This window comes from Halichoerus grypus, chromosome 8, assembly GCF_964656455.1.
Source record: "Halichoerus grypus chromosome 8, mHalGry1.hap1.1, whole genome shotgun sequence".
NCBI lineage: Eukaryota > Metazoa > Chordata > Mammalia > Carnivora > Phocidae > Halichoerus > Halichoerus grypus.
Window position 1 is genome coordinate 121,887,299 of NC_135719.1, and position 102,506 is coordinate 121,989,804.

A 102,506-nucleotide genomic window follows, 5' to 3' on the forward strand; every position below is an offset into this window, starting at 1 on the left:
AATATCCAAGGGAGAAGGAAAAAAAGGTGACCGGGGAGGACACGCCTCTTCCCTATACGGGCACAACTGGAAGTTGGCAACATCACTTCCACTCATGTTCTATTGGCCAGAACCTAGTCACATGACCACACCTACAGTGCAAGGTGGGATATGTGGCCCTCCTGGCTGGCCAAGAACAAAGGAAAGGGAAAACCAGGTGGTTAACCGATGGAGATCTCACTCAGGCAGGGCCATGTGTCTCCATCAGTTTGCAACCGTCTTAACAATTTACAAGAAAAAAGCCATCTCCAGAAACCTATAGACTCAATTTCTTGGAGCCCTAACTCACCCTCCCCTCCATAGGCTAGAAAATCTTATATAATCATCACTCCTCACAACCCCAGTACTGTTCTTCCTGCCCACAGGTCCGATCCCTGTGCTTTAATAAAACCAACCTTTTGCACTAAAGATGTCTCAAGAATTCTTTCTTGACCATTGGCTCTGAACCCCAACACCTCAAACCACATCAGGTTGACTTTGGGGCACTGTCACCTCTCACTTAGATCACAAAAATAACCTTTCTAATCCCCCTACCTTTAATATACTCTCCTCCCTTCAACCAAAGTGATTTTCTTTTTTTTTTTTTAAGATTTTATTTATTTATTTGACACAGAGAGAGAGAGAGCACAAGCAGGAGGAGAGGCAGAGGGAGAGGGAGAAGCAGACTCCCCGCTGAGCAGGGAAGCCAACACAGGACTCGATCCCAGGACCCTGGAATCATGACCTGAGCCAAAGGCAGACGCTTAACTGACTGAGCCACCCAGGCGTCCCCAAAGTGATTTTCTAAAACAAGTAACAATGACATCACTCCCCTGATTAAAACCTTTTAAGGACTTACCACTGGCCTTCCAAATTCCTTAATCAGGTAAAAGAATTCTTCATGCTCTGGGCCCTTCTCTATTCAGCTTCATCCCTCACCTGTCCTCTTAAACACTATTATATTACATTACTTTATTATATCACATTACTTACAGTTTCCCAAAGAGTTCTACAGTCTCTTTCAGCCTCCGGCTTTCACACATGTTTCACTCTGCCTCAACTCCTTTACTTCCTCCTCTTCTCCTCGCTAATTCTTATTCACATTTCAGGTCTCAGTTTAGACATTACTTCCTCCAAGAAGCCTGATTTTCCTTTGAGAAACAACTCCTCCACATTTGCTTCCCAGGAACCAATTTCCTTCCCCAACCTACAAACACAGTAACACCCTCCCTGGCAGAGATCTTTCCTATTCCCTAATCCCCGAACTCCTCTTATACTTTGTTCATAGCTTTATTAAAGCATTTATCATGCTGTAATCTACTTTTGCACTCCTTTCTCCCCTGCTAGTATGCAAGCTCCTTGAGGACACAGGCCGTGTCTGATTTCTGTGCTAGAAATTTGTTTGTCCTTCTCTGCTTTGCTGTGAGCCCCAAGAGGTTGGCCCATCCCAACTACCTCAATGGAATTCAGCCAATGGAGAGAAGAAAGGGAGATGAAAACGTTCCTTCACCAGCTGGATGAGTCCATCAACCAAAGGTCACACAACTCCTGCCAAGGGGCCCTATCCACAGGGCTCTCTCCTGGATTCTGGGAATTTTCTCTACTCTTTCCCTGCAGCCCAGGACAGATAACCTCTTCCTGATGTTACCAGCTCCAGGGTACTCCACTATCCCTTGTTTTCCGGTACTCTGACCTCACTGTTGAAAATAATCTCTTAACCTCTCTTCAAATTACCAGTTACCCAATTTAAGTTTGCCACAACCTGACTAATTTACTCTTTGAATCCCTGGCAAAGAGTCCATCGCATAAATGTTGAATGAATAAATGAATGAATTAAATGAGGAGAATGACTTAAGCCATTGGCTAGCTCAGCTTACTCCATTTCACCCCCATTTCACAAGGAGGGGGACAAATCCCTAGTTTAGAAGTTGGAACTAAAGTGAGGCAGTTTCCGGCTTGGCGAAATAAGGGGATTGTCGGGACTCCTTTGGGAGGAAGCGTGGTGGGAAATTGGAAGGGGCTGTTGGGCAGATGCCTGTTTATACAAGCAGTCCCCAAGCCCCTCCGCAGAGCTTCCAGAGGGCTGAGGAGGTCTCCCCCGTGACCACCCCCACAAGAGAAGTCTGTTTACTGCAATGATTCGGTCTCTGGTTGGGTGGGAAAGCTCTCAAATCTTCCTTATCTTTCTTTTGGTCTTGCCCCTAGAGAAGTGCTTAGAAAATTACTGGAAATACTGCCTCCTCTGTCCTCCCACTCAAATCCAGCAGCCTGAGACCTAAGCTCAAGAGGCATGGGAGGGGCAAGGCCAATAATCATCAAAGCTGGGTAGACTGCATTATTAAGCAGGGTGAGGTCAAGGCTACAGCCTGGGGGCAGGATCCCTGAGATGATTCATAAACCACACAACCCTGAGGTGTCCTCCCTGGGCCCAAGGCTGTTATAGCTGCAAGAGACCTCAGTGCTCATCACAACAGTAGAAGTGGGTTGCTAGAGAAAAGTGATTGCCCAAGATCACACAGTAAGTTTATGCAAAGGAAGTGCCAGAATCTAGGTCCCCCAGAGAACAAACCTACCAACTCACTGTAAATACAACACATTGCCTCCTTTTTTTTCTTTTTTAGTTTCACATTTTTATTTAAATTCCAGTTAGTTAACATACAGTGTAATATTCAGTTTCAGGTGTAGAATTTAGTGATTCATCACTTACATACAACACCCAGTGCTCATCACAAGTGCCCTCCTTAATTCCCTTCACCCATTTAACCCATCCCCTCTCCATGTCCCTCCAGCAACGCTCAGTTTGCTCTCTCGAGTTAAGAGTCTGTTTCTTGGTTTGCCTCTCTCTCTCTTGTTTTCCCCTATGTTCATTTGTTTTGTTTCTTAAATTCCACATGAGTGAAATCATATGGTATTTATCTTTCTCTGACAGACTTATTTCACTTAGCATAATACCCTCTAGCTCCATCCACTTCGTTGCAAATGGCAAGATATCATTCTTTTTTTGGCTGAGTAATAGTCCATGGTATACATACACCACATCTTCTTTATCCATTCATCAGTTGATGGTCATTTGGGCCCTTTTCATAATTTGGCTATTGTTGATAATGCTGCTATAAACATCGGGGTGTATGTGTCCCTTCAAATCAGTATTTTTGTATCCTTGGTAAATACCTAGTAGTGCAATTACTGGATCGTAGGGTAGTTTTATTTTTAAATTTTTGAGGAATCTCCATATGGTTTTCCAGAGTGGCTACACCAGTTTGCATTTCTACCAACAGTGTAAGAGGGTCCCTCTTTCTCTGCACCCTCGCCAACATCTGTTGTTTCCTGTGTTAATTTTAGCCATTCTGATTGGTGTGAGGTGATATCTCATTGTAGTTTTGATTTGTATTTCCCTGATGATGAGTGATGTTGAGCATCTTTTCATGTGTCTGTTAGCCATCTGCATGTCTTCTTTGGAAAAATGTCTATCTGTTCATGTCTTCTGCCCATTTTTTAACTGGATTATTTGTTTTTTGGGTGTTGAATTTGATAAATTCTTTATCTATTTTGGATACTAACCCTTTATCAGATAGGTCACTTGCAAATATCTTCTCCCATTCCATTAGGCAGCCTTTTAATTTTGTTGATTGTTTCCTTTGCTGTGCAGAAACTTTTTATCTTGATGAAGTCCCAATAGTTCATTTTTGCTTTTGTTTCCCTTGCCTTAGGAGACGAATCTAGTAAGAAGTTGCTACAGCCAATGTCAGAGAAGTTATTGCCTGTGTTCTCCTCTAGGATTTTGATGGTTTCCTGTCTCACATTTAGGTTTTTCATCCATTTTGAATTTTTTTTTTTTTAATTTATTTTTGTGTGTGGCATAAGAAAGTGGTCCAGTTTCAATCTCTTGCAGGTTGCTATCCAATTTTTCCAACACCATTTGTTGAACAGAGTGTCTTCTTTCCATTGGAAATTCTTCCCTGCTTTGTTGAAGATTAGTTGACCATATAGTTGTGGGTCCATCTCTGGGTTTTCTCTTCTGTTCCATTGATCTATGTGTCTGTTTTTATGTCAGTACCATACTGTCTTGATCACTACAGCTTTGTAATACACCTTGAAGTCAAGAATTGTGATGCCTCTAGCTTTGCTTTTCTTTTTCAAGATTGCTTTGGCTATTTGGGGTCTTTTGTGGTTCCATACAAATTTTTGGATTGTTTGTTCTAGCTCTGTGAAAAATGCTGGTTGTGTTTTGATAGAGATTGCGTTAAATGTGTAGGTTGCTTTGGGTAATATAGACATTAAAATTTTTATTTATTTATTCATTTGAGAGAGAGAGAGAGAGAGAGTGCGCATGAGCATGCATAACGGGGGGGAGGGAGAGAGGGAGAGGGTTAAGCAGACTCTCCACTGAGCAGGGAGCCCAACACAGGGCCGATCCCAGGACCCCAGACGCTTAACTGACTGAGCCACCTAGGCACCCCTAACATTTTAACAATGTTTGTTCTTTCAATCCATGAGCATGGAATGTTTTTCCATTTCTTTGTGTCTTCCTCAATTTCTTTCATAAGTGTTCTATAGTTTTCAGAGTACAGATCCTTTACCTCTTTGGTTAGGTTTATTCCTAGGTATCTTATGGTTTTTGGTGTAATTGTAAATGGGATCGGTTCTTTGATTTCTCTGTCTGCTGCTTCATAATTGGTGCATAGAAAATGCAACAGATTTCTGTATGTTGATTTTGTATCCTGCGCCTTCACTGAACTCGTGTAACAGTTCTAACAATTTTTTGGTGGAGTCTTTCAGGTTTTCTACATAGAGTACTGTGTTTTCTGCAAATAGTGAACATTTGACTTCTTCCTTGCTGATTTGGATGCCTTTTGTTTCTTTTTGTTTGATTGCTGAGGCTAGGACTTCCAGTACTGTGTTAAATAACAGCACCACATTGTCTCCTGAGGACAGGGGATGCTTCCAAAATGTCAGGCTTCAGCGGCAGGGACTGTGTGTCCGTCAGTGGAAGGTTCATACACACACACAAAAGAAGGGCAGACAGACAACAAGCGTCACTCACTGAGTGATTTGGAGAAGAGAATTAGCACTGGTGGGGCCGTGGCTACGTACCAGGCCCTGGGCACCATGTTGGCAAGGTTAAGAGTCCTGGCTTGTGGCTCAGACTTATGTGGACCTGAATCTTGTGTGGCCCTGGGGAGGTGACACAACTTCTCTAAGCCTCAGGTTCCTCTTCTGTAAAAGGACGATAAACAGAATACCTCACAGGACTGGGGAGAGGATTAGGTAAAATAATCCATGCATAATAGTAAGCACCGGAACATTTGAGAGCTGGTAGTGAATAAGACGCAATGTATGTTGGCTATTATTTTTATCTACAGCAGTTGTCTTATTTAACCACTCACACCTTCTTTTTAAGAGAGGGAGGACTATAGGCTCAGAGAGGTAGGTTACTTGCTCAGATTTATGTATTCATGCAGATTTGTTAAGCTCCTGCCAAGGACCAGACACTGTTCTAGACGCTGAGCATAATGCAGTGAACAAAGCTGCTGAAAATCCCTACCCTCATGGGGTTTCTGTTGTAGCTGGGGTAAGACAGACAATAAACAAAAGTCTAAGTGAAGCGCATGCTAGGCTAGGGAGTCATAAGTGCTATGGAGAAACAAAGCAAGGAAGAGACCGGGTAAGGGCATGGAGGATTGCAGTATTAGGGACTGGCCGTGGGAGGCCTCCACCTGATGACATTGACGGAAGCCTTGAAGAAGGCAAGGTATAGGCATGTAGGTCTCTGGGAGAAGAATTCCAGGGCAAGGGAAGTGCAAGCATAAAGGCCCTGAGGCAGGCACCAAGTATTGGAGGGACCACACTGGGTAGTGCTCAGAAGCGGAGAGGTACAGGGAGGTGCAGTAGGAGATGAAGTTAGAATCTAACGCTGTAAATCATGGTGCTGGAAGTTGGGATTTGAACCCGGAACTGATTTCTAAACCCATGCTCACACACACCCCCTGCCTTGCTGGGCCCCATCACAGGCTCCCTAGATGATTGGCTGGTACGATTGGGGGTGGGGAGGAGCAGGGTTGATTCTGTTCTTTCCAAAGAGGGCTTTGCGTGGCTCAAAGTCAGACACCAGAAGGGGGTGAAGAATTCCATTTCCAAATAATATCTCTATCTTCAGAACAAAAATCAGAATATAAGTTTTAATAAATACATGAACTTAATAAAGAAGGTAGGACAGAATATTTGGGATCAGGGCACCCAAGACATCCAGGAACATGGTCACTTTATTTTTTTTTTTTTTTAAAGATTTTATTTTTATTTATTTGACAGAGAGAGACAGCGAGAGAGGGAACACAAGCAGGGGGAGTGGGAGAGGGAGAAGCAGGCTTCCCGCAGAGCAGGCAGCCCGATGCGGGGCTCGATCCCAGGACCCTGGGATCATGACCTGAGCCGAAGGCAGACGCTTAACGACTGAGCCACCCAGGCGCCCCTAACATGGTCACTTTAAACAAAAAGCACAAATGTTCTTTAATCCCAAAGAGCCTCAGCTATTTTACCTTTATCCATCTCTAATAAAGAGCACTGGAGAAACTCCTCCTGCACTGGCCTGGGGAATGGAAAACTGGGACTCCTTTAAAGCCTCCATCTGCTGCAGTAGCAGCAGGGTCCAAATGGACAGAGTGTGGGAGAGGAGGCCAGGGGAGGCCGGCCAGGTCCTGACTTCCGGTCACTCTCAGGAGTGCCTTCCTCTTCCATCCTATAGGAAGAGGACCTCCATCTGCCCTCCTCCCCTGCCTGAGGGACTTGCTAGAAAGGATCAGAGAAAACCTCTAGAAAGGGCTGGCTCCCACTCCGGGTAATTGCCAGGTAAGCCCGCAGGGTCTTCGTGACCTGAGGGGCCTGTGCTGGCCCAGCTGAATGAAGGAAACTGCTCACCTTGGGGAGGGGCAGGAACTCTTGTGGGCCCTCATGGCCCACCGGGAAGGTGGAAGGTGGCCTTCGCCAAGGTGCAGTGGTCCCCCGCAACTCGAAAAGTGACTCTTTTCTACCATTTCACAAAGCATTTCAGTTACCTGGCTAGTCCATTCCTCTTCTTTCTCTGTCAGACCTCTGCAGACGAGTCACCAGGCTTCAGGCACCACGACGGGGAAAACAGGACGCGTGTCAGAGGGTGGGAGTTCATGGCCAAGGAGAAGAGACTGCTCTATAGTCAAAGCGGGCCTCGGGGCTACCCCGGAGAGGACCCTGTGCAGGTCCTGTCCTGCTCATTTCCTGATAGCATGCACCAGCTGAGCAACCTTGAGCAGGTCAGTTCACCACGGTGGCCTTCAGATTTCTCATTTATCAAGTGAGAAGCTAAAGGCTAAGTTCACATTCAGCTCTAAAATTCTGTGATTTTAAGCAGAAGAAGCGAAGGCATGGGGCATTTGTAATGAGTGGGCTGGCTCGTTGATTGAGCTGAGATGATCCACCTTTGTTTCAGATCCAGAAACCCCTTCAGCTGAGCATCATTGCCGCAGGCCAGACTGAGACCTAGATGGGAAGGTTCACACCCGTAGCAGAACGAAATACAAAAATATTAAAAGGGCTGGTCCTTTTTACTTGGAGCTTGGAAGCCCCGAGGGAAAGCAGCAAATAGGGCTAAGGACACACACACACACACACACACACACACACACACACACTCAGCCTCTGCATTTTAATATCAGAAGGTCACTCTCATAAGCTGCATCAACAACTTGGTATCCCAGTTGGTGCCAACTAAGCTCTCTCGCTTAATTACATGCCTAGAGCACTACAATTTAAAATCCTGGCAACCACGTGCTATGCAACTAAAAACAAACGAACAAACAGGCTCCTAATATTTTGTTAGAATTTGTCCCTGCCCTTCTCCCACCTCCCTGGTAACACTAATGCTTGTCACCAAACAGTCCCCTGTTCCCTAATGCCTGTCCGTCACTCCAACTTCTGCCAAGAAGCCCTCGGTCAGGTGCCATTCACACCAACAGTTTTGCTCGCTTGCAACCTGAGCTTCCGGGTCCCTGTGCTACTATTTTTCCCAAAGGAGAAACACAAGGTTCCTGGGCTGCTTTTGGGATGCGAAGTGGATTTTGCATCATCAGTGGCTTTGAAAGTTGAAAGTGAGGCTTCAGATTCCGGTCTCGATTACTTTTCATTTACAAATCAGCTCTGCTTCTTCTGCCTTTCCAGGTTTATGAGCAGAAATTGGTGCCTAAGAGACATAGCAGCCAGAAAACAGGGGACAGGGAACCCTGAACCCACTGCACTCACTTTCGTACATCATCCCAACCAAAAGTTAGCCCCAACTACACATACTTCCTTTTTTAAGATTTTCTTTATTTATTTGAGAGAGAGAATGCACTCACGCATGAGTGAGGGGTGGGGAGGGGCAGAGGGAGAGGGGGAAGCAGGCTCCCCACTGAGCAGGGAGTCCTATGTGGGGCTCCATCCCAAGACCCTGGGATCATGACCTGAGCCGAAGGCAGACGCTTAACCGACTGAGCCACCCAGGCGCCCCCCATGACACATTCTTATGAGAGCTGCAAGCAGCTATATGGTCAGGGTTGAATTTGTCCCCCTTTGCAAATGCTTACCACTTTGCCCAGAGCAAAGGAGGCACCACAGGGATGCTCAGGGTTGGGATCTCCACATCACATCCGTCAGCAAGACCTGGGTGTTCCACTTCAGAGATGGTGAATATTTGTCTCCCTCTTTACTTCCAGGGTCATCACCCCAGTCCAGGCCACCATCTCTTCCTGGGTGTCAGGCGGACAAGTCCACTGGCCTCCTTTGACAGTCGTGACCTTTCTCGTCCTCCAGGCAATCCATTCCCCACTCCACAGCCTGAATGATCTTTCCGAAATTCAAAGTGGATTATGTCACCCATGATTGAAGACATTGGTTTCTTTCAACTTAGAATAAAATCCAAGCTCTTTACTACGGTGTGGAAGTCCCCCAATGCAATCCTCTCTTGATGGGCTCCTCATCTTTCAGGTCTCAGCCTAAATCAATGGTTCTCAACCGGGAGTAATTTGGGCCCCCAGGGGACTTTTGACAATGTCTAGAGACTTTTTTGGTTGTCGTAAATGGGGATGGAAGGTGCTACAAGCATCCAGCGCACAGAGGCCAGGCGTGCTGCTAGACATTCTACAACGTGTAGGACGGTCACTGCAACAAGGAGCTGTCTGGCCCCAAATGTCAAGAGTGTGCAGGGTGAGAAATCTTGGCTTAAATTCACTTCTGTAGAGAGGCCTTCTTTGACCATCTATATCTGAAGGGGTTCCCATCCCCTTGTCCTTCACATCGCTAACCATAATCTGTAAATATGTTCTTGTTGTTTACATACTCGTCATGTGCTCCACCAGGTTGGAGACGAAGCATGTCTTGTTCAGCTTTGTTGCCTCAGCACTGACCACGTAGTAGGTGCTCAATAAATATATGTGGGAAGAAGGGCAGGAAGGAAAGGAAGATGGGAAGGAGAAAGGGCAATCAAGTTTAAATAGCACCCCATTGGAGCACCTAGGTGGCTCAGACGGTTAAGTGTCCGACTCTTGGTTTTGGCTCAGGTCATGATATCAGGGTCATGAGATCAAGCCCCACATCGGGCCCCACGCTCAGCTTGGAGTCAGCTTGAAATCCTCACTCTCCTTCTCCCTCTGCCCCTCCCCTTCTCACGTGCTCTCTCTTTAAATAAATAAATAAAATCTTAAAAAAAAAATAGCACCCCACCCACTCTTTCTGAGCCGTATAATGCCCACCCCCATCTTCACAAGGAAAATCGACCGTTCAGCTTGGCGGATTGTGCTGATTGGTTTTACTAGAGAACAAGCTGAGTGGACTTTGAAACATTTTTAAAAGTCTGTGGTGGTAGCTGCAAGACAGTTGTTTTTTGTTTTTTTTTTTTTGACAGAGAGACAGACAGCGAGAGAGGAAACACAAGCAGGGGGAGTGGCAGAGGGAGAAGCAGGCTTCCTGATGAGCAGAGAGCCTGTTGCGGGGCTCGAACCCAGGACCCCGGGATCATGACCTGAGCCGAAGGCAGCCGCTTAGTAACTGAGCCACCCAGGTGCCCCTGACTTGTTCTTTCAAAACAAATCCACCTGAAGGTAGGAACCATGTCTCTTTCAGCTTCCACAGTAGACCCAGCACTCAGAGGAAGCAGGTTCGGACCCATGTAGAAATGAGTCAATGAACGAATGAATGAATGAATGGTCAGAGGATACATGTAAACTCCCAGCCTAGTGGGGAAGGAGAGTTGATACCACATTACACCCACTTCTCTAGTAGCTGATACACCCATTCAGAAAGCCAGCCCCCAGTTTAGGCTCTAGCTTCTTTTGGTGACCCTTAAAAGAGCATTACCATTAAAAACTTCACCTCTGGAAGAGATTTCTATCCTTTGCCAGCTATTTCACACTGCCCTTGAAAGAAAAATAAATTTGGCTTCAAGTTTTCCCAACGCCCATTTATAGTTCCTCACACAACGCCCAGACGTTTATACGATTTTGTCACCAGGGGCCAGTTAAGTCCCTCAGAGGTGACCTTCTCTCCACCCTCACCCCAACCACGTTCTCCTCCACTATGGGAAGAAGCGGTTGGCTGTGAGGTTCCACAGAGCACTCCTTGCTGGAATGAATCTGCCTAAATTTCACTCTTAAACCCCAGAGATTAATGTTATCTTATTAGCAACACAAAATGGAAAAGACTGAGCTCGCTCAGTTTAATCTGCTTAGTTTCCCGGGGCTGCAGGGAGCTTCTCCAAGGAATGTGCTTGGCTTTTGTTAGGGGATGTAAAAAAAAAAAAAAAAATCCAGTGTATTATTTGGCATAAATCTGCCTATCTAATTTAGATTGTGAAAACCCACTGATTAAGTCCTGGGCCTGTCACTTTTTTTCCTACAGAGTCTACAAATATCATTGCTATTAGGACATCTCACACTATGAAACTCACTACTGCAAATCCCACTTTAATGCCCTCCCTCCCTTCCTTTCTTTTTCTCCCTCCCTTCCTCTCTCCCGCTCTCTGTGCCTCCCACCTTCTCTTTGTTCTCATTAGCGCCATCTGGTGGGGGTTCAAGTCCTCTGGTAATTTTAGACCCCAAAGAGTGCCTGCATATGTATGTGCATTACACCTACAATATTTATCTATCTTATTTGAAAGTAAAACCAAGAAAAAAGTTTTAATTTGTTGATTCATTTAAAAATGAAAATAATTATCTTATTAAAAGTTTCACATAAATAACATATTTTAATGAAAAATAACCATATTTTCCGAAACAAAAAAATTCGATGAACAGAGTGTTGATATTCACATTTTTGCACATCTCTTTAATGTCTGGCTTAATAAAAGACAGCCAAACTCTATATCTGCTTTTGCATTAAATCTGTTGCCATATCTTGTTTTGGTTGAAACATATGAAGAAAATCTGGCCTCAGACAGATATGTAGTTGGAAAAAGAAGGAGTGTTTTAATAGCTTTTTCAGATAATTGTGGGCATTCTTTTTTGATACTATGTCAACACTCAACAAGTTATGGGTTTTTTTAAAGGTTATTTGGAATGTAGAATGTGAAATCAGATCCATGAATTTTGTACAATGCTATATTAAAATCCATGGGTCTAGGGGCGCCTGGGTGGCTCAGTTGGCTAAGGGTCTGCCTCAGCTCAGGTCATGATCCCGGGGTCCTGGGATCAATGTCCTGCTCAGCGGGGAGTCTGCTTCTCCCTCTCCCTTGGCAGTTCCCCCCGCTTGTGCTCTCTCTCTCTCTCCTTCTCTCTCTGTCAAATAAATAAATAAAATCTTTAAAAAAAATAAAATCTTAAAAAAATAAATAAAATCCATTGGTCTATCTTGGACTTTGAATAGATTTTTTGATGCATGATTTTATAACTTCATTGTCATATGGAAACTATCGGTTTATGAGTTATGGAGAACTTCCAAATGTTGACACATTTCATTATAGAACATCAAAAAAAATCACACTCATTAATATTGCTACTGATCTCATCAGAAAAGGCTCTAAGTGTGGGGAAGCTGTCAAGCTCATGACAGACTCCAGTTTTCCAAAATCATAATTTTCACTTGGAAGCTTGAATTTTGTCATTGGGAACAAATAACGTCGGCTGTTTTCCTTGAAGTAACAGTCCCACTTCCTTCATTTTTAGGAAAATATCTGCCAAGTAGTCAAGCCCAAATACCCATAGTTTGCTTGACGATCAGCGTTTCGAGTAAAAACAGTGCTCTATGAACAAATAGTAGCTCGTTCAGCTGGCGACTCAACCCCACGTGCTTTCCCTCGAGACAACCCTGGGATTTCCATCTGCCGCAGAAGGGCTTTCTGTGAACTTTACATTTCCTCACATAGGATGTTAAAAAGATGGACTCACGAATCAAGATGTAAATAAATTAATAATATTTCCTGTTCTATCAGGGACATTGTTCAGTGAAACGTGTTTCCCTTGTTGTGAGCGCGTGGCGGGAAGGCTATAGCTGGCGTCACTGCCGTGACAGGGGCGAAGGTGCCCGGAGTTCATGCACCACGGTTTTGCACCCCTGGTGCAGATATCAACACAGCGAAGGGGTAAATAACAGTTTAATATCATTGGGAAAATGGTTTTGACCTCGCAGACCCCCAGGTGTCTATGGACCACGCTTTGAAGACCGTTGCTCTACCTGCCAGAGGAGAGAGGGAGGGGCTGTTATTGGCTGTCATTAATATCATTTGTGGAGAGATGGGGTCAAGAGAAAGACCCCCTGTGCCCCAAACCCTTCACCCCATATGCTATTCTCCACAGCCCGCACCCTTTTCTGATTCTCCACAGAAAGTCTCCTTCGAGACACACTGTCCCCCTCACTCCAGGGCAGACTAGACAGCACGGGGGATCCCGGCCAGAAGCACCCACTCCTCCTCTCACCTGTGCTGCAATCTACCTGTGCTGCTTCTGGCCCGGTGAGCACCTAAGCCCAACACTTACAATAAAGAAAAGGCTACGAGAACAAAGTGTCCTGTGAGGGGAGGAATGCAAGCTAAGCAGTCTGACAGAGGATGAAAAGCCCCTTCACAGGGGCTGCTCGATGAACCAGACAGGAAACAACAAATGTTGGTGAGGACGTGGAGAAAGGTGAACCCGCTTACACTGCTGGTGGGAATGCAACCTGGTGCAGCCACTCTGGAAAACAGTATGGAGGCTCCTCAGGATGTTAAAAATAGAGCTACCCTATGACCCAGCAATTGCACTCCTGGGTATTTACCCCAAAGATACAGATGTAGTGAAAAGAAGGGGCACTTTGCACCCCAGTGTTCACAGCAGCAATGTCCACAATAGCCAAACTGTGGGAGGAGCGGAGATGTCCTTCAACAGACGAATGGATAAAGAGGATGTGGTCCATATATACAATGGAATATTACTCAGCCATCAGAAAGGATGAATACCCACCATTTGCATCGACGTGGATGGAACTGGAGGGGATTATGCTAAGTGAAGTAAGTCAAGCAGAGAAAGACAATTATCATATGGTTTCACTCATATATGTAACATAAGAAATAGTGCAGAGGACAATAGGGGAAGGGTGGGGAAAACCGAATGGGAAGAACTCAGAGAGGGAGACAAACCATGAGAGACTCTTGACTCCAGGACACAAACTGAGGGTTATGGAAGGGAGGGGGGTGGGGGATGGGGCAACTGGGGGATGGGCATTAAGGAGGGCACATGATACGATGAGTGCTGATGAATCATTGAACACTACATCTGAAACTAATGATGTATTATATGTTGGCTAATTGAATTTAAATTAAAAACAAACAAGGGCTGCTCAAATAATCCTTGGGATCCCTGCTACCATCATCACCACCCAGGGACCCTTTCAGTCTTACTCCTCTTTCAGGCCTCAGCTTAGACAATGGCTTCCCACCTCTCCCCCATCCCCCACCCCCAGCCCCATGTGTACTCCCCCATTGCCCTTCTTGTGGCCTCACCTGATTTTCCCCACTACATGGTAAATTCCTAAAAGGCAGCAGCCCTTTTCTGTCTCTTTCGTTCACTCTCAGGAAGTTTCAAGCACAGAGGGGATGTGTTTATGCACTCTTTTTTTAAGTGGATGCCCTCAGATGGGACAGGCCTCTCCATCCACCGCCGCCCTCTACCGCATCCTACCATCTCAAGAATGCGTCCCTCATTGACCTGCCTGGGCCCGAACGGAAATGGAATTTGCTGGTCACACTGAATCACAGCCCTGAGTAGGCCCTCGGTCAGTATGTGTCAGAAGGATGATTCTTCTCTTTTCAGGCTGGGTAAAGCACAGAACAAGATGGGAGTCAGTGTCTCTTTAACTGGCTGCCGCTCACTGCCCATGGCCCCCAGGCCTGCCTTTGTCACAGGAGTCCTGTTGTGCTTGGTAACCTGCTTCAGTACATCCCAGCATCTTCTGTCTCTCCAGGGAATGTGTGGCCTTCCAGAGGGCAGGGTCCCATCTCTCTTCCTTTCTTCTCTTTCCCTCCTTCTCTGGCCTATTGCTCCCTGGTGTCCTCCCACCCCAAATCCAACCACTTAATTTGCCAACCACTTAATCAGGTTACATTCAGCTTAGACACCTGGGGAGGTAGCAGAGCATCTGCTCAGAAAGAAGACAATGCTCTCTCCAGCAGGAGGCCTCAGTTCCTGGAAGATCAAATCTTATGGGAAACAAGGAGGGGTACAGTCTTAGGGTGAGGAAGAGCTGGGGGCAGGAAAATTGTGCTAGGAGTTTGGGAAGGTAGGCTGGGACCAGATCGTGAAAGGCCCTCAAGGCCGTGCTAAAGAATGCGGGTCTCTTCCTGCAGACATTGGGGTGTAACGTGACCAGACCTGTGTTCCATGAGCATATTTCCTAGGGCTGATCTTCTGTCCCAACCCTCCCCTTTTCCCTTGAACACAAAGGAGCCTCCTGTGTCTGCCTTTGAGACTGTGCAAGAGGCTCTCCTGATTGGGTGGCCGCCGTGTGGCCGGTGTCGGAGAGGAGGAGTGAGGCTGAGCAGCAGACACCCCCGACCCCACCCACCTAAGCCAAAACACGTTCTCCAACCTGAGCTGGTCGGACTAGATTGGGTGGGGACTGCAGGGATCAGAGGATTAGCACACTGGTCCCAGCCTTGAATGAAGCACATTCCACGGTCAAGTCAATAGGGTGTGGTTGTACCCAACCCCAGCCCAGCTCCTTGCATGGAGGGCTGTGTACGTGTGTTGCAAATGTTAAGAGCACACTGTGTGCCCGCCCAAGAAATGGCACTCCTAACCAGCTATGCCCTCTAGGAGACCTCCGTGGTACTTCCTTCCAGAACTTTCTCTGTTCATGTGTCCTCACTAGGTTCTGCTTGCGTTCTGCAAGTGACACCTTTTCAGCACCATCTCTCAATTGGGAGGAAGAAATAAGGAGAGGGGTCAGGGGAGATTCCCTTAGGACCTGGAAGCTTGTCCTGGTCCTGGCCCTGGTCTGGAGTCACCTTGCTGTATTGCTCAGGTCAGGGAGCAGCCCTGAAGCAAGTGGCCTAGGCTTCTGGAACATCTGCAGGAGAACCTGGTATCATGGGAAAATACCCCAAACTACGGAATTCATCATTCTTTTGCTGAATGTAGAAGTAACATATATTCATCGTAAGGAAAAGTCTTAAAAATTCCAAAGGAAGGAACCCTTTTATTTTTTAAAGATTTATTTATTTAAGAGAGAGAAAAAGAGAGAGCAGGGCGAGGAGCAGAGGAGAGGGAGACAAGCAGATTTCCCACTGAGCAGGGAGCCCGATGTGGGGCTCGATCTCATGACCCTGAGATCATGACCTGAGCCAAAATCAAGAGTCGGAAGCTTAACCACCTGAACCACCCAGGCGCCCCACAAGTGATACGAGTGTAGACGCTAGACTCGGAAAAATCCCAGCCCCACTATTTGATAGTTGTGCGGCCTTGGGCGTGTTACTTAACTCTAATCCTCATTTGCCTCAATATATAATGGAGATAAAATGGGGTCTACTCTTAAAGACGTTGAGATGTTGTAAATAAGATAACGTAGGTCAAGTCTTAACACAATACTTGGTATATTGTACCTAGTGTTTATTAATAAATGCTATTTCTGGGCCCATGTTATGGAATTAATGCCACATGGCCAGACTGCTTTCCAGAAACATGGAGCAATTTACATGCCTTGTACACAGCATACGGTACCTTTCATGGTATCTTCTCCAGCAAAGAGTTCGGTCATTTTTTCATCTTTGCCCAATCTCCTTCCAAAGATTATGTGGGCCCTGGGCAAACCCACCCTGAAGTTCAGCCAAAGGTCATCTTTCTTCTCAGCCTCAGCATCCAGCACTGAACCCCACCTCGGTCACCCCTCCTGGGTTGTAGAGGATGGAGCTAAGCCGTAAGGCATGATACGAGGTCACAGCATTAAAGCGAGGGGGTGTTAGTATCGAAGTTTCAGAAACTGTCTTCCACATGCCGCTGAATGGTGGAATAGGGGACTGAGGCAGCGAAGAGAAGCCCCCATGAGGCTTCCCGTCTACTCTCACCCTCATCCCCACCCGTGTAATCCTGGAAGGGAAAGCACAAAGGCTGCTTGATGATCAGCTTGCTCCAGAAGAGGCCCAGAGAGGTGAAGTGGCTTGCCCAAGGACGCACAACTGGCAAGTGCCTTTGAGAATATCAAGACGACAAGGAACCCAAGATTTTCCTCACAGCCGGCACATCTTGTCTACAAGTGTGCAACTCCATGTGTGTTCGTCCTCTTAGCCCCATTTACCACTTCACCAGGAACATCAGGGTGGAGGATGATAGGGGTGGGAGACGGCACATGCTTGCCGGGGGCCCTGAAAGCCCAAATCCGTGGCCCTTGCAAAAGTCGGTTGTGAGAAGAGACTGAATCATCTGGGTGGTGCTGTTCAGCGCCATGTACCAGTAGGGCCCCTGTGGTCCAGCTGCGGGCTCCAGGGCCTTCAGGGAGCCTCCTCACCCTCCTCCTCCTTCCTGCTCCATAGCCATAGATTTTATTTTTCCCTACATACGGAAATCCCCAGAAAGAGCCAGTTACTTGGACATTTTGTTTGATTAAAAAGAGGGGAAAGGATAAGGTTACAAAGCACACGGCAAACCAGAAGTCATTGTTGTAACAGTTTTATTCAAGTCTGTGTGTGCTCTGGTGGTGGGACCAGGCTGAATCAGCATTACACTGTAATACGATAAGAGGTTTAGCCATTGAACCAAGCCTGCTTGGCATCCCTAGTTAACAATTTACAGTACCTTGAAAAAAAAAAAAAAGCCAAAGAAAAGAACCTGGTAAGTTTCCTTCAGGACTTTTCTATTTTTAAATATTGTTGACAAATTACAATAACTTAAATCCCAAAGCAAAATGGGAATTCAAGGACACAGGCTCAGGACATATGGACAAGACACTGGAGCCTAGGGATGAAAACTAGTAGCTAATTCCAGAGAAACAAAACAAACACAAATGTGAACTTTCACTTTACCTAGACTCAAAGGCTCTAACGGGGAGGAAAATCCCAAAGAAAGCATTTCTGCAAACCAAGTAAAACCCACCTCCAACCTTTTTCCTTTATCCTCCAGAAGATAGTTTAAATCTGTGTGCAAGCATGTGAGTGTGTGAGTGTGTGTGTGTGTGTGTGTGTGTTTAGGATGGACAGTGAGGAAAATCAGAGGAGAAAGCTGATGAGTTCATCACCTCCCTTCTTTGCTACAACTGGGGACGGAGGGCATGTAACTCATCACAACGGCTCTTCTCTAGTCTAGCTGCGGCGGTGAGCGAGAGACTCAGGGGAAGGCTACGGGCGGGGGATGCAGGCAGCCACAGGCAGAAGGAATCAGGAAGAGCAGTCCTCCTGGCTCCAGATTAAGGAAGGAGCCCAACCTTCAGAACAACAAATGCTAGGGCGAGGCCACGGTGCTTCCAGGGCCCAAGACGGGAAATGAATAAAGGAGGGGGGGTGCTGTTGGTATCTCATCAGGACCAATGGAAAATAGTCAACAGTCTGAGAAGCTGATGAGAGGCTCACCTGGCTGCACAGCCAACCAGAAGCCCAGAGCTGGGTCAGGTTAATGAGGCACCTAAATCCCGTTACTTAGCCTTCATTAGCCAGGACTCCAGTCTCTGCGTCCTGCCTTCAAACGCCAGTGCCTGAGATGGCGAGTGCCCAGGTGGCAAGGCCAGGGAGGTGCTAGGGACTCCCAGAAGCAGCAGTGTGTTCTCCTTTCTAATGTGGATTTTCACTAATTTGGATTCCTGATCTGAGAAAGCAAGGATTCGTCTGAAAGAAGAGAGCATTTGGGAATGTGTTCCTAGTAACAAATGTAGCTTGACAAGGAGTCATCCTCAGGCCTGTAGCCACGGAGAGAGGCAGGTGGCTTAGTAGGTTGAACCATAGGAAATTGCCAATATTCAACTGGTTTTGACATACAACCACACACACACACACACGCACGCACACGCATGCACACACACGCACGCATGCACGCACACAATTTTCTCCACAAAGGGAAGCGATCTAGCAAGGTGAGGCTCATCATGCTGGACCTTGGGTTCCAGGATCATACATTTCGAAATTAAAGGGCTTCGTGCTTCAGGTAGGGAAGAAGGTAGCATCCCCCTCAGTTCGTGGTTGGACTCAGAGGTCCAGAGAGGGGAAGAAACATTTGCAACTTCACCCAACTAGTATGGAGGCAGCTCAGGTTACCACTAGCCTGCCACTCCTGCCACCACAGTCCCTTAGGATCACAGCATGCTGCGGGCTGCTCTCACCTCTGACCCGGGGCCACAGTCTCTGGCAGAGCTTTCGGGAAAAGCCTCGCACTACAGCAAGGGCAACATCTGCTTTGTCCCCCAAATCCTTCAAGAGGCAGTGGAGTGTTTCTCACCTGCCTGAAGGGGGGCCCTCACATACCTGAGTCAAAAGCACAGGCTTAATTAAACACACGAGGAAAAGGTCGAGGCTCCCTGAAGCATACCATTCACAGCCATCCGGCCTTCAGAGTCTGCTGCTCCGTGCTTTTGTTAAAAGCAAGCTTGAAGAGCTAGCAGTGCTTAGGAGGTGTCTCCCTCTTTGTGGGGGGACGGAGGGGGGAGGGGGTCTCCACTGTGGGGACTGAGGAGTAAGAGCGTTGACAACAAGCCACACCTAGGTGCCCTTGGGGTGTCTTGTTGTGTCCCTGAGCAACCGTGGTCTGAGGGAAAAGGGGCCTTGTAAAGAGCCTCACACTAAGACATGTGTCTCGAGGGTCAGCGGACCTTCTCACAAAGATTCTTCCAGGAATTGGCCTGATTCCAGTCTCTAAACAAAGCCGACTCTGGGAATGACTCCTAAAAAATCCGAGGCCCCCAACTGTCATTCCGATGCTGCCTCCAGCCTCCCCGTCTCCTAGTTCCTCCTTCCTAAGACACTAATGGTGAGGGCCAGCCTGACAAGTGGGCAGAGTAGAAAGGATGCTTATAAACACCAGGAGCTACATAAATGCAGAAGAACATGTGCCTGACCATGGCCCCCATGCTAAGCCAACTCCAAATCACTACTCTTCCAGAAACCAAAGGAAGGAACAGTAGGCAAGTCCCTTAGAGGCAAAAGTGGTGAGAACCACACTGTTAATGTCAGCAGTCCATCCTAATGGCCTGCAGGGAGCTGCGTGCTCTGCTGACCTGCTAGGATACATGTCCTCATTGCCCTTGACAGGGAAGCAGGTAAGGAAATTTGAGAGGAGCTAAAAACCAAGCCTGAGGCCAGAGACCAAAGCAGAAAGTGGGAGAGAGCCACCTTGTTAGGGGCTCAAGAGCTCAGTGCCTGACTCAGCAGCCAGCCCAAGCAGCTTTTCAATTTCTCTTCCTTTGAATTTCTTCCTCTTTAAGCATTTCCTCTTCTCTACCAGCAAGTATATCAGGACAATGATGCAATTTTGTAAAGTCAGGAGGAAAGGTTAGCATTGTTCTGAGTTGACCCATGTAAAATATCATCATCACCACCTTCATCATTACCACCAGACCCTTGGGATACTAAAGGATGTGAAGTGAAGAACATCTACCAAAGCCTCTTAGAAATAACATACTGGGAAAATAGGGACACCCACTCAGCCCCTGGCAGTGGCCTGGATCCCCAAGGGGGTAAATCGAGGATAATCCTGTTTAGAATCCGTGGAAGGATCCAAGGAGGAAGAGCAGAGAGCAGTATCTGCTTTCTATCACCATCTTCCAGTAGTGAGCACCTGCCAAGAGCAGAGGGAAAGTGTTCCTGAGGAAAGAGAAGGAAAGAGAACAGGAGATGCTGGTTAATGCCACTGCAGGGGATCCCAGCTTCAAGGCCTGCTCCTGACCATGACCACAGACACCAGGGAGCCGAAGTGGACACAAAGCAACTCAAACCCATTACTATACAGGATCCTTATCAAACCAAGCCTCGCCCCACAGAGACAGAGAGTGTGGCGGGCAGGGGCCCATCAGAGACAGGGTTTGGAGGAGCTGAGAAAGAACCCCTCCATCTTTGTGCAAGCTCACCGAAGCAACTTCAGCCTAACCCTGCTTATGCCTCTTGCATGTGCAATTCTACCCTCAGCAGACCCAGGCTTCCCTTGTCTTCCCTCTGGATGGGGGAGTAAGAAACGGGTTCCACCTCTCACTCAATGCCAAGTGGCCACCATTCAGCCTACACTGCAACAGTTACACGACCACTTCCAAAAAAGATGGCTCAGCCTCAAAAAAACAACAAAAAGTAGAAAACAGTCAATTGCCTCACAGCACAGAGCACTGTCCAGAGCCAGCAGGGTTTGGATTTTGCTGTATGCTGCACCCCACCGAAGGGCCATTCAGTGGAGCCAAGCGTTCATAGATGCATTCGTGACTTAGGAACTGGGGCTATGGAGAGTCCAGGGAAGGGCACAGAAGAGACCATCTGCAGCCCTCTCCCCATCAAGAATGAAGGGGAGTCACTTGGTTGGCTGGAACTGTGGCTAAGATTCACATTTTTCCCCTTCTGGCCAAGGAGTCAGGGGATGGAGGCAAAAATCCTCTCTTACAGTCTTCCCTGCACAAAGCAAAGGAGAGATGAGACACAACAGCAAAGCCCTGGGAGGCAACACACTGAGAGTGCCTCCCACCCAAGATGAGGTGGCGCCCTTGAACCAAAGTGCCAGGGAGCTCATAAAACAAGGAGCAATTTGAAAACCAAGGTCACCCCTTTTTTCATTCCCAGGTTGGGACTTTATCAGTTACAGAGAGAGACGGAGCAGTGACCAAACGCATTACCTGAGCCAGCTCTGTCGCTCCCCACATTCTGGCCTCCAGGCAGCAAAGGCAGGGAGCCTGCGGGCTGTCCTGCACCATCTCCAGGGAACTACTCCATGATAGAGGTCAGTGAAGCAACATCTGGAGAGTCTGGAGGGGAGAGGAGCATGACCAAAGGCTCTGCTCCCCATCAGGTTTATGTGTGTGTCCCGCACCAAGAAAACTGTTCACACTCAATACAGGAGGCCTCAGGGTAAGTGGAAAAGTGAAGGTACACAGGAGAAAGCTCCAGAAACAACTCAACATTCAAGTTAAGGAAACAAATTCCAGAAAAGTCGGGGTTGGCCTCTGCTCTCCTTCTGACCCAGCTCAGGGTCCAGAGCCCAGCATCAGGGGCCACCTATGCATAGAGACAAGAGGCCGTGGTCAGTCTGCAGAGCCCGGGGCTCGAAGCTTGCGTCACATTGGGGGCTCACTAAGCACCTTACAAACATCATGGCCTCACCGTATCCGTTTGCGGAAGGTACCACTAAGGCTCCGTTTTCCTTCAAGGGCATCCCAGAATGGATGGCCTGGCTGAGAAGAAATCCTCCCAGTTCCAGCTCCAGCTCCCAGTGTCCAGGAGCCCCTAGCCTACCCCCCACCGATATGCTCTTTTGGAGCAGTGCAAAGTCTCTACCAGCCAAACTCATAACCCAAAGTCCACTGATCCCAGGGATGGGAGGAAAGATCAAGGGAAGGGCGTGACACATAAAGATCAGACAACAAAATGGACCAGCGCAGGAACTTTGTCTCTGGTTCCAGGACTGGCACCGGGGAGTGCGCCTCCCAAGAAACGATCCCTGGGATGAGCATGTTTGTGGCAGACACAGGTCTGGCCGCGTCCAGACCCCAGGTGGGAGCTGGATGCCATCAACAGGTGCTGGTTTCTGCCCTTATTTGCATGTTTCCAAAAGGAACAAGGACAGACTCTGTGACCCTCTTGGCTGCCACTCGACTCTGGGTTTCCTGACTCCTTCTCCTCCCCTCACAGTTCTCACTGAGGCAGGTCCCTTCACCCCTGTGAGGCTCAACTAAATCAGGGGGCACCTGGAAGCGCGGGCAGGTCACTGCCAGGTCCATCAACTCCTGTGCCCCACACTGGGGCACCGTGCCTTCGGTCCCCCAGCTGGCACATAAGGGCTAAGGACGCAGAAAAACTCCTATCTCACTCCAACTGAGATTGTGATTCATGGGTGTTGGGGAAGAACATAGAAGAAGAAGAAAATCACTCACAGAACCTCCAATACTGGTGTTTGGGAAGGCGGACGGCAGGGCTAACAAAAGGACTCCAGGACAGGCTCCGGGCTTACCCAGGGGGCCAAGGAGAGGGGGCAGCAGACAGATTTGGCTGAGTGACCCTGTGGGGTCACCCTAAAGGCGAGGAAGAGTGTGGAGGCTGGGGGACATGCACGCACCCCTCCCTCCCCTACACAGCCAGAGCTGATGGCCACAGCCCCTTCCGGTGGACGTGGGCAGAAAGGCCCTGCAGGGCAGGGGACCCTCTGAAGTGGCCCCGCTTCCACCCTTCCATCTTCAAAGTGCATTATCAGTGCAAGAAGTAGGGCTGGATTTCAGGGGGTCCAACTCTGAGAAAGGGCTGTGCCAGCCAGCTCCCCCGATCTCCTCCTGCTTCCCCCTTGGCCACCCCCCAACCCTTTCCATGCTAAGACCAGAACTCTTGCTGAATCTCATAAGGGGCAGGCCTGTGTGTGTTCAGTTCAGCTCTGCACAGTGGCACAGTGCTGTCCTGACTCTGGCCCTCCGCGTCCAGGTCCAGAAGCGTCCGCTCGGCGGGGGGCAGCGGCCCCGCCTGGAACGGGAGCAAGGCGGGCAGTCCAGGCCGCTCCTCCACAGTGCTGCTGCTGCTAGCAAGGCAGGAGTCCAGGTTGCTGGGCGTCTCCGTGCTGGAGCTGTTGGCTGGGGAGGCGCTGCGGGCGTGGCTGGGGGACACGAACCACCAAGGGTCCAGCCGTTGCCGGTTGGCAGAAGGACGTGGCCGAGGCAAAAACTCCAGGGTCTTGGGTCTCTCCAGGGTGGAGTCCTGCTGTGTGTTCCAGCGCCTTGGGGTTGGGGGAAAGACCACATTGGGGTCAGGGAGACGGGGGAATTCACCTGGGTCTCGGCTGGGGCTGGGGGTTTTCAACATTCCTGGTCAAAGAGACAGAGGGAGAAGCATCAGATGACAGCACCACATTTCTGGGCCAGGTATACTCCGCTCCCCACCCCCCCAGCTGCCACATCCCTAGTCACCAGGACTAACCCGACTAACAAATGTTTAACGAGCACCTACTGTGTGCCGTGCAGTGTGCTGGGAGGCACTGGGGACACAGTAGTGACCCAGAAGGCCATGATCACTGTATCTGATAATAAAAATAATCACGGGACATACGGAGGTCATATCTGTAATGAAGAAGCTTAAGGCCACCCTGTGTTGACAAATAAAGCTTTAGTGTAACACAGCCACACCAATTACTCGCTCTCCCACTGGGGCAGCAGTGCTGAGTAGTTACAACAGAGACCATGGGACCCACAAAGCCTAAAATATTTACTATCTGGCCCTTTACTAAGAAAGTTCGCCGACCCCTGAGACTCAAGGAAGGGTCTGCTTATTCCCAGTTCATTCAGTGAATTAACATGGGAGGCAGGAACAAATCTAGGCATCAGAATTCCAAAGATGAGTCATAAGGTCTGATTCCCAAAGGGGACACACATCTGAGTTCAACAACAAAAAAATCTAAAGAGGGGAGGGGCAAGCTGAAGGGGAAAATACAACTGTCGTTTACACTCAAAGATCACTGAACTCTCAGTTGCCATCTGGTCATCTTCTACTGGGTGAGAGGGGTTTCCGAGTAAGACGTAGGTCTCTAGGGAGCAGGGGATGGTGGTGGGAACAACCTGGGTTACCTACAGCCAGGTGGCTGGGTGTCAGACAGAGAAGGCAGGCATATGCCAGGCTCAGCAATTTACCTGCATCCCTCTCCACGTCCGGGGAGTCAGCAATGAGTAAGGGACGAGTGATGCGGGGCAGGATGCACAGGAGGAAGCTGGCCTGTGAGTATGCCAGGCACGAGCCCAGCCACGTGGCACCGAACACCCCTCCTAGTGCAGTGCGGCACTCCTTCCGGGAACGTCGGTCTCCACTTCCGGGAACAAGCGGGCTAGGCCCCTGCCCTCCCCTCCCCATACCCTGCAGGCACGGCGCTGTGCACTCCAAGACCCAGAGCCCGAATTTCCCACAGGAGCCCTGGGCCTGATCCTTCCTAGAAGCTGTCTCCCCCGACGGAGGCATCTCCCCCCAGAGAGAACGTAGCCAGCCTGGCCACCTCTCCAACCCCAGGGCAGCATGTCCCGGTGGGCTGAGCCAAAGGAGGGATGGTATCCACTCCAGTACTGCACTCCAGGGGGAGGCACAAAGGCAGGAAAGAGAAAAGAGGAGGAGGGCAGGACTCACCTGCTCCAGGGCTGGGGCTCAACCCATTGCTGGAGGGGCTCCTGCTGGCTAGGAGAGCCGCTGGCTTGAGGGCCCCATCAGAAGGAGTCCGCCGGTGGCCACTGGGCTGCGGGGGGGCCGTGAGGGTGACGTGGGTAGGAGTCAGGGATTGGTTAGGGTCTCGTTTGAAGCGCTCCACTCGGACGTTGACCAGGGGGTTGTGGGTGCAAGGGCTCAGGGTTGGGGCCTCGACCGGACTGACGGGCATCTCGTACACCACGATCTCATCGCTGTCAGAACGCAGCAGGGAGCGGGTGGAGTTGCACTCGGAGATGGAGGAGAGAGAAAGCAGCGTTAGGGAGGCAGAGGGGTCTCCTAGCAACAGCATGGGCTCCTCCTTCTTGAAGAGCTTCCGGGATGGGGGGCTGGTGCTCCGACGAGGACGGCTGGCCCTCTGGAAAAGACTCTCACGCCTCTTCTTCTCCTCCCGGGCTGGGGGCTCAGGCTCCTCCGGGGGAAGCAGCTGGTACTTGCCAGCTTCCAGCAGGTCGAACCCCAGGCCGGTGGCCGCTAGAACAGCCCCACAGCCGAGCAGAGCCACCTCACAACGGCGGTGGTGGCCGCCGCCCCGCTTGAGGCTGTTGGTGGGAGTCAGCTGAGGGGTACTGGTGGCTGAGTTGACTGGGGTGGGCTCCTCGTGGACTCCATCACTGCAGGGGCCCTCTCCATCCTCTCCACGAGGGAATGGGATACAGAGGTAGGACTGGTTGGGTGAATGCTGCAGACGACTCTCCCCACTCCTTGGGCCTTCGCTGTCCTCATCCTCTGTGAAGAAGAGAGGAAAGGAGGGGAAACAGGAAATGGGAATGAAGCAGCAAGAGTAAGAATCTCGTCCTTCTTCCCAGCCCCGGGCCTCCTGGCGGAGCGTCAGGAATTCAAAGTTAAGAGTCTCAGGGTGGGATAAGGAACCAGGCATTGAACCCACAGAGCTTTAGTCCTCCACACTCAACTGTGACCAACACGAGGAAATCACTCTCCATTCCAGAGCCTCTTTTCCTGTTTTCAGAAAAGGAAATCTGCTACTTTTCTACTTCTTTCATTGGGACCCTCAACACAAGAGGTACAGTGTGAATTTCCTAGAATAGTGGGTAGAACAGAAACATTCCTAACTTTTTTGCACCTTAAAAGTGGAAGGGGCCTTGAATTTCTAGGATGGCCTAGAGACCCCTCTAAGAGCAATGGATTGGAATCCCCTCCACAGGTGAAGGTGCATCTACTCTATAAACTAACCTACTATGACCTTGGAAATCTTCAGAGAGAAGAGGACTTACTATCTGACAGAGAGCCTGGAGGAGACCTTACCCATTCAGCAAGCACAGGCAAATGGAAAGCTTCCTTGGAGAAAGGAAGAAACCATCTCCTGTTTTGCAGACTCCCCACATTCAGATACAAAGGAAAGTGACCCAGCAAAGGAAAATGCCTGATTCAAGGCCTCACCCTCTGCACTGCCCTAAGGAGACTATATCTGGCTCCCTGGGATAGGAGGCCAAGGGCAGGCCCCATGGCAGTAGTAGGAAGAAATTGTGATTTGGGAAGGTTCGATGAAATGGGAGTAGAGCAAGCGAAGAAGGAACTGGGTGGGGGCCTGGGAGTTGGGTAAAAGAGGAGACGACACCCATGAAGTGGCACTAGGGGTCCTCAAACCGTCCCAGAAGCTTGGCCAAAATTTCCCTGAGGAAACAGGGACAGTCAGGACAAAGGCAATGCTCACCCATCTCCATAAGGCTGGTGAACCCTGGCAGGGCTGGGCTACTCCTCGGGCCCTTCCCCAGATTGGGGGCACTGGACGACCACTGTTTGTATCCATCTACCAGGGACTTGAGGCTAAATGGGAGGAAACGAGGAAACTGTGAGAACTGGTTACTTCCCTTACTCCACTCTCACCTCCACGGGCCTGTGCAAAAGTCTCTCCCTGTGAGCTTAATTCCACCAAAGCCCAAGAGCCTTGGGGTACAGGCAACAAACATAACTGAGTCCCCTCGCATCACAAACAGAAGTGCACATGCTCTAGGAAAAGAAAAGCAGGACCATGAACCCACCCCTTCACATGCTGTTATGGAGCTGGGGAAAGATCTAGCAGGCAGGCGGCAAGAGGACAGGAAGAATGAGGGCTGCCCAGCACTGGCCCAGGTCTTGCCCGAGCCCATCTTCCACGAGAGGCCATCACTCCGGGACACTGTCTACAGCACAGTGCTGACATCAGGCGACACTGCGATGCCAGCAAGCCCCGGGCAGATGAGCTAGCAGACATGGACGGGCCAGGCTACTCCACTCAGACCGCTTCCTCCACTCCTGCCAAGCTTATGGCATGCTTAGGCAACTTTCAAAGCTAGCCACTTTTTTTTTTTTTTTGCCAGCCACTTTTTAAAAACAAAAACCAGCCAACAAAGCTGCACCAACCCAGTGCACTTTGGGACAGACCTACGTGGGGAGTACATAATACTGTACTCGAGCCCCTGGTTTGTCTGGGAACGGAGAGGAAAAGGGCAAGAGCTTGCTTTCAAATCCCTGTGATGAGCTCAGACTCACAAGCCAGTAACTCTGAGGATCCTGACGGGGTACCCCACCAACCCCCTCATATGATGGGGGAGTCAGAGGCCCAGCAGCACTGGTCTTTTCTCTAACGGACAATAAAGAGGGAAGACTGAGGAAATCTGTGGGTTATCGTTGCCTTGGAAATACCAGGATTATAATCAGAAGTGGCTCTCATTTCAGGGCCAGAAAAAGCTATTCAAATAAAGCCCACTCTTCCCAGTCCATCCTAAGGGAGAGAGAAGGACCAATGGTTTCCCCTCATTTCAGATCTCTGTTTCAAGTGCTATCAGAAATACCAGCGAATTCAAGTACATTCCAGCCACCCGTGGTTTCCACCAAAATACACAGCCAGAGATAAGCATGCTACTAAACCCACAGCCTGGGACTTCTAACTGATAATCTTCTAACATCACCTCCAGCTCTGGGTTCAAGGGAATCCAGATTAGCAAAGTCAAAGCCAGTGCTGAAGATGAAAGGATAAATAGCCTTGTGTCATCACCCTATAACTAGGGATGCCAGGAGAATCCCCACAACAGGAGTGGTCAGGGAAGGGAGAAAAGGGAAAGTCAGACCAACACAGGAAGCTCCCAGCGTGCACGAGGGTACCGCTTTAAAGAAAAAAAGTCAGCACAGCCTTGGCAATAATGACGCTCGATTCTACGGGGTGTGCCGTGAGAACGAGGAAATGGAAGGGGGACTATTATGAACACATCTGACGGAAGGGTGACGATTAGACTCACCCCAGGTGGAAATGTGGAGATTCTGATGGGGTACTTAAACCATTAGCTTTCTCACGTCTCTGAGGGGATCTTCAACGAATAAAGAAAATCAGTAGTAGGCGACAGTGGGTACATCCAACTCAGCCTCTCCCACATGGGAGCCCTTAAGGCTGGACTCCAGCCATGTGGCCAGCTGCCTTCCTCCTGCCCGGTCAGCACAACCCACACCGTGCAGGAATCTTAACGAGGTGGCCGCGCCTGAGCTGCCACAGGCCCAGGACCTCCCAATCTGTGGGACAAAGGTCCCCAAGCCATCACAGCGTAATTGCAGAGACCACGTGAATCCACAGACACCCAAGCTGTCTACGAGCAAGTACATGTTTCCTATAAGATAAATACTATTTTTTAAAAGGATGGAGATGCAAATTCACTTAACATCACTGAATTCAATATAGCTTTTTATTGTTACATATTTTTTTCCGTTAATAGGGACTAAAACTAGAAATACTGTCACACAGAGATTCTCAAAAATTTCTGCCATTAAAGAGGTCTTTACTCGAGAATGAATGGAATATACTTTATTTCTTGAATAGGAATTGAGAATCATAAAAAAGTCGTATTTTGAACTGTTTCAACAGTTTTGAGCACAAATCTATGCAAGGGGGAAGAAAATGCCAAAATTAATATTTTGGAATGTGAAGTAAAGTTAATTTACTAGCAAGACAAAAAAATATCTATAAATGAAACAGAACTAGAGAAACTACTGGGACCCACAGCCAACCTGGTAAATCCTATCAGGAATCACACGAATGTCAGAAATACCAAGGGGTTCAGGGTGACTGAGCTTCTCAGACCCACCTCAACCCTACTCGACCCCAGGGCTCAAGGGAAATCAAACTGAGGAGCTCTTGCCCCTACAGAACCTACTACAGCAGAGCAATTTACCATTCCTCGAAGACTCATAGAGGACTCAGTCACGGAACTCTCATGGAGCTTAGGCAGTTGGCCCTACATACCTAAATCTTCCCTTCCTTCTCCTTCTCCTTCTCTTTCTCCTTCTCCTTCCTTCCTTCCTTTGTCTTTCTCTCTCTTCCTTTCTTCCTCTTCCCCTTTCTTCCTTCTCCCTATTCCAAGGCATCTAAGTGATTTCTAAAGCCTGGCTTCAAAGAGTCAATCCTTTATGCACCAAATTGGTATTTTCACCTTTAGCTCAGATCTGACATGAGAAAACAGATTTGGGACCTGAAATCTTAGGACTCAAAGGAATACCAGAGCCAGGTCCAGGTCCAGGCACAAGCTCAGGAAAGTCACTGAAAAGGGAGAAGGGGGTTGCTGCTTCTTCTCACACTTAGAAAAGTCAAGAAAGGGGATTCTAGATTCTAACACCAAGAATAAGAACTGCAAACTACTACACTTGTTCCTCAGGTGTGAAACAGAAATTGCATGAGAAGCGCAGAAGAACCATCACGGCAGATATTTACATAGGCTCACTACAAGCCAGCTAATCTTGCCAGCACTTCCCAAAGAGGAACTTATTTAATCCTTGCATCAACCCCACGAGGGGGGTGCTGGCATAACCCCCGTTTTACAGACGAGAAAACATAAGGCCACACGGCGAGGCAGGCTGGGGTCAGCGGTGACGCTCGCCACTGCTTAACTCACTATGAGGGACTGGCCGCCGAAGAACTGGGACTTGAGAGAATTTAACTTGGAAGCCACAGGAAGAACACAAGCACATCCCAGGCACAAAGCTGGGTCTTATGCTTTGCCCATAGGGCATGCTCACACCTGTCAGGGTGGCTATGAGGTGAGGCCTAAAAGAAGTTCTAGTGGGCCCGTGATGTCATGAGCACAGGGTGTTATAGAAGACTGATGCATCACTGAACTCTACCCTCTGAAACTGTTAATTAATTAGATTTAAATAAATAAATAATAAAAAAAGAAGTTCTGGTGGCCTCGGAGTTAACATCTGAGTGCACTGACTACCAGGGCTGGATTATTCCATCCACCCCTGCGTCGGGATAAGCCTCCAAGTCGAGAGAGTCCTGTAAGCCCTGCTCTTCCTTCTCTTGGCTCTGAGCGGATGATCGAAGGGGAAGAGCCAGACAGAAGTAGAACATCTGGTAGAACTCTTCACGTTCGGTTACTGCTTGGTCTACTTGCTGCTCTGAGTCAGACGCCTCCAGGGGTCAGCAAACTACACCCGGAGGGCCAACTCGTGTCCACCGCCTGTTTATAAAGTTTTACTGAGTAAACACAGGCACGCGCCTTCATTTATGTATGGCCCGTGGCCTGCTGCTTTGGTACTGAAACACAGGAGCGGAGGGACTGCCAAAGAGATTGTAGGACCCTCAGAGCCTAAAATATTTACTGTCTGACCCTTTACACAAAAAGTATGCTGAGCCCCGTCCTAGGGGAGGTTCCAGGGAGCGAGGAGATTGGAAAACCGTTGCAAAGAGTGAGAGGCTTGTAATTTCTCAGAAAGCAATGGGACACACAACAGAGAAAAAGTATTTCACATCATAGCTTTAAAAGGGAATACCCATCTTTAAGCAGAAAGAATCTCCCGCATTCTGGCTCTTACCCTTCATCTCCCGAGGCGAGCTCCTTCTGACCAAGCGTACTTGGCCCCCACGTCCGTCCTTTCTTCTTCGGGGCCCTCTTCTCCTCCTCCTCCCCTTCCTCTTTCGGGATGACTGAGCTCCGGCCCCAGGTTTTGCTGTTTTCACCTGGTGTCACTGTGAATAACAAAAGTTGGATGGGACCTGGAAAAAAGATAGACAGGGTCCCCCCAAAACTAGCCTCTACCTCACCAGACAGACACAGACACACACACACATATATGGAGTCGCAGGGAAGAAGTCACAGCTCCTCGAAAACTCTGTGCCCAAGTGGAGCCTTCAAGTCCTTAGGCACCAATCACTGAGCACTCTCAAAGTACCATGGAAAAACATCCCAGATTCTCCTAATTTGCGTCCAACGCAAAGCTGGAGCTCAGGCCAGCCAGACATCAGAGTTCCAAACAGATCTGACTTAAGGAACTTGTTTTGTTGGGTGGAACTGGACTGGGAGTGGGTAGGGAAGGAGGTAGGTAGGAGAGAAAAAAAGATAAGGGGGTAAGGAAGACTTGGAAGTGCAGAAAAGAATTTTGGTAAGAAAGGAAGACAATGAGGAGCTCAAGACTATGGAGCAGGAAGTCAGGAGTAGGAGGAGAAGGGGAAGGAACAGGCCTAGAGAAATACAATAGATAAGAGGAGGAACGTTCTTCTGACATTGCTACCTTATAGCAAAAGGTGAAACCCAAATGCTTCAGAGACTAGGCTTACATCATAAGTGACCGGATGGTTTCAGACACCAAAAAACAGGAGCTGAGGGGACTGAGGCAAAATACAGAGCATATGGAAGCCGCCATTGCTTCTAGTCAACTGTGGGCACATGAAAAATGGGAATCCACAGATATGAATGGATTTTCCAAGGACAGCCAGCTAGGGTTTGTTTTTTGTTTTTGTTTTTAAGTGAAATCTCTAAGTTAGGGAAACGACTCCATTCATACACACACACGTGTGTGTAAATTCTTTTTAATAAACACTGTGGTAAAAATAAAATTGGTCCAAACTTGGCCTATCACAAAGTATTTGGCAAGTTCCCTTAGGACCTACACTTTGAAAACACCCTTCCCTGGGAAGCATGAACAAAAGAAAAACAACGATGCCCCAAATATGGCAGAGCACACACAAGGTCCCCAGGCCAGGGTACCAACCAACCCAGGCCAGGTACCAGGCTATCTACATCACACACCAGTTTCCGAATTGCTTTGTGGTTCATGAAAGATCCCATTAATACCCACAAACCCCTCTGCTGGTCTCTAAGAGGAAAAGCAGGGGAGCAGTAGTATAAAGCTAATGGAGAGAGACAAGAAGGAGGGCTAAGGGTTTGCGTACATATGTGCATGTATATACACATTGCCGAGGAGAGATGGCAGAAGTTATGGATGGAGCAAGCCTGGGCCAGTCGGTGGCTGGACAGAGCAGGGGACAGATGCCCCTGGTGTGTTCTGGCCCCAACTAATTTGGGAAACAGTCTCACACTGGATGGCTCGAAGGCGAGGAATGATGGTGGGGCTCGCAGGAGGACTGGAGCGGCTGTTGATGAGACTCTTCCTTTTATCCATGGTGGGGGAGGCCTGAACCGTGAACTTGTGCTGGAAATCTGCTTGGGGAAAGACAGACATGTGTGTGCATTAGAATTTTCCCATAACCCAGGTCCTGTGAGAAAAGTGGTATGTCCTGGCAGGTTTGAGGGACAGGCCCTTGTTTCCTAAGAAGTGACTTGTTCGCCTGGGAAATCTTCTTTTTCAGAATCATCTCTTTCTCCGCAAAGATGGCAGGACAGCAAGATGAACGTATGAGGAGAAGGAAAATTCACTCTCCAAGTCAACCTCATCTACAGTGTACATAGGTGTAGTAATCACAGATTTACACTAGTTTTCTTAAGATCAGGAGACTTGCTGATTATTCTAGGAAATCTGACTTACAATTCTGTTTCTTACAATCTATTAGGACAGGCCCCCTTTTCTCAGGGACCAAAGCAGGGAGACGGATGCTTCTCACCAAGGGCAGGCAGAGCAGAGTAATAAGGACTAATCCTTGGTGGGAACCTAGGGAAGTGAGTGCATGGGGCTAATGGTCCAAACTGTGATGTTTTCCAAAGACAGGCACAGCACAGCATAAAGAAGGTAAACCTTATAGCCCTGGATTTCTAAGCCCCAGTGTCCTCATCTATCAAGAGGTGTAATAAACAGCTGAGTGTCTGCCCGTAGGTCCCCTGACTAGACGTGATCTCCCTGAAGGAGGGAGCTACTGTTTCCTTCTGAGCTTCCCCAGCTCACAGCAGCTTGACACCACATGCGACATGCTCAAGTGGGGCTCACAGACTCTGTGTTACCTGGCCAGAAAAATGTGCAACAAGGACACTGGTAAACATGTCCCACAAATTCATCCACTGAATTTCACTGAATGAATTCCCTTGTCTGTGCTGAAGCCATCATCCCGGTGCTTAAAATCCTCCGCTACTGCCCCTATGACACTATTTTCCCTTGGTGTCCTTACCCCCCTAACTGAGTTTGCTTCCCAGGACCTTATAGGCTTAGAATACAATAAACACACACTTGAGCACTCACCTCCCCATAAAGATTCTAATTCATAGTTTCCTATTACTTTGCATTTTCCCAAGGCTGAATATCCTACAAATGTACCTTTATTCACCCAACATGCTTCTGAAAGGTTGTATGCAAATCAAATTCCTACCCGTGAATCCTAATCTCAACTGTATGCAGAAACTAGTTATTTAGAGAAACCCTGAGATGAGCTATTCTGCAGAGCCCTGAGTTCTCCATGTGAGCCACCATGCTGCTAGCAGTCTGGACCATGCCTGCCTGTCAGGTTCGCCCGTCACCGGTTTGTCTTCCTGCCCGGTCTGTGTTTAGTCACACTCAACAACTCCCCCGGAGCAGGGTAGCTTGGCCGTGGGCCAGTCTTCCCCCCTGAATGGAACAGCCCACTTCGACCCTGCCCTGTTCGGAGACCCAGAGCCTCCTGCCTCCCAGCCCGTCCCCGGCTCCCCCAGGTCCCTGGCCACACAGCCTGCCACCCTGCCCCCCCACCTCCCAGCAGGTCCCCGGCCACTGACCGGAAGGGAGGCTGATGCGGTTCCCATCCTTGAGCTTCAGCCGGCTCTTCCTGAACTTGCCCTTGCGTTTCTTCACCCGGGGCTTCTCCTGGCACAGCTGGTGGATGATGATGTTGAGCTCCCGCTCCAGGATGTCGATCTCCCGCTCGGCCAGCTCCTGCTCGCGGCGCCGCAGCAGCTCCTCCTGGGTCTTCTGCTGGAGCGCGGCCCGCGTCAGCTCCTCCTCCCAGGTGCGGAGCTCCTGCAGGGGCAGAAGTATGGCAGCGAAGAGCGGGTGCTCAGCGCAGGCGGGGAGGCCGAGGGCCCCTGAGGGCCAACGCCTCCAAACCCTCAGTCCCAGGTGGAAGTGCTGGTAAAGGAATCCCTGACCACCCTGGAGGCTGGATGCCGGAGAGGGGCAGGCTCAGCCCAGCCACACTGAGGACATAGCTATGGCAGCCCTGGAGACAGGGGCTGAGAGCTCCTAGTTGCTCCTTGATTATGGATTATGACTGCCTGTGACTGGAAAAAAATAGGGGTTTGGGCAGAAAATACCATCATGTACTTAAATTTTACAGACTTGGTTGTATTTTCATTTTTTCCCACTTTATAAAGGATGCTTTTTAAACCAGAGTCAACTTGATGCGACCCAGCTTAAAATGTGCCCACTATAAATGAATCGCCCTCAATCACCTAACATTCAAATAAAAATGTATTTCCTGAGCGATTGTTCAAAAGCTGCTGAGGCATGTCTTCTAAACCTCTATTCAGTTGGTGAGTGAATCCACAAAAGCATGTGGTTTGAACTCTCATCTTGAAGGACAACCATGTGCTCTGGAAGGTTCGTGACAGCACAGCAAAGAGAAGAGAAAACATTTCCCGAAGTCTCTGCCAGGCGCTGCTGTAGGACCGCTGCTGTATTAGACGAGCAGAACCTCTTCCCTGCCTCCCCTTTTCCCTTCCGCATGAATTTATATATGTACATCGGCACGGAGCTCCTGAGGTGAGGCGGGGGAGGAGGGAGGTATACGGAATCAGGAAACAGGAGAGCAAACAGGAAAGAGAACTGAATATGTGCGTACAGTTGTCAAATCTGGAATCTGAACTATTAGCGCTGCTTACCCAGGATGTAAGACTGACGTGTGGTGGGATGAAGCGCTAAAACTTAAAAGTGGGGAATTTCTTCAATAAAGCAGCCAGAGCAACACTTCTGCGGCCGAAACTTAGAATTTCTCCATGGAATGCTCCACTGTAAGAAGTCATTCTGGACTAAAACAAAATATTGTAGAAAGGGAGCCGAGAGCTAGGAAAAAGTATGTGAGCACATATTGGGGAAGCTGAGCAATGGGTAGAGAACAGAGACAAGAGGGGAATGAATATTCTGATGTTAGGAACTTTTCATTCAACTTGCCCTCCATTCTCAAGAGAGTATCAAAATTGATAATAAAAATAAATTGGTAATAAAAATGATAGAAAGGGGGGGAAGTGAGAAAAGGACTAGCACCTTGAAAATTGTCTTTGGGGGCGCCTGGGTGGCTCAGCTGGTTAAGCGTCTGACTCTTGGTTTCAGCTTGGGTCATGATCTCAGGTTTATGAGATGGAGCCCCACATCAGGCTTTGTGCCGTGGAGCCTGCTTGCGATTCTCTCTCTCCCTTTCCCTCTGCCACCCCACCCTGTCTCTCCCTCTTAAAAAAAAAAGAAAAAGAAAATTGTCTTGTACATGATGGGTGCTCAGTGTCAATGAATGAATGAATGAGAAAGAAGGAAGGGAAGACAGAATTCAATTTTATAAATGCAATCCTTTACGGGAACCCAGATTCATCCTAAGTGTCTGAGAGATGAGCCTGAACTTTTGAACTTCTCCTTCTTCGATGAAATAAGCCCCAAACAGATTCACTGTTGTATGCCCCCCACCCCCACCCCCAAAGCCTTGGCTCTCCTTGTCCCACTACTTTGTCTTCACCATCAGGAGAAGAAAAACATGGAAGATTCAGAAAAATCATTCTTGGCTGGTTGATTTTGCTGCTAGATGGGAAAGTTAAAAAGTTCAAGCTAATTTCAGCCTTCCTAAGTCTTCTTCTCCTACCTGCTCTTATCTAGGGGATGGTTTGTGTTATAGCCCCTTCCTTTGAGGGAACTTAGACCCCAGTCCAGAGACAAATCCATCGTCACTATACCTGGAAGTGGTAAATTGAGACAAGCCGAGAATGAGCTGAATCATATGGGAAACCAAGACATTTATGGAGTACGCGCCGATGGCACCATGTATCGGCAGGACTCTCAGACACGGTGAGTCTCTTCCTTCTTGTGAAACACCATTTAGGGATCAGCCGCCTAGTATGCAGATCATATCACCTGCACACAATGATTTAAGAGGCATCTCCCCAGAGAGAAAGCTCATTATCCATCCCTCACCCTCACTTCCCCAACTAGGAGTCTTATAATGGACAGACATCATAGCACAATGGTTAAGAGCAAGGATTCTGGAACACACTGCCTGAATCATGGCCTGAGGCGAGTTACCAGGGGCCTTATACATAACATGGAGCTAACCGCACTGACATCACAGTTGTTTACATAAGACAATTATTATCTTATGTAAGATTACATAAGAATTCATATAAATCACTTTATAACAGAGCATGGCACATAGTACATGCTCTATAAATGTTAGCTGTTATGAGAATGGGTTTGGCTTCTCCTAGTAACCATCCACAACAAAATCCAACTTTCATTTTTCTTACTGGTGGGTACCCTTGTAATTTCATCAATCAAAAGAAAGAAAACCAAGCATCAAGTGATTCAACAATCTAAAGGGCCAGCAACTCTAGGTTTCTTCTAGTTGGAATAGCATTAGTAACAGGAGTACCCTCTTCTTCTTTTTTTTTTTTTTTAAGATTTTATTTATTTACTCATTTGAGAGAGAGAGAGCATGAGCAGGGGGAGGGGCAGAGGGAGAGGGACAAGCAGACTCCCTCCTGAACGGGGAGCCCACCATGGGGCTCGATCCCAGGATCCTGAAATCATGACCTGAGCCAAAGTCAGATGCTTAACTGACTGAGCCACCCAGGCACCCAAGAAACACCCTCTTTCAATCATTCTGCCCAATGGTCAGTGCTGGTCCCGTCCCCCCACCCAGGTCCTAAAAGATTTGTCATAAGCTCACTCCATTCCCCTGAGGAACACTCATTGACTTGCCAAATAGTACCAGGTTTAGGATTGCTATGTGGCATAAAAAGAGGTTTATCTCTTCAAATCAGCTCCAGAAAGGATTTTTAAGTCATTTGTTTAGGCAAACAATACTGGAGAGAAGATGGTGTTAAAATCAGAAGACCCAGGTTGAAAATTCTGTTTCCCTGCGTACAAGCTGTGTGACAAGTCACTGACCCTTCGCCCTGAGATGAGAAAGATAGTAACACCTGCCCTACATGCTGGGGCAGGGGGCACGAGACTCCTGGATAAAAAGGATGAAAGGTTCTTTCCATCATTACATCTTTCAGGGGAAAGAACTGGGAAGCCATGAAGATGTACACAAGTTCAGCTACTGTTATCATGTTGCTTCCCAAATGCCCCGAGTGGGCAATGAGGAGGGAAAAAAGAAATTAACCAAGAGACACATGGACCTTGCTTGTGCCCCTAGCTGCAGCCCTTGGAGCCAGCCTAGCCCCTGCAGTAGAAGCAACGTAAGTGCTCATGATCAGCTTCCCCTCGGTGGACACGGACTGCTCATCAGACACCAACGGCTCAGAGAGGAGCCACGTAAGGAAGGGCCACCAAAACGAAAGGCAGATCTCTAGTAAGCTAAGAATATTTGAACTCCTCAGTCAGTTCGGGCTTGAGCCTTCACAAAAACATGCAAAATACCATATAATTTCAGAACCATACAGTATTTTTAGCCCATCTGCTGTTTCTGATTCTGATACCAAAGACAGTGGCAGGATGTGCTGATAACTGTCCTCAGTGTTGAAGAATCTCTATCTTAAGTTAGCCCCCACTCTGGAAGTCCACTATGGAACCAAGAAACGTTTCTAGAACCCTCTCATATTTTCTGCTGATACCTGCCCAGTGGTGCTCTTCCTCTGGTTTGGACAATGAAGTAGATATTCTGTGTGGAGAACTTTGGACTCATGACACCCCTACTTGTTCCTGCCAAATCCCAGAAAGAAAGAAAACGTCTCTACCACATCAGGTCACACCTGAGGCCTGAAGAACTCTCTCCATGTAAAGTCGGGAAGAAAAAGCTGCTCTGTTTACCTCAAACTAAGCAGGAAGGTGGTTGTGTCAGAATCTGTCCAGAGGCCCCAGTGGGGAAGGCCCACTGATTCAACTCACGCCTTTTTCTTGTTTTATTTACCTTTTCTTTGGCCCTGAGTTGGTCAAACATCTCCTGAATCTCATGTTTCCAGTCATCCTGCAGGCAGTGGAAGGAGTCCTTGGGCATCTCAAAGAAGCCAGACTCCTCTATGGTAGTTAGCTGGTCCAGGATATTTGTGAAAGATGGTCGTGAATGAGGGTCAGGATTCCAGCAGTCTGCATGGAACACGGGAGTAGAGAGAAAGCATGAATGGACAGAGACAAGCATAAGACAGAATATTATGTGACCTCATTTACCAGAAAAGTGCCTCTCATTTTTCCTTCCAGAAACAGAAACACGGGGATTTTGGCAACTACACGTAGGGCTAGGGAAGTAAAGCAAGTTGCCCAAGCTCACGATCATACAGAGTGAGTGTGGAAATAGAATGCAGCAGTTCTACCCCCATCCGACTCTGCTTGCTGATTTAGCATCAGAAAAGCAAGTCCGAAGAGTTTGCTGGCATGAGGCTCAACAGCCAGGATTTATTATGTTCCTACACGAGTCCAGTCCTGAGAGTGGGTAACTAGACTTCGGACCTCAATTTCCCACAAATAAATGAGCCAGCCTTCCCCACCTCAATGGGATGAGGATAAGGCAAAGATAAAAAGGACTGGACTGGGTGTCGGGAAAAGTGAACTCTACCTATTCTCAGCTCCCGCACTAGCTAATGGAGTGCACTTTGCCTCTCTCAGCTTTGGATTTCTCACTCAGGGAATTACAGGGTTTGACCAGATGACTTCTAGAGTTCCTTTCTTCTCGGATGTTCTTCGTTTCTAGATGTAATACACTCAGAGGTCCTGAAAATAAAAGCTGCTATGTCTTCTCATTTTGTATTAAACAATAAAATACTGAAGTGCTGGACAGTGGGTTTTAGTTACTAAGTTGAGCTCTACAGTCCCTCGAGATGGACAGAAGGAGCACCTGTGCCATCCACGTAGCAGGTGCCGACATCATCTGAAAGTAGCTCTTCCACCCACCCACGGGATTCCTCCTTGACTGACTTGTACTTCATCTCCTCTCTCTGTAACTGACTCAGCAGAATCGTCTGACATCTACCCAAGTGCTGCTCAGAAGGCAAACCCTCCAGTTTTGTTCCAGTCAGGGGTCACTTACCTTCCATGAGTTTGGCAAAAGGTTCTGGGCACGTAGAAGGAATGGGAAGGGCGAGCTTGTTCATGGCCACTCCATAAGCCACGGCTAAGCCATCGATTCCTCGGAAGGGCACCTCACCAGTCAGGAGCTCCCAAAGCAGCACCCCATAGCTGAGGAGAGGAAGAAGACAGAAGCAGTCTCGGATTGCGACAGATGCAATCTCACCGACAGGGCTCGCGAGGCCTTTCCGAGCTAGCCATGCTCTTGCTGGCATGGAGGGAGACTAACACAGCAGACGCACCCATGGGGCATTGACAGGACACCAGGAGGCCTATCCGCTAAAAGCAAAAGCTCTGGAGTCAGGCACACTTAGTTTCAAAGTCTTGTTCCTCAAATTCCTCATCTACAGAGTGCGAATAACAACTCCGGGCTCACCAGGATGCCGTGAGTCTCACCGAGCTACTCTAAGGGTTTAAATCAGCGCCCACCAGCCATAGCTCTTCTGTTGTTGTTATTGCTAATGTAATACTCTAGAAGAAGAGGCCGCCTCCCAAGAATACATTTTTTTCCTGTTTTAAGAAAACTTCAGCTTTCATCACAGATACATTTTTTCAGCTTTAGAAAAGCAGAGAGCTGACTACTTACAACAAATGGATTTTGCTCTTGTAACAGGTTTCTTTAAATGCCCACTAGGTTGGATAGATTCCCACCCCTGATCGGTTAACAGAGACCTGTGTGTAATTCAAAGGGGAAAGTCACACAAGGGGCGGCCTACATGGGAAGAGCAGAGCAGTGGGTCAGCTGTGAGGACCTCAGTTTCCTCCCAACCTTTCAAATCCACATGAAGAATTTCCTTTCACATGTCCTGTGAGTCAGAGAACAGGGAGAACAAAGCTTAGAATAATTATTCTATGAATTCACAATCAGAACAAGGCAAAATCATGTAGTGTTCAATCCTTCCAGGAACAACAATCCTCCCAGGACAAGCAACCATAAGGCCACGAACAGTTCGAAGACTGGCTCTCCTTATATTTTCAACACAAACCTCAAATTTTTAAAAAATACTCATCAGTAGTTTACAACCAATAAAGTCATGTTATTTTAAAACAACACATGGCTCAGTTGGTAGAGCAGGTGACTCTTGATGTTGGGCACAGAGATTACTTCATTAAAAAAAAAAAAGTAAGCCCAATATCTATTTCTTCATGGTACTTTGTATGCACAAGGTGCTAAGACATTTATAACATCATCTTGAATCCCTACCATGAACCTGCAAGATAAATATCACCATTCTGCAGATGATGAAAGCAAGTTTCAGAAAGTTTAGGGCATACATGGAATAAGTCATGGTGGACCCTGGACCAAATCTCAGTTCCTTCTCTCTAGGATCCCCTTCCACCATTTCTCTGCTTAGTAAACTCTAATCGTCTTTCAAGATCAAATTCAAGTGCACCACCATGTACTCATTCATTTTACACATCTATAAAGATTTACCATGCATCAAGCTCAATGTCAGACACTGGGATGCAGGATACAGATCTTGTCCACAAAGACACTAATGTGAGGAACAGAAAAGACGTCAATTAGGACACAGAGATGAGTCACAAGAGAGATACCATGAGTGTACAAAGAGACCCAGATGGGCTCCTGGCCAGACCAGGATGGCGGCAGGAGACAGCTAAACCTTGACTGCTAGGTAAAGGAAGACAGAGATCCAGAGACAGGGGTCAGCATGTACAAGGCATGCCTTGCCCTCAAAGAATCCCAAGTGGCCTGGCATGGCTCCAAAGAAGAGCAACAGGCCAACCAATGCACCAGGGCATCCCAGAAGATCCCTACAGATGGCCCCCCAGAGTGGCCTGGCCAGTCTCCTCGGACAATGGCTTTCTCTTGGTGAGCCCTCCAAATACCATCACTTTCTTTACGTATCTCAACAACCAAAAAAAAAAAAGCCTGGTAGACAGTTGCAGGTCTTGTCTTGACAGGGAGCTGGATTTTAGTCTGAGGCTGATGGCAACCATGCTGGACACTTTAGGAAGCCTTCCTGACACTCCCAGGTGTTCCTTAACCCTTGCCTGGGTTGCCCTGTATTGTGGTCATGTTTGCCAGCCCACAGGCTCTTCAAGGGCAGGGATAGTAGTTTAATCTTTGCATGCTCAGAGCCTTGTACACAGGAGGCCCTCATATAGTAAATGAGTTGGTGGGTGGGTGTGGGAAAACGTGCATGGTCAGACGGTCCTGCAGGCTGCATTGCGTGCCCTAGAGTAAGCCCTGAACACCAAGAATTGCACTGTTATTCTTCCTGCCAAACCTTTACCGTGACTCGTCCAGACAGTGGTGGTGCTGGGCAGCCGCTACCAAGTGACTTCTAAGAACTCTCAGCACTGCTGACGAGATTCCTAGCTTACAGTGACTCTCATCTTCAGTTGTCTGCTCCTGGCATTCCTGCCAACCTCCACTCTGGACAATAAAAACCCAAGGTCCCAAAGAACCCCTCTCTTCTATCTAGGCGAAGACGATGGGTGTCTGAGCCCTAACTACCTGGAAAGACAGTAGAGTGTTTCAAATATCTAAACATGTGTCCTGTTTGTGTCCTTGCATCAGCTCTGCCCATGGTTTCCATGGAGATGTCTCAGGCCACCTGGAAGAGGGAGGAGCCGGGGCCCCACCCCTCTCAGTTTCCAGGAAGGCAGCTCTGCTCTCACCTGGCTTCTTTCTTTGTTCATCTGCATTTCGTTCCGTTTGAAAGGCCCCACAACTAAGAGGAGCCGGTCGAATGCTACTCAAGAAAGATTCAGACAGACTTGAATCAAATGTCTGCTTTACCGCTCACGGCGGGCGGTGTGGCCCTGGGAAAGGAAGCTCCTCGGTTTTCCTCACCTGTGCAACAAAGAGCACTTCTACCTCACAGAATAACGGCAAGGGATAAATAACAAGGCTACCACTTCTCCAGAAGCTTCCACATACAGCTAGTGAACGCTTTGTGTTTCCCCTTGGGAAGGGCCCGAAACAAGAAAGCCTCTGGTGGGATTCGGGGAAAGCCCGCCGTGTCGGCTGAGAGTCTTGCCGAGGGACACCAGCATTCAGGCAAGTAGCCTTTCTGGGAATGAGTGGGCCAGTTAGGTTTCCTCTGCCAACGTTCCTCTTTATTTCTGTAACCGAAGGTGGTAATGTAAGTGAAGCCTTGGCGGTCCTTTGGCAGGAATACAGTCCAAGAAAGGAACTAAAGAATTACACGTTGGATGGGTCTGAGCCCCAGGGAGAGGTGGGGAGAACCAGTCCACGTGATTTACCTCAGGTTTGACTTACTCTGATGCCCTCCCAGGATGGAGAGAAGGTCAAGAGGCCCTTCCAAGACCGGGTACAAGCAACCTGGAAGTACCAGCTCAGCTGAGACTCTGCCTCAGCCCCTCCCCCAGCAGACAGTCCCCAGCTCCCATAGTGCTGTCAGTGATTTCCCAGGAGTCCTTGCAACCTCGCCCCAAACCCTGCGGAATGCACCCTGGGTCAGTAATTAACCACCTCCAGGGCTATGGAAATCCTTCCCACTGTGTGGTGGGTCACAGGTCAGTGAGGGGTGTTCTATGTCTGCAGAGTGAGGAAAAGCATCAGAGTGGATAGCGGCCCGACCAAAGGCACAGCAAACCCACACCTGAGCTGGACTGGGACAATTTTTCTTTTCTTTTTTTTTTTTTTTTAAATTTTATTTATTTATTTGAGAGAGAGAATGAGACAGAGAGAGAGCACGAGACGGGGGAGGATCAGAGGGAGAAGCAGACTCCCTGCTGAGCAGGGAGTCCGATGTGGGACTCGATCCCAGGACTCCAGGATCATGACCTGAGCCGAAGGCAGTCGCTTAACCAACTGAGCCACCCAGGCGCCCTGGGACAATTTTTCTTATTAACCTACCTTGTCTCTAAGACACACACTGAAAGGAGAAGGTGTCCCTCGAATGGGCTTCTGCACTTGGTAATCAGCTGTGACCCCACATTCCAGAAACCACACTGTTGAGTAATCTTTGGCAAAGGCGCACCTGGGTGGTGCAGCTGGTTAGGCATCCAACTCCTGATTTTGGCTCCTGAGCCGGAGCTCCAAGTTGGGCTCCGTGCTCAGCATGGAGTCTGCCTAAGACTCTCCCTCGCCCTCTCCCTCTCTCTAAAATAAATAAATCTTTAAAAAAATATCTTTGGCAAAGATGGTGAAGTACCACATGAGAAAGCACTCTGTAAATTGTACAGTAACATAAAACTATTCTTGTTGTTAACTAGACCTCATTCAAAATGATGATCTATTTATTAATATATATAATATATACATGAATATATTGACACAATAAATAGATGTTGATATGGTAATATGCTCAGGCTAAATTATATTCCAAAAGCAGCTTACAAAACAGAATGATCCCATTTTAAAGAATGGGTAGATGAGCATGTGAACAGAAATAAATGCACCAAAATATTAATAGAGGTTATCTTCAGAAGTGAGTAATCGGTGATTTCTTTTTCCCTTTTTTTTCCATCTATATTTTCTAATTTTTTTCTATGGTGAACATATTTTACTTCTGTAATTTTAAAAACTTAAAATGCCTCCACTTCATCCCACACACACCAGGCGAGAAGTCATTGCAGGACACCACTAACCACTGCGCTCCCTACACGGCACAACCAGAGGGAAAGGTTTCGTCAACTACTCTTCCTGAGGCGGTCTAAATCCAAGCAGATTAGGAAACGTATGAAGTTGAGGATCTGGGCCATTACCATCATATCCTCCATTCGCAGCATGTGGAAGAGGCCCAGAGAACCACCCTCGAAAAGCAGTAAGACAAACTCAGCTGGCCAGCAGAGGCCGAGCGGCCCCAGACCCCAAGGAGTTCCAGGAGGGGTGGGGGATGGACACAGGCTCAGCCTAGTACCTGGCCCAGAGTTAGTATTCAACAAACAATTCCTGAATGAGTAAATGAATTATAAGTCAATTCAGGAATGAGCTTTGTCCAACTTCCTAGGCATGCTTGGGCCCTCTCTGGCACATCCTGCTGGGCCCCAGGCATAGTGGGCCAATCATCCTGGAAGAGGCTGCCCAAAGTGCAGGAACAAGAGTATACCAATGGCAATAGGACTATAAGCACAAAGTTCCAAGAGACATATCTAGTTCTTTTTTTTTTTTTTAAGATTTTATTTATTTATTTGACAGAGAAAGAGAGAGCACAAGCAGGGGAGCAGCAGAAGGAGAGGGAGAAGCTCCCCATTGAGCCTGGAGCCCAATCCCAGGGCCCTGGGATGATGACCTGAGCCGAAGGCAGACGCTTAAACGACTGAGTCACCCAGGCGCCCCAAGACATGTCTAGTTCCACTCACAGCTTTACCTCTACCACCTGGCTGAACTTAGGCAAGTGACTTAAACCATAGCAGCCTCTGTCACCTCATCTGTAAAACAGAAATAATATCCTCTACTTTGGGGGATTCTTGTGAGGAACAAATGAGATAAAAAAAAAAGAGGCACAGCATTTAGCACAGAGCCTAGCTCATAAGCATTTGTGTAGGTGGTAAATACTGTTACCAGTGTATGCATATTGTACATATAGCAACGGGCACAAGATTTCCTCTGGTAGGGGCGCCTGGGTGGCTCAGTCGTTAAGCGTCTGCCTTCGGCTCAGATCATGATCCCAGGGTCCTGGGATCGAGTCCCGCATCGGGCTCCCTGCTCTGCGGAAGCCTGCTTCTCCCTCTCCCACTCCCCCTGCTTGTGTTCCTGCTCTCGCTATGTCTCTCTCTGTCAAAAAAATAAATAAATCTTTAAAAAATAAAAAAAAAAAAAAAAAAAGATTTCCTCTGGTAAAGGTACAAGATCATTTGGAGCCACTTAGGTAAGTAGGCTCAAGGAAGGTGGGATTAAAGGCCCATCTAATGGGCTCCAATACATTGCTGCTTGCAGGAAATGCTGCAGCATGGAAGCTGAGTGTGGCAAGTGGCTGAATGTCCCCCAAATCCAGTCTCCCCTTCTTCCATAATAAGAGTTTTAGCTGGACACAGTTAACCAGCTACAGCCTACATTGCCTCCCTCCTTTGGAGCCAGGCGTGCCCACATAACCCAAGAGGACACAATGGGGTGTGTACAGAAGAGATGTGCACAACTTCTGGGTTGTCTCCAAATTAAAGACAAGCTGCTTGCAATGAATAAGCTCTTTCTCTGTTTCTGCAGAATATAATGCTGAAGTAACAGTCACTCAGATGTAACCATTCAGACAAGAATAATGCACTGAGGGGCCCGGAAAGAACCTGGGTTTCTTTTTCTTTTTTTTAAGAGAGAGAGAGAGAGAGTGAGCACAAGCAGGGGAGGGGGAGAGGGAGAGAGAGAATCTCAAGCAGGCTCCATGCTCAGTGCAGAGCCTGACGCAGGGCTCAACCTCACAATCCTGAGATCAAGACCTGAGCCAAAACCAAGCGTTGGATGCTTAACAGACTGAATCACCCAGGTGCGCCAAGAACCTGGGTTTCTAAATGATCTCATGGGGCACAGCTAACCCACAGCCTGGACTCTTTAAAAAAGAAACACACTTCTACCTTATTTAAGCCACTGCCTATGTAGGTCTCTTTGTTTAACAGGATTAGTTTAATTAATATATTAACTATTCTCATTAGCCTATAGTCAAGTAATGAAAGCATTAAATTGAAGCCTATGAAATTGCTGTTTTTGTAGGTCGAAAATACTGGAATATCCCTACACAGTTCAACCTAATGAAATCTGGTCAGATATTTTAAGGAAAGAAAACTCTTTTCTTCATAATAGCTACTTCACCCTGTAATTAATGTGTGGGAAAATAAGATGCAATATACAGAAGCTATAAAACATCACTAAGAGAAATTGAAAAAGGCCTACATAAATAGTAAGATAGCCCATGTTCATGGATTGGAAGACTTAATGTTGTTAAGAAAGCAATACTCCCCAAAATGATCTACAGGTTTAATACAATCCCTATCAAAATCTCAGCTGCCTATTTTGGAGAAATTGACAAAATGCTCCTAAAATTCATTTGGAAATGCAAGGCACCCAGAACGGCCAAAATAATCTTGAAGAATAACAACAAAGTTGGAGGACTCATACATCCTAATTTCAAAACTTACTACAAAGCTACAGTAATTAAAACAGAATGGTACTGGCATAAGGATAGATACATAAACCAATGGAGTATAACTGAGTCCAGAAATAAACCCTTGCATTTATGGTACATTACTTTTTGACAAGGGTGACCATTTAATTAGATGAATAGACTTTTCAACAAATACAGGAGTCCCCGCTTATCCATGGGAGATACATTTCAAAACCCTCAGTGGATGCCTGAAGCTGCAGGTAGCACAGAACCCTATATATGTTTTTTCCTATACATACATACCTATGATAAAGTTTAATTTGTAAATTAAGCATAGTAAGAAATGAACAATAATAGTAAGATGGAATTATAATAATATACTCTAATAAAAGTTATATAAATATGCTCTCTCTCTCTCAAAATCTTATTATTCTATATACACCCTTCTTCTTGTGATGATGTGAGATGATTAAAAAGCCTATGTGATGAGATGAAGTGAGATGAATGATGTAGGCGCTGTGACACAGCATTAGGTATTCTGATGATAGGTCTGACCTTCTAGACCATGGTTGACCATGGGTAAATGAAACCATAAAAAAGCAAAACCACTGATAAGGAGGGACTACTGTAGTCACAAGCAAAAGAATGAAGTTAAACCCCTTACCTCACACCACATACAAAAATTAACTCAAAAAAGGACACAGACCTAAATGTAAAAGCTAAGTTTTATAACTCTTAGAAGGTAACAGGTATAAATATTCATAACCTAGGGCATGGTTTCTTAAATATGACACCAAAAGCACAAGCAACCAGAGAAAAAAACAGATAAATTGGACTGCATCAAAATTAAAAATGTTGTGTTTCAAAGAACACCATCAAGAAAGTAAAGAGACCCCACAAAGGGAGAAAGTATTTGTAGATCATGTATCTGATAAGGGACTTGTATTAAGGATATATAAAGAACCCTTTCAACTTAAAAATAAGAAGACAAATAACTCAATTTTAAAATTGGTAAAGGATTTCAGTAAACCTTTATATCTGGAGACCTGTATATCTCCAGAAAAGATATACAAATGGCCAATAAGCCATGAAAAGACGTTCAACATCAGTAGTCATTAGGGAAATAAAACCAAAACTACAATGAGATACCACTTCATATCTAACAGCATAGCAGTAATTAAAAAGACATATAATAAGTGTTGAGAGGATGCACAGAAATTGGAACCCTCCTACATTGCTAATGAAAATGGAAAATGACATACCTGTGATAAAAAATAGTTTGGTGGTTCCTCAAAAAGTTAAACACAGAATTACCATATGGCTTGGCAAATCCACTCCTAGGTATATACTCAAGAGAACTGAAAATATGTTGACACAAAAGCTTGTACAAAAATGTCCACAACAGCATTATTCACAACTGCCAAAAAGTGGAAACACTTCCAATGTCCAGCAACTTATGAATGGATAAACAAATTTCCATACAATGGAATATTATTCTGCTACAAACAGGAACAAAGTTCTGACTCATGCTACAACATGGATGAACCCTGAAAACATGAGAAAAGAAGCCAGTCACAAAGACCACATATTGTATGATTCCATGTATATGAAATGTCTATAATAGGCAAACCCATGGAGACAGAAAGTAAATTAGTAGTTGCTGGGGGTAGGGAGAGGCAGGATTCAGGAATGACTACTAATAGGCCCTGGGTTTCTTTTTGGTGCAATAATAATATTCTGGAAATAGACAGCAGGTGTAGTGGTTGGAACGGTGGTCCTAAAATAATATATCCACGTCCTAATATGCAAAATCCTTATGTGGAACAGAATCTCCCCTAAAGTCTCTGGAGGGAGTGTAGCCCTGTAAATACTGGTTTCAGACTTCTGGCCTCCAGACTACAAATGTCTATTCTTTAAAGCCACCTGGTAATTTGTTATAGCAGACCTAGCAATTAAACAATGGTGATTGGTACAAATTTGGTAAACTTACTAAAAAGCACCCTCTTATACATTTTAAACGGTGAACTCTGTAATATGTGTGTAAGATCCCAATAAAACTGTTATTTAAAATACACACACTCGGGGTGCCTGGGTGGCTCAGTTGGTTAAACATCCGACTCTTGATTTTGGCTCAGGTCATGATCTCAGGGTCGTGAGACTGAGCCCCACATCGGGCTCAGCACAGAGTCTGCTTGGGATTCTTTCCCCTTTCCTCTCTCTCCCCCTCTGCCCCCTACTCGTGCACGCTTTCTCTCTCTCTCAAATAAAATCTTTAAAAAAATATATACACACTCATCATATACACACACAAGCTCACTTTACAACTCATCAGGAAGAAACAAATTCATGGACCAAGTACAATGATAACCTATAGTCTTTTCCTTTGGTATTACCATGGTGATGTTACTATCTCACAGCCATGAGGATGCATACTCTGTAGAAGCTCATCCTCCCATCAGCAAAGACAAGATATAGATAGATAGATAGATAGATAATAGATAGATAGATAGATAGATAGATAGATAGATAGATAGATAGATACAAGAGATATTTATATATATATTTATTTATTTTTTGGGTACAAGATTTTTAGATCCATGTCCTTATGACCTATTGGCTGATATTTACTAGCAGGGTGGCTGGTCGAATCTGTGACTCTGAGGTTCTGGGTACCTGCTTGAGACCCATCTTTTCCCATTTCTATATCACTGTTCAACAGATAGAGCCCTGACTAAAAGGTTAACCAGACAACTAAAAAGGCTAATTTCCAACCCACCAAAATAAAAGAGATCGCACAAAGAATACTCATCAGCTGAAGAGCTTACAGTGCGGACAGGTCCAGCAGTAACAGCCACAGTTGCTAAGGCAGCTAGGATGACCCTGGAGAAGGTTCCGAGGAATGACCGGGTGCCCTCACCACCCTACCGTCAGAGATGTGAGTGCACACTGCCCCTGAGATCTACTGGTCTTTCCTATGGAGCAATCACCAACACACAGAGGTGGTACCTGCCACAGCACTAAAGGGACTTTGGGTAGGTGAAAGCATTAGAAACAGTCCCATGCCAACCTGGGAATTACTGTAGATTGCTTTGAATGGGTCACTTAGACCTACTTGGGGTGCCTGGGAGTCTACACATCTTCAATTCTCCAAGTCCTGAAACGTGTGTGCAGCCAAAACAGACCTGGGAAGCACTGACCCTGAGCCTCTGGACCTTACCTCCACACGTCACTGCCTTTGGAAAACATGGAGGCACGAATGACTTCGGGTGCCATCCAAGCATATGTCCCTGCTGCGCTCATCTTTGTGGTTCGATGCCATTCTCGAGCCAGGCCAAAATCAGTGATCTTCAGAATCTTGTTGCTCAGGTCTCCGTTCTCCACCTTCTGGAGGATCAATACTGGGCAAGGAAAGGACATAGAAGAAACCAGAAAGTCTGCATTAATCATAGGAAAACCAGCAAATACAGAGCCCTCCTGCCAGACTCTTGTCCTCTCCTTCAGGCTCCCTGCGCAGCTACCATGGACTGATGGTAGGAACCATCATTTTTGGTAAGATGCACCTACGATACATCCATTTTTGTGCCAAGTCTTTTATAGGCATTATCTTTATTTAACTCATAACAACCTTAGGAGGTAGGTATCACTGCCACATCCTTTTTACAAGATGAGGAAACTGAGATACAGCACCAACTAATAAGCTAGGACTGCAACGCAGGCAGCCGGACTCAAGAGCCCTCTCTCTTAAGCCTCAAGGCTTACAGCCCATTCATACCCTATGGAAGGAGCCATGAGGTCACAGCTGACCCCCTCTTTGAGGAGAGCCTACTTGGGCTTCCTGTCTGCCCGGGCACCCCTGGGCCATAACCACTCTCAGACCACAAGGAATGGTGGTGCATGGTGGATTTCCAAGGTTTCAGACTGTGCCTGGACAGTTTCCATGAACCTCTCCAAGTTACTTCACTTAAGCCTATAAGAAAACATGTCTTTTGGGCATAGAGATTTTCCTTTGAGCTGGGAACTCAACCCCAGGCATCGAGAACTGGCTGACAAGCTGGGGAAGTCAGAGCGTACACACACGTTCACACCCACGAATCTCTGTGGATATGACCCAGGAAGAAAGAACTAGTGCCCCAAACCAGTTATACTCTGGGCCTGTCTAACACCAAAGCACCACCATGTGGAGCCATCTTGGCTCTCCTAGGACGGTAGCTGAGGTGGCCACCTCCCCTACAGGACGGTTCCAGGGATATGTGTCCCCTTGCAGGAGCCAATCTTCCTAAAAAGAGCAAAAACGCTCATTGTCTAAAGTGCTGTAGGCTAAGCCAAGGAACTCTGAGCGGGCGGTGGAGGCATGCAAGCCAGATCTCCATTTCCACAAGTAGGATGGTTCTGAAGACGCCATGCAAGCACAACCTCCTGTGGGCTGGACACTGAACCGCCCAGAACTCAGAGCTCTATACTCAGGATTTCAGAGGAGAAAGGAGTCTCTCCCCATCCCTGCTATTCAAGTCCAAATGGGGAGGGTGGGGAAAGGAATCCACTGAAGACAGAATAACAACTAAAAAAAAGGTTGACTCAGTTCCTCCAGCCATTCTGTCTAGGTAAACAAGGAAAAAATGAGTTCTGAGCCCTACGTGGGCCGGGTTACACCCTTCCTGGGTTGATTCTCCACTGACTCCCACTGAGGGGCTCTTAAGATGGCTTTACCTTTACCTCTCCGAGAGGCCTTTGAAATTTAAGATTCTCTGGAGAGCTCAAATTCTTTAAATATCTAAAGAAAGGGATCTGTGATGGTGGTACTCTGGGCACCAAGGAGGGGCTCGGGGGTGCCTTTGAGGGCAAGGACCTTAGGCAGGTCCCTCATGTCACACACTGTACTTTCCTCTTTCTGCCCCCAGCCTGCAAACGTCCACTGAATTGCTACATATTAGAAAGATGTGGACCAAACATGTCTGTGTCCTACGTGCTTCTCAGAAAATCAGCAGTGAAGAGGGATTACAAGGAGCTATAGAGCTGGAAACACAAAGAAAACAGTGCCAGCCCCTCCCTAGATCTAATGGACTCGGTGTTCCTCCTCCACACCCTCTCTGACTCCCCTGACACACCCCTCCCCATTCTGACCTGAATGGATCCAAGCCTCTAAAGGCTTGGGCAAATTAAAAAACAAAACAACAACAACAACAAAACCCAACTTTCTCCATCTCATTGAATAACAAAAATCTTCCCAGATTCTTCTGTGTCCCTCTCCCCATCTCTGCCAGCAGAGATAACAGACAAATATGCTGGGCCAGTGGCACTAAAGAAACTCACCATTCCCTGTAGAGAGGCAGCCACCAGCCGCTGACCATTTCTAAGCCGCCCTTAAACCAAAGATTCAGAGTGAGCCCATCCGATTACACAGCCAGTAGGGTTTGGTCTTGTTACCCCACCCCCCCCAACTCCAGGTGCTGGGACGGGCTGAGTGGGAGGAGGGTAACAGTTTCATGATACATACGGAACCAGCTGAGCTTCCACAGATGCTATGCTGGAAGGGGGAGCAAAGAAGTTTTGGTTCTGTTACAGGAAATGGATTTTTAGAAAACGAATGGCATGGTGAAGATGATATTTTAAATACATTAGTCTGTCAGATGGCTCAAGAGGGATGGCAGAATGACAGAGATGGGGCAAGAATCAGCCCAGGAAAGATCTGCCTAAATATGAATGCCTTTAGATAGTACAGGTCCAGCCCAGTTCCACCTAGACCCACCACTCCCTGCTGCCTTAAATCCAGTGGACTTCAAACAAGTTTCCCCATATGTTGGACCCCTGAAGCCATCAGAGTTAGAAATCCCTGGCCTTGGGGTCCTGACCTCAGCAAAGAGAAGAGGCTGTGATCAGAAGCCAGCTAGTAATCCTGGCTACATCTCTTGATTTCTATCTAGTTCCAAAACATCTTTTATCACCCCCAAAAGGAAATCCATACTCATCAGCAATCACTCCCCATTCTCCCTCCACCCGGCCCCTAACAGCCACCAATGTGCTATCTCTATGGATTTACCTGTTGCAGATATTTTATACAAATGGAATCGTGCAGTAGTGACACATCTGGTTATTTCACGTAGCATAATATTCTCAAGTTTCCTCTATATAATAGCTTGTACCCACACGGCACTCCTTTCTATGGTTGAATAATATTCCTTTGTATGTATATACCACAATTTGTTTATCCATCTGTCCACGATAGACATTTGAGCTGTTGCCACCTTTTGCTTATTGTGAGGTACTGTTGTTATGCACATACAGGTACATCTACTTGTTTCCGGACCTGTTTTCAGTCCTTTGGGATATGTACCTAGGAGTGGAATTACTAGGTTTTTCTGGTAATTCTATGTTTGCTGTTTTCCACAGCAGCTGCACCATTTTACATCCCTATCAGCAATGTATGAGGGTTCCAATTTCTCCACATCCTCACCACACTTATTTTCCTTTTTATTTACTTTTTAAAAATTATAGCCATCCTAGTGGATGTTGAGTCGTGTATCACTGTGGTTCTAACTTGCATTTCCCTAACGACTAATGATGCTGAGCATCTTCCCATGTGCTTGTTTGCCATTTGTATATCTTCTTTCAAGAAATGTCTTTTTGTTTTGAGTAATAAGACTTCTTTCTATATATTCTGGGCACTAAACCCTTATCAAATATATGATTTGCAAGTATTTTTCCCCTTTCTGTATGCTGTCTTTTCGCTTACCTGACAATGTTCTTGGATGCACAAAAGCTTTTAACTTAGATGAAGTCTACTTTATCTGTTTTTTTATTTTGTTGGTCATGCTTTTGATGTTACATCAAGGATTCCATTGCCAAATCCAAGTTCATGAAGATTCACCTCTATGTTTTAAGAGGTTCACGGGATCAGCTCTAATATTTAGGTCATTGATCCATTCTTAGTTTATTTTTGTGTATCACATAATGGTGTTCAACCTCATGTGTTGGCATGTGACTATCCAATTGTCCCGTTTGTTAAAGAAAAAGGTTTTACTTGTAAAAACAGAATGGAGTAGCTCCCTCCCAGTACACTTTCCCTGGGGAGAGAAGGGTTCTAATCACAGCAGCTTACTCTTCTGTACCATGGCAGTTAGACCCTTCTGAGCTCCTACCACCGACAAACAGCCAGCGCAAAAACAAATCATTATGCTTTACTTCTTAGAAAATTTAAGAATGTTTTATCAAAATCTAATGAAGTCCATCCAAGTGTATTGTGTAAAGCTCACCTCTCACGGGTAGGGCAGTGGAGCAAGTCTAGGCTAAGTCAGTGGGGGGCTAGCCAGGTACGGGAAACAGGGAGGAAAAGGTGCATCTGAACTAAAAGCCTTAGTGACTAACCCAATAGAGAGGCTTGATGGAGAAGGGAGAGGTTCCCAGACTTTCAGACGTGGGTGACAAGTAGAATGGTGGCACCCCTGATTGAAGTTGAAAGGCAAAGCCCTTTGAGGAAGCCAAGTTCAATTTGGGACATAATGGGTATACGGCGACAGTAACAAGGGTCAGGATGGATCAGAAAAAAAACCAAAAAGCAGACAATTTAGATCCTAGCCTTGACACTCTACATGTGACCCTGGACAAGTTTTATACACTCTGCATTTCTACTCTCACTTCTATAAAACGGGAATAAAGATTAAAGACGATGTAGGGGCACCTGGGTGGCTCAGTCGTTAAAGCGTCTGCCTCCGGCTCAGGTCAGGATCCCAGGGTCCTGGGATCGAGCCCCGTGTTGGGCTCCCTGCTCGGCAGGAAGCTGCTTCTCCCTCCCCCACTCCCCCTGCTTGTGTTCCCTCTCTCGCTGTGTCTCTCTCTGTCAAATAAATAAATAAAAATCTAAATAAATAAATAAAGACGACGTAGTAAAAAAAAATTTTTTTTTAAATAAGAAACTTCCTTCTCCTATATAAAAAAAATTTTTTTTTAAATTAAAAAAAATAAACTTCCTTCTCCTCCTATATTAAATAAATAAATAAATAAATAAAGGTGATGTAGTAACGAAGCACCTAGCAGAATGCCTGACACCTAAACAGGGACTCGGGACACTACAGCTATTATTGTTACTCTGATGATTAAGCGTCTCATACATAAGTGTAAGCCATGGGACTCAGCGTCCAAGGTACTGAGGACACTGTGGGAAGCCTGGGAGTCCCTGACGGACGATAACCATGCAATAATTTTTTGCTGTAGAATAAATGGAATGGTTGATAAATTAATAATGCTAGCTACCCATTACTGATCCCTGGCTATGTAGTGGCATGATGCTCTTTGTATAATGTATGTAAAGAGCTTCACATACAATGCCTTAATCCTTAAATCAACCCTCTGAAGTAGGTGCAAATATTTTCCCTATGTTACCCATGCTGAATCAGACACAGAACTGTTAAAGTCAGTTGCCCACAGTTAGAGAGGAACGGAGATGGGCTCCAAAGCCAGATCTCTCTTCATGTGCTGTGCCATCCAGAGGACAGAAAGGAATCCTATTGTCTTTCAGGCTTATTTCAATTTCTGTCAGATCCCTACACAGTCACTGGTTAACTAGTCTTCACTGCTCCCCCTTTTCCCGAATTATTCCTTCAGCACCCAAAACCTCTATCATACAATTTAACACTATATACTTCTTTTAAATCATTCCCAAGTGCTGCATGCATGCGTGTCTCATCATCTCCTCCGGAAGGTGATGGACAGGACTCCTCGAGGGCAAAAACCCCATTCTCTTTCTTCTGGAACCCACACTGTTCTCCCTCCAGGAACCAGCACAGAACCAGACTCTCTGAAAGAACTGACCCCTCACTGGTCACTTATTTCACTGAAGAAGTATCTTGTGCATCTTCTCAGACTACCCACTTTCCCACCCTATGGGTGCCGGGGGAGGGGGGGCATCCCCCTAGTGCGATCCATCCCTGAGGCACGAAGGGGAGCCAGCGTGTACCAGGCAAGATATTGAGACTGTAGAGAGAGAAACACCACAGCCAGGGTTCACTGGTGACTCACACCCAGCTGCTGCCAGGTCGGGTGGGGGAACGCAGGGAAGATAAGCTAGTGATTCTGCCCTTAAGGGCCTTCTGTACATATTGTATGGGAAGATACAAGACAAAATTGAATATTAGGTCAAGACAAAGTGTACATCAATAGGGGCCTACGTTTTGCTACAATCAGGAAGATAACCAGTTTTCCAAACCTCCATAACCCACAGACATTATTCATGATTATATCCAGATCAGGATACCACCTATACACCATTTACTTAATATTTTTCTTTACGTTGACGTTTTAAAAATTACTAAAAGAAATTTTATATTACAAATAAAAAACACAAATATTCTAATATCAGTTAACCTGTACAAAAAAATAAAATGAAAACAAAAATAACTGTTACTAAGTTTCAGTAGATCCTGTCACAGGTCAAACTCCGAGCCTAAGGCCTTCTGTCTGTTAGAAAGAAACATTTAGAGCGCCTGGGTGGCTCAGTCATTAGGTGTCTGCCTTCGGCTCAGGTCATGATCCCAGGGTCCTGGGATCAAGTCTCACATCGGGCTCCTTGCTCAGCGGGGAGTCTGGTTCTCCTTCTCCCTCTGTCCCTGTTTGTGTCCCCTCTCTCGCTGTGTCTCTGTCAAATAAATAAATAAAATCTTCAAAAAAAAAAAATTTAGAAGTGTTGAGAGGAATAAAGGCAAATTGCGACAAAATGAATGTCGAACCTCCATGAATATAGAGAGGTGGAGTGACTTTTCTACGGGATTCAGTGGTATTTCATACAGACCACCTAAAAGGCCAGCTCCTGTTATCAGAGGGAGAAATGAGGCAGGCGGGGATGGCCACAGAGGGCTCAGTGTCTGACCTAATATCATTTAGCTGGAGGCCAGGCTCTCAAAACTTGGCATAACTGAGGAGACACTCCCATATGTCGTAATGGTAAATTTAGCTTTGGCTGGATGATTTATCATTTTGAGATTTCTTATTTATTATTCATCTCCATTAGCACAAGGGGCTCTGATTTGCTAAATGTTTACCTTGGCGCCAAGACTCCTGTCCCCAGACCTTCATTTAGTTCGAATGAATCAGCACCAGCTGTCCCAGATTAAGCAACTGGTCTACCTCTCTTCTGAGGGTCATGTTCTGCTTGGTTTAGTCTTTTTTTCCCCCCAATTTATTGTCAAATGTATATACACATAGAAGAATGTATGTATGGTTTAAAGAAAAGGAGATGAAAACTCCTGTGACTCCATCCAGTCCCTTAGAAGCTATGTGTGTCCCTCCCTGTCATATCCCTGTCCTGACTCCTGTCATTCATTCCTTTCCTTCTTTTTATAATTTTACCACCTATGTATACATCCCTAAATAAGATATTGTTTAGTTTGGAAAGAGTGAGGGGCAAGTACAAATGGAGCTGGGCATACTAGTTTTCTAGGGCGCTATAACATGACTACCACAAATGTGGTGGCTGACAACAGAAACTTATGCTCTCTCCATTCTGGAGGCTAGACTTCTAGTCCAAAGTCAAGATGTGGGCAGGGCTCTGCTCCCTTCAAAGGCTCTCAGGAAGGAAGAATCCTTCCCTGCCTCTTCTAGTTGCTGGTGGCTGCCAGCAATTCTTGGTGCTTCTTGGCTCAGGGCAGCATTAACTCCAACGTCTTCATCTGGCTGTGTGCCCTGTGTGTGTCTGTCTCCACGTCTTCCCATGGCCTGCTCATCTCTGTGTCTGTATCCAAACTTCCCTCTTCTTATACAGAAACCAGTCATTGGATTAGAGCCAGTCTTCATCTAGCGCGGCCTCATCTTGACTTGATTACATCTACGAAGACTCGATTTCCAAATAAGGTCACATACACAGGCGTGAGCTCCTCTGTATTTCCTTGCTCTGAATTGACCTTGGCCTACCTCTGGTTCTCGGGTTGGGCAAAACAAACACTCGTCTATCCGGTAAGCGGGGCAAGGAGGAGTGCGCAGGAGCTTCATCAGCACATGAGCAAGCTGGCCAAGTACAGATAAGAATCTGGACCAGGCTCCCCCAGGCCGTGAGTCCTCGGGTTAAATCAATGTAACACCACCAGCAGTTGAGTTGGTGATGACAGCCCTGAGTCACACTGCCGGATGTCAACTGCCCAACCTCTAGGTCTGGTGCTCAGCCGTGCTCCTGGAGTCCCTCTTCGCAGTCTGAGGAGCTTTTCCCTCATCCCTCTCCTGTGTTAATCCCTGTGTCCTGCACCCCACTTTCTCTGCTGGCTTCTTCTGTTGCTTTGGTGGTGTGCATTCTCCAGTAGCTCGTTAGAAAGGAATGCATGGAAGGTTCTTTTTTGTTGTTGTTGGGAAATTGCCTATTTTCCATCCCTATACTTGGTATAAAAATGATTAGAGATTTCCCTCCATAATTTTGAAGACACTATGCATCATTTTCTTCCTTCCGACACTGCTGTTAAGAAGCCTCAAGCCATTTTGCTTCCTGATGCTCTGTAAGTGATGTGTCTTTTCCTTTGGGAAATTTCTACTCTCTTCTTAGTCCCCTGTGGTCTGAAATCTTAGAGGGATGTGGCTTGAGGTGGGAACTTAGTGAGTACTTTGAAATCTGCACGCTCATGTCTTTCAGTAACAGAGAATTTTCTTGAAGTATTATACTGTTAATTTCCTCGCCTATATTTCTGTTGTCCCTCTCTAAAACCTCTGTTATCTGGATATCGGACTTTCTAGACTGGTCCTCCAATTTTCTGATCTTTTCTTCTCTACTTTTCCCATCTGTTTTTTTTCTTTTTGCTCTTCTTTTGGAGATGTCATCACTTTACCTTTGAACCCTGCTATTGTGCTTTTCATTTCCCTATCATGGTTTTAATTGCTAAGGGAGCTCTTTCCTTCTCTGAAAAAAATTTTTTTTTTTTTGGAGTGGCATGTATTTCTGTAACAGCTGTTTTTGTAATACAGGCACAGTATCTTTTCTTCTACCTGAGTGTATCACTGATGGTTCTTTTTTACTTCTTTGTTTTCTCCTAGCGTAGTTTGCTTTAGCTGCTTTTCCTGTTTGTGCTTTGGCCTCTAATGCTCTTTTGCTCAGAGTCATAGCAATCTGTTGTATGTTCATGATTGAGAACCAAATTGTGCTTTGGTTTTAAAAAGAAGTCCTTATACTTTAAAGTACCTACTGAAACATTTACCAAAAATGTGAAATGATGCTACACATTTCCTTCAAAATAATCAAGGCTGGGGAATGAGTGGGATGACAGAAGAAAGATTTCCCCGAGTTGGGCAGTGTTGGAATTGGTGAGTACACGGGCGCTTGTCAGGATTCTCCTTGCTTGTAAGTTTTCCATAGTAAGTAGGCAGGGAAAGGCATGAGGAACCCAAAGCGGACTAGAACCTCCCAGCACATAGGAGGAATCTGTCAACTTTGAGCTTCACAGTGGGAGGATCCGGGTCAGCCTAGGCAAGAATAGCTCGAGGTCACTTCTCTTGAGCTGGTCAGGTGCTCTCAGGGAGCAGTACTCTCCCGAATGGCTAGGAAAGGGAAGTCCTGGCCGCCAGTGTGCTGGGAAGCCAGTCACGAGGGGGGCCGAGGTAGTCTCGGAATGCAGGCGTCAGCCTGTAAACACTTACTTCATCCCTCCTTTTCTTTATAAAGTACTAAAGTACCCATACCCTCCACTGTGCCTGGTGTCCCCGTCCAGAAACCGTTTACCCCTTCCAAAAGGAGAGGGAGGTCAGGTGGCTTCACGGACTGGAGAAGAAAGATCCACGGGACTCCACTGCACGTCGTACCACTGCTACCCAATCTTCTTTACTTGAGGACCCCACTTCGCCCCAGCTCCAGGTGCCTGGTGCTGCCACTTGCTAGACTTTTTAGGCATCCGTGATATAAACTGATGGATGGGTTCTTTGCTTTCCTCACTGTCAGCTTAAAATGATCTTTTTCAAATGTCCTAAATCAGCTAGTTACCGTTCACCCACCTGTCTTCCAGCTTCCCAAACTCGGTTGCCGTGGCCTCCTCTCCCTCTGGCCTTGTGAGCTCCTGCAGTTTCAGCCGGGTTTTGAGAGCGAGCACCAGCAGACGCAGTCCACGTACATGTTCAGTCTGCCATCCTAGCCCAGGATCCTGCCGCAGTTTGTGTTTGTTTTCTCGGTGTAGGGAGAAGGAAACTGGTAGGTCTGTAGCGAAGGGCACCCTGCAAGGGACCTTTCCCTGGCTTAGCTCTCTCTCTCCAGTTACGCAAAACCTGTGCTCCTGCTCGTTCCTGCCAAAGCTCAGTTCAACCACCAGATCTACGCCAAGGCATCCCCTCCCTCCCACCACAGCGAGGACAATCTCTGAGCAAGAGCTGAAGGCCTAGAATGTCTGGGTTCTGGCTCCACCACCGTGCAATCGGCACCAGGCCCCCATCCCCTTACTTCTGACCTTCTCTGAGTCTGGAGTCCCCTAAAAGCAGTGTCAGGCCTTCCTGGGGCCAGCCAAGCTCCATCACCCGTCCCAGCTGAATAACAGCTAAACCCAAGGGCAAAGAGGAGTCAGGCAAGATGACTCCACCCCAGAGAAAAGCCCCATTCACTAGACACAGCCCGGCCTTAGGGCACCTGAGTCAGCACTAGAGACATTTGCTCCCTGCAGCCCGTTGTCTCCAGTGGAGGAAGGAAGAAGATCTCAGGCTCCAGCCCCACCCAGCGGCCCAGAGTGCCAACAGGTCGGTGGCTCACACACAGCAGCCTTCCCGTCGTGCTGACGCGGCAAGAGCCACCTGCAAGGGCTTGCCTCGTGGACCACTACTGCGCAGTGGGAGCATGACCAGCAAGCATCTCCTGGCCTCTCCTGGCCCCTGGCCCTCAGCCCACTCTGTCCCTCCAGGCAGGGCCAAGAGAGGCCAGACTTGCTTACCAAGGCAAATGATTCACCGCCTAGACTCCCCGCCTCTCGGCCTCAGCAGGTGCAGTGCAGGCTGGAGATGGCCAGGAGACAGCCGCCAAGGCCCCAGCCGGTTCAGCAGAGTTCCACCGAGTTCCCCTGGCACAGCCGGTGAGCTGTGCTTCCCGGCGACGCTCAGCACGGGCAGCCCGAAGGCCCCAGCAGAAGAGCGACAGAAAGGTGAGAGAACTGGGTGGATTTAGGATCCACCCTCTCTGGGTTCAGAAGAGGAAAGCAAAGGAAACCACTGGATGTGTGAAAGCGCTCTGGGTGCAGCCAAAGAACACTCAGCACAGTGACCCTGTCCTGTGACCCAGAGCTAGAGCCCAGCCCGACCACGATGGCCTCCCTTTCAACGCCTCTAACCCGAGGAGGCATAAAGGTGCTCGGGAAGTACTTTTCTTGATGGAGTCAACAAATGAATACAAATCATCCCCAAAGGTTTCTGACTGAATCCTTTTAGACAGTGCTCCCCAGACTGTTTGAGGGCTGACGACATCAGAATCACCGAAGAAGCTACAGCAGTGATTCCCAACCTCTTGAAATAGATCCTTTCAGCTTTAAAGCAAATGCTACCACAATGGTCGATGTACTTTTAGAGTTAAGAAGAAAACACTCATCAGAGCTAATGTTTACGGGGGCTTCAGTGTGTGCTGTGTACCGGGCTAAGTGATTTGCATCCGTAATCAGAATTCTCCCAGTAAGTCAGGGAGGCACTTTCAGATGTGGGGACTGAAATTCAGAGAGGCTGGTCCACAGGTGGTAAGAGGCAGAGCCAGGACATAACCCAGGTTTGAATGAAATTACAGCCAGGCCCCAACCACCCCGCCATTAAAATACCCACTGAGAAAAGCACTTTTAATCCAATTTGTATTTTATCAACACAACAGTGCCTACATTTGAAAAACAGACATACGAATATTTATACTCTTCTGCAAACACACTTAGATTCAAAAAGACCTTACAGCAGCCCCATCCCCAGAGGTCTGCAGCCACCACTGGGAACCAGTGATGTCAATGATATGACCGGAAGGCCTCTAGGCAGAAAGCAGAAGGCTACCGCCCTTGACGAAAAGATCCACCTGTTGGCCACCATCTCACATCCAAGCAGGTGTCTCAAAGCCCCCGACTCCAGAGGAGTGGATGAGAGAGAAATCTCCAAGGAAGGGTTAAAACAGAAGGACAGAGTCAGCAGCGTTCCATGAGAAAGAGAAAACAAATTGAAAACACAGCAGAAAAGAATTGCTACATTAGCAATCCTGGCAACATATCATGGAAGGACTAACAAGGGATTAATGATAGGAAAAGGGCCTGAAAGCTGTGACCCAGACTGCTAGTCGCCCTTCCGTGGTTATCCTCCCCTCATCCCATAGTAACAGAACCCTAAAGTGCATGATGGGCACCTGGCCACATGTAACATTAACTATGTTTCCCATCCTCCCTGTTCCAAAGCACAACCAGGTAGCTCGGACGTATCAAGTGGCTGCCTTCTGTAACCTGTCTTTTAGAGTTCCCAGCTCACAGCCTTTGGTCCTTCTTCATCCCTCCCTACACTGTGCTGCCTGGAACATAGATGTGATAGCTGCAGATCTAGCTACCACCTTGGACCTTGAGGGTAAGATCCTGCCCCAAAGTTGGCAGAGCTGTGAATGGGAAGGAGCCTAGGGCTTGTGGAATGGAGATGCCATGCTAACCATGGGCTGTCTACTGCCAGACTTTGACATACAAGAAAGAAAGACTTCTTATTTCAGCCATTATTACTTTGGGTATCTTTTTTTCTCGTTAGCTAACCTAATCTAACAGATAACAAAGCTCAATTCCACTATTACAACATCTCTCAGAGCAAAAAGACATTAAAATTGAAAATCTAAACCAAAAAGCAACATTCCAGTCAATAAAATCTCCATACGATACAGCCAAAGATTTGGACAGCCTCTCTAAGCTTCCATAAAATGAATCAACTTGACACATTTCAGCTGCATGTTTTTTAAGGAGTATGTCATGTTCTATAATAAGTGTTGACTTAAATCTGTTGTGTTTTTTTTTTAAAGAGCCCCCTGTAAAGAGAGCCCATATGCACTGTGCTAAGTACATGGTGTTCAAATATAAATTAAACTAGCACCTCCCTTCAAGAAGATCACTAGCCAGGAGGAAGACTCAGGGAGTAAGAAAGGATAGAGCAGGAGACCTTTGTTTTTTATTGTACACCTTGTGATATCATTTGGCTTTTTAATAGATACTATACATGCACTTTAAAAAACATATATAAAAAAGATGTAGCAGGCAATTTAATAATATATATGGCTATATTTTAATAAAACATTAGTACACAGAAATACATAGTTTGATCAGATTTCTTTTTTTTTTTCAGACTTCTTTTTCTTAAGAATATGCTGTCTATCACATAGAAAAATTACCCAGAGGATATATATATTTAAATGCTAACCGTGGTTATCTCTGAGCACTGGGATTTGGGGTGATTAAGTTTCTCTTACACTCATCTAGACTGTCAAAATCGTCTACATCAAATAGGTGTTTTTTGGTTAATATTTTAAAAACTAAGTCATTAATAAAATACATAATAGCAGTGGCTACGATTTCTTGCATTCTTCCGGCGTCCCAGGCACCGTACTGGGAATGTCACCCGTGACAGCTCCTATAGCTGTCACAGAAACCCTGCAAGCTGGGGCTCACGGGTGACTCCCCCACATGTGGGAAGAGACACAGGCAGGATCTGGTCCTGCTCTGGCTTCTGTGCCCACATTGCACCACACCATGCTGCCTCCCCACTCAGGGCTCAAACATCTGGTCATCACGTCTCTACAGTGCTGCTCTCTCCAATGTCACGGCGTACAATCTGCATCTTCATTTTATGTGTTTGGGGCAGTCTCATCTCATAAATTAACTGGGCAGGAACCTCACCTAATCCTGTGTCCTGTACGGAGGAAGAGCCGCTGAGTGGTTTCCTTATAGCACTGTCAAGTTGATGGGGCGTCTTAGTGTCAGGGAGGGGGCGTGGAGCGACACGTGCATTCAGAACAGGAGAGAACTGGCAGAGAAGCCACCGAAGTAGGAGTCCAGTCTAATCCTACCTGTAAGTAAACTGCCCTTCTCACTAGAACCCTGGGGTCTCAGACGCAAGCCAGACCCCCTGAGTAGTGTTCTACATCCTTCTAGGGAAGAGAACCGGGTTTTTATATTTAAATGAGAGTGCTTTAGAAGTCAAGACCGTCTATCTGGGAAGCTTGCAGACACCCAAACCAGGGCAGCTTCAGCAAGGAGTGGTGGCAAAAGCCTGCTGGTGGGCAACATCTCACCAGGCCTAAATTAGGGCAAATGTGTGCTAAACACCATGGCTAGACAGTACATTAGCTTGGGGGTAGGGAGGAAGGTGTTGACGGGCGAGACAAGTAACCCTCCTTCACCAGGTCTGAAACCATTTTGGAAGTGGGGAGTTTTGCTTGGAGTCATGCAGGCTGGACCCTGCAAGCCCAGTACAGCACTGGTCACCTTCCAGTCACGTGCCCCCGAGGGTACAGCAGAGAAGTCAGTGGGGGAGAGCGGACTCCGTGTTAAAGGTTCAAACGTACAAGGGTAAGAACTACTAAAGCAGAGGAATCCCAGGACCTTAAGTCCCGCTCTCTCCACTGGACCTTCACCCTCAAAACAGGTGTGCATTTGCTGCTGAGCAGTACCAGGAAGGTCCAAAGCAGCTGTTCAGTGGAGCCCGACACAGAATGTTCTTAATCCAGGATCTCTGCTTTGACTTACAGAATCTTCTCCCACTGGCCCTTCATGAAACACCCTTGACTGACCATCTCCAATTTCCCATCTGTCACCAGAGCCCTGTTGCTTGGTCCAGTGCCTATGTCCTACCCCTTTCACCGTGGAATCTTCCGTTCCTGTCCCCACCCATACCGCATCACCATCCTCATCTCTTTTTCCTTTTCTAAAGTGTGCGTCTTACCAGGCTAGTATAAAGGGCCTCCAGAGAGGGGGAAGAAAGGTCGAGGTTCATAGATCAGAAATGCAAAGAACAAGGGTCAACTCCAAAAGCTCTGTACCTCAGCTCCCCTGTTCACCAAGAGCCACAGTCAACCAATGGGAAAAACACTGTTCACTGCTCATTCACCCCAGGAAGGACCATCCCAAAATGGAGGGAAGGGTTATTTTAAAGACGGAGATTCTCCTTGCTCCATCACAGCCCAAGGGCCAGAAAGTCTGCCCTATAAGACTAGCCTGGTGCTATTCAAAGCGGTCAGGATACTGGGTGGAGTTCTGAGGAACAAGGGTCAGCCCTTCACAGGAGGAGGGTCCCAGCAGGTCAACTCTTACGATGCTGGGCTTGGCCCACAGACCACGAGGCCCCACCCTGCCTGACGGTAGCACCCACCTTCCTCTCTGGAAAGAAGGCACCACACCATAGGTGGAAAGAGGTTAGCTAAAGCCTCTAAAATACAACTGATGTTATATAATATCCAGGATCAGAACTGTCACCAGGAGAGACTCCAGGCTGTTACTCAAGAGAGCAAGACTCCTCCCTGTTAACATTCCTGCCTGAGAATCTACAGACTTTGGCCACTTAAGGACACCAACTGCTTTGGTTACTGGAAAAGGGCAGCAGTGCCCTACACAGGTGAAAGGGAGAAGGAGAGGGAGAGATGAAGAGATGCTCCTATAGGGGGAAACAGGATGGAACTTCCCTCATTCTCACATCCCCGCTCTGGTGGTAAGTCTACCCTCCTAACGTCATCACTGCCAGTACTCATGGAGCACGAACAACACACCAGGCACTGTGCTAAGCATTTTAGACGTACTATCCCAACCAAAAACCTCACGCAATGGGTACTGCTTCATCGCTGGCTACCGATGAAGACACTATGGCCAAGTGAAGCAAGGCTGTTCCTCAGAGTTACAGAGCCAGTAAGTGGCAAAGCTGGGACGATTAGCTTCCACGCCCATGCTCTTTTTTTTTTTTTTTTAAAGATTTATTGATTTATTTGAGAGAGGGAGAAGGAGGGAGAGCACACGAGCAGCGGAGGGGCAGAGGGAGAGGGAGAGAGATCCTCAAGCAGACTCCGCGCTGAGCACAGAGCCTGACGTGGAGCTTGATCCCAGGACCCTGAGATCATGACTGAAGCTGAAATCAAGAGCTGGACGCTTAACCAACTGAGCCACCCAGGCGCCCCTCACTCCCATGGTCTTAATGACGATCTTATTCTACCCCCCCATGCCCATCCTGCTTAAGCATCTACTGTGGAGAATTACGGAAACAAGAGATATGGAGAGGAAGAAACTCCTTGGAAGGGAGTCACAGAACACACAGCTGCTGTCTGAGCTGTAAGGAAAGGACAGGGTTTGGTGCAAGGGGAAGAATCAGAAGGCCATTCTCAGTTGGAGGGAATAATGTGGTTTCAGGCCAAAGGGGAAAAACCCTGACACATCTAAGAAAGAGGAAATAGTCCCTTGTAGCTGAAGCAGAACCTTCACGAAAGGAAAAGGGAGAAGACGGTGCAGGAGTGAAGGGCTGGGGCCGGACGGGAGGACTGCAGGCCATGTGGAGAAGCTTGGACTCCACCCTGGAGTGACAGGCAGCTTCGAAGCAGGAAGTGGTGTGTTTGCAGTGAGACAGGCAGCAAGGACGCGACAGTAACCTTTACAATTACCCAGGGGTGGAGGTTGGGGGGGGCTGGTGGTGAAGAACGAACCACGGTACTGGGGATGGGGATGATGGGCCAACAAGATGGAGCAATTAATCACATGAACAGGGAGCACGAGCGAGTCCTAGGAAATCTCTCTGGCTTCACATCACCCATTCACTCCGGCTGGGCACCTGCATGGCATCAATCTTACGGGAAGGCATGAGCATTCAGGGAGTAGAGGGGCTTTTAGAGGTTCCATTCCCCCTACCTCTGTGACAACATACACCCACCCACTCCTGGCTTGCAGTACGAACCGAAGCTTCCCGTCCCCTTCCAGCGATCCGTAACCACCTGGAACGTTTCCAGGTATAGCCACCAACTCGCACAGGACCAGCTGCCACTGTCTGGACCACAGGCAGGTCCACGTCCCGACGAGCTGAGACCAGACACCAGGTGCCAAAGCTCAGTCCTGCACTCGCGTGGGACAGCGGGCAAGCCCCGGATCCCAGTGCACTGTGCTGCACCACGTCAGCCAAGGGCACGCAGCAGAGAGCTCAGGGAATGACGCACACGGCTAAGGAGGAGGCCAGAGAGGACAGCACTGAGAGACGGGCTTCCCGGGGCTGGTTACCGTGCTGCTCTGGAGAGCCGGTCCTCAGGCACCTGGGCCGCAAGCGCGGTGTTCAGACAGGCTAGTTAACGGGACCGTGGTACTGGTGCCTCGGTTCAAACGTGCAGAGTGTCCAGGGTTCCAGGCCACTCCCAACTCCGGCTGGCTTTCCGTGAATACGTGCCACGGGGACCAAGGGAAAAGATGTATATGCGTAAACCGGCACTCAGGAAACCACTCAAAGCACCAGCCTTCTTCATGCTGGGCCCACATCTGTGCCTGCGACACGATTCAACAGCATGAGGGTTGGATTTCTGCTGCTCTTGCTGGCCTGGAGGATGGAGGGGACGTGACAGGGAACTCATATTTATAGACTAACAGTGGCTGGTCTCAAGAGACAGAGCACAATTCATCAGCCTGTTTCAAGCTATTTTTCAATGACCCCTTTAACCAGCCCCGGCTTTCCATGGGATGCAGGACCCCCTTCCCACCTCTCTCCTGCTGCTGAGGAAAGGTTTTCCTAGAGCCAGGCTTCTTGTGATTAAAACAGACAGATCGGTGCCTTCTTTCATGCCAAACTTCCCAGCGTGTGTTTGCAGGACACCTTCCTCTCTCCAACATTCTAAAATAGGACTGTTTCAACTTGGGCACCTACAGCAATTGCCATCTTGTGCAAAGGAAGCTCAGACAACATAGCTGGGACACTCGCCCCGAGCTGGTCCAGACACAGATGTCACCACCAGGAAACCGAAAGGCAGACGCACGCGTCTGTGCTGCCGCTTTCCTCACCAAAGAGCCTCTCCACAAACGCCCGCCTGTCCTGACCAGTCCCACCGTGGGGTCTCACACTGCCTAGAAGGGCTGCCAGGGGTCTGTCGTGCCTCAGAAACACCCGGCTACACACTGGATAAAAAGAATCCAAAAAGAGGTAGCACGTCAGACCTTTGATGATTTTTGTCAACAAAAAAGCCATTCTTCTTTCTTCGCAGGTGGGCTTGGGGTGCTGCTTTTGCCCGGGCTCTCCACGACCCCGTGGCCCCACGCTCTGCCACCAGAGTTCCCTTGGCAGGCAGGGCAGGTTTTCAAAACGGCACACCGCCTCCCAGCTGATATGCTTTTCTCCGACGTGACGTGGACACTCCTCCTGCCGAAAGGCGGGTCTCTGTCCCCTCTGCATCTCAGCGGGCCTGAGACTCACGGGAACGACTAGAATGCAGTGTAAGTGACATTGCGTGACTTCCAAGCCAGAGCAGAAAAGATGATGCAGCTTCTGCCTTGTTCATTGCAACATCTGTGCTTGAAGCCTTGAGCCGCCACATAAGAAGGCCAAGAGCCCTGAGCCAGCCACACTTGGAGGGGCTACACATGGGCACCACCGTCAGCAGCCCTAGCCTTCGAGTCCTCCCAGCCCAGGCACCAGACACATGTGTGAACGAGCCTTTCTGATGCTGCCTGCGTCCATCTGCAGCCTCACCCAGAGCCTCCAAATTGTCCCAGCTGAGGCTGCAGACACGGAGAAGCAGGAACAAGCCATTCCTGCTGAGCCCTTTCCAAATTCCCAGCCTGGTTTCCAGGAGCATAATGAAATGGTTCTTGTTTGGGATGGTTTGTTCTGAAGCAACAGTAATGGAAACAGTTGGTGGCACACTTGCGAGTCTATTCTCATATCCACTGCTAGCAGGGAAGCAGCTGCTCTTGGAAACAGTATTCCTACAAAAAGAAAAGCTCCCTTTTATTGAGCATTTACTTTGTACCTGGCATTATGCGAAGGGCTTACGTGCATTTCATTTCATGCTCATTACAATGCTATGAGTAAATACTAGGATTATCCTCATTTTACAGAAGAGGAAATGGGCCCAGAGGTTGAGGACCTTGCCCAAAGCCAGATCTGCCTGACTCACAGCCTATAACACTATACCACGCTCTGCTCCCCAGCTCTGCTCCCCAGCCACTTAAAGACAAGAGCTGTTTCTATATGGAAGACTCAACTAGTTGGGGGCATGGCTTTCCTGTTCAACAGTCCCAGCGTGGGAAATTCCTAAAGAACCCGGGCGACAGGGGCACGTGGGTGGCCTAGTTGGTGAAGCACCTGCCTTCGGCTCAGGTCATGATCTCAGGGTCCTGGGATCGAGCCCCGCGTTGGGCTCCCTGCTCAGCAGGAAGCTGGCTTCTTCCTCTCCCTCTGCCCCTCCCCCTGCTTGTGCGCGCTCTTTCTCTCAAATAAATAAAATCTTAAAAAAAAGAACCCGGGCAACAGAGGCACAGCACTGATAAACACTTAGCCATGGCTGAACAGGGGGCAGCCCCCTCCCCTGGAAAGTCACTACTGTGGCCCACCACCCTATTACCAACTCCCCCTGAACCCCACTCCTTCTTTAAGACCTAACTCCTCCATCACGCTGCCAGAAAATTCTGCCTTCTCTGGACACCATCTCATGCACCCTTGGCACACAATTCCATGCGGCATCATCCTGTTCTGGTTGTTTGGGCGTGTTTACGTAGCAGGGCTCCGGAGGATGGAAAGAATGTGGTGGAAGTGATGCCTACGTTACGTATATACTAAAGTGATGTGTTGTATTTCCTACAGCATCTACGTAATCACGGGCACGTCAGTTTCTCATGAGGACCTGTTGGTTGAGAATCATCACCCACACACAATGTAAACACCCGAGGCTCTCTGTAGCCTGCGCTTCACCCAGGACATCACAGAGGAGAAAAGATTTTAGGGTGGAGGAAGAAGCAGCACAATCCACCACAGAAAACCATCGCCATCACCTTGCAGGCAAGGAAGCCCAACCACAAAGGATCAAAACAATGGGAGTTACCATGTTGAACCACAAGTCCTTAATAGTCCTGGAAAGCTTAGAAACACACATTAAAGTTTCCTATGAGTCACTCCCCAACCTCTCATCTAAGAGTAGGGAGAGGCCAAGCTCAGGGGACGCCTCAGGCTAAGACTAGCTTTGTTCTGACTCTCGGTCTTCCTGTGGATGCTACGGCTTGCCTTTCTGAGTAGCCTCCTTCTACCTCCATGCCCCCTGGGATGGGTGAGACGAGGTTTGTGCCTGTACCTTCCTGGCCTACCTCCAAAAATGACTCTACAAATCCTACCCACCATGTGACGGAGTTGAGGATCTTACTGAGGTCGGGCAAACTCAAAACCACACAGATTCTCAAGGTGGTATATCTCGGCTTCCAGAGGGGAGCCGGTCTGTGGCTGCTTCCTTCCCTGCTACCTGGAAAGGTATGATGAGGGAGCAGAGGGCAAACAGAGGACAAAGCACAAGCTGACACCCCACAACCACCCCCACCCCAGCCGCGGGATCTGTGTCACATTCCTCAGGCACTCCTGGCCGCCCTAAAACTAAGGGAAAAACAAAGGGTTAACTGATACAGATCACAGTCCCGCGAGACAGGAGTCTCCATCCAGTGTACCAGTGTCTTAGTGATTTACAGGGAAAAAGCATTCTTATCAATAGCCTAACTTTCAAAGACCCATAACTCCATTTCCTGGAGCCTTAACATCACCCTCCCCTCTGTGAGTGATGTGGGAAACAGAGGCAAAAGGGAAAGTAAACAAAATTAAATTTCTTTATGACCTGCAGCCCACAGGCAGAGTATGAGATTCCTCCAGGAAGCTCCCAACTGTCTTAATGTTAGTACCTTACTAGAAGGAAAAACACCTGAACTTGGCAATAGCCAGGCCTCCAGTATCCTACAAATCTTCCTTAGCACATCAAAGTCCTTTTGGACACTTCCCTTTTTCCTTACCTCCCCCAACTCCCAAGTATATAACCAGCCATTCCTCACAACCCCAGTGCAGCAGCTCTTTCTGCCCCCGGGGTTCTGTCCCCATGCTTTAAGATCACTCTTTTTGCACCAAAGACATCTCAAGAATTCTTTCTTGGCTGTTGGCTCCAGACCTCACCAACATCCCAAAACTACATCAGGTAGGCATAATGACCCAGAAACTGCTGGGAAAATGCTCAAATGCCTTCATCCCTGCCCTTAGGAAACCTCCCAGTGAGGAAAGATCTTAGAATATGTCCCTTTTCCTGAGCAGGCACATTCTTACTCTTCCTACAAGGTCATTATTAGTGACCTTCCCATTCCCAGCCTCTCCTCCAATATACTACATATCAAATCAAGCACCAAAAAAACTTATGAGGAGCCTAAAATTGGCCAGATTCATGGCCCATATGACCTAGAACCTTGCATATAAAGCCAGCCTTACATGTAATGATCACAGGGTAGAATGTGTCCAATGGGGGGGGGGGGGGGAGTGGCAGGATCTGAAAGTAAATCAAAATTAGTTGGACTCTCTACTTATTTTGCCAAGCACCAGAGGGTTCACAGGCCCCCCAAAAACACTTCTACAAACCCCCCATTTCTCTCCCATTCATTGCCCTCACAAAAAGAAACCCATGAATTTCCTGCTGAAAATGCCTTTCTAAAAAACACTTCTGTTAGGATGAATTTGCACAATTCCTGTCCTGTCCCCTCTGCTTTCCTCCCATCATAACACCTCAAAGATACTGGTGGCAACAAAGTCAAAATTCTCTTCGTAAGGCAGAAGGGAACAGCTGGGAAGCTTCACTCGTAATAGTTTGGGGGCTGTTCCATAAGCAATCAATTCAGCTCAGAGCATTAAGGGATGAAGGATAGAAAGTCAAATGTCTCTGTCACGACATTAATCTAAAAATAGAAGTGGGCATCCCTAGCGTGTCTAGCTGTCCTCCATGGGGGAATGCAACTGCCACGCTGGTCCGACCCAGTCCATCCAGTTACAAACTCGGCTGCAGAGGCAACAGCTCTGGAGGGCCTGCTCACCCCCAAGAGGACAGGAGGCTAAAAGCCATGGCATCCAAATAAACCACAGGGGGCTCGGATATTAACAAGTGTGTCCAAACCCTTTTTGAACATTTACATTACCTTTCTGGTTAACAATTTTAAAATTCCAAGGAGCACCTGGGTGGCTCCGTCGGTTGGGCGTCCGACTCTTGGTTTCTGCTAGGGTCATGATCTCGGGGTCGTGGGATCGAGCCGCATGCCAGGCTCCACACACGGCGCAGAGTCTGCTTGGGATTCTCTCTCTCCTCTCCCTCTGCCCCTCCCCCTACTCACGCGCACTTGCTCTCTCTCTCTAAAATAAAACTTTAAAAAATTTTTTTAATTCCATAAATACGCATCTGTGAATTTATCTGAAACCTGTCTATATTTCCCTTGTTTAAACAAAAGCAAAACCACAATATCAACATAAGCAAAAACAAGAGTCAAATAATGTGGAAACTTCTGTTACAGCCCAACTTTTAGACAGCTGTATATATGCATAGTTTTGGTTCACAAGGAACACTAACAAGAGGTAAGGCTGAGGCTACAGAATGATGGCTAAGATTCATATTGTGCTTCTGCAGGGGTCCTGGGGAAAGAAGAAATGAGATAGTAGCCCTCAGCTCCAGTGCATTTGAGGACCATCAGGCCTAGGAATACCAGGCCCCTGGGTTGAAAGAGTGAAGGATCCCCTCCCTGCAATTCCAGATGTGGGGATGATCTGCGATGATCTGCCCCACAAAGGTCCCAAGACCAGGTTTAAAGCCAGGGCTAGCTCCGGCACACCCAGACCCTGATGAGTCATAAGGTCCATCCTACAGAACAAGTTGCTAGAATAGGGTCTCCTACTACAATCTGTTCCTAAAGAACAGAGAAGAAAGACCACCGCACGAGTGCTAGAGAGCCTGGACTTGAGTTCAGGCCCCACTATTCTCTAGCTATGTGTTCTTGGGCAATGCATTAAACCTCTCTGAGCCTCAGCTTTCTCTACTGTAAAATGTGGCTACCACCACCTCTGCCTGGAATGCCTTAGATACTGTTCCAAATACAATTCTATAGCACCAAACGCAAAATATGATTATTCCTCATCCCATCTCTAGGAATCCTGGGGGGGAAAAGTGGAAGGCCATTTATTGCTGTCACCATGAGTAATAAGCTAAGGAAAAAAATCAGATAATGTCACTAATAATCTTAAATCATCTTATTTTGGAAACATTTAAGTTGATTTTTCATTACCATCTATGGGACTTGATGGGCCACCCTTCTTTGTCACCAGCTGCCATGCACTTGGGAAAGACAAGCTAATTTATGGTTAATTTTATGAGTTTGAGAGAGAGAGGAGAACTGACAATGACAGAGAGACTGTTACTGATCCACCACGGGATTCCTATCCCGAAGCACAGAGAGCAAGGAGCTGACTACTTAAGAAATAAAAATGTTTTCCAATCTGATTAAAAAAATGTGGGGCACCTGGATGGCTCAGTCGTTGAGCATCTGCCTTCGGCTCAGGTCATGGTCCCAGGGTGCTGGGATCAAGCCCCACGTCGGGCTCCCTGCTCAGCGGGAAGCCTGCTTCTCCCTCTCCCACTCCCCCTGCTTGTGTTCCCTTTCTCACTGTGTCTCTCTCTGTCAAATAAATAAATAAAATCTTAAAAAAAAAAAATGGGCAGAGGACCTCCTTTTCCAAGGAAGACAAACAAATACGCAACAGACACATGAAAAGATGCTCAACAACACTCATCATCAGGGAGATGCAAATCAAAACCACAATGAGATATTACTTCACATCTGCTAGGATAGCGATTACCAAAAAGTAGGAGATAACGTGTTAGTGAGGATGTAAAAGGGAATCTTTGTGCACTGTTGGTACAATTTTAAATTGCTGTAGCCACTATGAAGAACAGTATGGAGGTTCCTCAAAAAATTAAAAGTAGAATTACCATATGATTCAGCAATCCTACTTCTGGATATATATCCAAGCGAAATGAAATCACTATCTCCAAGAGACATCTGCACCACCATGTTCACTGCAGCCTTTATTCACAATAACCAAGATTTAGTAACAATCCAAGTGCCCATCTATGGACGAATGGATAAAGAAGATGTGTCGTATATACACATACAATGGAGTATCAGTCATAAAAAAGAAGGAAATCCTGCCATTTATGACAACATGGATGGACCTTGAGGGCATTATGTGAAGTGAAATAAGCCAGACAGAGAAAGATATATACTGTGTGATCTCACTTACATATGGAATCTAAAAAAGGCAAACTCACAGAAACAAAGCAGAATGGTGGTTGCTAGGGGTTGAAGGGTAGGGGAAATGGAGAGATGTTAGCCAAAGGGTACAAACTTCCCGTTAAAAAATGAGTAAGTTCTGGGGGTCTAACATACAATACGGTGACTAACTATAGTGAACCATACTGTACTGGGGTGCCTGGCTGGCTGCGACTTTTGATCTTGCGGTTGTGAGTTCAAGCCCCATGTTGGGTGCAGAGATTACTTAAAAATAAAATCTTAAGAGTGCCTGGGTGGCTCAGTCGGTTAAGCGTCTGCCTTCGGCTCCGGTCATGATCCCAGAGTCCTGGGATCGAGCCCCGCATCTGGCTCCCTGCTCGAGCCTGCTTCTCCCTCTGTCCCTCACCCTGCTTCTCATGCTCTCTCTAATAAATAAATAAAATAAAAAAAAATAATAATTAAAATAAAATAAAATCTTTAAAAAAAACACAACAATACTGTATTATATACTTGAAAACTGCTAAGAAGAGTAAATCTTAAATGTTCTCGCCACACCAAAAAATGGTTAATTATGTGAGGTGATGGATATGTTAACTAAGCCTGTGTGGTAACCATTTTGCAATATATATGTATATCAAATCATCACATTGTAAACCTTAAACTTACACAATGTTACATGTCAATTATATCTCAATACAGCTGAGGGAGAGGGGGCGGTGGGGAGCCTTTACTGTTTTTTCTTCCTGAAAACTAAAACACCTGGCAGAGCCTGAACACTGGTCTCTTCTATATATAACCCAGTGAAGAAATGAGTTTGTGTTCGTGGGCAGGAAAGATGCAGGCTTGGCTGCTCAGCCGTGACCTCTGGGGCAAAAGCAAGGCATCTCTGACCCCTCGGTTGGTGTGGAGATCCTCATTCTGCTGTCGTCCACAATACTTGGGACCTAGCTGGAAAACATAGCAGAGTAACAGGCCCCACTGTCAGGGGCTGGGAGTGCCTGAAAGAAAGGACACTGACACGAGATCCAGGCATCCCAACAGCCTGACTTTAGGCAAATTACTCAGCACCTCATGGTCATGGCTCTAAGGTCCCTAAGCTCTGATCTTATCAATAAACACAAAAGGAGTTATGAATGACTGGAAACTGAAGACTCACTGTTTCCCCCAACTACAATCTTCTCCTCCTCCTTCTTGGATTCTGAAGGTCACCAGAATGCAGAAACAAACAAAAATAAAATGTATCCAGATGGCCTGTACTCTAGGACTGAAGTGGCAGACGATGAGGTACACAGACAGGAATAGGCAAATCACGTGAAAAGAAAAAGCAGTCGCATCTGCACTATGGAATCTGGGGTAACTTTTTCTTTTTTCAATAATACTTTTTCCTGTCACATTGCCTTATCAGACACATCAGGTTGCAAATAGTCACAGGGATCTGCAGAGAAAGGTCTGAGTTACAAGATCAGTCAGTGCAAGGGCCCCGTGGCCCCACCGGTATGGTTAAGGTCCCATGGTAGAGAGATGGCTAGAGAGTCAGAGCCTTCATAGCTGGCAAAATTCCAGAGGCAAACATTAGGCTGCTGACTATCTGAGGTCCAAGGAACACCTTCCAGCTTGTTCAGTAGAGGAGTTTGAGTCCATCTAGAAAGGGACTAGGGATAGAAAATGCAAGATTTCAGGGCGTCTGGGTGGCTCAGTGGGTTAAGCATCTGACTCTTGAGTTCAGCTCAGGTCATGATCTCAGCGTCGTGAAATCAAGCCCTGCTTCGGGTTCCGCACTGAGTGTGGAACCTGCTTAAGATTCTCTCTCTCCCTCTCTCTCTGCCCCTTCCCCCCACTCTAAAAAAAGAAGAAGAAGAAGAAGAAGAAGAAGAAGAAAAAGAAAAAGAAGAAGAAAAGAAAAGGCAAGATTGCATAGCAACAAGGAATTGCTGCCACACACTGGGAATGATATATGCAAAGTCCTATATTGTGCGTAATTTGTGGGAGAGGGGGGTAGGGAGCAGCAGAAGATGGAAGAAAGAAAAACACTACCTCTGTTGTCCAGAATTCTGGGAGTCCTGTGTTTTTACAGAAAAAAAAATATCAAAGGAGACAAAAAAAAAAAAAAAAAAAAAAACCAACCCACATCTTAATTTCATTTGATTCTAAGAAGTAAACTTAGGGTTTAGGGGAGGAAGGAGATTAACTTTCCTCTGTATTTCAATGTTGAACTATTCTTACCTTATGGACATATCCCATTTTGAATTTTAAATATCTATAGTGCAATTGGAGAGAACAGGACTAAAACACTGAGAATACAAGTACAAGACAATTTATACTCGAAAGTACAAGATCACAAATTGTGGATCTAAAGACTGAGGGAATAAATGCAGCCTCTGGAATTACAATAATTATGATCAATATACAGAGCACTTACCATGTGCCAGATGGTGCTAAAAGCTTTATCTAGATTATTTCACTGAATCCTCACCTCTACCCTATAAAATGAGATGGGTAGAATTATAATTATTCCCATTTAACATTAACAAAAACGAAAGCACAAAGAGTTTATCGTTTGCGCAAGGTCCCAGCTAGCAAGTAATAGAGCCAAGACACAACCCACATCTCACCCAGAGCTCACATGGGCTCATCTCCAATGAAAGAGAGGGTTCACATCCTAAATGTGGGCTCTAAAGGAGAATTTGGGCATTGTTCAGCTAACGTCTTGGGTTGGGGGCAGAGGGTTAATGCATGGGCACAGACAGAGTTCTGGAATCTGTGATGACCAAACCCACCAACATGTCCTGAGTACCTACTAAGTGCTGTGCACAGCCAGATCTGGAATAAAGCTGCTGCACAGAGATGGAAAAGGGGCATGGCTCCATCCTCCTGCCAAAGGAAGACCACAAAACTCAACATAAAATCTCTTTGGCCCACCCTGAATATTCCAGTCTTAGAAAAGACTGTGCAATAAGAAAGCTAAGTTGGGGAGGGGGGGCACCTGGGTGGCTCAGTCGGTTAAGCATCTGCCTTCAGCTCAGGTCATGATCCCAGGGTCCTGGGATCAAGTTCCATGTAGGATTCTCGGCTCAGTGGGGAGTCGGCTTCTCCCTTTCACTCTCCCTCTGTCTCTCTCTCTCAAATAAATAAATAAAATCTTAAAAAAAAAAAAAAAGAATGCTAAGTTGATTTGGGGAAGCTGGGGGGGGGGGTGGAGTGAAAAAGGCATTCCCTTTGACCTTGGCCGTAGATTGGTGCAGCGGGGAAAAGAGAAATATACTGCCTTCCTCCTGAGGCAAAAGCATTTTAATTATCAGCTGAGAGGCCAGCAGTCATAAAACTGGCCAGCTGTCCCATTCAATCAGGCCAAAGGCCGTAACAAAACAAGGCAGCATTTCTCAGGGGGCCAAGCACTGTGAGTTAATGCAGGTCCAAAGAGAGCGAGAGACACTGACCTTTTCCACAAGAAGCCCAGACATAGCTGGATGGGGCTGGGAGGTATCGATCTCCTTCTGTGGCTTCGGCTGAAATAAATCTGCCCGCGTCTGTGGGAGCGGTAAAGCTACCCCCGGCCGACTTGGGAAAGGGAAGCTCAGGGCTGCCTAAAATCCTCATGCTACTTCAAAAAGGGAAACCCAACGATATCCTGTGTACACCTAAAATACCAAGGAATAGAAAGAAGTTTCTTCTACCCCTTGGAAAGAGGAAAGAAGTGCAGCCCCATTCGTGAATGTGGTTCCCGTGTGACACGTGGCACGCACTGTCTCATACCATCTTCAAACAACACAGCTCTTCTGTATTGCCCACGTTTTACAGATGAGGATCCTGGGAACTCCCAGAGGCTAGCCACATGCTCAATGTCAGGGCTCAAGAAGTAGCTTTAATCCAAGTCTCTCTGACTCCCAAGCTAGTTGTCCTTCCATTAGACCCCCAAAGCCAAGCTTAAGGGGAAATGCTTTCTTCTCAGATCAAACCCTCCATGCTTCCTACAGAGAGCACAAATCCAGGGATGAGCAATCCTCAGCTTTATTATATCTCATTTCTAGACCTCACTGTCACGTTCCGGCAGCTGCACAAGCACAGAGTCTTCCTGCAGCTCTGCTGGGGAGGGGGGCAGAGGCACACAAACACCTAAGTGGTCTTGAGCCCCACCTGAAAAAGCCTTATGTTGATTCAGAGAAGTGGGTGGGAAGGCAAAAGCAAAGCTCCGAGACACCGGGATGCCCCTCAGTCAGCCCCAAGGACAGAAGCGGCATCTGACTAACTGCATCCTGCCTCCAGGATGAAGGCTGACCTTCGTTAATTGTGAATCTCCCTCATGATTCATGTGACCGGAGCATCGTCTCTCCGGAGGCCATCTGTCATGCCCTGGGCAGCAAAGGGGGAGGGGTGCACCTGGGAGTTCCTGTCAACTGTTTTCTCCCTAAACCACTTGGAGAATATTCCCCTCATCAGGAGCTTCGGCCCCTGCAACCAGAAGCCAGAAAGCGGGGAACCTGGGCACGTGGTGGCCTGACGCACAGACAGACCACGCAGTCGCCGCTTTCTCCCAAACACACTCATGCGCATTTGAAGGTCAGTCCTGGAAGGGACCTCGAAGACCATCTCATCCAAACCTTTCACTTCACGCACGAGGAATCTGAGGATCAGAGAACTCAAGATGTGCCCAAGGCAACCCGGCCCGTCAGTGCCAAGGGTGGTACGTGGGCCAGTACTCCTTCTACGCCACCAATTCTCCTCTTACCCAGATGCCCAATTTAAGAAGTTCTCTATAACAGTGTTAACTCATAACCTTCTCAGAGTCTTGGATTAGTCAAAGTAGCAACCCTGTCCCCCAAAATGAACCCGCACACATTCTGCATAGATTTCAAGGGGTTCAAGGGTGCTATGTTAACAGCCCTTCCCTAATAAGAGGAACAGTATGGCTCTCCATGGAGCTGATGAGGAATGGAAGGGATTCCAAGGTAAAGAGACGGGCGACCTGGAGAAGAAGCTACATTTTTTTCTTGACACAACAAGACCACTCACATCATCACCTTGTGTCTCACTTTCTTTTTTTTTTTTTTTTATTTTTTTTTTAAAGATTTTTATTTATTTATTTGAGAGAGAGAATGAGAGACAGAGGGCACGAGAGGGAAGAGGGCAGAGGGAGAAGCAGACCCCCTGCTGAGCAGGGAGCCCGATGTGGGACTCGATCCCGGGACTCCAGGATCATGACCTGAGCCGAAGGCAGTCGCTTAACCAACTGAGCCACCCAGGCGCCCCACCTTGTGTCTCACTTTCTTGAACCACAAGTAGCCCTGAGCTACGTCACAGGAATGAAGTAAAAAACCAAGTCAGGAATTGAAATGTTTCCAAGAGACAAGGAGGAAAGGAGAGACAGGCAGGCTCTTGTCTCCTTAGAGATACTGAAGCACAGATCTTGACCCTGAACAATGACAGTGTCATAGACCGGCTGAAAAAGGTGGACATCACTACTTAGTTGTTGCCAGGTTTGCCTGGGAGAGATGTGGGAAAGAAAAGACATCATGATTTGACCTTCAAGGCAACAGTGGCTCAAATCAGAGGAAACAGATAAAGGGGAAGACACTAAGGAATCATCTGGAATCAGAGCCCACACATCTTTAAAAGCCCTTCTTGGGGGCGCCTGCCTGGCTCAGTCGTTAAGCGTCTGCCTTCAGCTCAAGTCATGGTCCCAGGGTCCTGGGATCAAGCCCCACATCGGGCTCCCTGCTCGGCGGGGAGCTTGCTTCTCCCTCTCCCACTCCCCCCTGCTTGTGTTCCCTCTCTCTCGCTGTGTCTCTCTCTGTCAAATAAATAAACAAAATCTTAAAAAAAAAAAAAAAAAAAAAAAAGCCCTTCTTGCCCTGAACCTGCCCCCTCACTGAGCCTGTTTTCCCCAAGATAATGGCTCAGGGTCCAGAATACCTACACCAAGATCCTCCATCTTCTGCTCCAACTGCAACACAGGGTTTATAGGTGCCTAAATGTTGCCCAGGGCCCCAAGCCACCTCCTACACCACTGAGTATGCTGCAGAGAAGCCCCCAGAGCCACCACAGATGAAGGAAGGCACTCCAGAGCAAGCTTGGGGTAAGGATGGCAAATCTGCCACAAAGAGACCAATTTCCCTCCTGATCCTCCTCAGGCCCGGCAAGCCCAGGAAAAGACCCTGGGAACGTCAAGGGCATCACCTACCTCCTGGGGGGCCATGCTCTCACTGGGCATTTGAGTCTGCTGGTCTCCCTGCCTGGACCGTCCTGGCCCTACCTACCCTCACTGCTTTGTCTCATTAACTCCTATGCTCCCTCAGGAAATTCTCAGGCACCAACTCCTTCCCTCCACAGCATGCACCATAGTCCTGACTTAGGTCATTCCCTGTGACCCCACAGGGAGCCCCTTAAGGGCAGGGCAGGTGTCTGGTATTGCTTACTATTATATTCTCAACACCAAGCACTCAAATTAACACATAAAGGAGAACTGTCTTTGTGCAAGAGATGGCCATGCCCAAGGGAGAAGGGAAAAGCATGGTTCCCAGGCAACATTAAAGAAATGGGAGCTGCAACTCGACCTCTAGGTCAGGCCTCGCTAGGTTCGATCGTTCGCTTCATTTCAGCTTTATTTACTTATGTCTTTATTTTGACTTGCAGAACATGCCTCTGTGTTCATGCAAAATGCTACCCATCAATGAACAGAATCCTCTGGTACATGCCTGGTGGCTGATGGCTAACCTTAGGTATTGCCTTCTACAACCAAAATGTCCAATTCATTGAGCGCTTGTATGCTTTTGCCAGGAAAAATCCTCAAAACATGTCCATCACCCTCCAACTCCAAAAGAAGGCACTTGTAGCAAACAAAGAACCACAAAGACCAGAAATGGGAAGGAAAATGGGGAGAGAGATCCAGCAGTACCCAAGCCAAGTACTGTCGGAATTATCTCATTTGGGGATCCTTCATGAGACATAAAAAAGTCACTTACACACCTCTTACAAAGGACTAGGAATTGGGTTCAACAGCCAACACTTTGCTGCCTCCCAGATCCATCCTGGGAATGTTTTATAGTTTCTTTTATTCTCCTATAGGAAAAACTGCTGTTAGGGCTACTCCTCATCCTTTTCTAGGCAAGTCCTTCCTGCCACATTGCTCTTGGCCAGGATCCCTGTGCCCTACGTGCTTCTTCCATTCATTCATTCATTCATTCATTCCTGCACATAGGAATGTGCTCAACCTCAGTATACAGGAAGGACACCGGTGAGTGGAATCCAGTGGGTCACAAAGTTCCACAGCACACTTTCAGCCCAGAGAAATCCTCCCCAGGAAACACAGTCAGGGTCCATGGCCAGTGTCCAGTCCGGGTATAATCCAGGGCTTGGAATATTACAGCCAGTCTGAGGTCAAGGGCAAGATGGGAGCTCTGTCCTCCTTCCACTTCCAAGAAAGCAAGGCTTCTGCTTCTATATCTTGTGAACTCTTGAGAGAAGGTTGAGGAGAGCACAAACACAGGTGAGCAGAGAAACTGGAGGGAGGGGCGCTACTCAGCCTCTGGTTGCCAAGAGGAGCAGCCAATCAAACAAGTCCATAAAACTAGAAGGGACACTGTGAGGGGCACAACGGGGAATTGACAAGGAGGGGACACAAGGGGCGCTGAGGCTGGACGGAGCGGACTGGCGGTGGGTGCAGGTGGCAGGGGGTGGCCTGCTCCCGCAGCACCTGGCAGCCCACTGCCAGTGAGTTATTTGGGGCTGGCATCTGGGAAGGGTGCAGAGAAAAAAGAGGCCAGAAGCATTGGAGGTTGGTAACAAATACACTGTGAAAATACCACCCTCGGCACCTGAAACGTTGGTGGACTTGGACATTAGGACTGGGGCAAGGGCCTGGAGCTTATACAGGTGATGAAACAGACGACCGCGCAAGTCCCGGAGGATGCGGGACCTCCTCCGACGAGAGAGGGGGAGGTTTCACACTTTGAGATCCCGTAAGCAGACCAGTTCAAGGGATACTTCATTCACTCATTTACGCATTCATTCATGTCCCTGGACACTAAAGACACAAAATCTACTTGGAGGCCTGGGGGGTGCTCCTGAGATCATGGAATCAACAAGAGGAGCCGGAGGATGCAGGCTGGCAGGCAGCGGGAGGCCGGCTGAGCTGTGTTCGATCCTTCAGCGGCCCACGCTGCACGGCGCGCACTCACTTCACCGGCATTCCTCCCAAGCTTCACGCCGACCCCTTCACGAATGGATGGACCCTGACCGCAAGGCATGGGAGCCTACAACCGCTGACCCAGCAGCTCGAGTCCCTTGTCACCTGCATGTTCTCCTGCACGCTCGCAGGCACTGTGTGCCGAGTCCCAAGCACATGCAGCTCACCACTCACCTCCTCTGCTTTTCTGCTATGAAACTAAGAGTGAGTCGATCAGACCTTAAGGAAATGTGGATGCTGTGGCTCTATGAGTAGGGTAATACTATTCCTAATCATATAAAACCAAAGCACCCCAGGGCCCTGGCTCTGTGAAGGTGAAGCGCCCCAGCCACCCAACGGCAGTGTGCTGGCAACAGTGTGGTAACTGGGGACACAGGCAAAGGGGCCAGACCTGGCCACAAGGTCCGCCCTTAGGTCCAGCGGCGGCGAGACCCTGGCCAAATGGCTGACCCCTTCCGAGCCTCAGTTTCCTCCTCTGTAAAATAAACACGTTCATAGTCTTTACTCTGCAGGGCTGCTGTGAGAATGAAAAGCGAATCGACATGAAATGTTTCATGCCTAACCTTAAAGAGAGCACTCCATAAGCGTCAGTTGTATTATTATTATTATTATTACTATTACTATTATTATTATTGTTGCATAGGGGTTTGGTTTCGTTTAGGGGTTTGGTTTGGAGTATATCTAAGTAGTGGAATCCTGTGCAACCTTTAAATATCTTGTGGTGGAAGACTATTTATTTACATAACAAGTCACAGTACACAGACAAGTTGGGGGGCACAAAAGCATGCTACAAGCAACATGGTTATTAGGATTTCCCGTGCACGATTCTGGGTAAAAACAAATATCCATAAATGCAAAAACTGGAGAAACACACTGCTTTTACCTCTCTGTTTTTCTATGTTTTCTAAGAGAAGGGAAGAAATTATTTAATAATAAAATAAAAGTAATAACACAACCTTCACTTTGGGCAAGGCTTTTCATTTTCCGAAGCTTTTTCATATGACCTTGTTTTTACACTAATTTAAGTTTTAACGACCGCTATTGAACTGTTATTCTGCCCAATGCCTTCAAGCCAAAATCCTGAAATCCATCTACCTAACCCCCAAAAGGACAATCTTTCCACTAAAAGACCATCTTTCGTTGACACCTCTGCTAACCATCAAGCAGCTGGTTCTTCCCAATTGACGGAGCAGACACAAATCCATTATCAGAGCCAGGGCTTTTTGCAAGTAGTTTTAAGAAGTGGTGTTTGAGTTAATGATGCAATGTGGTAAAGGAGTATAAGCTATGGGTTAAATCAGGGGTCTGAGCCACACATCCCCAGGCCTGGCTAACCTTGTTTGGTTGTATGATGCCAAACATCTGAAATAAACAGTTCTTCCCAATGCATGTCCCACATTAAGATTTCATGGGAAGACTACCAGCTGCTTCCCCCACCAGCCCTGCTCTCCCTCTTCCTTGGTAATAGCCCCTGATTATTAGCTGGGCTCACTGCCACCCAGATTAAAGTCCTGCATCTCCCAGCCTCCCCTGCGCCAGCCATGGCTATATGATTACATTCTGGCCAATTAATGCAAGCAGATGTGTTTTTGCTGGGTTTCTGGGAGGATCACGGGAGCCAACTCAGCTCCAGGAGCACCTTTTTCTGTGCTTCTGCTTTTCTTCCTCCTTCAGGCCTGATACTTGGACCGAATAACTGGCATTTCAGCAGCCATCTCAGAACATAAGGCAAGCCTGAGAATGCAAGCCATGTATTGGGATGGAGTGAAAAATGAGCCTGGATCCCTGATGACACTGGGATGTCCTAAACTCTGCAGACTTCTTTTCAAAGACGAATGAACGTACACCTTGTTTTAGCCACTGCTATTTTGGTTTTTAGGTTATGTGCTGTCAAACCTAAACTTATTGAGGATTATATATCAACACAGGATGCTGTACACCTTCCATTGCCAGTTAACAGCACATGACTTTTTAAAGTAGGTGACCAGGATAGTAAAGCATTTTAATTAATCACCTTTCTACTGAGCCTTTTATAACAGATGTTTATCACCAACTACTTTCTTTTTTCCACAAAGACAACCCCCATATGTACATAGTCTTTTCCCTAGTGGATCTAAGTCAACTAACACATATGATTCCTAGAATTCTGCCCTCACATGACAGTGGCCAAAATCCAACTTTCTAGAACCCTTAATAAAAACCAAGAGAGGGGCACCGGAGTGGCTCAATCGGTTAAGTGTCTGCCTTTGGCTCAGGTCATGATCCCAGGGTCCTGGGATCGAGTCCCGCATCCGGCTCCTTGCTCAGCGGGGAGCCTGCTTCTCCCTCTGCCTGCCGCTCCCCCTGCTGTGCTCTCTCTCTCAAATTAATAAATAAAATCTTTAAAAAAAAAAAAAAAGAGGTCACGTACTGCATGGAGCACTGGGTATTACACGAAAACAATGAATTGTGGATCACAACATCAAAAACTAATGATGCATGGTGACTAACGTAACATAATAAAATAAAATTTAAAAAAACAACACTCACCTCATGAGTTAATGTAACTAATGGTCAGATAAATTACCATTTAAATAAAAACTTTCGCTGGGGGGGAGGGAGGAAAAAAAAGACTCATACTGGATTCACACAATCCCGGGCAAACAGCCACCACAGACAAATGTGAAGGAGCTACCCCAACTCCCCTGTGAGGTTTACAGCAGGCATCAATATCAGCACCAACCACACAGCCCTGTGGACTCCACACATTTCTGGGCATCCGCGACCCCCTTGAGGTCAAGGGTCAGACTGTACCACGTGTAAGTCCAACTCCCGCCACAGCACAGTGCACCTGAGGGCTCCACCTTGGCAATCTGAAAGCCCACTAAAGACAAAGAAAGAATAGGGTTTTGTCTCCCCAGTGACAGAATGACATTGAGGTCTCTTGCCATCTCCTGCACACAGCAGAACCTTAGCAAGGTAACTTTTCTTTCAAAAGAGCCTAGACTTCCAAATGCAAATCTCATGGAAGGTAAAACCTGGTGTTTACAGCTTGAAATTACACCCAAATTTGAAACTTCCTGGAGGAAATGATTGACTTTTACAATTCCTTCATCCTAGCCCAAGTTTTTCAAAGGACTCAATACGTATGATTAGAGCACTTTGCCTACTTCTTCCAGCATACGGATATAAGAAAAAATAAAGAACAGTCAGCTTCTACATCACATTTTCTACCAACACATCTGCTTATTCTTACCCCATCATCCGAAGCAATGTCTAGGCAGAAATATGAAAGGGATCACCAAAAATTTTAATTTAATACATTTAAAGAATAGAATCTGGGAGGAGGGATGAGAATAATCTTATTTTATGGAACTTAAATCCTTCACATGAATTATATATAATGTTCCATGCTTTTACAAGGATGAATGTTTCTATTATTAAGAGAGAAGAGGGCTCAGGTAGAAGAGATAAGGATAAGAAAGGCTATTTTAAAGTAAATTGGAAAGTCTATTTGTGTATGGGTGTGTCTGTATGTACAAACATATGTATATATACATTTATATATACATAAAACATTTACTTTAAAAATGTCTGGGAGGATATGCCAAATGTAATAGTTGTACTCCCTGAAGGAAAACATTATTGGTTATCTTTCTCTTTTTTATCTACTAATTTTTGTACAACAAAAACATCTACTTAAATAATTTTAAAATGTATTTTTCCCCTGAAACAAATAATACGTTATATGTTAATAATTAAAAAAAATAAAATCATAAGGAATTATAAAATAAAAATAATTATAATTGTCCAACAACAAAAAAAGACACACAAAAAAACCCCATATTTTTAAAAGTAAACATTCACAGTAGTATTGACAGAAAAATAAACCACATCTGGAACAGCTCAGAACCAAACAAAGTCCAAAGGAGTTCTGGGCTCAATGCTGAAGGAGACAGAGAGCAAAGTTCCTGGGACCCACACCACCCCCTCCAAAACCCTAATGCCCCCTCTCCAGATAGGATGCTCAAAATCATCTTAAGCATATCCTATGTAACAAATTCTATCCTCTCTACCACACAGTGTAGGCAAGAAAGAGCACAAATTACCACACAAAAGCAGCATAGTCCCAGCGCCTGCAGATTCCTCCAAGGAAAGAGACTGGTTTCCACCAACTCACCATATAATTATGTCTAACACTTGCTTTACAATCCAGTTTATGGATTTTGGATGTTTCATAAACAGTTACTTCTCAGTTCCCTGTTATTAAACACTAGGTAGTTACAACAATTCATTACTAAGACCCGCAGGCTATCAGGAGTCTATACTATTACCAGCCAGGTCACGCTCTCCCAGTGGACACTGTCACCCGAATCAGCTCCATAGCTTAAACAACATGCCTCCTCTTCCTTATAGCCCCTTCTCTGGGGGGTAGCTCAAGTTGGGGTGGTCAGGTAGAACTCAAATAGGCATTATAATTACCTGTTGTTCCACCAAAGAGGGAAACCCCTTTTGTGATTACAGACACACTTCCCTAAAGTGGAAAAATCTATCTATCTATATATATATGTAGATATATATTGCACAGCAGAGCAGAATTATACACTGCCAACCTTGCCTGCTAATATGAGCTCAGAATTATTCCAAACCCCTTGGCTGCCTCATTCTTCTCTTTCTAAACCAATTTTTCCTGGCACTCATTCCATCCCTATATCTCAACTCAAGGATGGAATGGTTTTAACCAAGGAGTTTCACTGCCCACTGAGATTCCTTTAGGAATCCACTCCCACCAAAGCCATGGACTGAGTATAAAAGTGCTCTTGAGCCCTCCAGCCCCATCTCTTTATACTCACTGTTACTGGACTTAAGGTCGCGGTGGATGATGGGGACAATTGCCTCATCATGTAAGTAGTTCATCCCTCTGGCAATCTGCACAGCCCAGTTCACAAGGATGTCTGGGGGAATCCTTTTCCCAGATAACACTCTATTCAAAGGCCCTCCACGTGCAAACTCCATGACCAAGCAGAGGTTGGGTTCCTTCAGACACACCCCCCTAAGGGCAATGATGTTGGGGTGCTTCAGCATGGCGAAGAGCTTGGCCTCCTGGCGAACATTTTCTATAGTCTGGCTGATGTCCTCATCGGGGTCATGGCGAGCTGCTTTCACGGCAACCTCATCCCCTATCCAGAAAGCACGATAGACCTTCCCAAAGCCCCCGATGCCAATAATCTCTTCCAGGGTTAGTTCCGCAAAATCAATCTCTAACACTGAGAAAGAGAAAAAAAAAAAAGAAGTCAAAAACATTCTGAAAATACCACTGAATCACCCATTTACCGATGGGTAAACATAGCAAGTTATCTGTTCACTTGGCTTGTCTGCCCACTATAAGGTAAGCTCCATCAAGGCAAGAAATGTGGCTAACCTATTTTCTGTTGCATTATTCTTAATCACTAGCACATAGTGAGCATTCAATAAATATTCATGTAATAATTTCTACTTGGAGCATTATGCAGAATGTCGTACCATGACAAACCATTTTAATGAAAGGGAACATAGAGGGAGATCATTTTTAGAAGACTTATTCATTTTACTGTGTACTAGATGGTGAGAAGCATACAATCCAGTGACAAGGCAGACACACAACAACCAAACCACAGTGTTAAAAGAGCCTTCATAGCTGTATGATCAGATTAGGAAAACCACCAACTCCCACTGCAGGACAGGATATAAGAGGGTGAGTGGGAAGAGATTCTCAGGGAAGGCAACACTGGGAATGCGCCCTAAAGAATGAGTGGGAGGGAGAGTGCCTGGCTGGCTCAGTCGGTAGAGTGTGTAACTTTGGATTTTGGGGTTGTGAGTTTCAGCTCCATGTTGGGTGTAGAGATTACTTAAAAATAGAATCTAAAAAAAAAAAAAAAAAGAATGAGCGGGAAGGATCGCATCAGGCAGCAAAGATCAGGATGGAGAAGGACAAACCAAGCAAAGGGAAGGTCATGAGCAAGAACATGAGGTATGAGAATATATGGCATATTAAGAACTTCAAGGAGTCCAGTGTGGCTGGATTATATGCATTAGGATAGGAGATGAGGCTCAAGGTCTTGCTGGGGTCAGCTAGGTTGTGAAATGGTTTTAAAGTCATTCTGAGAGGCTTGAACTTCACGCTGTGAATGATAGGACTCATGTATTTTTAAGTAGGGGAGAGTTATTAGATGGCGATTTAGAAAGGACATCAATTTTGGCAGCCATGGGGAATATAACCTGGAGGATAGGGAGCCTACTGCAAAAGGAACCACTAGGGAGGCCATTGAAGTAGCCCAGGCACGCAAGCACAGGGTCTGAACATCAGCAGCAGGTAAGACGAAGTGTGTGGAGTAAATTGGGAGGATATTTTCAAAACGTGGTTCTACCATGACCTGGTGATTAAGACGTGCAGGAGAGGAGCCTCCCAGGGGACATCTCACTCCAGAAGTCACCTGCTCCACAACTCCATCCCTGATGTCCCCAAGTACCACACCCAACCACTCATCTCCTTTCTAATGCAGAGTGAACCTAGGGTACCTGATTATATCTTCAGCGCTGTTTGGAAAGGCTTCCTTGGATAGTTCATAATAGCTACCAGTGATTACAAATCTCAGGCTAGATAAGGTGTTGCTATAGGAGTAAAGTGCTATTTTATGTTTCTCTCATGAAAACCCTGTGCTCTGTCTTCTCAGTCTCTTTGTCTTTACCTGGCTGACTCATACTCAACCCTCAGGTCTCAGCTTAAACAAAATCTCCTAGAGGAACTTTTCCTAACCCCCGCCTGAATGAGGTCAGGCCCCCATCAAACACGTCCATAACCGTCTCTGTTTGGCAAGACCCAACAAGGTTTAATTACTTGTTCAGTGCCTGCCGTCCTGCAAGATTGTGAGATCCACAAGGGCAGAGTCTGTCTGTTTTATTCACCACTGTACTCACCCTGCTGAACATTCAGCAGGTAAGCAGAAGTCAAGTAAAATGGGGGGACAATCTATCTCAGTAGGAAATGAACCAAACTCAGATCTGAAAAATTTTTTTAAAAATGCACTGGACCTCCTGAAACAGAGAGAATATAGTCGGTTTGCGAAAAAACAAACAAACAAAAAACTAAGAAAACAAAGATACATTTCTGAACTTTTGGCAAGACCAAAAGAGGAACTGGCCACTGCTGGCTGTTCTCTTCCTTCCTCGGCCAGCTCCAGGATGACTCCAACCTCCACTCACATGCTCGTGGTGCTCAAAACTCTATATTCTTGCTTAATTAGAGTATTCCTATCTTATCTAGGACTAATATTCATTTGTATTTTACAATGCAACTGGCAGTCTGCACAAAAGAATACAGAAATATATACAACAAGTATAGCCCATCTCGACCCCCCAAAGTTCCAATTGTTCAAGCTCTCACCTCATCTGGCACTCCTCTTAAAGAATAAATGTTACAGCTGGTCCTACAGAATAATGATCAACATCCGCTCTAAAATCCTCCAGCATATCTTGCAGTACAGAGGCCAGAAAGCTAAGAACTACATTTTCCAGACTCCCTTACCACTACAGGTCTGCTTTTGCCAATTAGATGCACAAGATAGGGAAGGCAGAAGTGAGTTGGACACCATCTTCTTGCCGCTTCTCCTGGCAAGCATGGCTGTGGAGAAGTGGGATTTTTCTGCATGTCGGTGTCTAATCATTAGCTCTGGGCAGTTGTAGAAAGGAATGCTGCAAGGCCAAGTGGTTGCCTAATCTCTGGACAGCAACTACAACAGGGTGTTCTTGAAATGGACAGCTTCAATGTCAACTCCTGATTCTGTATGTTCGCAATTAGAGAAGTGGTAGCTTGCCGGGTGAGCCAGGTCTGCAATGCTGTGGGAGTTGTTCCTATAGGTCCAGCTAAGAGCCCCTTCTCCCTGCCCTTCCAACAATTCTGTAAGCATCCACTTTGCTGTGTTAAATCACTTTCTGCTTAAAATAGCTTAAATGTTTCTGGGTCCTAAAATGAATCCTGATTACTAACTCTTGTCTTATCTTGTCTACATCAATGAGAAAAACAATGCGTATATTAAGGAGTGATAAGAAACCCTCTTGGAGAAATACGTAAATTATGTTAGGAGTCTCCTTGGTCATGGAAGGAAGGAACATTGACTTTTTCTAACAGCTTTTACTGATGAAAAGATACCTGTCTCTTTAACAAGTTTGCATTCACACATTTTCCTCAACTGACTATCTGAATTTTCCTTAAGAGAATTAACTGTTGTTATACCGTTCCTTCTCTTATACCGTTCCTTCTTTCCTCTGGTCTGAAGCATAGTTGTGAACATACAGGATGTGTTAAGTATTTATTTAAACGTATAAGGTTTTAAAAGAAGTGATGCTGAACCTGGGTGCTGAAGGGACAGCTCCTCAGATGGCATTTCAAAGACAGAAAACCTCTGTGGGGAAGGGAGAGCAATAATCTCTCTCTGGGTAGAACAGAAACCCTCAGGTTCTTGCTAACTAGTTAAGGAAATATTATGACCAGCATTCAAGAAAAGTCTAGAACACAGCTTGCAAGCAGATAGAAGACAAAAGAGTGGGGCCTGGGGGGAGGGTACTTTCTTTTCCTTTCCCTGTGAAGACGTCCCTTTGGGTAGGAACTAGACCTTCAGCTGCAGCTGAGAGAACGTGGGGCTCTCCTTTCCCATTCCAGTCAAGACCTGGTTTTAAGTAAGAATCAGGTCAAGTCACAATCAGCACATTTTTCAGTTTCTGTGGATGGATATTTCCAAGAATATCAGGAACAAAGCCTTATTTCTTTCATTTTTGCAGTCAGGATGTTATCCTCTCTCAACTGTATTCTTGAAAACTAAACATATAGGCACATTCTGGTGGGTTTTGGACAAGTGAATGGTACATACCTCACTCATTTAAAAATCCCAAGTACACCTGAAAACACATCCTTATATTTCTAGTGGATGCAAGGAAAAGAATGTAAATTAATAAAAATCTTAATTAATGCCCTGCTTGAAAACAGACACAATTCTCCTGTAAGAAAAACATTTTTTTTTTAATACCTAGGACTATGTCCCAAGATGATGAATTTGGAACTGTACATTTTTCCTCTTTCACTAAAAAAAAAAAAAAAAAAAAAAAAAAAAAGATGAGTGAGCTCCTAGGTTATTTATATTTGTCAGCCCCATGGAGAGCTAAAGTTTCATATCTACATTGGAGGGGATAAAGGCACTATATAAATATTAGATGATTTCTAAATATCTATTATATTTTTTATTTGTCACAAGATTTGAGTACAGTTTGAAACAAAATTTTCAACTTAAAAAGCAATATTTAAAACTAAAACTAAACATTCTTGCTTAACTGACTGTCTGCTATTCGTAATCTAATGTCACAATTCATACCCCGGAAGAGAAGTTCAAAACGATAACTAGGGAAAAGCTGTCAGTGGCTCAATTTCATTCCAAGTCTTTGGAGACAAGGTTGTCAATCACTTTATTTTCCGAGTGACACTAACTAAAATGGTGGACGCAGGACACCCATCAGAGCACCTGTTAGCAATTTCCCAAGTTCATCTTTATCAAAGCATTTGTGACTTATAAGCACCTCCTTATCTTATCATTTCTTTATCTCCTGGTATTTTTTTTAAAGTTGTATTTATTTAAGTAATCTCTACACCGCAGGCGGAGCTCGAACTCACGACCCTGAGCTCAAGAGTCACACGCTCCACCAACTCAACCAGCTAGGCACCCCTATCTCCTGGTATTTAATACAGTATCTATATTTTGCTAGGTGCTCTAACTGGTTTTTAAATGGAATTAAATTTTCTGAATTATCAAGAATTAATTCCATTCAAATTCGGAACTGCTGATGAGACTAAATAACTTACCAAGCCCTTCAAATGTCATGTTCTTCAAGTCAATTCTTTTAATAAGCACAAAGTACTTCCTACTTTCTTATCGTCTGAGTTCTAGATACAGGAAGCTAGTCTATCTAAGGTAACTTTTGTCACAATAAAGATTAAGTCCTGGGCACCCAAGGGAGAAGGAGCTGCTAACATAGCACACTGTGGCCCTGGCTGGTGTTCAGCAGATGAGTTTTTCCAGCCCAAGTCACATTCACTCCTGACTGCTCTGACAGCTCGGGCACAGAGACGGGAGAAACAGAGTTCCTGCTCAAGAGCCTCACACAGCTCTCCCACTCTGACATTAGCTGTACAAAAAAAAAAAATCACAAAACGTCACCCATAAAGAACCTCAAACCTTTGACTTATGTATAAAAAACTGCACTATGTCTAATATGCCAGGCCATTCTTCCAGTATCTCTTCCAGTATGTGACCAAGTTCATCTTCAGCGCTATTTCAGATACTACATTAGGACCATTAACCTCCACCTCCCAGTACTACAGCCAGATTTAACACCCAGAAACCATTTAAAATCATTTGTTGCCTCCAGGCATTATAAAGATCAAAATGTAGAAAACAGGAAGTTTTACACTGAATGAGAGGGAGACAGAAACAAAGGGAACTAAGGATTTGAACATCAATTTAATGGTCAAAACACCAATAAAGAAGAATAGAAAAATAAGGAAAGAGGTTATGCTTTTCATATTAAGTGATGGTATTTAAAGAAAACATCTTAAATAAAGTAACACAACTGTTCAGATGAAAATAAGTTACAGGACCGAAAGATAAACGTTACAAATGAAATTTAAAAACTAAATGCCTAAAGTTGGCCCTTGGTAACAATTTTTTTTAACTAACTAAAATGTAAAGTATACAAAATATGGAATAAACAATAATAAATACGTATTAACAATACCTTTTAGCAGGGAAGAAATTATGGAAATCATCAAATATAAAACAGTGTAAACTGCACAAGAAGGTATTTACATCTTCTAAAACCACCTAGCAAAACTGATTAAGGGATTCCAATGGCAATTTAACTCCTTTGATAAAAACAAAGGAAATTTCATTGCAGGGTGTGGAACAAGGGGCTCCTGGGAAATTGGTGAAAACCAGGACACTGGAAGAAAGGCCCTAGGAGGGACCCATGGGCATGGTCCCCTTGAGATTTGGCAAATACCAAATATAGGCAAGGATCTAGGGTGAGAAGAAAGGAGAAAATGTATTATCTGAACAGCCTGGGTGTCAAGGGACTGGGACTTAGCCACTGTACCTTGTGCTCCTGATCTCTCATGGGGGAAGGACATACTTTTCCCTCTCCAATCATTTCTCCACCCATCATCACCTGCTTCTTCACACACTCGCACCCTTCTCAGCACCTCATTCAGTGAGACTCCTAAAGGTACAACTTCTGACACAAGACTGCGATCCAAGAAATCAACACGACATTTCAAAGACACTTCAGCCTTGAGTTCACACCGGCTTCCGGGACATGAGAAGAGCCAGCCCAGCCAGCCCTGTGCGAAACACCCCCATCTGCTTCAAAGCAAATGCCTTGAAGGGGCGGGGACAGGCGGTCGAAGAGGTCGGGAAGGTCCCCGATTTGGGGACTAAGATGATGACAGAAACTACCAGCTGGCCTGCAATCCTTCCAGATTTGGGGAAGCGGGGAGTGCGAAATGGGGAGATTCTCATGCTGGGGCTTCAGGATGTGGAAAGCGGAAGCCACTGCTGAGGTGGTCAGATGAAGGTTAAGGAGCCCAAGCGCCTGAGGTTCCAGGCTAGGCCTGCGGCGTCTCTATCTTACCCATCGCACCCACCAGAGCAGCCCCTGCAGCCCGAGCGCGCGGGCGCACCCACTCCCAGGTCAATCATTCCCCACCCGCCCTGCGACCACCCGTAGGCCTCCAGCCCCCCACCCCCTTCCCCGCCCGGCTCCGCGGCCCCGCCTTCGCCTTACACTGGATGGGCGGGTAGCAGCTGGGGTCCTCGCCGCCGTGCTGGCAGCGGCTGGAGAAGGCGCTGCGCGGGGTCACGTAGTTGCTGGGGAAGATGCCCACCCGCTGGTTCAGCTGCCCGGTCCACCAGCCCTCGTCGCCGGACACCTGCGAATCCTTGGACAGCACCTCCACTACGTCGCCCAGCCGCAGGGTCAGCTCGTCCTCGCCCGCCGCCTCGTACTCGAACACCGCCGTCCAGTAGGGCAGCGGTGCCTCGGGACCCAGCTCCCCCGGGGCCGCCGCCGCCTCCTCCTCCTCGTCCTCCTCCTCCTCGGCCCCGGCCCCCGCTCCGTCCTCCCCCGGCGGGGCGGCAGCGGCGGCGCTCGTCAGGCAGCCGAGAAGCGCTCTGGAGGGCTCCATGGAGCGGCCGATCCATAGGGTGCGGGGCTGCCGCCGCCCGCAGGAGCCGCCGCCGCCTATTGTTCATGCGGCTCCGCAGAGCTGGGGGGGACCCCCCTTCCCCGACGGCGGCCGCAGGTAGGGCCCGGGCTGGCGGGGCGGGGAGACCCGGCTCGCTGGGGCTGGCGCGGCGCGGCGACAAGTGCGCCGAGCGGGAGTGCTCACCGCGGCATGGGGGGCGCGGCGGGCCGGAGCCCCCGCCTTCGTACTCGCCACCCCCCCCACCCCGGGGGCGGCCTGGCCACCTCCGCCGCGGGTACCTGCTCGCTCAGCCGGTGCCCGCCGCCGCCCGCCGGCCGCTGGCCGCCGCTCCCCTCTCCGCCCGCGTCCCGCCCCCAGCACCGCCCGCACTCCGGGGACCACCTGACGCGGGCCTGGCTCCGCCCCAGCCCTGCGGACCCGAAGGGGCGGGGCCGCCTGGCGCCGGGCCCTCCCCCCCTCCCCAACGCCAACCCGCCCTCCCATTGGCCGCTGCCGACCGTCCGCAGGTTCCTCGCGCCGCGGCTGGGGCTGCCCCGCCAGCCACTGGCCCGCCCCTCTCCACCCCCAGCGCCTACGTGTCTTGCCCCCGGGGCCCGCCCCTTTTGCGGGCTCTCCTTCTCAACCTCAGGTCGACCCATTTCTCTCTCCCATTGGCCCGCGGCAGCTCCAACCATTGGTCCGTGGTACCTGTCCGTTTCCTGCGAGAGTTCAACACCTCCTGGCAGGAGGAGTCTGCGGCCTCATTGGGTGCATCAGAAGGGATGGGTGGATCCTCAAAGGTAAGGCCGAGTCTCCGTTCGGACCGAAAAGGCTGGAGGAGGCCGCGCCCTTTGTTTGCTGTGGTAGGGCAGGGGACCCGATGGGCAGCACCTGTGCTCTGGATCCTGAAGTGAGCTTTTGAGAGTGAGCAGAGGAAAAGCGAGCTGGCTTGTACCTCCCCCGCCAGAGCCCTTTCTTCTCCAGCTCTCTCTTACAGTTGGATTCTCCCCGCTCTTGGATGTGCCTCTGCCCCGGTCCGACCAGGTGGATCAGCTTCCGCTCCCGGCCTCACTCCCGCCTACGAAACCTTTCATCTCCATAAGGCCTTTAGGCCCATTGGAATGTTCTTTAGAAGCACTCTTAAAACTACAGTACTCGCCTTTTCACACAGCTCCCTCGTTGCTGGGTTCCTGTAAAAAGAGATTCCAAAGAGAGAATGAGAGACCACCTTCCTGGGGCTTCAAACTGAGGCTGGAAAGCTCAGTTTGGGAAAGTTGTCCGTGAAGGGGGCTTGGCCTCTCTGAACAGACTCAGTTTTTCTACAATTGTGGGTTTCTTTTGCTTGAGTGAATTGTACCACAGATCATGATGACCTCTAGAAACCGGATTAAGAACCAAAGTAGAATATACATACAAGCCAATGCTACGTTCATGATCAAGCGCCAATCTTTTCCTACATCCTTTTGTTATCTTCATTTCTCAAACATTAAGAAAGAATAAGATAGGGGCGCCGGTGGCTCAGTCGGTTAAGCGTCTGCCTTGGGCTCAGGTCATGATCCCAGGGTCCTGGAATTGAGCCCAGCACTGGGCTCCCTGCTCAGCCGGGGTCTGCTTCTCCCTCTCCCTCTGTGCTCTCTCTCTCAAGTAAATAGATAAAATCTTTAAAAAAAAAAAATGAATGAATGAGATAAGTGGGTCCTAATATTTCTTCTTTGCTTTAATCCTATCATAGTAATGTAGATTTCCAAGGAGCAAGTTTTCTGACATTTCAAAACAAGTCAATGCTGAAAGATCTAGCCCAACCTCCACCAAACTGTTACCTTTTCCCCTTCAGTGGTAGGAATAAATACGATTTGTTTAGCAAGAGTTAGTGCTTCCCTGAGTATTTTCTGTTTCATTTTAGTTTGAGGTCGATCATTAGACAAACTGAAGACAGGCAACTTGTAAAGATAATCAGGGCTAGCATCTTCGGCCCTGTCCCCACCAGCTGCCTGATCTTGGGCATGTACTTAACACTGTAGTTCAGTCTGCTCCTCATGTATATGAGGGGTGTGGACTGGAAGATCTGTGTTCTTGTAGGCCCCACATTCTGTGATTTGCATAAAAGTATGGCTACACTATATACCTAGGCATCCCACACATTTGGAGTCTGCGAGAGGTTAAGAGTACTGTTCTGAAGAGCATCCAGTGTAGGTTTTGAGAAAGGACTTCTGAGTAAATGCCCTAAAACTAATGTTCAGATTCTTATTGTACATAGGATCAGTGAACTGGAAAAGATATGGATGAGTCTCTGAGTAAATTCTCTAGGTTTTGTTCAATCTAGAACAAACTATTCCATCCCCAAGCAGAAGAGCAGGAGAGTGGGGGTAGAGGTACACCGTTTTAAAAAAGACCATTAAAAAAAGATTTTCTTTTAAGATTTTATTTACTTAGAGAGAGAGAGAGAGAGCACGCGTGCACGAGCAGCAGGAGGGGCAGAGGGAGAAGGAGAGGGAGAAGTAGACCCCCCACTGAGCAGGGAGCCCAATATGGGGCTCTATCCCAGGACCCTGGGATCATGACCTGAGCCGAAGGCAGACACTTAACCTACTGAGCCACCCAGGCACCCTGTGAAAAAAAGATTTTCTTGATAAAATTTTAATTTGGAGGAAAAAGGAATTTCTCCTAGACACACACACACAGAAATAGAAATAGAAACAAAAAACTAGGAAGGTAGAAAGTTGTCAGTGGTAGATCTCTTTCATGTAGTAGGATTATGAGTAATTAGGCAATTTTTATTGTCACTTTGCTTATTTGTAATTTTGTATGTTTCACTGTAGCTTTTGTGATCTCCACTCCTCTCCCACCCAGAGGAGAAGAGGAAAAAAATCCTTGATGCCTCAGTAGGAGAAGTCTAACTCCTCATATTATGTAAATCTTTAATACCATAGCATATGTTTAGGACTTCATGAAGAGTCAATTCATCAAACATTTCAAGAAGTCATTCAGTAAATATTTGTCCGATGGATAAGCACTAGGAATTCAAATGAGGGAAGATCCTTCGGGCTAAAGTTGTCTAGCAGGGTTTCATGGAAGAGGTAGAACCAAAGCTGGTCCTGAAGGGGTATGGGGTGGAGTAGGGAAGACTCTGCACGAAGGAAAAAAGGGAGAATATGAGCACAGCCACAGAGGTGGGATGGAATGAATAGGCTTATCTGAATGGAATAAAGGATGAGGAGGAACTGAAAATAGGTTGAGGCCAGATTCCAGAGGGCCTCATAATTGCTTGAATCATACTAATAATTGTTTAGTTGATTATTTGTAATTATTTAATGCCCAGTTTGTTCACCATAGGGTGGAAACCTGTCTGTCTGGTTCTCCACAATTCTCCCAGCACCTAGAGAGCGCCTAGGACATAACTGGCTTTCGGTACACGTTTGTGACTGAGTGGTGAACGTGAATACCAAGCGAAGAAGCCTGGATTTTGTTTAGCAGATAAAAGGTCATCACTGAAAGCTTTTGCACGGGGCTGTGAGGTGATGAGATATCCCTTCACCTAGGACTAGAAGAGATGAGGAATGCATAGAGAGGTGCTTACGTTGGGCATTGAAGGATGGGTGTCACTTGCAGAGTGAAGACTAGAAAGCGTGCACATGGAAATTAATGAGATAGACGGCAGTGACAGAAATACCAGCCTGCGAAAAGGAGAGAGTGCAGAAAGGGAGTCGTGGGAAATGAAATTGACTAAATAAAAGAGGGGCAGATAGCAAAAGACTTTGAAAGCCAGAGGGAATTACCAAGATTTTTCCACTGTTAAGTTCTCAAGCAGTGGTTGACAAATATCACCCCAAAAAGGACCATTTTCTCTACCACACTGAAAAGTCTAGCGTCAGTGCTACAGCTGGGCACTAGACTTTTACATCAAATCATGATTTATCCTGGCTCTGTTCATTAAAACAGAGTTTGGGGGCACCTGGGTGGCTCGGTTGAGTGTCCGATTCTTGTTTTCAGTTCAGTTCGTGATCTCAGGGTCCTGAGATGGAGCCCCGTGTCGGGCTCCCTGCTCAGTGTGGAGTCTGCTTGAGATTCTCTCTCTCCCTCTGCCCCTCCTGCTTGTGCTCTCTCTCTAAAATAAATAAATAAATATTTTTTTTAAAAAACACAAAACTGTGAGACTTTGGGCAAGGTGCCTGTTTGAAACTCAGTTTCCTCTTGCTAAATAAGCATAGCAATAGAAACTCCTTTTTCTAGAGGTTTATAGGATTCAAAGAGACAAGCCATCCAGAAGCTCTTTGCATGCTGCTTAGAGCCAGCTCAATAGTCAACGTATTTACTTGCTTCTTTCTGCTGCTCGTCACTGTCAGAAACACTCTTCATCACACCCTTGAAAGCTGCAGAGGCTTCCTGACTGGGAGGTCAACTATGGTTTTTCCCTCTAGAAAAGAGAAGGGAGGGAAAAGGAAGAAGGGAGAAAGAAGGAGGCAAGGGAGACAAGAAGGGAGTTAGGATGGAGGCAGGGAGGAAACAAGGAGAAGGGGGAAGAAGCAGACCCACGGTTAAGTCTGGGACCTTGGACTCTGACAGAAGTGGAATCCATACTGGCTGTTTGCCATTAGGCAAGGCAACCCCCTGGTGTCCCAGATAGCTCTTTAGGAAACTGGGGATACTAGGACTTATCTTCCCGGGGCCCCTGGAATCATAACATGACACGATGTCTCTTACATGCTCAGCACAGAGTCTATCAAAGAGTAGTTATCATTATTATTATTTGAGCCTAAAATATGATTTGTTAAATGAATGTCAGGCTCTCCTCAGTTCTTTTGGGAAATTCAGTAGTAACCGCCCCCCCGCATCCTGGGTTTCACTTTCTGCAGTTTTAGCTACCCATTGCCAGCAGAAGCAGGTGGTCCTCCTACTGATGTGTCATCAGGAGGTGAGCAGTAGCCTAATTCTCCATCACAACGCTGACATCCTTCACCTCACTTCGTCTCACCTCGGACGCTGTTTATCATCTCTTATCATTGCAAGCTGCAGAAGGGTGAGTGCAGTTAAATCAGATATTTTGAAAGAGAAAGTGAGAGAGTGTGTTCATGTAACTTTTATGACAGTATCTTTTTATAATTGTTCTATTATTACTTATTGTTCATCTCCTACCATGCCTAATTTATAAATTAAACTTTATCACAGGTATGCACGTATAGGAAAAAACATACTAGGGCACCTGGGTGGCTCAGTTGTTAAGCGTCTGCCTTCGGCTCAGGTCATGATCCCAGGGTGCTGGGATCGAGTCCCACATCGGGCTCCCTCCTTGGGGGGAAGCCTGCTTCTCCCACTCCCGCTGCTTGTGTTCCTGCTCTCACTATCTCTGTCTCTGTCAAATAAATAAATAAAATATTAAAAAAAACATACTATATACAGGATTCAGTACTATCTGCGGTTTCAGGCATCCATGGGGGTCCTGGAACATATCTCCTGCAGATAAAGGGATTTTTTTTTTTTTTTTTTTTTTTTTTTGGAGAGAGAGAGTGAGCAAGAGAGCACAAGGCAGGAGGAGAAGCAGAGGGAGAAGCAGACTCCCCACTGAGCAGGGAGCCAATGCGGGGCTCAATCCCAGGACCCTGGGATCATGACCTGAGCCGAAGGCAGACACTTAACCGACTGAACCATCCAAGCATCCCAGGGAGGGACTCTTGTGTTATATACATCAGTACTTTGGTGCTAAAATCCCTCAGGCAGACATGGAGATTTTCTGGGTCAACCTACCCCCCTCACTTCTCACCATTTGAGGAGAGGAACCCTAGTTCCTGCCTCATAAACTCCATTTGCACTAAATATGATTTTCAGTAAATGTTTTGGGAAGGTGTATATTGGGGCTGCTGGAACAAAAGTTTCAGAGCCAAACATTTGGGTTCCCATCCTGGGTCAACCAGTGACTTTAGACAAGGCGTTTCATTTCTCTGAGCCTCTGTTTTGTCCCTTGTTGTATAAAATGAGTTGGATGTGAGGATCAGATGAAGTAAGGACAACTCCTAGCAGGACCTAATGCGTACTTAATAAATTGTGAATGTTCTTATCTCAATCAGTAGTGTTTTAATTCCTGTCTTCTGAGAGTTAATGGGCTTGAAACATCCAAATGGTAAGAAAATTTCCTCCTTTCTCCTATGAAATCTCGATTCAGAAGACAACTCTACTGAGTGAGGGAGCTGTTTAGAATGTCATGCCTCTGGAGAGCGAGTTGCAGTGTAACTATGAGCAGAGCCTTGAATCAAGGAATGAAGGTCAAACAGAATTCTGCTCCATTCAGCCTAGTGCAGGGCTAGCCCGTGGGACAGCCCTCTGTGAAATTACACCTCTTACAACCAAGCCAGGGCTCTGCAAGGATTCCACTGAAGCATTTTTTAAAATATTTTATTTATTTATTAGAGAGAGAGAGCGAGCATGAGCGGGGGAAGAGAGGGCAGAGGGAGAAGCAGACTTCTCCCTGAGTGAGCTGAGCATGGAGCCCAACATAGTACTAGATCCCAGGACCCTGAGATCATGACCTGAGCTGACTGAGCCACCCAGGCACCCTCCACTTAAGCATTTTAGTCAAGGGCCCCAAACAATCAAAACAAGAGAGAAAATAAAGAGCAAAATCATCCCTATGACTGGGGTTTTTGAAGAACATGTAATGACAGGAAAAATGATCACATAAAGTAAAAGAAAAAAAAACTCTTGTAATCTTAAAGTAATTTTAAAATAAATTTAATTAATCAAGAGAAAAAATCATATATGTAATATATTCCTGATTTTATGGAAAATATATTTGCATGAATATTATTGAAAGAAATATATCAGGGGCGCCTGGGTGGCTCAGTCAGTTAAGCATCTGCCTTTCGCTCAGGTCATGATCCCAGGGTCTTGGGCTCCTTGCTCAGCGGGGAGCCTGCTTCTCCCTCTGCCTGCCCCTCCCCCTGCTTTGTGTGCGCTCTCTCTCTCTCTTTCTCTGATAAGTAAATAAAATCTTAAAAAAAAAAAGAAATATATCAAAATGTGAACAATTATCTCTAGTCTGGACGATGGGATTAGGAATGATTTCTTTTTTATCTTTGCCCTGTACTATTCAGTATTTTCTACCATTAAAATGTACTCATTTGCTAATCAAAGAAGTGTGTTATTATCAATGATGATTACCAATGATGTGGAAATGTGCTTAGTATAATGATAAATGAAAAATTAGTGAAAAAAAAAAAACAAACCCTTTATACTATTAAAAACAAGACAACAGGCCCCAAATGGAGTCACTTATGCTAAGTCCCATGTCACTACATTGAGACTTATTTAAAGTTTCAGCCTCTCCCAGAAATGGAGTCTTAATCTGGTCAATCAGGAATCACCTCGTCAGCGCTAGTGAGGTCACCTGCCTGATAGACCCCTGCCATGCCCTAAAGGAGAGTGATCTTGCCATAACCAATCCACTTGTTGCCCAATTAACTTCCTTGTTCCTGCTCCTTCTGCCTATAAGAGTCTTTCATTTTGTACAGCTCCTCAGAGCTCCCTTCTGCTAGGTGGGATGCTGCCCAATTCATGAATCGTTGGATAAAGCCAACAGATCTTTAAAATTTAGAATTTTGTTTTTTAACAATACAACCTGACCACAAACGTGTGTGCGTGCAGGTGCATTTGGGTGGTATCAAAACCTTCTTAGTTATTTCTGCACTGAGTGGTGGAACATGGGTAATTTGTAATTAGAGTAAAGAATCACAAAATCATTTTTATTTGTTGTAATCTAAAGTAAATTTCAAGCCAAAAGCATTATTGTTTGTTGGGGAGGTGGTAGAACTAGAACCCAATAATGATATTAATGACAATGACAGTGGCTACTTAGGGCTTATCGTGTGCCATGCCCTGTTCACAACCTGTTGTATTATATTATTTATTATTCACAAGGAGGCATCCTTAACGATTGTTTCAAGCAAACAAAAAGGTCCTGGGATAAACAATCCAGTTCTGCCCTAGCCTTCCTATCTCCTGGAGGGAATATTCTTGGTTATGTGCAGACATATGCGGCCACTTACTTTTAGAACTAATGTAGTATAGAGCTGGGGCCTCGCCTAACACTGGCATTGACTTCTTTTGTTTTCCAGCTTTTCAGCTTGGTTTTTAAATAACGCTGGTGACCAAGATTTAACTGAAATTTCCACTCACTTGCTTTTGAGATTTATGCCTTCTTATCTGAAAAAAAAATTAATGATTTTTGTTGTTATTGAAACAAACCAGAGAGATGTGATGAATGAGCAGCTCTCACAGGTGTCCATGAAAAATGTAACTTCCAAAAGGCGGGCTGTTTAGTCAGACTCGGCTTGGCAACGCCCTCTTAGAGACAGCGGTAGACAACTGCGCCACCGTGTGGCGTTGAGGGGTAGGGAGGCAAATTTTACACTTTAAGTGCCGAAAGTAACCTTAGTGGCCACTGGGTGGAGCTCTTTCTATTTGTTGTGGAAACTGAGACCCAGACAAGTGTTACCAACGGGGGCCTTGAACCCAAATCTTCAGGCGCTCTTCAGACCCTTTCTTGCCACACCGCTGCTTCCATAGGTGTTAACCAGGAAAGTCTGCATGTCAGCTGCAGGGGAGCTCAGAGCCATCT

At 46.9% G+C, this 102,506-nt stretch overlaps 1 protein-coding gene and 1 long non-coding RNA gene across 3 annotated transcripts; one reads left to right on the top strand and one right to left on the bottom strand.

Moving 5' to 3' along the window:
* Positions 1 to 17,137: 17,137 nt before the first annotated feature.
* MAP3K9 (mitogen-activated protein kinase kinase kinase 9) lies at positions 17,138 to 94,220 on the bottom strand. Its single transcript, XM_036107273.2, has 12 exons — positions 93,499 to 94,220; positions 86,487 to 86,900; positions 49,466 to 49,646; positions 39,180 to 39,328; positions 38,067 to 38,242; positions 33,733 to 33,973; positions 32,131 to 32,253; positions 30,629 to 30,782; positions 28,066 to 28,134; positions 26,502 to 26,614; positions 24,752 to 25,555; positions 17,138 to 23,448 (listed from the first exon to the last, which is right to left on the bottom strand). The coding sequence occupies exons 1-12, from the start codon at positions 93,896 to 93,898 to the stop codon at positions 22,964 to 22,966; spliced, it is 3,309 nt and encodes a 1,102-aa protein (XP_035963166.2). The 5' UTR covers positions 93,899 to 94,220; the 3' UTR covers positions 17,138 to 22,963.
* Positions 93,882 to 99,194, top strand: LOC118545175 (uncharacterized). 2 transcript variants are annotated; one of them, XR_004921979.2, is made up of 3 exons: positions 93,882 to 94,015; positions 94,584 to 94,698; positions 98,752 to 99,194. It is a non-coding gene; the product is annotated as an uncharacterized LOC118545175 (long non-coding RNA). The 2 variants fall into 2 exon arrangements; XR_013440766.1 differs by lacking the exon at positions 98,752 to 99,194 and adding an exon at positions 94,896 to 95,830.
* Positions 99,195 to 102,506: the final 3,312 nt, after the last annotated feature.

Excerpts from the sequence above, each read along its gene's own strand:
- MAP3K9 (XM_036107273.2), bottom strand. The coding sequence starts at position 93,898 with ATGGAGCCCTCCAGAGCGCTTCTCGGCTGCCTGACGAGCGCCGCCGCT. Across the intron at positions 30,783-32,130 it reads TCGCCTTCGAGCCATCCAGT|TGACACCAGGTGAAAACAGC; the intron begins GTGAGACTGTTT and ends TGTTATTCACAG. Across the intron at positions 28,135-30,628 it reads CTCGCCTCGGGAGATGAAGG|ATCCCCTCAGAGACGTGAGA; the intron begins GTAAGAGCCAGA and ends TATTCGTTGAAG.